Source organism: Castor canadensis, chromosome 18, assembly GCF_047511655.1.
Source record: "Castor canadensis chromosome 18, mCasCan1.hap1v2, whole genome shotgun sequence".
NCBI classification, from domain to species: domain Eukaryota; kingdom Metazoa; phylum Chordata; class Mammalia; order Rodentia; family Castoridae; genus Castor; species Castor canadensis.
Genome location: NC_133403.1, coordinates 37,770,380 through 37,913,224, shown reverse-complemented (window position 1 = coordinate 37,913,224; position 142,845 = coordinate 37,770,380). Strand labels below are relative to the sequence as shown.

Sequence of the window (142,845 nt, the reverse complement as noted above, 5' to 3'; positions counted from 1 at the left end):
TGCTTTGCACTGTCTCCTCCCACCATCCTCCAGCCACCAGTGTGTGGGTAGGCTGTGCGGAGGGGGCCATTCAGCTCCGTTTCCTGCTGGTGGCATTTCTATGTGTCATGTCCCTGCCTCTGCTGGGGGTTGTGACCCATGGATGCCTCGTTCAGAGGCGCAAGGGTTCACGCACTTCCACAGGAACCCAAGGAGGTCATTTAAGACACATGCAGTTTTTTCTTCCTTGAGTTAATTCTGGTGGGGACAAATATCCCCTCACAACCTGTTCTTCCTTATCATAGTGCCCAGGACTTGTGTGTAACACCTTCCTTTTGCCTTCTCTTCTTTCTTCCCTCCCTCCTTCCCTCCTCCCCTCCTTCCCTCTCTTTCTGCCTTCCTCCCTCCCTCTCTTCCTTCCTTTCTTCTTTCTTCCTGTCTCTCTCCCTCTCTCTCTCTCCCTCCCTCCCTCCCTTTTCTCTTTTAACATATCAGTGCCCTTGAACATTTCCTGTGGCTCATCCATACATAAGATAAGCATGCCTTGCTTTTGACCTTTCTCTCGATGAGCCATACATCAAACCTCATCACAAGTAAACACACGATCACAAACTTTGATCAGTGCCACAGTGGATTTCAGAGGAAAGTACAGGCTCGCATGACAAATGAAGAAACCGGGAACCTGAGGCCACCAGTCAGAGTCAGGGAGGGTCTAGAAGCCAGGCCTCCGTGCCTCTCTGCCTCCCATGGCTCAGCCTAGGAAGGAGCTGGCCTCCCTGCTAGCTGGGCCTCTCCCATAGAAGCCAGAGGATATCAACTTAGGCATCTGTCTCCGGGTGGAGTCAGGAGGAGGTAGCTTTGCAGAGCCAGTTGCATTGTGTCTGTGGGACCTCTGTGCTCTGCGATCTGACTTTTGGCTGTCCCTGGCAGTTTTCCTGCCTCCCACTCGCTCCATCTCTCCGCCCCGCCAGTTTCTGTCTCTGTCTCTGCCTCACCTCTCATTACCTTTCTTCTCCCAGCCTCCTACTTGGTGTTCTAGATGGGCTTAATTATGCAAGGTGCCCCCAAAGTGCCACCTTCCCTTCTCCCAGCTCTGTGCATGTCCTTTCCCCTTCTAGTAGAAGTTGGCACCTCTTCCCCGATTTCTGGCCACCTTCACCGTGGGGCTGAGTGTGAAAGCCGCCTTAGGCAGGGAGGACGGCAGAGAATTTCCAGTCTTTGTATTTGTGTCACCCCTCCGCCCAAGCTTTCTGTGTTGAAATCCCAATCAAGGGCAAACACAACAATGGGATTATACTATGAGCACATGATAAAAGCGAGAGCACACAAGGGAGGGGTGAGGATAGGTAAGACACCTAAAAAACTAGCTAGCATTTGTTGTCCCTAATGCAGAGAAACTAAAGCAGATACCTTAAAAGCAACTGAGGCCAACAGGAAAAGGGGACCAGGAACTAGAGAAAAGGTTAGATCAAAAAGAATTAACCTAGAAGGTAACACCCACGCACAGGAAATCAATGTGAGTCAATGCCCTGTATAGCTATCCTTATCTCAACCAGCAAAAACCCTTGTCCTTTCCTGTTATTGCTTATACTCTCTCTACAACAAAATTAGAAATAAGGGCAAAATAGTTTCTGCTCGGTATTGAGGAGGGGGGAGAGGGAGGGGGTGGGGGCAGGGGGAAGAAATGAACCAAGCCTTGTATGCACATATGAATAATAAAAGAAAAAAAAAAGAAATCCCAATCCCCAAGGTGATGGTATTAAGAAGTGGGGCTCTGGGGAGGTGGTTAGGTAATGGGTGGGCGTGGATCCCTAATCAGTGGGACCATTGCTCTATGAAGGAGACCCCAGACAGGGCCCTTGTCTCCTCCACATGGGCACACACAGCACCAAGATGGCTGTCTGTAAGCCAGGGAGCCACTCTCTCCACACGCCACCTGCCGGTGCCGAGATCTTGGACTTGCAGCCTCTGGAACTGCTGATAAGCACTGCAGCCCATGGTTAAAGGTGGGCTTTAAGTGTAAGTAGAGGAAGAACCGGGTAAGGGTTGAGGGTCACAGGTGTGGTCAGAAGAGTAGTCCTCTTGATCATCATTTCAGGATTGGCCAGGCAGGGCCTGGTCACGATGAGAAAGTCACTAGTGGCTGGGGGGGTGACTTTGCCTCCTGTCATCTGTCAGTCTTGTTCTTCCAGGATTCCAAGCTGGCTGCAAGGTGACTAAGGAAGAGAGCAGCTCAGAGTGAAGACAGATCGCAAATGGAGGCAGAGATGTTAGAAATAAGACCCCCAAAGACCACGAGGGTCACAATTGAAGACACAGAAACAGAATTGTCTCAGCAAGGCAAAATTTACTTCTGCAGAAGGGTGAGCAGGCACAAGGGCACAGCACGCACAAAGGGGCAGGCAGTCTGTCCTGCCTGGTGTTCCTGACACACTGACCCTGCCTCTTGACCTGGATTGAACCAGATCAAACGGTCACAATCTTCTCAACTGACTAAAATTCTACACTAACCCCAGGGGGAGGGTTTAAACTACACAGCATGGCGATTTGCTTGGTGCGAAGGGGCTTAGCAAGTGTTGGCAATAATGGCGCCGACAGGTTTCAGTTCTTACTGCACCCTTCAGCTTCTGTTTCCCAGGGTCACAGTCCTGCCTCAAGTCTAGCTTGAATCCTCCTTCTGCCCCAACCTCCAATCAGCATGAACCATAAGATCCTAACCAATCAGATCATGCTGAGTCCCACTGAGGGGTATTTAAGCCCCTGCCCTTCCTGCTTCTCTTTTTTTTGGCTCTCTTGGCTCTCTCCCTCTCCCACCCGGCAATAAAGAATCTCTTGGCCAAATCACTCCTCTCCACGTGGTCACTTTTGGGGCCTACATTTCCAACAGCAAGAATCCGTAAGAAGATCCTGGGACTACAGACAATTAAAATGGTGACACACACTTTGGTAGAAAAGACTGCTTTCTCACAGGGATGTCAAGCTTGTCTCCTGCTTTCAGTTACCCTTTGCACATCTGCAGGCCCAAGTGCTTTCGGCAAAAGCGTTGCTATGCATGGGGTGCAAATACACAGGAGCCAGCTCTGATCCCCCTAGTCTGGCCAGTGTACCCTGTTGTCATCCTTACCCCTATCATAAAGGTGTTGGTTTAATAGAGGCACCAAGAACACAGGACTTTCTTCCATGTGTAACAGTCCAGGACAACTGTTCTGGGTCTGGGTAGTTGTTACAGTTACTTGCGGACCCATCAGCCTGGGTTGGCAACAGCTCTGCCATCCTCAGCTCCTGGCTCCAGGTGCTGCAGGGAGGGGTTACAGAGCATAGGGGAGCAGACATGAGGGCTTCATCGGCCACCTCTGGAAATAGCACACATGACATCTGCTCACATTCTATTGGCCCAAATCCAGACACATGACTACATCTAACTGCAGGGGAGGCTGGGAAATGTAGTCCAGTGCGTGCCCTGATGCATGAGGAAAACAGGTTTGGTGGGCAGCTGGCAGACTTTGCTACATCTGGTTGTTTGTTTGAATCCTCCACTGGGCTTTGAGCCCGAGGAGGGCAGGGACCACATCTGCCCCATCATCTTGGGTTCCTGGTACCCAGCACACAGTCTCACTTGTGGTCACAGTGTTCCCAAATTTGGCTGCACACTGCAGTTATCGATGTTTAAAGCATCCCGATGCCCGTCTCTTGAACATTCTTGTGCAATTTCTATGGCATGGCACCTGGACATTGGAATTTTAAAGCTTATTAAGTAGTTCTGATGTGTAGAAAGAGTTAGGAACCCTTACTGTTGAACCTGAATAAATTCATATCAGAACGAATGGATGAATGGACGGATGGATGAATGGATGGATGGATGAATGGATGGACGGACAGATGGATGGATGACCACATCTGCCACCAGATGTTGACACCTTGTCCCAGAGCTTACAAACTGAATTTGGTGAGATGACAAGTCTTCTTTGGCTTATATGGGACTTAACTTTTTATTACTTCTACTTAATCAGTCACCAAGATTTAAATGCTAGAGGATGTCATAGCACTGTTTTCCCATATAGCATGTTGGATTTTTGGTTTCTCTTCAGAAATTGGATGTCGTGGCAACTTTGTGCCCCTTGCACATGTTCTCATGTGTACCACAGTCCCCACCCCTCCCTTATGTTCACCTCCCACCACCTTCACCCATTTGTTGCTTCCTGGGAGCAAAAAGGCATTTATATTTGATTCCTTGGATCCAACAGACCAGCCTACTGGGAGCAGAAATCCACTCTGTCTATTTTCTCAGTGTTCTGGGGTGAGAGGCACCATGGGAGGAGGTCTGAGCTGGGAATAGAGATGCTGGCTGGCACATCCCTTGGCTCTGCACTTGCTCATCTGAGAGACTGGGCATTTTCCTTCCTTGGCTCTGGCTCTCTCCTCTGCAGTCATCTTTCAGTTTCCTTTCTACACAGACTCAGGGAATCATTTTAAAGATCTCAGCGATTTCCCCCTTTGAAAGGGACCCTTCCCAGTGTAGCAATCTGCTCAGTTTAAGGCTTGTCCCTGAAGTGAAACTGATCACACGTCTTTTCCTGATAGAGATCAGCCATTTGCCAGTGCTGCAGTCGCCAGGCAAAACTATACTGCAATTAATTAAATCAGTAAATAAATTATTGTCATACAGATCCCATTAACCGGCACGAAAGGAGAGATTTCTATCTTTCAGAAGTGAGTTTCTGCCATCTTTTGAGCAAGGGTTTATTTTTCATCTCTCAGTCAGACCGATAGCTTATAGCAAGTGCTTCCAGGCAGACATATACCAAAAACCCCAATCTGCCATCCACTGAGCTGGCCTTTTGGGTTCTTGCTCTTTTTCCTAAAAGATTCTTGCCAAGGAAGCCAGATGTTGGAGTCTGCAGGACATTCTCGTGATGGGGTGTTGAATAATGTATTCTGGTCTGGTCGCTGTTGGGGTAGTTGTGCATACAAAGTGCCTTCCCAGGGAAGGGGGCATCCCTCTCCTCCCCACAGAGGCGAAGGGCTTAGCTCGGAGGTAGATGGTATCGCTCTTCAGTCTGGAGAGCCGTGCAGTCATCCACCATCAGCCTGGGAGCACTGCAAGTTAGATTTGTAGACCATTTCTGCTCTACACCAAGACCAACGGCAATGGGGGACTGGCCTTTGTAGTTGCATCCCTGCTTTAGTTTGGGTTCCCCACAAGTGAACTCCAAGTTAGAGACTCAAGGGTAAATATTTTATTTACCATGTGGTCCCAGGAAAATTTGGGAGGGGACTGGGGACATGAAAATGGAACAGACCACCAAAATATGAGTCACCAAGCCAGGGCTAGGATTGGTTATGTCACTTAACCAGTTCCTACTATGGGTGACTTTAACCCCGCTGGGCAGCTGTGCCAACCACAGCAGAACTTCAAGTGTTCCATGGAAGGGGCGAGGGAGCTGGGTTATTTGTGCCCCACTCTTTCATCCTTGGCTGCAGGATCCAAGGGGATCCCTGGGGATGGATGTTCAGGGCTTCATTCCCCTCCCGGCCATGATCAAGGGCAGAGGGTAATTAGGCTTAGACCTGAGAGATGGGTGGAGCCCAGAAGAGTCCCTGATGATGCCTGGTATCCACATCTCCAGTACACATGAACTCACTTTCAATCCTGCTGTATTTAGTCTCCGGAGGACGGGGTGTCCATCCCCACTCTGGGATCTAGGAGTGGGAGGACGGGGCCCAGGCCTGGCTTCATTAGCATAACCCCAGCCCTGGCCATGGTTATTGGTTTAGGGAGAGCACATGGAGCAGGTCAGGCCAATGGGAAGCTAGGGATGCTGGGAATGGTTCCCACTCATCTGAGGGGCTCACTGAGTCAGACTACTCTCCTTCTGTCTGGTTTTGGGGGAGCTTGGGGACCATCTTGAGCCCATGAGGACGTCAGGGAAAAGACAGGAGTTTGAGTTTCCTCTCACCATTGAGCTGCTTGATGGTGAGATCCTTGACACTCAGCCTTCCTTGGGACTTCTGGTTATTTGAGCCAAGGATTCACTTTATTACTTAATTCGCTTGAATTTTCTCTTGCTTGCAACTGCATGCTTTTTGGGTGATTTCAATGAGAATTTTCAGTTGGGGGAAGAGAGGGGAGAAGGACATAGGCTTCCTCTTGTGCTTGTGGATGGATGAGGTGAGGGAGAGGATGATTCTGGAAGCCATAATTTTGAACTTGCCCTTTGGGAGCAGACAGATGGGGTTGCATCCAGGGCTCTGCCAGTTTCTTAGCTGTGTGGCGTTGACAGATCACATACCTCTCTGAGCTTTCCTTTACTCATCTGTAAAATAAAGGCTAATAACAACACCAGTGTCACAGGAATTTTCGGAAAGTAAACGAGAACAAGACCTGGCACAAAGTCTGTACTCCATAAATGCAGAATGGTGATTTCTGCTTTGGAGAGGAAATGTGTCACAGGAGCAGAACCCTTAACCATGTGCAAACTCATCGACTCAGCAGATTGCACTTCTAGGAATTAAGTAATCAGATAAGTGCCAAAATATATGTATGGGAATTTTCTTTGTGCCACTGTTTAAATTGGCCAAAAAGGAAAAGTAAAAATAAAAGGCAAAAAAAGCATAAACGTTTGACCACTGACGGTACAGCTATGGATGGACGATCACCCCAGTGCTGGTGTGTATTTGAATATTATTTTCCCACGTATCATCAGTTAGTTTATTTAGAAAACAGCCTGGTGTGGATGTCTTCCCCCAAGACGTTCCTTTCCTGCAGTAAGTCAGGTTAGATCCTAAAATCCCCAATTGTCCAGGTATTATGAAGGACAAAGATGACATTTTCAGGGATCTTTCTATAGTTTGTTATGAAGGTCAAGGGGACGAGCTGGTTGGATGGTGCATGGGACCCCATGGCGGTCCTGAGGGTCCAGTGTGAGCGGTTTGGCCTGGTGGAGTTTGGCTGTTAGGTGGATCCTGCACTGGCTCGCAGGAAGCCTTTATCCCCTCCCGGAAGGATGACTGTGGGCATATGTCACAGGCTTGGGAGCATCAGAATCTTAGGAGGCAGAGGGGCAATGAGGATAGGTAGGAGTGGAGAGTTCCTTAATGGGGGATCAAGAGGTAGGTCAGTGAGACGGTGCTGAGGAAAGGTGACAAGTTGGGCCTAACCCATGGTACATCCAAAGCCAATCCAGCAGTCGGTCCAGGATCACTGATGTGGTGGACGACCGAGGAGGGGTCTGTGCCTAAAAGTCCACAGACACCAAGCCCTTTCCCTCCTCTCATGCTGGTTGAGTTCCCGAGGGCTGACACTGCCTGCGGGGTCCAGAGAGGGGTCTTCGGCCACATTGCCAACCTCCTCTCTCAGGCCGGATATAGTGACATGCTGAGATGTTTTACAAATGAAGTGGACCGAGTCAGGCTGAAAGCCATGTATAAGAAGGGGTGTGACCCCAACATTCTGGTTTGTTCTCTGTGGGGTGGGGCGAGGCCTAGGGGAGTGTCTCCATGTTATTGGGGTTATTTAATTATACAAAAATCACATGCTTTTGATCACCAGAAAACAACAATGTTCTTTCTATTTTAAAAACGCAAATGAAGCCCAATTTTTTGCTGAATTGTCAAATGCCCCTGTTTTTCTGAATACAAAATGAGTTTTTTTTCTATTTCTCACAAAGGGTATGTCTCACAGAAGGAGTTTTCTTTGCCTTTCTTTCTTTCCTGGTACTAATGTAAAATGTGTCCCCAGTAAAAATTCAATTATGGAGGTAGATTATTTAGTTTTGGCATCTTCTCATCACCCCATTATCTCACTCCTAAGTCCAAAATGTATGTTTTTTCTTTTTAGCTGTTCTGTGCATAAGCTATCTCCTGCACTTGTTTTCTGCACACATGCTAATTATATTTCTTGTATATCTTCTGTTCAAGCCACATCTTTGACTTTCCGATCTCTCAGCAAAATAAAAAGGGCTGCATTATATAAAAAGGCAGATCTTAATTTCAAAAACTAACTTGAAAACAATCGCTCTTTAAGATCAAAGAAGCAGAATGCACACGTGACTATACATATTTCTTCTGATTTATGCACAGTTAGTACACACAGGTCCTGCAGCGTGTCACTGGATGAGTTTACATGTTCATTTATTTACACGAGAGACTACACTTTATAAAATGTCCCACTGCTTGCTCTTCTCATTAGCAATATATCTTGGACATCTTTCCCCCACCTCTACTGGTTTTTAATAGCTGTGTATCATTTAATCATTGTAGGAATGTAATCATTTATTTCCCGGGTCCCCTCTCGATGGACATTTGGATGCTGTCCAGTGTCCCCGCCGTTACAGACAGTGCTCTGAATATCCTTGCACATCTGTTTTTGTGTCCTTGTGGGAGACTTTTGGATTTTGTTACTGAAGTCTGAGCACGATCCATTCAGCATGCTTCCTGTGGGACGTTCAGGAGACGTAACCTCTGTTCTCAGGGAGGCCCTGGGTAGGCGAACGCCATCTGCCTTGTGTCCTGACCAGGCACTTCAGCTTTTCATGTCCCACTCTCCAAAAAGGTGGGGGGATTTTGGATGGAGTCTGCGTGGTTCCCTTTCCCCCATCTTCAAATCTGTCCCCAGGTGAATGTGACCTGCTCTGTTGGGCGATTTGCTTTAGTCTCAGGGCTGGGCTCAGTGGGCCCTGGGATATTGTAATGAACACGGGGTCATCATTCGAATAGGAAGGGCAACAAAGAAAAAAGAATAATGCAAAAACCTCCAATTTAGCCGGGCCTGGTGGCACCCTCTGTAATCCCAGCTACACGGGAGGTGTCGGTAGAAAGATCACAGTTAGAGGTTGGCCTGGGGAAAAATACTCAAGACCCTATCTGAAAAAAGCTAAAGCAAAAAGGCTGGGAATGTGGCTCAAGTGGTAGAGCACCTGCCTAGCAATTATGAGGCCCTGAGTTCAAACCCCCGTACTTTCAAAATAAACAACCAAACAAATAAATGAATAAATACATAAAACTCACACTAGCTACTTCTTGAACTGCAAACTGGCCAGCAGCAGAGGGTGCGAGAAACTGATCCTAGGTCCCCTTCTTATGAATCACCCACCAGTTCCATCTGGAAATGGGGACATTTCCCTCTTTCAGTGTGGGTAATTGCTCCCTCTCTGTGCCTCATTTATAGGGGAATGTGCTCCTTTCTTGGTACACCACGGAAGGCCCTGGGACTGACGATGTCACAAGATCAAACCCCACATTCCAAAGGCAGCAGAGGATGGCGAGAAGACATAGCCGTGTGGCTGAGGGAGGCTGGGCTTGAACTCCAGCTCATGTGTCACCCCCAAGATGACCACGTCCTAATTCCTAGAACCTGGGACTGTGGCACCTTGCCTGGTGGAAGGGACTTTGCTAATGGGGTGTGGCTAAAGGTTTCGAGGTGAGAAGACTCACCTGGGTTCCCAGGGTGATGGGTGAGGGGGTCATAACTGCCCTTACGTAGGGCGGGGGAGGGCCAGCATTGTAGAAGGAGGTGTGACGATGGGAACAGAGGCCAGAACTGTGTGCCGCCATGAGCCAAGAGATGCAGGCAGCCTGAGAAGCTGGGTTGTTTTCAGGCACCAGATTTGTGGTAACATCTTATAATAGCAGTAAGAAAGTAATCTACTATTAGTGCTGTGTGACTCAAGACAAGCTATTAACCTCTCTGAGCCTCAGTTCATCTTAAAATAAGTCCAGTGGTACTGCTCCTATGCTTATTATTTTTTTTTAATAAACAACTATAGATGAAACACCTAAAGTGCTTGGAATGCAACAGATGCCAAGCAAATAAACAGAAGGCATTATTATTCATATTTCATTGATCATTTAATTCCTCCACATCATAAAAAATTTGAGACACCTATCAGAACACAAACCATGAACCAATAACAAAACAGAAATGGAGATTCTGGATCAATGAAAAATTAAGTAAGGGCAGAAATTCATGGTAAAGGCCATGCATGTGTAGGAAATCTGGATTTGAGGAGCTCCTGAGTTTCAAATCTGGCACCGAGTTTCCTGGGTGCTAAAATGCAAAGGGAGAGATGCTTTTGTACTTTTTGGTAGCAGAGGAGGAAAAAATCTAGTTACTCAAAGAGAGCAAAGGTTTTTAGTGCCATAAGTAACCTGTGTTTTTCGGTTGGAATACTGAAGTGCCGCTGACTAGCTGTGCTGTTACCGGTTTCAATCTGTCTCCTTTTGCTAGACTCGTAAAATCAAGGATGTTTTAAAATACTGATGCATGGTCAAACCCCAAGCTAACTACATCAAAGGCTCGGGGAGTGGAACTGGACTTTAGCATTTTTTCCCCCTGATAGGGTCTGGCACTTTTACCTGGTTGGCCATAGACTTTGATCCTCGTACTTCTACCTCCTAAGTAGCTGGGATTACAGGTGTGCGCTATCACAGCAGGACAAGAACGATTGTTTTTGCACAGGTGAACCAGTCACTGGATTTTAAAAGTATCAAAAGACAATGCAATATCTTCCTCCTTTACCTGTCCATCTAGTTCTCCCTGCTCCCCAGGCCCCCAGCCCAGGTGATCACAGTGACAGTTTTTCTTATAGGGTAAATTTTTCTTTCTTTTTTTCCCTTTCTGGTGCTGGGGATGGAATCCAGGGCATCATTCATGTTAGCCAAGTGCTTTTGCCACTGAGCTGTAACCTTCCAGGAAATCTTTATGTGAAGATAAGTAAAATTGAACTTCTCCACGTGTATGAACACGTGTGTGTGTGTGTGTGTGTGCAGTGTCACAGGGGGGTGGTCAGTTCTTTACACTCCTCTATGCTCTTGCCTGGCTCCTGGTGGGTAACTGTTCTTTGCCCTTGACTTGGACTTGCTCATATGACTTGTTTTGACCCAGGGGAGGTCAGCTGATCAGAGGTTGAAATCTTGCAATGGTTTTGTGGGATGGGTTTTGCTCTCTTGAGCCCCCTGACTCCCCCTCTCCTGTCCCCCCATGGGAAGTTCACCCCCTGACTCACTGGCCCCTGGCTCAAACAGAACCTGTCTCTCGCAGCCTGGCGCAGCGCCACACAGCTGAACCCAGCCGAGATCAACGGATCTCTGACTGACTCTCAGACCCAGGAGCCTGAGAATGGCTGCTTACTTTTTTAAAGCTTTGATGGTGGTGGCAGCAGGGGGTTTCAACAGCTTTATCTTAGGATAAGCGTGTCTCTTGTGCTTTGTGATCTGCCAATATATCAGGGAAATCTTTCTGTATCAGTGACTCTCATTCAATTAAAAGAACTAACCTACTCCAAGGTGTGGAGTTATTTCCAGTGTCTTGCTTATAATTCTGCAGTGAATAACCTTGTATGGACGCCATTTTGCATAAGACCAAACATCTCTAGGACAAATTCCCAGAAGGGGAATTGCCGTGTCAAACAATCTGCGCATTCAGAATTTTGATAGATTCTGTCCAATTCTGCCCCACAGGGACCCTCCTATCTCCCCACAGCCTTGCCAACAAAGCCTGTAATAAAACCTTTTGGATTTCTGCCCATGGGATTGGAAAATGACATCTCAGGGCAGTTTTAATTTGCCTTTCTTTTCTTTGCGAGGGAGACTGAGAATCTTTTTTTTTTTTTTTTTTTTTTTTTTTTTTTCATTTTTCTTTTATTATTCATATGTGCATACAAGGCTTGGTTCATTTCTCCCCCCTGCCCCCACCCCCTCCCTCACCACCCACTCCACCCCCTCCCGCTCCCCCCCTCAATACCCAGCAGAAACTATTTTGCCCTTATCTCTAATTTTGTTGTAGAGAGAGTATAAGCAATAATAGGAAGGAACAAGGGGTTTTGCTGGTTGAGATAAGGATAGCTATACAGGGCATTGACTCACATTGATTTCCTGTGTGTGGGTGTTACCTTCTAGGTTAATTCTTTTTGATCTAACCTTTTCTCTAGTTCCTGGTCCCCTTTTCCTATTGGCCTCAGTTGCTTTAAGGTATCTGCTTTAGTTTCTCTGCATTAAGGGCAACAAATGCTAGCTAGTTTTTTAGGTGTCTTACCTATCCTCACCCCTCCCTTGTGTGCTCTCGCTTTTATCATGTGCTCATAGTCCAATCCCCTTGTTGTGTTTGCCCTTGATCTAATGTCCACATATGAGGGAGAACATACGATTTTTGGTCTTTTGAGCCAGGCTAACCTCACTCAGAATGATGTTCTCCAATTCCATCCATTTACCAGCGAATGATAACATTTCGTTCTTCTTCATGGCTGCATAAAATTCCATTGTGTATAGATACCACATTTTCTTAATCCATTCGTCAGTGCTGGGACATCTTGGCTGTTTCCATAACTTGGCTATTGTGAATAGTGCCGCAATAAACATGGGTGTGCAGGTGCCTCTGGAGTAACAGTCTTTTGGGTATATCCCCAAGAGTGGTATTGCTGGATCAAATGGTAGATCGATGTCCAGCTTTTTAAGTAGCCTCCAAATTTTTTTCCAGAGTGGTTGTACTAGTCTACATTCCCACCAACAGTGTAAAAGGGTTCCTTTTTCCCCGCATCCTCGCCAACACTTGTTGTTGGTGGTGTTGCTGATGATGGCTATTCTAACAGGGGTGAGGTGGAATCTTAGTGTGGTTTTAATTTGCATTTCCTTTATTGCTAGAGATGGTGAGCATTTTTTCATGTGTTTTCTGGCCATTTGAATTTCTTCTTTTGAGAAAGTTCTGTTTAGTTCACGTGCCCATTTCTTTATTGGTTCATTAGTTTTGGGAGAATTTAGTTTTTTAAGTTCCCTGTATATTCTGGTTATCAGTCCTTTGTCTGATGTATAATTGGCAAATATTTTCTCCCACTCTGTGGTTGTTCTCTTCAGTTTAGAGACCATTTCTTTTGATGAACAGAAGCTTTTTAGTTTTATGAGGTCCCATTTATCTATGCTATCTCTTAGTTGCTGTGCTGCTGGGGTTTCATTGAGAAAGTTCTTACCTATACCTACTAACTCCAGAGTATTTCCTACTCTTTCTTGTATCAACTTAAGAGTTTGGGGTCTGATATTAAGATCCTTGATCCATTTTGAGTTAATCTTGGTATAGGGTGATATACATGGATCTAGTTTCAGTTTTTTGCAGACTGCTAACCAGTTTTCCCAGCAATTTTTGTTGAAGAGGCTGCTATTTCTCCATCGTATATTTTTAGCTCCTTTGTCAAAGATAAGTTGCTCATAGTTGTGTGGCTTCATATCTGGATCCTCTATTCTGTTCCACTGGTCTTCATGTCTGTTTTTGTGCCAGTACCATGCTGTTTTTATTGTTATTGCTTTGTAATATAGTTTGAAGTCAGGTATTGTGATACCTCCTGCATTGTTCTTTTGCCTGAGTATTGCCTTGGCTATTCGTGGCCTCTTGTGTTTCCATATAAATTTCACAGTAGATTTTTCAATCTCTTTAATGAATGTCATTGGAATTTTGATGGGAATTGCATTAAACATGTAGATTACTTTGGGGAGTATCGACATTTTTACTATGTTGATTCTACCAATCCATGAGCATGGGAGATCTCTCCACTTTCTATAGTCTTCCTCAATCTCTTTCTTCAGAAGTGTATAGTTTTCCTTGTAGAGGTCTTTCACATCTTTTGTTAGGTTTACACCTAGGTATTTGATTTTTTTTGAGGCTATTGTAAATGGAATTGTTTTCATACATTCTTTTTCCGTTTGCTCATTGTTAGTGTATAGAAATGCTAATGATTTTTCTATGTTGATTTTATATCCTGCTACTTTGCTATAGCTATTGATGATGTCTAGAAGCTTCTGAGTAGAGTTTTTTGGGTCTTTAAGGTATAGGATCATGTCGTCTGCAAATAGGGATATTTTGACAGTTTCTTTACCTATTTGTATTCCTTTTATTCCTTCTTCTTGCCTAATTGCTCTGGCTAGGAATTCCAGTACTATGTTGAATAGGAGTGGAGATAGTGGGCATCCTTGTCTGGTTCCTGATTTTAGAGGGAACGGTTTTAATTTTTCTCCGTTAAGTATAATGCTGGCTGTAGGTTTGTCATATATAGCTTTTATAATGTTGAGGAACTTTCCTTCTATTCCTAGTTTTCTTAGAGCTTTTATCATGAAATGATGTTGGATCTTATCAAAGGCTTTTTCTGCATCTATTGAGATGATCAAGTGGTTTTTGTCTTTGCTTCTGTTAATGTGGTTTATTACGTTTATTGATTTTCGTATATTGAACCACCCCTGCATCCCTGGGATGAAGCCTACCTGGTCGTGGTGGATAATCTTTTTGATGTGTTGCTGAATTCGGTTTGCCATTATTTTGTTGAGGATTTTTGCATCAATGTTCATTAAGGAGATTGGCCTATAGTTCTCCTTTTTGGAGGTGTCTTTGCCTGGTTTTGGGATAAGTGTAATAGTGGCTTCATAAAATGTGTTTGGCAGTTTTCCTTCCCTTTCTATTTCATGGAACAGTTTAAGGAGGGTTGGTATCAGTTCTTCTTTAAAGGTCTGATAGAATTCAGCAGAGAATCCATCAGGTCCTGGACTTTTCTTTTTGGGGAGACTCTTGATTGCTGCTTCAATTTCATTTTGTGTTATAGGTCTATTCAGGTGATTAATTTCCTCTTGGTTCAGTTTTGGATGATCATATGTATCTAGAAATCTGTCCATTTCTTTTAGATTTTCAAATTTATTTGAATATAGGTTCTCAAAGTAGTCTCTGATGATTTCCTGGATTTCCATGGTGTTTGTTGTTATCTCCCCTTTTGCATTCCTGATTCTACTAATTTGGGTTTTTTCTCTCCTCATTTTAGTCAGGTTTGCCAGGGGTCTATCGATCTTGTTTATTTTTTCAAAGAACCAACTTTTTGTTTCATTAATTCTTTGTATGGTTTTTTTGGTTTCTATTTCGTTGATTTCAGCTCTTATTTTTATTATTTCTCTCCTTCTATTTGTTTTGGGATTTGCTTGTTCTTGTTTTTCTAGGAGTTTGAGATGTATCATTAGGTCATTGATTTGGGATCTTTCAATCTTTTTAATATATGCACTCATGGCTATAAACTTTCCTCTCAAGACTGCCTTAGCTGTGTCCCATAGGTTCCGGTAGGTTGTGTTTTCATTTTCATTGACTTCTAGGAACTTTTTAATTTCCTCTTTTATTGCATCGATGATCCATTCTTCATTAAGTAATGAGTTATTTAGTTTCCAGCTGTTTGCATGTTTTTTGTCTTTACTTTTGTTGTTGAGTTCTACTTTTACTGCATTGTGGTCAGATAGTATGCACGGTATTATTTCTATTTTCTTATATTTGCTGAGGCTTGCTTTGTGCCCTAGGATATGATCTATTTTGGAGAAGGTTCCATGGGCTGCTGAGAAGAATGTATATTGTGTAGAGGTTGGATGAAATGTTCTATAGACATCTACTAGGTCCACTTGATCTATTGCATATTTTAGATCTTGGATTTCTTTATTGAGTTTTTGTTTGGATGACCTATCTATTGATGATAATGGAGTGTTAAAGTCTCCCACAACCACTGTGTTGGCGTTTATATATGCTTTTAGGTCTTTCAGGGTATGTTTGATGTAATTGGGTGCGTTGACATTGGGTGCGTACAGATTGATGATTATTATTTCCTTTTGGTCTATTTCCCCTTTTATTAGTATGGAATGTCCTTCTTTGTCTCGTTTGATCAATGTAGGTTTGAAGTCTACTTTGTCAGAGATAAGTATTGCTACTCCTGCTTGTTTTCGGGGGCCATTAGCTTGGTAAATCTTCTTCCAGCCTTTCATCCTAAGCATATGCTTATTTCTGTCGGTGAGATGAGTCTCCTGTAAGCAACAAATTGTTGGATCTTCTTTTTTAATCCATTTTGTCAAACGGTGTCTTTTGATGGGTGAATTAAGTCCATTGACATTAAGTGTTAGTACTGATAGGTATGTGGTGATTCCTGCCATTTAGTTATCTTAGTTGTTTGAAGGTTTGATTGTGTGTACCTAACTTGATGTTACTCTCTACTGTCTTGCTTTTTCTTATCCTGTGGTTTGGTGCTGCCTGCCTTTTCATGGTTAAGTTGGGTGTCACTTTCTGTGTGCAGGATCCCTTGCAGAATCTTTTGTAATGGTGGCTTTGTGGTCACATATTGTTTTAGTTTCTGCTTATCATGGAAGACTTTTATTGCTCCATCTATTTTGAATGATAGCTTTGCTGGGTAGAGTATCCTGGGGTTGAAGTTATTTTCATTCAGTGCCCGGAAGATCTCACCCCACGCTCTTCTTGCTTTTAATGTTTCTGTTGAGAAGTCTGCTGTGATTTTGATGGGTTTACCTTTGTATGTTACTTGTTTTTTCTCTCTTGCAGCCTTCAATATTCTTTCCTTAGTTTCTGAACTTGTTGTTTTAATGATGATATGTCGTGGAGTAGTTCTATTTTGATCTGGTCTGTTTGGTGTCCTGGAGGCCTCTTGCATTTGTATGGGAATATCTTTCTCTAGATTTGGGAAATTTTCCATTATTATTTTGTTGAATATATTACGCATTCCCTTCGCTTGCACCTCTTCTCCTTCTTCGATGCCCATGATTCTCAAGTTTGGTCTTTTGATGGAGTCGGTGAGTTCTTGCATTTTCTTTTCACAGGTCTTGAGTTGTTTAATTAATAGTTCTTCGGTTTTTCCTTTAATTACCATTTCATCTTCAAGTTCTGAGATTCTGTCTTCTGTTTGTTCTATTCTGCTGGATTGGCTTTCCGTTTTGTTTTGCAGTTCTGTTTCGTTCTTTTTTCTGAGGTTTTCCATATCCTGGCTGTTTTCTTCTTTATTGTTGTCTATTTTTGTCCTGAGTTCATTTATCCATTTATTCATTGTGTTCTCTCTTTCACTTTGGTGTTTATACAGTGCTTCTATGGTTTCCTTTATTTCTTCTTTTGCTTTTTCAAATTCTCTATTTTTATTGTCTTGGAATTTCTTGAGTGTCTCCTGTACATTTTGGTTGACCCTATCCAGTATCATCTCTATAAAATTCTCATTGAGTACTTGTAGTATGTCTTCTTTTAAATTATTCTTGTAGGCTTCATTGGGTCCTTTGGCATAGTTTATCTTCATTTTGTTGGAGTCTGGCTCTGAGTTTCTGTTCTCTTCATTCCCCTCTGGTTCCTGTACTAATTTTTTGCTGTGGGGAAACTGGTTTCCTTGTTTTTTCTGTCTTCCTGTCATTGTCCTTGGTGTTGTTACTGTCCCTGTACTGTGTGTAATTAAGTATTTTCTAGCTTGTAATAATAACAATGGTAATATTGAGAACGGAAGAGTGAGCTGAGATGGAAAGCAAGAAGTTAAAGAAAAGGGGAAAACAAATATACAGACAAGAGGGAGAAAGCAGAACAAGGTATCAGACAAGAGAGTTTCAAAGGTATAAACAGGGAGTGTTAGTGTACTAATCGACAGTAAGCTGAACAGACAATAGAGAGACAGAGAGAGGATTGAAAATCAAAGATAAAAAAAATAAAAAATAAGTATATGAAAGTAATATCTATTTATAAAAATGAATTAAAATAAAATGGAAAATAGGAAATTAAAAAAAAAAAAAAACCAAAAAACTTCCAAGTTTATATGCAATGCAATTTCAGTCTTAATAATTTGGATGTCCGTCTTAATCTCCAGTCCTGGAGTTGGTGCCTCAGATGTTGTTCTGTAGTTGTCTCATCAAAGGGGATGCATAAAGTAGAACAAAACTACACTCACACACACACAGAAGAAAAAAAAAAAAAAAAAAAAAAAAAAAAGCCCCACCAAGTGTCCCCAGTTCAAATGCAATAGTTTCAGTAAGTTTTTCGGCTTGCAGGTGTAATTCGGTTGTTCTCTCATCAAAGGTAGGGAGAAAAAGAAAAAAAAGCGTCTGGAGGCAGTTCTGAGAGTGGTATCTGCAACTGTGGCTTGCCTGCCTGCTGCTCTCAGCCTGTAGCTGGCGGCGTTATTTATGCAGATCTCTGGGGTGAGCTTAGCACTCACCTGGTCCCACAGGCTTTGTTTGCTCAGAGTTCTCCTGTGCGGGGGAGGGGGGCCTCTGCTACAGGCTTTTCCCTTTCCAAGCACTGGGAAAGGTGCCACTGCCCCGCGTTGTCAGGCCTGCGTGTTTATTTACAGTTCACGTGGGAAGTGGGTCTTCCCTCCTCTCACAAGCGTCCCTGCTCCTGGTTGCTGGCGCGCCCCGCTCCCGCCAGAGCCTCTCCGGCCCGCCCGGCTCGTTTATTTCCAGTCCCGGGAAGGATTCCCTTCTCCCAATCTTCAGCGCTCAGGGCGCCCCACCCTCTTTCCAGCGTGTCTTAACTGTTCTTATTGCTTAGTACTCAGTTTCTCTTTTTTTTTCCCCGGGTGGAGGTCAGTCTGTCCAGGGGGCTATGATGCTCTGGCCCAGGCTTGTCTGTGGGGGAACCGCGGTACCGCGAAGCTCACCTGGTCCGCGTCTTCCCAAGCCGTGTGGGCGCCGGCCACTGCCGGCCCGGGGGCCTCCTCGGTTCTCCGTTTAACGTGAAGTGGAGATTCTCTGCACCGGCTGGAGATGTGGAGGTGTCAAAGTTATGCCTTTTCTCTGTGATTATGCCTGCAAAGTGTGTCTCCAGCGTCTCTCCAAGATTTCACTATAGGAGGCTCGCTTTCTGCTTCCTACCTCTAGCCGCCATCTTGGAATCCCTCCCTGGAGTCTCGAGACTGAGAATCTTTTTGGCGTGCATCACGGCCACTTGTGTTTTCCTGTCTATGAACTGTCTATTCATTACCCTCGAGCCATCTTTCTGTTAGGTTGCCTTTTTCTTATTGATTGTGTGTTTGCTGAATAACCACAGGAATGCAGTAAAAATGGATTGAAATCGGGGGCACTGAGCACCAGTGGGTCAGCATCTCAAACAGAACCTGGCAGAAGCAGCGATAGATTTGGCATGGCCATGACTTTGATACTGAGCCCAGAATCTCACATTTAAAATACCTGTCCCGATAGTGCTGCAAGAAGCTGAGGTAGCAAGGTCCCAGGGAGCAGCCTGGGAGTGTGCAGGGAGCCACTGTGGTGTCTTGAGGACATCTGATGGGAGTGGAGGACACTCACTCGCCTGGGCCCTGGAGCCTGTGGTTGATCTATGTATGGGTGGGTAGGAGGGGACCTTCATGCATTTGGCGGCAGGTGGGCAAGTGACAGGTGACATCCTATTATGAGCAGGACAGGACAATTCTGGACACTCACCTGGTGGAAGGTGTGTGGTACCCTGGGCTCACATACTCTTTTGTGAGCTGTGCACCTGCCTCAGTTTCTGGCCAGAATGGGCACAGACAAAGGATGTACTATTTTCTTGGTCTTTGGAGACAGTAATGGCGACTGTCATTCCTGCGGTGGTATCCTGAGCTGTACAGCCATTTCCCCTGCCCTGGAAGGTTCATGTTCCCCCGAGTCAGGAGGCCTCATGGAATACAGTTGCTAGCCTTCCACAGGAAAACCAGGGTGTGAGGGAGGCGACACCCCACTGGGGGAAAACTTTGGCCAACAGGTGGTAAGACCTGGAGGGTAAATTATTCCATTCCCAGTCTGAAGACATCTGTGACACCAAGCAACCAACCTGTCCCAATGTTGTGGAAGCCCCCCTAGATACTTCCTTTGCTCTCCCCCTCCTGGCTCCTCCCTCCTGGGGTCACTTTCCCCAAAACGGTGCCAGCACGGAGCACTTTTGTCCCTGGCTCTATTTCCCAGGGAGCCCAGCTAAGACGAAGGAAACTCATTTCCACCCAGAGGTGAGGTTTCATACATTGTATTTGTGCATCTAGATCCTAAAAGCAAAATGGCTTGCAGTAAATCGGTTGAGGGGACTTAAAAGAAAAACCCTATGTATTGAGCGCTTTGGTATGTCACAACTCTGAGCCCAATGCTACAGTAAGCCCAGTCGCTTAATTCTCACCATGCCCCTTTGAAGTGAGACCACCACTATTTTACCCAAAAAGGAGACTCCGGGCATTTGAGTTGCTTTTCCAAGTTAATAAATGACGGGGGTGGTTTCCAACCCAGCTCTGCTCGGCTCCAGTCCAGTGGTCACATGAGTCAGAGTCACAGGAATAGGTGCCTCCACTCATGAATGGATCCCCTCGGTAAGATGCAAACCCGAAAGCTGGGAGAAAGCTGGGGCGGGCTTGACAAACGCCACCCAGCTGGCTTACTGGAACTACATCCGAATTCCCTGCGCCCCGGTTTTAGGATCTTTCTGAAGGCCTACCTTGTGCTCCACCCGTCCTTTCAGTAGTTCTGTAATGCTTTAGAAATTGTTTGAGAAACGTGAATGAGAAAATGCAAACACAAGCAAACACTCCATTGTCCCCAATGACTAATCAATTAAAATGAACATAAATTAAAATTTAAAACCCACTAAGTAGCAGAATGTAAGAAATGAATCTTGAGCCAGTGGCACACCTGTAATCCCAGCTACTCGGGAAGTTGAGGCAGGAGGATCTCAAGTTCAAGGCCAGTCTGGTCAACTTAGAAAGACCCTGCCTTAAAATATTTTACAAATGGCTGGGGGTGTAGCTCAGTGGTAGAGGGCTGGCTTAGCGTGTGTGAGGCCGTGGGTTCCAACCCTAGCTCCATAAACAACACCGAAAACTCAAATTCTCCATTCACATGTGTGTGTCCTTTCAGAGTCATTCTGTGACAATAGTGACACACACGACTATGTAAGATCCCACTTAAAACACACAGAGGAGCTCACTGCCCTCTTGCTTGGTTTGCTTCTATTTCAGAGCACGTTAATTGTCCCCATTGCCTGAGAAGCATTCTGTCCCTGGTGTGGTCACTCGCTGATCATCCATTGGGTGCTGTCAGGCTGTCCTCTGCCTCCTATTGTGGATTTGTCACTTGATGCAGGAGCGCAGAGGAACGTGAAGGACTTGTCCAAGGTCGTACCCTTCTTTGGTGGCAAAGCTGGGATTTGAACTCAGGTCTGCTGACCCTGGTCCTCGTTGTACAGTGGTCGCTTCAAGGCCCCACAGAGCTGCAGGGGCCTTCAGGAGGAACACAGTCCTCTGCACCAGAAGGCCAGTGGGGAGGGACAGGTGTGGACAAATGGCAGGTCCACATCCTCAGGTGGGGGCAGGAGGGATTGTCAAATGGCTCTCTGGCAGGGTCCCAGCCCCCAGCAGCCTCCCCCAGTGCCCAAATGTCCCTCTGCTCCAGAGTGGCGTTGGGCTGCCCTGGGCTGCTTTGCTGGCCATAAGTCACCTTAAGTCATCCATCAGCCCGAGCCCCAGCTGGGAGCAGCTATTTAAAGCAGCGGCTGCTCCAGGTCCTGAGTCACTGGCTGGACCCGCAGCCCAGGCTGGGCAGTGCGGATGCTCACGTACAGCAGCCACCGCAGGCAGCCTGCCTCAGACTTCCTGCAACCAGCTGGAGAGGCTCGGGACCCAAATCCCACACTCATCATTACCCCTTATGATCACTGGGATCAATCAGCCAGAACTGCTGCCACAGGGGACCCTGATTTAAGCCCTGGCTCTGCTGCTTCCTAGCTGTGTGACCTTGGGCAAACTGAATAGCCTCTCTGAGCCTCAGTGTCCTCATTTGTAAAACCGGGTTAATAGCTACCTTGTAGAATACACAGGAGAGATAAATATGGTGATATAACAGGGGAAGACAATATCTCAAACCGTGGTAGGTAAGAAGCATTCAGCAATGAGTAGAAAATTAGTGCTCAGCCTCTAGGTGAGGTCAAATACCATATGACGGGACACAGTGTAAGTTGCTCTCTGGTGTTTAAAGAATGCATGCTTGTGACATCACAACAGGCACAGCACATGCTTGTGACATCATAAGGAACAGGTCTACAGACACTCATGACATCATAATGAACAGGTCTGATTGATGCAACAGCGAGGACCTGCTTTGGTTGGGGCCATGCATGAACTGAGGCTCTGGGGTGCACAAATAAAATGGTGCACCTGACCTCATCACTCACTGTCACCAGGACATGCAAACGTGTAGTGACAGCCCCATGCAGAATGTTCTGGAATATGTTTAAAGTGGCATAGGAATCGAGGAGCAGCAAATTCTGCCTGGGACCTTTGGGAGAGGCCCCTGAAAAAAAAGGAAGACCCCCAAATACAAGGCCGAACTGGCATTGCTCTAAACCTTAAAAGTTCCAGAAGCTCTGGACTAAGTTCCGCCATGACTGCTGGAGCTCAAGGCTAAGTCCACATCCACCTGTACAGACTCATCTTCTGCCCCCTTTGACAAAATCCCACCCTCTAGACACTTCCTGAAATACATCACCCTCTTTCCTGCTTCTCCTTGTAAGTCATATTTCTTTTCTGTCCCCCATCATGATGGAAACCCAGTATAAAGAGGCTGAAGCATAAAATTTTATTTGTTCAAATAATTTCAAGATCTAGTGTTTTTGGCATCAGGTATGGCTGGATCCAGGTACTCAAATGATACCATCAGGACTTTCTGTTTCTCTCCCATCAATTTCCCTTCAGGTTGACTTTGTTCATTTTTTCTAGTGGCAAGATGACTGTTAATAGTTCAGGCTAAGTTCCATCCATTGTAGTACCAGAGGGAAAAGGGCCCTCTTTTGTTTAAGGTCCTCTAGAGTCTGAGGTAGCTTCCCATTGGACCACTGCCAGTCATGTGACTCTCCTCAGTCCAATCACTGTGGCCAGGAAGATGGATTTGCTGATTGTACAGATTTGGGTCATGTGTTCATCCCCTGGGAAACCACAGAGACTAAGAGAGGGTGAAATGTGATTTCCTAAGAAGCATTGGATACTGGGCAGATTTAACATGCCAGTTAGGCCTGGTGCACACACCTGTAATCACAGCTACTTGGATGATGGAGGCAGGAGGATTGCATGTTTGATCACCCAGGCAAAGGTAGCATGAGACTGTATCTCAAAAATAAAATTACATTAACAGGTCTGGGGGTGTAGCTCAAGTGGTAAAGTGCTTGCCTAGCATGTATGAGGCCCTGGGTTCAATCCCCAGTACCAACCAACTAACCAACAAACTAAATCCCAAAATATCAGCTGCACCCCACATGATGAAAACTTTCCATCCTCCAAGATGAAATTTGGATGCATGTCACCTCAGTGAAGTGGCTCTAAACCTACTCCTGTCCCCCAGGTCGAGTCACAGGCTGTCTCCACCATCAGCCACAATTCCTACAGTTGTAACTAACCCTCACAAGGGTATTTCCCAGACTACTGAGCTCGTGCCTGGGGCAGCCAATGGGAGGCCTTGCAGGAGATCTGAGGGCGGGAGGACAGGAGAGCCTGGGGCATTCTCAGATTCCCTCCTCTCTCTGCCCTCCTATGTCTTCTACCTTGAGGGGCTTCCTCTGCCATGGCCATATGTCCTCTGCAGTGCCCGCTTTGTCTTGGGACTGTAGCTCCTAGGCGTGGTCACTCCCAGAGTTAGGTAGAATTCTGGCTTTTTGCTGTGGTTCATCTCTGGGGTGGGCTCACCATCCCTCTTGGCTCTTGACCTTTTTCATCTCCCATATAGCTAACTTCTGACATTCAATTTCTTCTGTTTAGAATACTTAGAGCAGTATCTATTTCCCTGGTTGTTATCTGGCTAATGCCAACTGGTTGGAGGGTAGCATCTGGAAACTTCAGACTGTTAGCAGAAAGCTGGCTCTGCAGAAATTGTCTGAGCCACAAAGGGACTTTGCTTTGCCCTTCAAGGAATTTTTCAGCTGCTGGTTTGAGAGAGACTCTGTATTTTCAGAAGACTCTGTATTTACTAAATATTCTCCATTCATCAAATTCCCTTGCTGCTTGTTTGCCTGGTCCCAGCTGCTCAGAGAGGAGCTTGTTCATGGGGGAGTCAAAAGATGTTGATTGTGAAACAGTCAGAAGGAGATGATGCTTCCAGTGTGTGTGTGCGTGTGTGCGTGTGTGTGTGTGTGTGTGTGTGTGATTACTTTTTTATGTCCAAAGTTTGGTTTTGCAGAAGAAATACAGGCTGCCTGAAATTTTGGTTCTGAAATGCAATGGAAGACCCCAGAAATTATTTTTGCCTAGAGCAAGAATAGGAGCAGGCAAGTAAAGACCTGCTGTGTTTCATGGAACAGAGTGAGAGCAAGCAAGGCAAGAAGCTCCAACTGTGGCTTTTAGTGGCTGCCAGACGTGAGCTGAGGTTCTAGCTTTGTCAGTACAGTGTGACCTTGTGTAAGGGACTTAGCATCTGTGTCTTGGTTTCCCTACCTGGCTGGAGCTAATTAAGCATCCACCTTCCAGAAAGCAGTGCTGGGGTGCTTGTAGTGTGCTCAGTGTGGAGCCTCTTACAAATGCTGAAACACTAACTGAAATCACCACACTGAAGCCAGACCGTTGACCTTGGCAGTGAGAGGTCCACACCCCACTTGCCTTAGTTCCTGGCACATATCAGAACCAATCTAGTTCCAAGAAGCACAGATCCATTCAGTTTAGCTTATCTCCAAATGCAGCTCATCGTGTGGATTGGGGGAAGATCTTTTAGAACTCAGTGGGTTTCATTGCAACTGAAGAGTCTTACTCACCTTGTGTCACTGTGTAAGTGACTCTTGGTGTCCCCTCAAGGTTTCTCTGTATAGACAGGTGCCACTGTTCACATGAATGCATGGTCTGCCATGGCACCCCCCCGAATGCCAGCTCTGCTCTCCAAGCCTACACAGGAAGCAGATCACATAGCAGTTGAGAGTCAAAACTTGGAACCAGATGCATGGGTTCAGATCCTGGCTCTGTCACTCACTAGCTCTGTGATTATGGGCTTGTGCTCCACTTCCATACAGATACTGGAGGAAAGGCCCCACCGAGCACCTCATTTTCCTCATATGTAAGTCGGGAATGCTAATAGCACCCGTCTCCTAGGAGTACGTCGCAAGGTTTCAATGAGTTAATACGTATGAAGAACTTAGGACACCCCAGCACGTAGCAAGTGCTTGGTGAACCTCAGCGATTATTGCACGACTCCAGCTCACCTCCCATCTTCATTTAGTTCCCAGAAAGCACCCCCTGCAACACATGAAAAGGGAAGTGTCTCCAGGGCACAGGGTCATAAGGGAAGAAAAGAAACCCAAGTGGAGTGTGGTCCCAAGCAAAGTCCCAAGGAAGGCAATCCTGACCGAGTCCTGCAGGGGGCGCGCTGGAGACTGTATTCACCCCTGTGCTGTCCTCTTTGGGAGGCGAGGCATTGCTTAAGGGAATTCCCAGACACATCGGGCTCTGGAGGTCACCTTGAGAGGCACACAAGGGGATCTGACAGAGCACTGATGGCACTTGGTCTTCTTCCTTTGGAACAAAATAGTTCAGACTCCACAGCAGAAATCTGGTGTGCGAATGTGGGCCCCCCTCTTCCCTGAGCATATGGGGCTGGGGGCTTTTGTAGCACGTGCAATGTCCCCTCAAAGGAAGGCTACCAGTGGAACAGGATAATGAGGAAGAAGTCAGGGGACTGGGTGACACGTCAGGGATGGTGTAGCTCCTCAGCTCTCTGCCAGGTTCCTAGCTAAAGCAGAGGACAGAGGCAGATGTGCCTCTTCCCCCTCTTTGAACGATCAGGGACAGTAGCTGCCCCACAGCCTCGTGAACCATGGGAGGGCGAGGGTCACGTCTGCCTGACCGCGGTGTCATGCACAGTTTGTGTGATTTGTATTCCAGATGTGGGGCAGCAGCCCTGTGGGTACCCCACACCCCAACCCCTCCCTCCTCCCTGATCTCATCCCCTGGCAGGTCTCTCCCTGTCTTTCTGATGCCCCCAGAACGAAAAGTGTCAAGAACCCCTGGAGAAGCCAGAGTGGGCCCCTCGCTAGCAGGATGGGCTGGCACCTGTGTTTCACGCACGCCTCTTTGGTGAACTAAGGGCCTCAGTTTCCCCAGTCCAGGGAGGGCCTGGCTGAAGACTTTGTTGGGGCCGCCATTCAGCAAGGTAGTTAACAAAGCTGGCGAGCCTGCAGGCATCGGAGTCAGACCCCAAGTTCACATCCACCTCTTCCAGGGTGTCCTGGGGTAAGTGACCTGACCTCTCTGTGCTGCCATCTCCTTCTCTGGAGAGAGTGTGGGGTTGTTTAGTATCTTTGTCAGTGAGACTCAGCCATGAAAGGAGCGAAGCACTGACCACCACAGCTATGACATGAAATCTTGCTACGTGAAGAAGCCAGACATGAAAGGCCACAGAGTGTTCGAATCCGCTTGTAGGAAGAATCCAGACAAGACCAATCCACGGAGACCTTGTGGTGGGTGCCAGGACTGGGGAGGGAGACGGAGGGTGACTGCTAATTGGATGGGTTTCTTTGGTGGGGGAGGTGATGGAATGAGGTCGTGGGGATGGCTGTATAAGCTGGTGAATATATTAAACCATGGAATTAAATTCACACTTAAAATGGTGAATGTTGTGACATATGAATTGTGTCTCAATTTATGAAAGTTAAAGATCCAACACCTGGCTCCCAGTAAGTATTTGGTAAGTCAGTTTTCCCCCAGGATTATTGCACTGGCCTCCTACTTTGGTTTCCCCATCTCTCCCCTTCAGCATATTCAGTGTGCAGGAGTTTGTGTTATTCCTGCCCTCTAAAGTCTCCCATGGCTCCCATCTCTCTGCGTAAAAGTTCAGGTTATTTTTATCATGGTCCACACAGCTTGGCATCTTCTGGCTCCTGGCTTCTTCTCTCACCTTATCTCCTGGGATTCTTCCCTGATGATCTCTACTCAAGCCATCTGAGCCTTTTGTTGCTCCTCAAACATATGCTGGCTACATTTCAACCCCAGGACCTTTGCACCTGCAGTTCCCGCTGCCTAGAGCAAACTTCCCTTAGAGAGTCTGCTGCTGGACTCGTTCAGGTGTTTCTCAAATGGTACCTTCTCTGAGAATCCTTTCCTGATCACTCACCTTATTTAAAATATTTCTACCCTGCCCTCCCTATCCACCTGCCAGGTTATTATCCTCTGTAACCTTCTGTTTGTTGCCAGTGTCAACTCCACGAGGCTGGGTGGTGGTGTGTCTTATTCTCACTGGGTAGCAGAGTACCTGCCACAGTCAGTATTCAGTATTTTTTACTGAATAAATAAATGCTAGCTCTTTGCTCTTTTTTTTTTTTTGGGAGTACTGGGATTTGAACTCAAGACTTCATGCTTGCTAGGCAGGTGCTCAACTACTTGAGCCACTCTGCCAGCCCTAAATGCTAGCTCTTGTGAACTTATAAGAAACTTTCCAGAATTTATAATCTTGTTATTTTCTTCTCACGAGTGTCTCTTGCAGGCTTTGGTTTGACACCTCTTTGAGGCTTTTTTTCCTCTTCTGGCTCATCCCCACCACGCCCTGGTTTTAGAGACACAGTCCTTGTCATATAATTGTGAAGTCGCTCCAGAAAATAATTTCATCTCACTTTGAAGCAAACCATCTTTTTTTCCTTAAATGACACTAGAACCCCCACTGAATTCCTCACTGCAGTGAAATTAGTTTTCCAAAGCTGATGCAGAAGTTAATTTGTGTATTGATGTCAGCTGGAAAGCTTTGAAATGAATTGTCTTCACTAACCTTGTTGAGATCTAACTGAGTTCATAAAACCATTATCTCCCCACTGGTGTCTGGGGACCGAGAGATCTGCCTTATTTTCTCTTGAGAAGGAGAATGGTGCTGTAAGATGTGGAGTGAACTGGTCGCAGAAAGAGCTCTTAGGTCAGGCACCTGTAATCCCAGTTACTCAGGAGGCAGAGATCAGGAGGATCGAGGTTTGAGGCCAGCCCAGGCAAACAGTTTGTGAGATACTGTCTTGAAAAAAAAACCCAAAACTCTTCACTAAAAAGGGCTGGTGGAGTGGCTCAAGGTGTAGGTCCTGAGTTCAAACTCCAGTGCCACACACACACACACAAAAGAACCCTTAGATTGGGAGGTGGGTCCTAGAATTTGGGTTCTAGAAATAGCTGTGAGGCTCACTGACTTCAGAGCTGGCAGTCAGGCTATTTCTTCTGAACCCTTTGGGGAGTGAGAGAGTCTGGAATAATTTTTAATCACACAGAAATGCTGAAATACTAACCTTCGCGAGCCAGACTAACATTCCCATTGACTATGACTCTGAGGTAGCCTGTCATACGTTAGCGCTTTTATTTACGGCTGCTTTTTTGTGGGTGCGTTTTAACACAATTGAGGATCACATTCTGAGAATGTGTCATGAGGTGATTTCATCGCTACGTGAACACCAAATGATGTAAGCTGCGGTGTCACCAGGCTATATGACCTTGGGGACAACCTTTGCATATGTGGCGGGTCACTGATGGAAATGTGCGATTTGTGACTGTGAACGCGTGTTTTCTACAAAGGCACATTGAATAACATTGTGTCAAAACTTGCTTTTTACACCCGACAGTAGGTCTTAGGGCTTGCTTCTGTGTCATTGCATGTACGTTTTTCTCATATTTCTATCATCACAGATTTCCATGGTAGGATCGCACCATGACTTACTGTTGTCAGTTTTTCCCTGTCGGAAACCACACTGTGACGAGTGTCCCTGTCCAGGCCTCCTCTTCTCTTGGTAGACACTGACAGATGGGCAGATCACAATTCTCTCCCTCTCCTTTTCTGTGGTACTGGGATTTGAACTCAGGTCCTCATGCTTGCTAAACAGACACTCTACCACTTGAGCCCCTCCCCCAGCCTTTTTGCTTTGGTTTATTTTTTTAGATAGGGTCTCGCACTTTTGCCTGGAACCTGCCTTGGGTGGTGATCCTCCTCCCTCCACCTCCCATGTAGCTGGAATTACAGGTGTGCACCGGGGAGTCTGTCCTTCTGAAAGTTTAACTTGTTTTGAACATGTCCAGGCTAAACTGGGTATAATTGGGTCCCATGTGGCCCAATTGGCTCAATTCAAAGTAACAAGTTGACAGAAAAATATAATGAAACAGTTCCATTTTTCACATGGTTGCTTGGAAAATCCCCAAAGGTAGTGCAGGAGCCACAGTTAGGACTAGATTCTTTTCAGAGAATTACTTTGTTTGTTGTTGTGTTACTGTGTTTCTTTTTATTTCAGCTAGGATTGTGTTTCTCCTTTTCTTTTTTGGGTAGCCCTGGGGTTTGAACTCAGGGTCTCATCCATGGTGCGATCCTACCATGGAAATCTGTGATGATAGAAATGTGAGAAAAACATACATGCAATGACACAGAAGGTGCTTTACCACCTGGGCCACTCCACCAGATCTTCTTTTTGGCGCTGGGTTTTTTCGAGATAGGGTCTTGTGAAGTATTTGTTCAGACTGACTTCAAACTTCAGTCCTCCTGCTCTTTGCCTCCTGAGTAGCTAGGATTACAGACGTGAGCCACAGTGCCCGGCATGTTTCCTCTTGAGTGCAATCAAGATGGGAAGTGAACTGGCAACAGAAAGAATGCTTAGATTGGGAGGAAGGTTCTAGAACTTGGGATCCATAGCCCTGAAGTTGAGTGACCATCTGGCCTGGGCTTCTGTCACTCCACACTGGCCACTGGTCTCTTATCTTCACTTACACATCTGCACACAGATAAAATGTCACGTGGCTGCAACTTAAAAGAACAGAGTGGGACATACAGCTCTGCCCTGCCTCCCACACGGTCCCTCAGTTTCCAGCAGGACACCTTCCCTACTTCAAATCATAGTGTCCTCTTGCCTTTTAAAAGCAAATCTGCCTAGTTGGTGACAACTGGACATAGTGTGGTCACTTGCCTATATAACTTTTTAATTAAGGAAAAATTCAAGCATATACAGGAGTAGAGAGAGTAAAATAACCAGCTCCTCTGTGATCATCATTCATCTTAAAAAATAACCAGTACATCGTCCTTCTTTTCAACTATAAGATGAATCTTGGAGCCTGTTCCAGTCCAGTTGATCTCTTTGGTGACTTAGTATTCTAGAATAATAAAGATGTCCCATAATTTATAGAGCTAGTGTCTGATTGATGGACATTTACACAGTTTCTCTTCTCTCTCTCTCTCTCTCGGCAGTACTGGGGTTTGAACTCAGGGCCTCACACTTGCTAGGCAGGCACTCCACTACTTGAGCCACCCCCCTAGCCCTTAAGTGACACTGAGATGGATATATTTTTACCTCCTGGCCCAAACGACCATTCCTGGAGTTGTGTTTTCCTGACCACTCTTTTCTGGGAATGCTCATTTCCCCACATGCTGCCAGCACACTGTGTTACCACGCTTTCTGTCTTTCAAACACTCTCTTGTAGCCGTGTCTTTGGCTGTGTTTTTCAAACTGAGAAGTGGGATCTAGTTAGTAGGAAATCAGTGCAGAACACATAGAAAGCATCAGAGATCATCGCTGGTAGTGGGAATGTTTTGTGAGCCTTGCTTTGGTCACACATTTGTGTGCAGTGTCTCTATGATCTGGTGGGTTGGAAAAGCAAAGTCTAAGGTGTTTGAGAAACGTTGTCCCATGGTGATGGCAACTGCTTTCTAGAAAGATCTCTATTCTGAAGTTTCCCTGTAGAACAAGACAGGAAATTCCCCATACCCTCTCTTAGCCATGGCTTCCTTTCCCCATGCCTCTGGTCCTGTCCTCCGAGAACAGTATTTTAATGTAAGGCCACCTCAGTCCCTCTCCCCACCCAGCACCAGTCCTGCATCACTTCCTGTCTGGATGTGAGCAGGTGTGGACACAACCGCAGGGAGGGCCAGTTGATGGTGTGGTCACCAGGGGGCGCAGTTTGCACTCAGGGCAGCATCAGTCTGGGGGGGGGGGCTGTCCTCAGGTTCCAGAGTGTTTAGACCCATTGGTCCCAGTCTGAGGGGACTGTCCTCTCTGTCACTCTTCTAAGCATCTCCTTGGGGGGCTGGACCACCCCCCCAGGGGGAACTGGAACCTCACTGCTGATGGCTGAAATTATGGCTGTAATTGTGACCTAAGGACATCTGTCTCAGCCACTTTCCTTTCAGTTGTGCCTGCCTTGGGACCCTGTGTGTGTTTTCTTCTTTGTGGAGTGGAGCACACTAAGCCCCTAATTCCCCTACACAGACACACAGAGACGCACACAGGTGTACACACGCAAATGCACACACAGACACACACACACTTAGGCACAGGCACACACACCCCGGTTGGCTATCTTGTGTACTCATCCTTCAGGTCTAAATGTCAGAAGCTCCTGTGCAGTGTCACTGTCTTCCCTTGTCACTATTACTGTAACCACAATACCATCCTTACTTCTTGTCCTTTTGTGTGTACCCTATTCTCCCGATGAGGGCAGTGACCCCATATTCTTCCTGCAAGTTCTCCCACAGCAGCATCTAAGGTCCACGGGCACTCAGGAGCAGGGGAGATGGTTTCTCAGGCTCTCCTGTGGTGTCAGTGGTTATATCCTGAGGGAACAGCATCTGTCTCCTGTGTGACCAGGCCTCCTTGTGAGAGTCAGTGGCTCCTCTGAATGAGATCTGATGGGCTGTCCTAGGCAGGCACGTCAGCCGTGGGCCTGGAGAGAACAGAGATGCACCCAGGCTGGACATCTGCAGGGCATGACGAGGACCTGGAAAGGTGCAGGCTGATTTAGGGATCTGCAAAGACAGTGTTTAGACTGGGGACAATAATGTGGAGACATTGTCACCCCCAGGCATTAAAGAATGAGGGACAGGAGCCTGTTGGAATGGCTCAAGTGGTAGAGCACCTGCCTAGTAAGCACGAGGCCCTGATTTCAAACCCTATTACCCAAAGGCGGGTGGAGAGGGACAGGAGAGGCTACTTGGATCTTGAGAGAGTTGTGTGGGAAGGGTCACTGCTAGGAGTTACAGCATTCAGCCAAGGGACTTGGTCAAGCCACAGTGACACTTTGGGAAGGAAGCAGGGACATAACCAAACGACTTCTCTCTCCTCCACCCTCTGACCCCCACCAGTGCTTCCCATCGACTTAGCCCAGTGGACAAGGGAGCCAGATGGTGCAGTCCACACAAGTTGCCTCTCTGGCTTTTGGAGACGGTGATTTATGTCAGGGGACAGTTACTGGTGCGGCCTTGAGGGCTGTGGAATGGATTGATTACAAGCATGGCCCCCAGAGCCCTAGTCTCTGGGTTTATGTCCTGTCTCTTCCAACTCTGAGATAAGTCACCTCAGTTTCCTCCTCTGTAAAATGGGCATATTGTAACAACGGTGCCTGTCATACAGAATCGTGCAGGCATCGAATGCATTCTGTAACACATTGTCGTGGTTTGGACAGGAAGTGTCCTTCACAGGCTCATGTGTTGAAGCCTTGGTCCCACAGCTGGAGACATTATTTTGAGAGGTGGTGAGGCCTAGTTGAAGGAAGTGGGTCACTGGAGGCAGGCGGGACCTGGAAAGATACACCTCTTCCTGTTGCTCTTTTTGCTGAGCTCTTTCTGTGAGCAGCTCTGTTACACCACGCCCTTCCACCGTGGCCCTCTGCCTCCCCACAGCCCAGAAACAACAGAGCCAGCAGCTGTGGACTGAAAACTCGAGCCAACAGAAATCCTTCCTCCTTTAAACTGTTTCTGGCGATATTTGCCACAGTGACAAAAAACTAACACACACAAAAAGAACGTGGATCAGTGTTTAAGTCATGACAAATGCTTAGTAGTTATTAGCGGTTATTATCCCTATTGTCACGTGGTAATCTGTCTGCTAGGCTGGTGCACAAACTAAATGGGAGAAAGTGAATCAGAGCTTTTATTAAAGGGTGAGGTTTTGCAGGTGGAGAGAGAAGATTTAATGACATTGAACTTCATTCCTTGGTGCAAAACCTCTTCCTCTTCTTCTTCCATGTTATGTTCTGACCCGAGCTTTGAAATTGTGATTGCTAGCTCAAATTGGGTTTACTTATTTTTTTCTCACTTTCAGCTCTGTCATCTTTTTTTTTTTTTTTTTTTAATTTTTTTAAAATCATTGACAGGGCAATGGAACCTATTTGAATGGAGAGATTAAGTGAGCTTCCCTTCCTGCTTTTCAGTGTCTTAATCCCCTAAAGACAAAAGTTAAGGCGTTTTACAGAGGTAGGGTGTATTTTTTTTAAGTTGATGTTTGTATCTGACTCCTAAGGAAGCTTCCTTTTTCTTCCTGTCCTGGTGACAGCAGGAAGAATCTTTTATCGTATTTGTCACCATTGGGCTGCAATAGGAGAGGTGGTGGAACAGGAAGGAGATACCAAAAAGCAAGTCAGCCTTGTAAGAGGCACTACAGCTGTGAGAGAGGAAGGATGGTGGCCAGAGGCTGTTCTGACAGAGGCACAAGCCAGCTTGTGAAAAAGTAGATAGGTAGGCAGATTGATGTCAATAAGACTAAAAAGTCCAGGACCTCACACTTGGTAGGCAGGTGCTCTATCACTTCAGCCACCCTGCCAGCCCTTTTTGCATTGATTATTTTTTGAGATAGGGTCTCACTTTATGCTCAGGTTATCCTGAACTATGATTCTCCTAGTTATGCTTCCCTGCCATAGTTGGGATGGCAGGCACTTGCCACTGTGCTCAGCCAATGGTTGGGATGGGGTTTCATTACTTTTTTTTTTGCCTGTACTGGCTTCAAACTTTGATCCTCCCTATCTCTGCCTCCCAAGTAGCTAGGATTATAGGTGAAGCCACCACTCCCAGTCTGGGATTAAATTTTTTAATGAGGGCAAAGAGGTTGGAATACTTGTGGAGCTCTTTCAGGCAACAGGGACAAGTTCCCAAAATAGTATATGTTAAAACTGTAGAAATGAGCAAATCAAGGGAAGGGAAGAAAAGAAAGGGAAGAGCCTTTATTGAATCAGGCACGGTACTGGTGTTTTAGTTTTCTGCTGTGTTTTGAGACAGGCTCTTGCGATGTAGCTCTGCCTGGCCTTGAGCTCTCAATCTTGCTTCAGCCTCCTGAGTGCTGGGATTACAGGTGTGCACCATCACACCTGACTTTACTGGAGGAAAGAAGCCGGCTTAGGGTAGAACATTCTGGTATAGCTTCTTGATCAAACTACTCAGACTGCAGCGTCAGACAGACCTGGACTTGGTTTCATTTATTCATTTAACTACTTCATAAGTAATTTTATGACTTAGTTTCCTCATTACTGATTGCCAAAATAATGTGTGGAAAATAGCCATAAAGCGTCAGTGGCGTGTAACTCTACATGTGCATTTTGTCTCCCGAGCCTCTGGGTTGTCTGGGCAGTTGTGCTGATCCAGGCAGCGCCTGACTAATCTTGTTAAGCTTGTTGTGAGCCTGAAATTAGTTGGTGGGACCCTGAGGGCTGGCTGGTCTAGAATGGCCGTGGCCAGGAGGACTTGGTTCTACCTCAGGTGACCTCTTGTCATCCAACTGGCCAGCTTAGACTTAGTGTCATGGTGGAGGCAGGGATGAGAGAGAGAGGGAGAGGGAGAGGGAGAGACACAGAGAGAGAGAGAGAGAGGAGAAGAAGAAGGAAGAGGAGGAGGAGGAGAGAGAGGAAAGAGAGAGGATAGAAGCTACAAGGCCTCTAAAAATCCAGACTCATAGCAGCACATTGGGGCCAAAGAAAGTCCTAAGCCAAATCTGATTCAAGGGAGTGGGGGTGGCAAAATGGACTCCATCTCTTGATAGCCAGAGCTGCAAAATCATGTCACAATGCAGTCCCATTGCAAGGGACATGGGTACAGGGAAAGGAAGGGTTTGTGCCACCCATCCTGGGCTAGTTCCCCAGAGAGAAAGTGAGCCCCCTTTGTAGAGTGAGGCCGAGAGTGTCACACAAGCACACCTGTAACGCAGGGGCTTGGAGCCAGCGTGGGGAGGCTGTCCACAAATGCCAGCCATCACTGAGGCTCTGGACGCCGTCACTGTGTTGGTGTTGGTCTGAGTCCTTCTCATCCCTGGGCATCTGGCTCAGTGCAGTGAGGGATCAGATCCCTGAGTCAGCTTTGCTGCTGCGTGCCTGACTCCTCTTCACAAAGGAGTGAGCCAGTTGAGGGAAAACTTCCTTGATTTTTGGAACCCAGATGGGTTTGCATCTGTTGACCATTAGCTGAGAAGACCGCCAGAGCAGAGATCTATTTAAAGAACATGTAGGTGACTTTCGCCTTTGCCGTCAAAGCTGTGCGAGGGTGGAGGCACATCTAAGACCGAGACAGAGGTCCTGACCTGAGACAGACCTTCCCCTGTCCACCTTCCCTGGTAAGGGGGATACGTTGCCTGGGGACATCTGGATTCCTCCTGTGTGTGACTGATGCCAGCTGCTGAACGTGCATGATTGGTGTGCTTATTTTTATTTCCAAAGAAGAGCAATTGTGCCTGTAGTCAGAGATGTGGCACAGGTTGCAATTTTGCTACAAGCTACAGCTCTGTAAATGATACCTCAGTAGGGACAGATGTGGGAGAAAAGACTTCCTCCCATCTTGGCTTCCCCTACAAAGAATCACTGAGGTCTTTTCTTGCCACACAGGATAAAACTCAGCTCTGACGTCAGCTTCTCTTCCATGGGGGCACCAGCATTTGCAAAAGGAATCCAAATACATTTACGAAGAAGGGCAAGAAGAATGTCTTGATAGAAATCCTACAAATCTTAATTTTTTTAAAAGGAGGGAAACACCTTCTTTTGAATTTCATCCCCAAACACAAGAAGAGCCAGAGACGAAATGTGTTAGTGATTCATCAGAAAACAGACAGATTTTCGTCCTGTTATTTTTAGATAGCTGTCTAGGTACCAGGCGTCGAATGAGAGAGAGGTTATACTTGGAAACCCTAATTGTGGAGAGGTTTTCTTTAAAAAGCAGGCTGAAGCCAAACCGGCTCCCACTGCTGCTGCTTTGGTTATTTCTTTTTCCTCTTTCATCTTATGACATCCAGAAGGCAGATAACATACACAATTAAAAGAACCCATTTTGCCCATCCTTGATGTTGACTTGACTTTGTAACTCCCCTCCAGAAGCCACAAGCTCATCCTCTAGCTGTCACTTTAAAGAAACAGTGCCAGGAAATTTTTTTTTTTTTTTTTTTACTGTAGTACTGGGGTTTGAACTTAGGCCCTCATTTTTGCTAGGCAGGTGCTCTACCACTTGAGCCACTCTGTCAGCCCTTGTTTTATGTTGGATATTTTTGAGATAGGGTCTTTCAATTTTGCCTGGGCTGGCCTGGAACTGCATATTCCTGATCTCTACCTCCTGACTACGTGGGACTACAGGAATGAGCCACCACACCTGGAAAGCATTTTTGTTTTTAAACATTGGAACACCAAACTCAAACAGGCTAAGTTAAATAAATGAATATTATATTTCTCTATATTATATATTGATTTATATGGTATTGCTTTGTATTATGGAAAAGTACAAGAACTTCAGGTGTGGCTGGATACAGGTGCTCAAATATCAAGAATCAGTTTCCCTCTCTCTTTTGCATAGGCTTTAGTCTTAGCTGTAGGATACAAAGTTGCCCTCTGCAGATCCACGTTTATATTCTACCAGCTTAGAGACCTCACTGAAGAGAAAGGAAAAAGATGTATCTCTTTCTTTCTTTTAAAGTTAATTTTTTTAAACAATTTTTTTTGCATGATTGAACTCTGGGCCTTGTGCACAGGAGGCAAGCACCCTTCCACTGAGCTACACCCTCAGCCCAAGCTCTGCCTCTTTCCCAAGAACACTAATGGGAGTGGGAATTTCACTTAGACGTCTCACCACTTTACATAGGTCAGGTCGCTCGCCCTCTTCTGCACCCCTGTAGCCAGGGGACAAAATGGACGGGCAGGTGAGTGTATTACTTGCTTTTGTGTCACGGTGACCAAAATACACAACAGAAACAAGTTACAGGAGGAGGGATTTCTTTGGGCTCATAGTTTCAGAAGGTTCCATCCATGTCAGTTTGCTCTGCTGCTTCTGGAAAGAAAGAGAGAGGATGAGAGAGAGAGAGAGAGAGAGAGAGAGAGAGAGAGAGAGGCTGGGTTCAACATTCCCCCAGTGACATCCCACCTCTCAAAGCTTTCTGAATCTCCCCAATTAGTTCCACCAGTCGCGGACCAAGAGTTCAACATGGCCAGCCTTTGGGGGACATTTCACAGTCATGACCTGGAACAGAGGGAGGCATCGCAGACTGTGGGGGAAGGGTTGTGTGCTCAAGGGACAATCACAAGTAAGGACACGGGTGTGGAGCAGGCAAAGGTGACAGATGGCTCTGAGGATAACATGCTAGTCCAGGTCCTCCAGGAAGCAGACCCGAAGACCAGAGTAAGTGTGCAAGGATGTAATTGTGGAAAAGACCTAGGGGAAAAACTAAGGAGTGAGTGGGAATGGTGTGGCGAGACATTGCAGCCAAGAGATGCAGCGTAATGACAGAAGAGTCCTCCTGGAAGGGGCCTGCGTTAGCATCCCTGCTGTACTCAGCTGTGGCCGGAAGCACCCAGGGGAGGCGCGGCCTCGTTTGCACTGATGGGTTTGAGATCGCGCCAGCTGGGGCACCGAGGCTTCTTCCCACGGTGGACGTCCATCTCTACAGGATTCTTTCTCATGGCTGCCACAGACAATAACTCATGTGTAAGCTGTCTCACAGATCAAAAGGTGTTTGCACAGCTTGGCTGATTGTAGATTATGTTATCAGCACCCTGTTCCATTTGACAGATGGGTAAGGTGAGGCAGGAGAGGTTAACATTTGTCCACAGCTACTCCACTAGTTAGTGAAGGGGGGGGCCCATGTCCTGACCATTATTCCTGATGCATTGCACCCAATCTGTCCTGTGATGAGTAGTGCCCCCCCAAATCCATGCCCACAGGGAACTTCAGAATGTCGCCTTATTTGCAAATAGGGTCTCTGCAGATATCATCATTTAGGCTGTGATGAGGTCATATAGGACTGGGGGAGCCTATAAGAGGCACTCAAATTGCTTTTGCTGAAAAGCACTGACTCCTTACTTGGGCCCATGAATTAACTAAAAGCAGGAGAAGCTTGGTATCCCTGCCTCCATTTTGTATCTGTCTTTGCTCTAAGCCACACTTTTTGCAGTCACTTTGCCATCACCTTGGATTCCAGAAAGGACAAAACTGATAACATCGTTATGCAAGGAACTAGAGCCACCTGGAGTTGCCACCCTCCCAATGAGAACAATTCACATCCCAAGTCAGAGTCATCCTCTCAAACAGAAACCAGATTTCTCCCTCCAGGTGATAACTTCCCAAAACTGGACCAGACCACCTGCCTGACCAAGACTGTTCTGCTAGTCATGACCACAGCTGTGACTGGGACTGTTTAATTATGCAGACCTTTGTCCCCTGCCCCCAGTTCTTTTGTCTACTTAAACCTATGTGTCATGTCTGTACCCTGACGATGGCTGAGGATGAGCTGAGTGTTTACTCTGCCTCTTCCCACGGCATGTGTAATAAACCCTTTCTCTGCTTTCACCATCCTCTCTGCCCAGGCAAAGTCCATGAGAGGGGCCCTGGGTGAATGGGTGGCCTGGATTTCTCTTTGTTCAGTTTCTTCCTTATTTCCTCATCACAGTGATGATGGAGGCTCATGGAGTTGTAGGTATCAGCCCAAAGGAGGAACCTTTTGCCCAAGAAGCGTCTCACAAAATGGTGCCCCTTTGTCACTCACTCACCAACTATTTCTTTGGTAGTTACTCTGTGCAAGTCCATTGTGTTAGGGACACAAGACAAAAGTGGTCCCTGTGCTCAAGAAACAATGCAGCCAGACTTGGGCATTGACAAGGGATGATTCAGTCCAGAAGGATCCAGAAACCATCAGGCTCTTTGCAGAATCCCCTTGGCTTCTGACACATTCCATTTGTGATAGTGAAGGATACAGCTCTGGGTGGTCACTGTGAGAATGAAAAAACACACACAGAGCGAGAAGGAGATGGTTCAATGTCAGCACAAGTTTATTCAGAAGAAGAAACCTGCAGAGGGGGTCTCCTGCAGATGCCAGAGCCCACTACCACTAACAGACTGGGGGATTTATAGGAGAGAAAGGACCTGGTAAGGGATGGGGAGTTTTTTTCATTGTGGCTTGTCCATTGTCCATTGCTAGGGGTAGTCAAGGAACTGGGTCTTGTGTTCTGGCACAGGTACTGGGAAACAGGATATTTCCTTTGGGTTATTTGTCTCTACTGCAGCCAAATAACTCTGACGTCAAGTTGAGGCCTAACAAGTCCATGCCTTCCTCTCTCACACAGGGACCATGGCAGAAGGAGGCCAGCTATTTTGGGGGCTTGAGTAAGTGGTAGGGTCCATGAGGGGGGGAACCAACTCTATGGGAGGAGTCAGGAGAGTGGAACGGTGCCCCGTTTCTGGTCCATGCAAGCTCTTTGATGTTTTGTTCAATGCAACATGGTGTTTAAGCAGATGGGTTCTGATACCATAGATAAGGACTGAGTCCCCGCTGGTTACTTGTTAATGGATGAGTTTGATCAAATAGTTTACCCTCTCCAGGCCTCAGTTTTCTCATCTGAGAAATAGGAGTCAATCTTGGGACCTAAATCCTTGGGGGACTCTGGGCTATCAGAAAAGAGAAACTTCAATCAGAGCCAGGTAATCAGGAAGGACTCCTTGGAGGAGTGAACTCTGGGTCTCTAAGATTGGCAAGAACAGGGATAGCGTCAGTTCTGTGTCCTGCATTTTCAGCATCTGGAATGTAGGTCTGCCTCAGTATTTGTTTGTCGACTGAATAAAGTCGACAAACCTTTGAAGTTGACAAGGACCTTGAAGGAGAGATAGCATGTACCTGTAGAAGGGACTTCCAGGCATTTCTTTCTTAAGAAGGTCCATATTTATTAAACAGATCAAACCATATTAGTTTGTAATTTTCTTTTTTGTCTGAGTTTAGTATTTATTTTATTTTTAAGTATTTTTCTTATTGTATGATAGCATAAGGGGTTTCATTGTGACATTTCCATATGTACATGTATTGTACATTTTTATTTTTAGATAGGGTCTTGCCACGTAGCCCAGATTGGTCTTGAACTCATGATCCACCTGCTTCAGTCTCCTAAGTGCTGGGCGTACAGGCATGCAACCACCATACCCGGCTATATTTTATTGTAATTTTCCTTTTAATATGGAAATTACACCTTTTCAGAGTTTTAACAAGGCCATGACAGCATGGAGCTGCTTCCCCTCCCCTGGTACAACATGTCCCACCAATGCTATAATTAACTTAAATGACCTCTATTGTTAGACATTTGGGTAGTTTCCAATCTGTCACTGTTGTTAGATAATCTTTGTGCATATATCTACTTATTTCCGTAGGTTAAATTCCTGGGAAGGTCTCCAGGATTGCACGTAGGCGTGTATAATTGCTAAGATTTGGGACACAGGGCTAGATCATCTTTCAAGCTTTACTTTGCCACCTGCTGGTCAGCGGCTCCTGCCAGTCAGGTGCCTGACTGTTACCTGGAAGGTGCCCTCTTCCCGTGTCACCGGTGCCTTTTCCTGCCTGCCTTGCATGGCCAAGTGGGGACCATGGTGAGAGCTGAGCTCCCTTCCCCAGGCCTGCTGGATAATCTGTCATGATAGGTTAGGGTTACATAAGGACGAAGTCGAGCGATCTCTGGAGGGAAGCTGCTCCCCAGATGTTGGAGCAAGTGCTGGAGGGGGGACGCTGGTCACGTGGTTCCCCCACTTACCGTGCTTCCCTGGTCTCAGTGGAGGTAACCTTATTTGTTCTCTTCCCACCTCACCTAACAGAAATGAGTATCTACATGACACCTCCCACGGCACTTTTATAGCGCTTGTCACACTCTTTTGTAATTTGGGGACTCTTTTCTGTCTTTTCCACTGGCCTGTAGTTTCGGGGGAATGGAATCCCAGTCATTTACGCATCTAGCATAGAGTAACAATAAAAAACTAATAAAATGAAGGTAATAATAATACCGGCAGCTGATGTGTTAGGCACTTACTATATGGAAAACCTTTATATATTTTATCTCACTAAGCAATATCCCGATAAACTAATGATGTAGGTGTGGTTATTACCTTCATTTGACAGGCAAAGGCTCAGAGAGGTGAAGTGACTTGTCCAAGGTCACACAGCCAGTGGGCAGAACAGGCAAGACTGGAAGCCTGCTACCAGGTGTGTGACAGGTGTCAAGCCACTAAACTGAGAGCCAGCTTTCCCTCTGCTCCCTCCCGACACTGGCTAATTCCAGGAGACTTTCACAGATCTCTGTTCCAGATTGAGATGAGGAGTATGGTTTATTTATTTCCAGGGAAAAAACAGACTGTGGGTTTAAGAGGATTTTCTTGTTCCTGTGCCTTGAAAAATCTAACCGGAAATAGCTGTCCCTCTCTTGACCTCTTCACTTCCAGTCACAGGGTCTGGGATCCTTCCATCATGAGTCTTTCATTTTCTGTTAGAGCTTAAAGCTCCTTTTGAAAATGTAGATTTCGTAAAGCTGAGGGTTGTGGGGAGAGAAAGAAAATGTAGACTCTTCCAGCAAATGTCAACCCCCTCCATCCACCCTGGGTGGGCGTGAGGACATCTGAGCTTGTTTCTCAAGCCACTCTTCATTCCACATTTTCTTTCCACTTGCCACATCCTGCCTCACCCCCAGGCAGGTGTCCAGGCCTCTCACTGCTTACCTGGCTCTCCTCCTGCCCCAGAAACTCCATTGATCCACTTCCGGGGTGATGATCCAGCCAAACTCCTCCCCGAATTGTTCAAAGCAGTATCTTCAAGATTTGAGGCTCCTTCCAGAATTCCTGGACTACTGACTTATCCTTCATGCGATCCCAGTGTACCCAGTGTAGACAAAACGCAGCAGCACTGACAGGTGTAATAGTAATTCACTTACTCTGCATTGGGTAACATCAGGTTTGTCCTGGGACCTGGGATCTCAGAGATGCAGCAGACGGAGCTGAGCTCACGGAAGGTCCAGTTTGGTTGGCGCGATGCCTGAAGGAGATGGGGAGGGGCGGAGGCTGTGCCTAGGGACTCAGATGAGAGACAGCCTTCATAAGTGTTAGTAATTTATTTGTTACAGGCCAGAAGGAGGCCCTGGAGAGGCCCCAGGAGAGGAAGACCTTGCCTGCTTCCTTTATTCTCTTGGCCAAAATCCCTGCTTCTGAATCTACTGGTATAGACAGAACCAGGGAGCCACAGCCCTAGAGGTACAGTTGCTAGGAGAGGTGGGTGGCCAGGTAAACCTAGCTCACCTTGGGCAACTCATTTCAGGGCAGATCACTTTTACTGAGGTGCTGGAAATAAAAGAAGGTCAAATTTATTTCTCACCTACATTAGATTGACTTAGAAAATTTGCATAAAACAAAGCGGTATGTCACTGCCAAAAATGGAAATCTGATATCTTTCTAATACACTTCAAGACAAGTATGTACTATGTGAAAGATATGCCCGTGGGCCACTGGATTCCACCTTCTGGATCTCAGCACAGTGTATATCACTTTCAGGAAAATGCTTCCCTCAATAATAAATAACAATCATAATAATGACAGTAATAAAAATGACACAGGGCCTTCAATGTGCCAGTCTTCCCTTGAAGTGATTTTATATTTATTCGCTAATATGATCCAGTGACAGGCACAAGAGGCAGTATTATTATTATTCACTCTACAAATGGGGAAGTGAGGCACAGAGAGGTTTAGTGACTTTCTCAAGGCTTCAGTTTGTATGTGGGAGAGTCAGATTTGAACCCTGGAAGTCTTGCTCTAAGACCTGGCCTTTTGACTATTTGATTGTACTGTGTGCCTCTAGTGCCAACTGGTGCTTAGCTGGTCTCTTTGAGCATGGAAGGATCAGGATTAGGAACTCAGCACACAGCAGGTGCTTAATGAATAGCACCTACGATGCTCAGCGTCGTTCTGGGCACATTGGAGGCAGATAAAGAAAGTACTGTGATCTCACTTCACAGTTGAGAGGTCAAGGTCCTCAGTGTGACAGTGACGTGCCCAAGGTCACACAGTTGGTCAGCAGAGAAGGGAAGAACCAAACTCAGAGTGCTAGAAGTCAAGTCCAAGTTCTGCAAAACCCTGCAGCACCACGCCTGGTAAGGCTGAAGTGACTGATTAATAAATAATGCAGGCTGATTTGTCCTGAAGATGTGTCTCACTGAGCCCTGCTCATTTTCCTACTGGTCCTTGAGAGGATTAATGACACCCCCTCCAAGACTTGCTCCTGTTCCTGGTGGGAAGGGTCTGTCAGTGCATGCAGGCCAATCTTGGGGCCCTAGCCATTCTCTCTCTACTTCATTTACTTGTTCCACTTCTGACCCATCTCCTGTCATGAGTCGTACTCTTGGAGATCCGCCCTGTGCCATTTCATCCCCTTTTGTGTTCCTGGTGACAACATTTCCCTGGAGGCTGCTGGAGGAAGGAGAGAGGGGATGGAGGGGAAGCGGGAGGAGGAGGAAACACAGCATGGTGGCTTCAGCAGAGCTGTCCAGTGCTGGAGCACGAGCCCTTTCTTGCACATGGTCTCCTTCTGCACACACATGCTTGTGACTCATGCGGTGTTCAGAACAGGATGTGAGATGATTGCAGCATTGGGTCCTCTGCCCGACAGGAAGCCCAGTTGTGACTCCTGAAGCTAGTTTGCTGAGGGCTCCTCATTTTAGGGTCCCCTGGCACCCTTGCTGTGCTAGTTGTTGGTGGCTGCTGTAAAAAATAACCAGAAACTTAGTGGATTAAAACAACACAGGTTTATTATTACACAGTTCTGGTGCAGAGATCAGAAGCCTTTAAATGCAGATACTGGCAGGGCTGCATTTTTTCTGGAGACACTAGTGGAGAATCCATGTCCCTCCCTTTTCCAGCTTCTACAGGTTGCCCACATTCCTTGGCTTGTAGCTCCTTCCTCCATTTTTATTTGATGGCACTGGGGTTCGAACTCAGGCCTCATGCTTGCTAGGTGGGCACTCTACCACTTGAGCCACTCCACCAGCCTCTTTCCTCCATTTTTAAGATCAATGCCATCCTCCTCCTCTTCCTTTCTCCTCCCTCTGCTTCTCCTGGCTCCTTTCTCCTTCTCCTTCTCCTTCTCCTTCTCCTTCTCCTTCTCCCTCTCCCTCTCCTTCTCCTTCTCCTTCTCCTCCTCCTCCTCCTCCTCCTCCTCCTCCTCCTCCTTCTTCTCTCTCTCTCTCTCTTTCTGTTTCTTCTCTCTCTCATACTTTCACCATCACTTTCTCTCTGGTTCTGGCCCTTCTGCACCTCTCTGACCACATTGGGTTCACCAAGCTACACTGAAACAATCTTCCCATCTTAAAAGTCCACTTTGCCATTAAGGTAAGAGATAAACCAATTTTGACCTTTAGGATGTGGTCATCTTTGGGGTCATTTTGCTGCCTACCATACTCACACGGTGAAATTAAAGTCTTTTTTCTTTTCTTTTCTTTTCCTTTCCTTTTCTTTTCTTTCTTTGTTTCGGGGTCTTCTTGGGACCCGCTGCCTTGGAAGCCAGAAGAGCAATGGCCCTGAGATAAACTTTAGATTCACATCCTGTCCCTCCCAGCTGTGTCCCTGTGGGCAAGTCACCTGACCCCCCCCCCCATGACTAATTTCCTCATCTTTAAGATGGGCAAATCCTATTTCGCCATGTAAGTCATGCATAGCCCTAGTTTATCAGTATGATAAATACTGAGAATAATAAGCACCACAAATAGACAAGAGAGTACTATAATTGGGGTGCCATATAACATGAGGGGCATAAACTCGGAGGGGCTGAGTTCACACTCCATCCCCAGCACTTGGAGCAAATCAACCTCTGGCTAGTTGCCTTGTGTACATGAGTCTCAATTTTCTTACTGGTGAAATGGATATAAGACCACGACCATCCCATCCTGGCACTGTGGTGAGCATGAAACCACAGCACAAAGCCCAGGAACCACCGAGAGCACAGTGAGTAGCTTTGCTTGTTCCAACCATCACATCCACCATCACTGCCCACCCTCCTGGGTGGCAGAAAGTCCTGATGTGCTGGGGGGGGACACAGCAGCTCACTGAATCCAGGCTCTAGCTTTGAATGGAGCCTTGAGGAGCAGCAGAGCTTGGCGGGCTCAGCCCTGAGGAGTCTGGTTTCAAGGCGTCTCCCTGCTGCAGTGCCACAAAGCTGTCAGGCTCACAGCAGCCGTTTGCTCTTTGAATGAGTTCTCCAGGCACACTGTGGGCAGAAGAGGGGGCTAGAGAAGGTGACCAGGGAGGTGTGGAGGGAAGCCACAGAGAAGTCAGCGCTAGTTCCTAGAGGGCACAGTCACCAGGGAGGAGGCAGAGCTCTGGTTTAACCTTATTATTATTTTTTAATTTTGCTGCAAAGTCCTTGTTTCAATGAAAGTTTGGGCAGATGCCCAGTATGGGAAACAAAACAAAACAAAACAGCTAAAAGCTCAACTGTTCTAGTTGAAACTAGACTGGGGGTCAATTCAGGCCTCCTTTTCACATGCACAGGGGCTTCTGGGAGGCCTGGTTTGAGAAAAGGGTGGTAAAGACACAGGCTTTGGAGTCACACAGACCTGATATTTTCCTGGCTGCCTCTGCCACCCCCTGGCTATGTGAGCTTGGGGACTTCACTCCCCTGTCCTCTTTCTCATCTGAAGCAGCACCCACATCATGAAATTGCGGAGGGTAGATGCAGTAACTGTGCGTGCCAGACACGTGGTAGGTGTCTAGGCATTTGGAAGGTAGTAGTTGTATCTGTCCTCTAAGAGACAACTGAATTCATGGCAGGTCTTCCTCCCAGAAAACAGGCCACATGGCCAGGGAAGTTGTTAGGTGGGGCAGAAAGTTCTTGGAACTGGGAACCACTTGGGTTCTGATGCCACCGTGTGATTTTTCTCCCTCTCTGGACTCCTTGGATGACTGTTGAGGGCTTATTATGTTCCTTGGCTCTTCCAGATAGTAGATCACAGGCCTTCAGGTTATACTCACCACTGGTACTTCCTAGCTCCGTCTCTGCCCCTCTCTGGTTCTCAATGTCTTCATCTGTAAAGTGAGGGGAATGAATTTATGTCATAAAGTCTTTCCAGAAAATATTCAGTGAGATCCTGCAAAAACGTTTTTGAAGAATGCATTTAAGCTTGACTCTAAGAGAGAGTCATTCTGGCATGTGGGTTTCGGAATCATACAACCCTTGGTTTGAATCCTGTGACTGTCACTTACTATGCAACCTTGAGCAAAGGACTTAATTTCTTAAGTCTTGATTTCCTCATCTGTAAAATGGGGTGATTAATGCTAGCCTCAAAAGATGGTGGTGAGGACTCCAGCAGACACTTGCAAAGAATGTGTGACTCATAGTAGGTTCTTTGTAGTTACCCCCATCATTCCTACCACCAAAATCATTGCCATCAATCGTAACCACTGTCAACGCCATTTCCCAGTCACCACGACCCCATTCCCACCACAGTCATCACTGTCAACACCATCTCCACAGTGATCACCATCACGACCACCACCACCACCACTATCGCCAACCTCATCTATAAAATGAAGTTCTAAATGACTCAAAGATCCCCACGGTTAGAGTCCTAGGTAGATTTGCCTCACTTTACAGAGAAGTTCCAAGCAGGTCTTGATTTGTTTCATCTCCTGTTCTCTTGCATACGAATAGGACCCTTGAGATCTAGAATTCTGGGTGCCAGGGGAAACACACTCCTCTGTACTTTTCTCCCTTTGACGGTCATATTTCCTTGTTCATATCGTGATTTTGCCTCAGAAATCCAGCCTGGGTTCTGGGGGATGGTGGAGGCTCAAATATCTGATTTAGAACTCACAAATTTTCCCAACTTCATCCCACTGAAAGCACACGACGAAAGTTGCACACGACATTCTGGTTGCCTGTCGATTTCCTTATCTCTCTGTCAAAACGTATGAATTATAGGACAGGTCATAGATTGTGGAATCATAGCAGCCCCAAATGGGGATGATCTTATCGTTGCTTTTTAAGCTCTTTCCTTCTGATCTTTAGGAAAATAAAGTACTCATAGCCTCAGTTTACAGACGGCTTAGGGAAACACTAAATGACTTCTCCAAGGTGATATGGAAGCTAGATCTGGCTCTCAGAAACCTGTCAAGTGGATATTTAATGAAGCCATGCCTCTTCCTAGATGTTTCATTTCTTAAGCCTCATTTTTCCTGCTCTGAATTCCAGAGAACCTGAGGTGCAGGTCAGAACTCTGAGGCAACATGGGTGAAGATGGGCGAGCCAGGCTGAGCTTGTGGGAGGGAGGGGGAATGGGAGAGAAGCCATGGGGAGCCCCTCAGGCTGAGACCAAACTCTTTCTGAACAGAGAGGAGAGGGGTGTGCATATGTGTGCGGGGCGGGGAGGGGGACGGGGTGTGTGTGTGTGTGTGTGTGAAGTTACAGCTCCTTTGCTCTAAGTGACAGTATTAGAGCAAGTGTGCAGTAGAGAAGCTGTCTCTAATTGACTGTGTGTGGTTGAGCAGTCCCGTCCCCCATCCCTCTGGCCTCCCCCTGCCCCCCCATCTGCTCTAACCATCCAATAACTTAACTTATCAGCCTCCCGGGTTCGCGGCCCGCCCATCCCCTCCTCCCGCATCTTAGCGCTGTCCGTGGTGCTGACCGCCAATCCTGCTTGCCATTTCCAGCGGCTGGGATCTCTGGGGCGCCCACCCTGCCCTCCAGGCCAGGCCTCCCACCCCTCTTTCTCCAGGCACTGCACATATAAATCACGGGTGGGAGGCAGGCTTGGATGGTTCTCCTGCGCCGGGAACCTGCCGTCCCCTCCCTTGATCACACAGGGTTTTGCAGTAGTGTTGACAGCCGAAATCAGGCACTGGAAAGCAATTGATTCTGCTGCCAGCAGCCCGGAGTTGCCTACGCTGACGGGAGAAGGAGAGGAGAGAGAAGAGAAGAGAGAGAAGAAGAGAGGAGAGAGAGAGAGAGAGAGAGGCTCACAGAGTGAAAGCCTTCATCCATGTGGAAGACAGTCTGAGTAAACCACTGTCTGCCTGTCTACCGACTGACTGACTGATCTGAGTTTTCTCCTCTTCTGGCAGCGGTATTTCTTTTTGTCTTGGTCCTGCATGACTTAGGGGTAGTGGTGTGTGTGTGTGTGTGTGTGTGTGTGTATGTGTGTGTGTGCACTGGCGACTTGATTTTATTTTGGGAAGAGGAGAGTCAAACGAACAATTTTCTTTCAGGCACCTCTGCTGGGCTTTCCAACCAAGTCACTGGGACTTACCATCTTTCCACCCGTGGTGGAAGGGAGGAGTTGCCAAGAATTTGGCTCCTGCAATCCTCCAGTGTCGAGGTAAGTGACATTTTTTGCGGGCTGTGGAAATGGGCTAGGGGTGTTGAAATCCCAGTGATGGTGTGTGTGCACAAGCTGGGGTGGGGGTAGTTGGAAGGGGAGGTCTGTTGCAGGATGACCACAATTATCTGCCTACATTTTGCAGTGTTTTATCACCAAAGTGACATCCCAAAGCCAAATGATATTTTGGCTCAGTGCCCTGGGTAGGGGAAAATGTGCTCATGATTAAGGTAGTGGTTTCTGCCCAATTTGCCCTCTTCCTTGCAGCAGAAGCTGTTGAAAGTAGCCGGTAGTTCTCTAAGTGAATTAACCCTTCATGAGACTAGCCACCTTGGCATGGAGGGTCTCTGATTTAGTGGGTGAGCACCTTGGTCCTGGTTGGAAGAGGCCCCCTAAGGCTGGTACACTTAGTGAGATTTGTTAGGACAGGTCTGAGATTATACCTGGGGGACAGGATCTTCTGGGGACAGCTGAGTAATTTAATTGTGATGGGTTTTGCAAGCTTGGCTATTCTAGCTTTCCTGAGATGGGGAACCTGGGAGCCATGAAAGGCCACATTTTGCTTGAAAAGAGTGGTCAAAAAGACCAGAAGAGAGCAGTCAGCTGTCCTGTGAGCATCTGATGCTTTTTTTTTTTTACAGGTGGTGTCACCTGTAAGTGAATGTATGGTGGGGATGCGTGTCCTGTCCTTGAGTCCGTCTCAGTAGGGAAAGAGGGTAATGTGGCTTGATCAGATTCTGAAACAGCTTGATCAGATTCTGAAATCTGGGGCCTCCAGCCCCAGATTTGTTCCAGGGCAGATGATACCCCTGCACTAGTTTCTTTTTCTGAGATCTGGGTGAGGTGAGTCTGCTCCAACCTGTTAGTGAGTGGGAAGCAGAGGTCTCTTGTAACTGAATCCAAAAGCTCACATTTAATTGTAAAATGTCTTTGCTGCTAATCTGTGACCCATCAAAAGAGGATTTCTTTTTGCTTTCTGCTATAATTACATCTACCTTTCTGGATATGAATGTCCTCGTTTTAAGCATCTTTGCTGCTATGTAAGGGACTCCTTCAGTCTTCTGTACCCCCAAGGATTTTCTCTTTAGGTACTTGCTCTTGGAGGTGGAAAGAATAAAATATCAACCCTAGGGACTGGAAAGCCTGAAATGTAAGCACAGTCCACTCAGCCTTTTTTTTTTTTTTTTCACAGCTCCAGAGCCAAGTGGGGACACAGGAACCCCAGGGCACAAACCTGCTCAGGCAGGACATAGGAGGCAGAGGATGAGGGCCACCTGGTAGTTAGTGTTAAAGAGCTGGCCCTCAAAATCTCTGGTTTCTCATCCTGGCTTCCCTTGCTGAGTGACCTTGAGGAAAAAATTGCCTCAGTTTCCTCCCTGGGAAGCCTCAGGCATGAATGATGAATGAGGATATTTGTTCAAATAAGGAGCCACAGATCTGGCTGGAGAGATATTTAAAATATTGAACTTTGGGACTAACTGGTCAGGATGGGCCATGGCCAGGCCCTGGAGTGAGGGATCTTAGGGAGTCCCCTGCTGTGCTGAGTGTGAACCTTTAACTGCTGGACTGCAGGGAGGTTGGAGGTAACTCAAGAGCTATGAGGGGAGCCATGGGGACCTCCAGACAGCATTGGCCTCCAGTATGGAATATTTTCATATTTTAACAACTGGTGGAACCATGCCATGCACTGGGTTACCCAGACATGAGGGCTTTCCAGACACCTCCGTGCTGCCTCACCTCCCTAGGGGAGGCAGAGAGCCAAGAGGCCACCCTCCCTCCTCCCCCGTCAGATTCCAAGTGCTGCATTGTGGTGCACCAGGAAGAGGGAAACTGAATCTTCTGGAAAGAGCACTGGCCTTGGACCAGACCTGAGTCCCAGCTCGGTCTCCCTTTCTGGGTCTCAGTTTCCCCACCAATGCAAAGAAGCAGTTAGTTGGCCTAGGTGACCAAGGCCCTTTCCAGCTGTGAAATTCTGTGACTATGTGATAGAGGTGTGTGTGTATGTGTGTGTGTGTGTGTGTGTGTGTGTGTGTGTGAAAGAGAGAGAGACAGAGACAGAGACAGAGAGAGAAAGAGAGAGAGAGCTCACACTTCTAGCAATGTGTTTCTCTAACCTCTTTCAGGGGAGCCCAGAGAGGGAAAGCAACTTCGCCAAGACCACACAGTAAGTCATGGCACAGTAACATAGGAACACACTACCATGAATGCCAACACATTGTCCCCTCACACTTGGCTCCCACAGCCCTCACTCCTCCTGGGACATTCAGAGCCACCCTTCAAGCCTGTGCTGGACCAGAAAGCTGAGCTCTGGAGACATTCCTTTATCACTGAGAGCTGGGAGGCACAGCAGCTTGGATCTTCGATCCCAAAAGGGTTCAGGAGAACAGTCCACCTGCCTGCTCTGGCTCTTCCCTCTCTAAGCTGTGCACATTCTGGCTTCTTTGTCTGAAGATGTATTTTTGGTTGGGGTGGCTGTTCTGGGGGTTTTATTTATAGGATATGGCATTCCTCTTCACTTAACCATTTCTTCTCTCTGTGTGTGGGTCACACAGAGTTTGTGCTTTCTATTAAAAGCCACCATGACAGATGGACCCATCTTTTATGCTCTTTCTCCCCATGGAGCAGGGAGCTGGTCGTAAATGCAGACAAGTCAGGAGTGGATGGGAAGGCGATGGGGAGAAGGCAGCATGGTTTATTTCTGTTAAGAGCTGTGGCTGAACCTGAGATAAAAATAAACCCAAGACCAAGTAGTGGTGGGCTGGAGCAGATGAATCTAAATTATTCAGCTGCCACCCAGGATGGAGAGTTTTGATGTGTTCAGAGTGGAGGGGCACTGCAGAATCAGCCCCTTTCGTCCTGTTTTTTGTGTCCTGTGTGCCTCTGACCTGGTCATCTGAGCCTCCAGGGCTGCAGTATGGATTGCTGGGGGCAGCCAGTCTTGAGTTTGTGTTCTGACTCCAGTGCTTCCTTGCTGTGTGACTTCAGGCAAAACCCTTACTGCCTCTGGGCCTCGGTTTCTACAATTAGGTGTCTTAAGGGGAGTGTAGCGTAATGGTTAAGAGAATGGGCTCTGGGGATAGACCTCTTGAGCTTAAATCCTGGTTCCAGTGCTTTTTAGTTGTGCTGCTTCACCTCCTTGAACCTTGGCGTTCCCATCTGCAGATCGTGGATAATGAGAGCATTGTGAGAATTTTAAGAGTTGAAAGTTGGGGAGGTAGAAATGTCCTACAAACGTTTGCGGTGGGGATGACATTGGCGAGGGTAGCAGTGAAATTACCACCCCAGCCAAAGCAAGACTGGAGTGAGGTAGAAACCAGGCGGACCCCGTGGGCTGGCTGTGCAGCTGTGGGACCGGGGTGGGAGAGGACAGACTGGGAGACAAGAGACTGTCCCGCTCACGCCAGACTGTGGTTCTTGAGCAGGTGCTGGGGAGCTACTGACTCAGTTTCTCCATCTGTGAAATGGCCATAATTATGTCTTCCCCCTTCCCCAGGCTTGTGAGGCTCTGAGCAAAGAGCAGGGTGGCCTGTGTGGTGGGCAGGCCCATGGGAGGGGTCTGGGAGGAAAAGCCCACCACCTGCTCCATTTCCGGTTCTCCAGATCGCTGGGAGGTTTTGCTGACTCATCCCATCCCGTAAGCTGGGAGCGTGGATTCCCTCAGCAGCTTCCCTCCTCCGCTCCTCTGAAGTGACTTATTGGCATGGTCTGCCTTCTTGGGGCCTCAGACACCACATGTGAGACCCTTAAGGGCCAAGCCTGTGCCCTGTCCATTTGGGGGTCAGGGTTGTCACAAAACAGGTGTTCAGTACACTAACTTGGTGAATGAATGAATGAAGTGTTAATGGATTGACTAACAAATAGGTCAGTCTGGGGAGGTGCCTTACGAACCCTGTCTGGTCAGTAGCCTGCATGCAGTAGGCACTCACTCAGTGTTTGCTGACTGTGATGAGTCATCAGAGGTTTGGAGGGACTTGGCTGTTACCTCAGATCTCTCTTCCTACCAGAACACTCACCATGGATGACCGTGTCACGCATTTATTGAATACCTACTGTATGCCTGGCACCGTGGTGAGTATTAGGAATTAAACAGTGACAAAGACACAGCCCCTGTGGGGTCCTGGGTAGAGCAAGTGGCTTTCTAACATGATGTGATCATTGGGGGGTGGAACATGGGATGGGGGAATTTTCTGGTTATTTTAAATTCTGCCACTGAAGATTTCATTCTTTATCTTAAGGTTTTGCTCTTGGCTAAAGGGTTGGTGTTTTGGTAGTCATTCACCCTCTAGTGAGAAGGCATAGATGCTTTCCTGTGGAAAGGTTTGGTGCAGGAGCAGAGTTTGCATCTACGAGGTTTGCAGGTGGAAGATGTGAAGACCAGAGAAAGGCTGACGGTGCCTGTCCCTGGGAGTCCATTAGCCTGAATCAGATAGCTCCTCTCACTCCGTGGTTCTCAAAGTCACCTGGGAACTTGCTAGAAAGCAATTCTTGGTTCTGAAACTCTGAGTGCAGGGGTCAGGGACCTATGTTTCCACAGACCCCCCTCTGCTGCAAGGAAAGTCATTTTTAAAAAAATGCAAAACACTTTTTTTGGTGTTACTTATAACACTCCTAAGTGTGTTGTGAGCCTCAGATGTTTTGCCAAGGTTCCCTCATCTGCCCCCAAGGGGCTGAGCAAACCAAGACCCAAGCCCATCGCCTCACACCCACACCATCTCCTTCTGCCACCGTCCCAGCTAACCGCAGGGAACTCCAGGGACCACTTCCTTTCAGGCAGGACTGTGACCCTTGGCTTGTCCCATGTCAGAAAGGACAGGCTGACCTCACGAGCCCTCCACCTGGCTAGGGCTTTGGGATTCTTCTTAACCCAGCTCCGCTCCCCATTTGGGTCAGAGAAGTGGGAGGAGGCACCAGGCTGCTCTCTGCAATGTCATCATAACTTCCTTGGAGTAATTGTCTTGCTGTCATTAGATTTAATGACATAATGCCTAAATCTCATTGTAATGGGGCCTGACAGACTCCAGCCCATGAGCAGGGGATCAGGGCTGAGGAAGCTGGGGCCTTGGCCCCCCACGATCAATCAGCCAGAGCAGGCCCCCCTCACAGCACCCCAGTGATGTCTGATTTGTGCAGGATTTATTCAGAGTGGAAGAAATCTCATCTCAGAGTATCCTCTTCTGAGGACATTGATCCAGCTGCCCTTTTCTTTCCTTTTTCCTTCCTTCCTTCCCTTTTCTCTCTCAAATGCACCTACACAATGACAAGCAGACTTGTGAATGGAAGCAGATTCGGCAGGAACATGTTATGCAAGCAGCTTTTCCATGCCAACCATTGATGGCGGGCGGGCGGTGTGACTGCCGGGAAGAGATGATTTCTCAGAGTTTGTTGAGAGGCCCTCTGGGCAGGATGCTGCTAAAAAGCACCGGTGTGGTCCATGTCCTCTCTCCCCGCTCCCATCTCCTTCCACCCAGCTGGCTCTGAGGCCCAGATTCGGAGTCTCTCCCTTTATCTCTCTGGCTCTCTCTCCTTTTCACCACCCATCTCCTTCCCCTCCTTTCCCATCCTTTAAAAACTTCCATTCTTTGTCTTGTAGTCTCTCATTTTTCTCTTGTAGTCTCTCTATTGCTCTCCCCACCTCTCCCCTCCCCCTCCTCTGATGTACTCCCTTTCCTTTGTCCCCTCTTCTCCCCAACCCCAACCTTCCACCTTCCCCCAGAAATGACTTGTATCGTCTTTCTCTCTTTCTGTCTTTTTCTTCTTCCTTCCTTCCTTCCTTCCTTTCTTCCTTCCTTCTTTCCTACCTCCCTCCCTGCCTCCCTCCCTTATTTCCTTCCTTTCTTCCTTTCTGTTGCAGTGCTAGGGATTGAACCCAGGGCCTTGCACATACTAGGCAAGCTCTCTACCACAAGCCACAGCCCCTATTTTTTTTTTTTTTTGAGACAGTTCTTATTATGAAATTCAGGCTGATCTTAAACTCACTATATAGCCCAGGCTGACCTCAAACACTTGATCTTTCTGCTTCAGTTTCTTGAGTCCTGGAAATACACACATGCACCCCCATGCCCTGCTGAGAAATGACTTGTAAACCAGGTGCCAGAGGCTCACACCTGCAATCCTAGCTACTTGGGAGGCTGAGATTGGGAGGATCGTAGTTTGAGGCCAGCCTGGGCAAAAAGTTAGTGAGACTCCCATCTCAATCAATAGCTGGGAGTGGTGCTATGCACCTGCCATCCCAGCAATGATGGCAGGAAGTGTACAATAAGATTGTGGCCCAGGATGGCCTAGGCAAAAAGAGAGACCTTATTTCCAAAATTACCAGAGCAAAAAGGGCTGGAGGTGTGGCTCAAGTGTTAGAGTGCCTGCCTGACAAGTGCAAAGCTGTGAGTTCAAACCCCAGGACCACCAAAAAAGAAGAAATAAAGAAAGGGAGAGAGAAAGGGGGGGAGAGAGAGAGAGAGAGAGAGAGAGAGAGAGAGAGAGAGAGAGAGAGAGAGAGAGAGAGAGAGAGAAAGAGAGAGAGAAGAAATAACTTGTAAAGGAATGCAGGTTTGAGATTTCCAAGTTCAGTGACTAATCATCTCAATTTGCCTGGACTGAAGAGATGGAGTTCATCCCTGGGTTGCAGGGCTTTCCGTGTTAAAACCAATGGGGATGAGTTGGCCATTTTACCTCTGAAGTGAACGCTTAGAGTTTTGTCTGGCTTTGCAAAGGCCAAAGACTCATTACTTTGGTGGACTGCCTGCCTTCCTGCTTGGGGAGGGGGTCACACAGGGGTTTCTGAAGGCCGAAGGCCTTGACATTCTCAGCTGTTGGGTGTACTGAGCTCAGCGGCCCATCAAGGGTGTGAGGCAGACTCCGTTCACCTTCCCTAACTTGCACCCCGACAAGACCAAGAACCTAGACAGTATTCACCCTTTGTCACCAGGGGGAATGAAGGAGCCAGAGTGTGCCAGTCTATTCCAGGGGTTCTGATCTTGCACTGCTTGTTGAAACCAGGTCTGAGTCTGTGCGATAGGATGGCCTAAGAACTTGCATATCTAACAAGGTCCCAGGTGACGTCCTGGGACCACACTTCTAGAACAACTGCTCTCTGCAAACTCTTCCCCTCATTCCTTCATTCCCAAGTACTGATTGTGTGTGTGTGCTGGGTCAGGGACTGTTCCAGACACCGGGGACCCAGCAGTGAGGGAAGCTGAGCTCCCATCCCCCTGCCGTGAACAGTGGGCAGCAAAGGCAATAGACAAGTTAACGAGAAAGAAAGTTCCAGACCTTTGAAGGAAGTGGACAGGACACCATCTTGCATAAAAAGTGGGAGTGGGAAGGGAGCTAACTTGGCTGTGGACAGGTGGCCAGGGGAGGCTCTGAGATGGTGACATTTAAGTTGAAAGCAGAGTTTCTAGGAGTGAACCATGTACAGACCTAAGGGGATGATGGTGGGGGGGTTCCTTTATTTTGGGGAGAGGGTGTTCGGCAGGAGAGTGGTTGGAACCAACTTTTACAACATTGGCTGCTTTGGTCACCTGGTGAGGAAAGGACAGCAGCAGATGGGTGGAAACCTGGGGACCAGTAAAGGAAGCCCCGTTGCAGTTGGGCCAGGTGGTGGCCAGAGGTGGGTATACTTTATGGCTGGACCTTCCTGATGGGTCACATGTGGAGGACAGGGACAAGAGAGCTGGAGCCCACTCCAGGGGGACAGGGACTGTTCTTGACAGTTGTTCAGCAGATGTGATTATGGGGAGCTTGGCCAGGGTGGAAAAGGGCCTTGGCTGTGTCCAGGAGCCAATAGGTGATAAGACAAGACCAGGAATGTCTGCAGAGTGAGGCAGGGACCTTTCTTTTTAATTTTTTTTTTTTTTTTTTTTTTTGGTGATATTGGGGCTTGAACTCAGGGCTTTCACCTTGAGCCACTCCATCAGCCATTTTTTGGTGATTTATTTTTTTTCTAGATAGGGACTATTTGCCCAGGCTGGCTTCAAACCACAATCCTCCTGATCTCTGCCTCCTGTGTAGCTGGGATTACAGGCGTGAGCCACTGGCACCCAGCTTGAAGAGCTTTTCTGAGTCCACAGATGCTCATTGCTTGTGGGCTAAATGTACAGCTCTCTCTCCACCGAAGAGGTAGTGGCTGGGGTCCCACAGGCAGGTGAGTCAGCACAAAGCAGGACAGTGTAGTGTGGCAGAGGCCACTGGAAGTGACCACTACTGCTCTGTAAGGCCAAGTCTTCCTCCTAAAGATTTGGAGATCAAGGGATTGTAGGGCAGGCTGTGGGGCGGGATGGAAGACGTATCCCGGGTCATTAGAGACCTGCCTGCTGCTCCTGGAGTCAGTCAGACCAGTCTAGAAGGGAATCAATGAGCAGCACCAGCCGTGCACCTAAGGTCAAAAAACAGGAGCCCTGGAGGGGATCACGAGACCCAGATACGATGCTGGTCAATCAAGCATCAAGCTTGCCTTTCCAAGGGCACTCACTGCTCTTTTTTCAATTTGCTTTTCCCCTGGAAGGATGTCTGTCTCTGGGGCAAGACTCCTTCACTAGTCTTGGCTATTATCTGCACACAGGTGTGGACATAAGTCCTCTTCTCAGCAAGGGATAAGCCCTCTGGGGACAAATCCCAAGGGTGGGGAGGAAGAAGTAAATGCTTGCACATACACATTGGTGACCAGGAGGGGGAATTTGCCACTGAATAAAATGTGACGACCGCTGGTCTCCTTTGCAGCCTCTCTGTTACAAAGCTTGTGCTTTGTAAGTTAGTGGAATTTTTGTTTTGGTGCAAGGTACAGAGAGTTGAGTTGGTCTCCATTTGCATTCCCTAGAGACCCATCATCATTTCTCCCCACAGATCTCATCCCCGGTTTTTCCCCCCAGACCCCATTCCCCTCCCGTCACAGGCCGCCCTGGTCTATGCTGTTCTATCTCACTTTTTTTGGATGCGCAGGGAAAACATGTGTAACTTACATAAAAGATACGGTGTTCCTGAGGTCACGGGTTCTCACCTTCCTCAGAGCCATCTCTGTTGCAAGGTATGCCTCTAGGCCTTTGCCTGTAATTGTTGCTAGGCTCCAAGGAATGAATTCTCATTTTTTTCACCCATTTTTTGTTCTGGCTTTCAGTGTTGGGAATTGGACCTAGGGCCTCACACATGTCAGGCAAGTGCTTTACCACTGAGTCACACACTCAGACCCCACATTTTCTTAAATTATATTACTTTCTCTCCAATAGCCCTGAGTATTCTGAGATTTTCCCCTGCACTGAGATTTTGTAGTCATCTGGGGGGCGGTGGGGAGCAGCAGCTCCCTCACTGTTTCACTCAGAATTATTTTGCTCAACAAACATCAGGTGGCAGCTCGTGACATCAGACACCATGGGTGTGTGGAGGAGGCAGAAGAGGACAGTCATCGAGTTTGTAGGTTCTGGAGCTGAGTGGATCTGGGCTTGGATCCAGTTTCTGCTAGCCAGTGACTGCAGGACCTTTGGGGAAGTGACTTAGCTTCTCTGGACCTCACTTTCTTCTTTAAAAAGGGATAGTGACATTATTTATTTTATAGTTACTTGAGAGTGAAATAAGATAATACATGGCATGCTTTGTGGAATACAGCTTCTTTAAATGGCACCTTTGGGGGTTGGATAGATAGATGTTTATAGCCTGTGTTGGCTTTCCATCACTGTATCAAAATACAATCAATTTAAAAAGAGGACAGGTTTGTTTTGGCTCACAGTGTTGGGGATTTCAGCCCAAATGTGTTGGCCCTGTTGCTTTTGGGCTTGGGGCGAGACAGCACATCATGGTGGGAGCACATGGCAAAGCAAGCTGCTTGCTCATGGTGGACAGAAAATAAAAGAGAGAGAGGAGAGACCAGGATCCCACAGCCCCTTTCAGGGGCATGCTCCCAATACCTTAAAATTTCCACTACCTCCCAGTAGCACAACTGGGGACCAAGCTTCTAATATGTGGGTTTGGGGGAACACTCTAGATCCAAACTCTACTGTAGCCCTCCAGGTCTCTGCTCTCTGTGTCGTGTGAGTCGTGTGGGTTGTGTGTAAGACAGTGTTTTCTGAGCGTATGTGGAAGGGTGCACAGGTGAGCGTGTGTATGTGTGTGCACACACGTGTGTGTGAGTGTATGTGGGAAGGTGTGTATGTTAGTGTGTGTGGGTGGTATGTCACTGTCTTGTGTGTTTGGGGGATGAGTGTACGTGTGTGTGATTGTGGTGGTGTGAGTATTATGTGGGAGGGTGAGTGTGGTGTGTGTGCACACACATGTGCTCTGGAGCTGTTCCTGGTCAAGGCCCACACACTGCCACTCCACTGTGTTGGGTGGTTAAAACCCCCTCTCTGTGGAGAAAGCCAGCGGGCCACCTGGTCCATTCCTCAGGGTCTGGATTTCCTCCTCTGCCCTATGCTGTTCTGGGAAGAGTCTGGTGACATCAGAATTTTGTCCCTCCTTGAACTTGCTCAGAGGTTAAAATGCTATAGAGGCTGCAAGTGAGAGTCCTCAAGTGGCCAGAAAATCTTCTGAGGCCCTGAGCTGAAGGACCTCAAGGTCTGAGCATCCTTCCTCTGGTTGTCATGGCAGCAGGTCTGGGATGAGAGCCTTGCTCCCAGTGGGCTACCACAGGCTGCCATCTCTGACTGATACCCAGCGCTAGGACAGGCTCGGGGCTCCAGAGTAGGAGGTCTTCCTCCAGGAGGCATCAGAGCATCCCTGGGCCCTCTTGCTAGGAAGAGCACTGACTTGGGCATCTGCCTGCTTGGGCTCCAGCCCCGCTGGGTGTGGAGGTAGTGACATCTGCTAGCTGCAGCCCCAGGGCAGGCAGAGACTAGCTGGGGCCAGAGTGTCCCGTGGGCTTCTTCCTAAGTCACAGCACCGTGGAGGCCAGGCCCTGTACTGTGTGTCACACGAGCAGTCTCTTTCAGTCTCTGGTAAGAGCCTTGGGAAGGAGGTGTTCTATCACCACCTCTATTTCATTGAGCTGCCAGAGGACAGGGAGCCTTGGTTTCCCAAATTCACACTGTCAGGAGAGGATGGGGTAGGACTTAAACCCAGACCCTTTTGGCATCAAATTCCCCTACTGAATTTTCATTGCAAGGAGATAAACATCCCAGAGCCTCTTTCTTCTTCCCTATCACACGGGATAATAATCAATCAGTACTTCACTCACTATTTGGAACTGCTTGAAGATAAGGCAACTGAACAATGTCTCTGCAGCAATTGACTCTTAGCCTGCAGGGTCAGAGCGTGATATCATTCCAACACAGGATGCACCGGCCAGCGGAAGGCAGTGTGCACCACAGCAGGAAGCACACAGCTGTCTCCACCCAGCCTTGGGAAGTTACTGGCTTCTCTGGCCTCAGTTTACTCACCTGTAAGATGGGAATAAACATAGTACCTCCTGCCAAGAGTTCTGAGGATTACAGAGGTAATGCATATACATATATGAAGCGTTTGGAACCGTGTCTGGTTCCTTATTATTGTGTGGGAGCTGTATGTTTTGAAAAGATTACTTCTAGATTCAGTGTGGTTTCAAATAACCTTTTAAAGGGGAGAGCTGGGACCCTGACCTCCAGGCACAGATGAAGGAACTAAGCCTTGCAGAGTCGTGAGCCAAATTCCCAAGTGCTGATGTGAGTTAGGGACTAGGGCCAGACCACAGTCTCCAGGGATATCACCACCACCACCATCATCACCATCATTATCATCACCACCACCACCACTATTGTCACCATCACCACCACCACCATCACCACCACCACCATTAATATCACCACCACCACCATCACCACCACCACCATTAACATCACCACCATCACCATCACCACCACCACCACCAATCACTACCACCATCATCACCACCATCACCATCACCATTACCATTTTTGCCACCATTACCAACACCACTGTCACCACTGCTGTCATCACCACCATCATCACCATCATCACCACATTGTCATCATTGCTGTACTCATACCACTATCATCACCATCATGGCCACCACCACCACAAGCGTCACTGCTATCACCACCATCGTCATCGTCCTCGTCATCACTACCGTCATCGTCATTTCTCAGCAGCCAATACAAACTCTGAGATCTTGGCTCTTCCCATTTCAAGAAGCATGTTGAAGTTACTTATCCGGTGGTTTCCAAACTGGCTAGTGACTTACTTTCTACCAGCCCTGGTGAGAGGAGTGACATGAGTCATTTATAGACGGGTAAGATTTTCTCAGCTAAATTTTCCTCTTTCTGACCTTGTCATTTCTGATTCTTCAAAATTAAAACATCATTTTAAAAAATGAACTAGCATTGCGATAATTGATGGTAGAGAAGTTACTTTTCGTAACTTTTTCTTTCGTAGGTACAAACCACCACCGCGACAATGCATCGGTGGCCCTTAGTCTGGGAGGGGACTGTGCTCACCTAAGAAGCCCAAATGTCTGGGCAGTCATTGCTTTAGGAGCCGTCCAATTTAGGTTTAGGTTTAGCAGAATCTCTTTCCCTAGACATTCTGATCTGGAAGGTTCAGGTTGTGCCCACCGCCTGTTGTGTGAGTTTCCCAGTGATCCAGTTGTGGCTGGCCCATGGGGCATTGCGGGAAGGAGGCTGCTCTTCCTGGTGGCAAATCCTCTTTGTCACTCCCTGTGCAGTGACTTGAGTGAGGGAAAGCCAGCACCCACAAAGCCACCCTGAACTGAGCAGCTGGACAGCTCCAGTGGGCAGGTCACTCTTTTCATGCTGGTTCAGGTCCGATCTTGTGGCTCCTGAGCACTTTGCCTTTGGGGCCAAATCAAGGAATAATATTCCTCAACAGGGTGTGGCCCTTGAGAGCTAAGTGCACTTTGGGGAATGGTTGCATGAGGTTAAAGGTGTGAGTTTGGCTGGGTGTGGTGGCTCATGCTTGTAATCCCAGGAACTCGGGAGACAGAGGTAGTTCAAGGACAGCCTGGGCAAAAGTGCAAGACCCTATCTAAAAATAAACTAAAAGCAATATGGGGACATGGCTCAAATGGTAGAGGGCTTGCTTAGCAAGTACAAGTCTCCAAGGTCAGTGCACAATACTGAAGAAAAAAAAAAAAAACTGGGTAAGAAGTGATTCCCGTTTTCTGGGGACGATTGGGTGAAAGGTCCTAATCTATTTGGCCAGCTTGTCAGGCCCTGTACTTAGTGCTGAGATGTAGCAGAAAAGTATTTCAACTTGAGCAGGTAGATAATTAACTTTGCAAATGGATGTATAATTACAGGCAGAGGCCAGTATTCTAAAGAAAGGAGCACAGTCTACGAGAATATGTTACAAAGAAATCTGACCTCATCTGGGAGGGCTTCCCTGAGGAAGTGACGTTTGAGCTGAGAGCTAAGGAAGTGAGAACATGTGCAAAGGCCCTGAGGTAGTAGCACTCAAGGATCTGAAATAAGATGGGCGTGGCTGGAGCAAGGGGTCAAGGTGGAGCCCATGTTTGGGACCCAAAGCAGGCGGTGCTTGGAGAACCACGTTGAGGTGATTTATTTTCAAGTCTTATAAGCAGAAGGGTGACCTGGAACGATGTTTTGAAAAAACCATCCTAGCTGTACTGCAAGTATGGCTGTACCTGGCAGGTGAGGAATTGGTAGGCTGGATGAGTATTTCAAAGTGGTCCAGGAAGTGCTACATGTGTTGTCTGAGCCCTGTGCCCACCCTGCTTCACAGCACTGACTCCTCCAGATGCAAGTGGGGAAGGTGGAGGGAGGGGTTAGGAAGGTTACCAACCCACCTGGGTAAATTTAGGTTGTCACTCTGCTGCTGGATGACCTAGAACAAGTTACCAAATCCCTCTCTGCCTCAGTTTCCTCATCTGGAAAGTGGGGACAAGAACACCAACCCCATCTGGTTGTCTTGAGAATTTACGACGTCATTGAACAGTCTCTGTTCATAATGGGACTTGGTGTCCAGCAGGCAATCAATAAATATTCATTAGTATTAATTTAATGACGATGTTGAAATCTGAGTTCATCCTTCTAGAAGGGGCCCTGTTAACTTTTCTCTCTTCTTCCTACTGCCCCCTATTTTAGGCTTTACTCAGGGATGCCCTTTGCAGTGAGTCCTTTCCTGTTTACCTTATGTAAAGTTGCACCCTTCTCCCAGACTCTATCTCCTCCTCCTCTAATCTATTTCCCTCCCTAGCTCTTGGTGCCGGGTGCACACGGTCTATTTATTTTGTTCCTCATCCATCTCCCCCCACGAGATGCAGCCCAGGATATCCAGGATACAGTAGGTGCTTGATAAGTGTTTATTGGATAAATGAACACTGACAATGTCTATCGGATGCTCACTGCTCTGATTTAATACCTTGCCTGTCTTCAGGCTACTCTAATTCACCTTATGGTTCCTTAAACTGAACAGCAGCAAAGGTGGGGGAAGAAAAAAAGTCCCCAAGCCTTGGCAGGGCTTGGGGCTGAGCAGGGAGGCACCCTGGAGGCACTAGGAATTGGGATGATGGGGGAAATGTCTTTCAGACAACCAGTTCTGAAGCCTGCTGTCTTGAACCTGACTAGCCACACCGAGCCTTTGTCGATGCAGTGTTGCCTTGGCCGTGGCTGCTGCAGTGGGGCTTATTTAATATTTCAGTGGACCCGCACTGCAGGCTGAGAGTTGGAGCTGCTGGTACGAGCACAGCTGCAAATGCTTAGGGACCTTCTCTTGAGTGGCAGATTATTTTTAAAAGCAGAGAAACAAGGAAAAGGCAGAGAGCCCTCAGCCTGCCCTGGCTTGCCACAGTTTTTGATTAAGGCTGATCATCATCTTGATTTAGGACGAGACAGTGATGCTAGCAGTAGACACGCTGTGGGCTGAGAATTTGGTCTCCTGGGTTTCGATTCTTATCATTGCATAAAGCAGTGACTTTCCAAATGTGGTTCCCTGGCCATCAGTAGCAGAATTGACTAGAACGTCATAGAAGTGCAGATTTTCAGGCTCTGTCCCAGTCTTAAAGATCAGAGGCTCAGGACTGCAGAGTAGGCATCCATCTGCACATTAACGAGCCCCCTACGGGCGTCTGGTGCACGGTCAGGTTGGAGCCGTGCACCAGGAGGAAAGGGTAGCTGAGAAAAGGGGGTGGGACTCTAGGCAGGTGGCTTTCAACTCCTGCTGCAGGATGTTACCTGGGCACTTTTGAAATGTCTTCATTCTAGAACCCACCCTCAGAATTTCTTTAGCCAGTTGGATTGGAGTCCTGGCATTGTCATTTCAAAACTGCCCCTGGTGATTCTAGGGTGCATCCAAACATGACCTATTGTTTTCTATCTGCATGGCTTCTGAGGGGTCATCTCCTCAATTTTGGAATCTACAAAATGAACCCCATAACTTGCAGGAAATTTGGAAGCTTAACACTGATGCTGTTGTAAAATCTTTCAGGATGGGGAGTGGGGTAAAGTTCCACAAGAGAGTCTATGAAGGCTTCTTGGAACACCCCATTGTCTTTGGACCACTCCTGGCCATTTCCTGCCCATGGGCCAATTTGTCTATTCTCATTTTAGGAGCTAGGGCCACAAAGACATTCACTATCCAAGAATCCTAAAAGAGCCTTGAAGTGTCTCAGTGTGCAGATGACCACCCTGGGAGGGGAACGGTTGACATGAAGTACTGATGGCAAGAAGGAGCGGGGATGAGTATAAATTCTAGCCATCCCAGCTGGAGCTGGCAATGAGGGCTCAAATAGAATGATCTTTATTCTAAGAGGAGTGACAGTTACTGAGTGGTGACTGCAGACTGGCACTGAGCTAGGATCCCTGTGTTCCTCATTCTACCCCGTCTTCCATCAGACTAGGGGAGATCAGTTACAACCCCCATTTTCCAGACAAGGAAAGAGAGGCTACAGTTTGCCCAAGGTCCTAGGCTAGCAAGGGTCAGAGCCAGGACCAGCCCCAATGAAGCACTTGGGTTGGGCACAAGTCCCCAGTCTGAACATACTTGACTTCCTGGGAAAGGTCATTGCTGAGGGGAGGTCTACAGAAGTCTTCAGAAACACTGAGGAAGGGACCCTGGGAGGTGCTGACTGTCCCCTCTCCTCCCCTTATCTCTAAATCCTGATGCTTACTCCACGCCTCCTCCCGCTGGCTTCAGCTCTATGTCACAAGAGCTTGGTTTGTTGTCCAAGGTGTCTATGGCTTCAGATGAGCAAGAACTGAGTGAGAAAGCATGAAGACTTGCTGGGAACAGTTTAAACCCTTTCTTGACAGCACTGGGGTTTGAACTCAGGGCCTCACACTTGCAAGACAGTATTCTACCACTTGAGTCACTCCACCAGCTCTCTTTCTTAGTTTTGGCTTTCATATGGCAGATTGGCCATGCCAAACCAGACTGATGGCTTAGCAATAACTCTGCAAAGCCTCTTCTTTTAGAGAAATGCTGGAAGTCAGTACTGGGGGTTCAGTCCTCCCTTGGCCTCAGCTTTGAAAGATGGGGGTCTTCCTGCACCCTCAAGGACACCCCCACCAGGGACCATTTTGTTCTAGAAACTGGGGTGGCAGCCTGGCTTGGGACAAACCACTCACTTCTCCCCTACCCCTAGCTCAACTCTTAGCTTGCTGCAAACCTTTTCTCCCTGGTATATTGTGCAGACATTAGTGACTGAAAATACACTTATAAACCCATTTGCTGTCCAGCCCTGGCTCGTTATCTGATCAGACTCCAGGAAGGCAATGTTCTAGATGGTTCCGGTAAGTCTTCAGCCCCCGGTGAGGCCCCAAGCCAACATCTTCACTTTGGCACTCCCCTCCCCCGCGTTCCCTCCTTTGGCCCCACAAAGGTGATGGTGGCAGAGTGAGGTTGAAACACACCCTCGGTTTCTCATGTGTACGAGAAGTTCACCCAGAAGGAAGTCCTGATGTCAGGATTTCACACATCCCTGGCACTTTTCCTCACAAATGGCTCTTGTAATTAATTACACCATTGACCCTGCCTCCACCACACTTTAAAAAAATAAAGTACCAAGTACCTGGTCCAGTTACTATCCCTCACGGTAAGAGGGAAGGGAAAAGGCAGTAATACGTTCTCATTATTCCTGTTTCTGTCTAAATATATTAATGAATAATACCGATCGTAGAACTAGTATGTCATTTACATTATAATATTTTATTCTACCATTACTTATAAATCTTGTAAATATACAAAATGTCTATTTTATTTTATATATTGTATAATTTGCTTTCTTTATAGTACCTATTATATGCACAGAGAGAGTCAGTTACTTGTGCTAGCTGTGCTCTACAAAGTTGCCACAAATACTGAATTAGTGAATGCAGAACTGTTGCTCCTAGAGGACATACTGAGCCAGGTTCCTACAAGCTTCTTATCACAGCATCTCCATCAGTGGGTCAGTCCATCACCTTGTTTAACATGTGTTTTTAATTTATTAGCATTGAACTCGGGCAGTGGCACAGTACTTGTGCCTGAACCAGGCTTGTCTCACACACTATCTTCATAAAGCAGGCACATTGCAGCCTTTTTGTGCTCAGGAACACTGACCAGCACTTCAGTGTTATTCTTGGGGGACATCTGTAAACAGCAAAACCACAGAAAAGCACAAAAATGCAGTAAGATCTCAGACAGGAGGCTTATTTATGGCACGAGAGTTAGAAACAAAAGGGTAGAGTGTCACTTTGTATGGTGCCAAATGGAAACATATGTGTTGGGTGACTCCATTTTTTGGCCTCTCTGTGCAGGTCTGCAAATGACCACAAAAGCACCACAAGTATTGATTAGGGGCTTACAAATAAATTTTAGATAGCAGGCAGACTTGTATATGATGACTGTTCCCTGTGAAAGTGTTATCTGTATCAATCAGCACTACACAAATTGCTAACTTAATTAAATTTGCTCAAATGATGTAAATAGATATCCATGGGCTAACTGACAGATCCAACATGGCGGAGGAGCAAGTGGGGGAAAAAAGTCTCATACCTCCTCACCCTCCTGCAGCGGGAACCCCAGAAGAAACAAAAAGTCAAGTCATACATGAATTTCAGATTTTAGGAAGTAATCTCATTTATTCTCCCTCCTTCCCTCCCTCCCTCCCTCCCCCCTCCCCCTCTTCTCCCCCCCCCCCCCCAAACAGCATGCACACACCCTTTCACATAGCCTCTAAAACTGGGGACAGGGCTAATGCTGCCTTGCTGCTGTCTGTGGTCCTGAGCCACAGCTCAGGCCCCCTGCTGGTTTTTGTGCAATTTTCCTCAAGAATGAGACTCTAGTTTGTTGTGCTTGTTTTCTGTCTTCATGGAAAATATGCACCTTTGACACCACTGCCCACCTGAATCAGGGTCCCAGCAGGAAACAAATGGCAATTCAAACTGTGTAATTTGAGGAGAGTTTTGAAAGGGACAAAGGTGTGAACAGGGTTAAGGAAAGCCACCAGTGTAGTGAGGCACCCTGGGGCTAGCAATGAGGTGCCTGAGGGGGAAGAAAACCATTGCCAGAAAAAGAGAAATGCAGTTGTTGGAGAGGTCGCCTGACCAGGGCTATGACCATTGGCGAGGAGGGCCACCAGCCCATGGTGACATCAGGAAGGGGAGCCCTGAGCTACTTCTGACTCCACTCAGCCTCCCCTCCTGTTTCCCATCGGCTGAATCCAGTAGAAGCTGAGAGACGTGGACACACAAGTCACCTTCTGGGGAGGAGGACAATGGGGACAAGGTGGGGAACAGATGTGCATGGGCAGACAGAAGATATAGCACACTGCTGGTATCAGTCAGCTGTGTCAATAATAATCACCCCAAAAGTTAGTGGCTAAACACAAGAAGCCACTTTCATTTGGGGTGCAATTGGTTGGTATGCCTGTTGATCTTCTTTGGTCACTCACAAGGTCACAGTCATCTGAACTGGGGCTTCATAGCTGGGTAGCACAAGATGGTCTCACTCACAAGTCTGGAGTTAGCTGGACCACTTGGCCTTAGTTTTCCTCCAGGTGTCCCCTCAGCAGGGAGACACTGGATTTCTAACATCATGGAGGGGACACTCCAAAGGACACATTGAGCCCCTGCTTGTGGTACTTAGTGGCTTCTCATTGGTTAAGAAAAGTCACGTGGGAAGGCCAGAGTCAGGCAGAGGAGACGGAAATGTGGTCTCAGCAGGTACCTGGGGAGATATCAGCTGAGCAATCCGCCACGCACACACACAGAACCATGGCCCGTGCGTCAGCCTTGCCGTTGTGCTAATGAACGTTGACAGCCCACAGACACTTCCTGTTACTAAAACCTGATTCCTGGACAGGTGCATGCTCAGGCAGGAGGTGTCCACATCCCCCATCCCCTGTCCCCAGTCAGTACAAATGCTCAGATGGACGTCCCCACAGAGGGACATAATTTAGGAATGGCCAGTGACTTATCCTCTGCAGCTCGAAGGTACTGTGTGTGTGTGTGTGTGTGTGTGTGTGTGTGAGAGAGAGACAGACAGACAGACAGACAAAGAGAGACAGAGAGAGACAGACAGACAGAGAGAGAGAGAGAGAGAGAGAGAGAGAGAGAGGTGGCACTTGCCAATATGATCTGACACCTGGGTTTTGGACTCTGGATCTGCCATTTGTTTAGCTGGTGACTTTGGGTGGGTTCATTGCCTGCACTGTGTGCCTCAGTTTCCCAGTATAAAATGAGGCTAGTGTCTGAGCTGAGCATCAGTTTAGATAACACCACGGTGAGTGTTACTGTAAGGTGCTCGGTGCTGTGATTGGGATGGGTGAATGCTCTTTCTTGATTAGGGGTTCAATGAAGAAGGTGGAGGAGGGAGAAGGTGGTGATAATTGAGGACAGAGACACCTATTACTTACTCACGCTGATTCAGTTTTGGGGAAAAGCCAATGAAACTTCGTAAACCTTAATTTTTCCATCTTTAAAATGGACTCTATTATGTCTGTTCGCAAGCCTCATAATGTGAGTATATATATCAATCACTTAGTGACATCCCTGATGCAGAACAGGTGACAAATACCATTCCACGTACTGAAGAGTTTTCATATTCTGGAAGCCTTGATGGGGGAGTTTAGTCCTCTCTATTTACCCATGTGCCAGCCACTGCCCTAAACACTTTACAAATATGAACTCATTTAATCCTCAGTATCCCCGATGTGGTCATTATCATCACTATTATTATCATCCCTGTTTTGCACTGGAGGAAAGCAAGGCACAGAGAGGTTAAGTAACTGTGCTAACATCACACAGCTGGAAAAAGGCGGTGCTGAGATTCAAACCCTGGCAGCTCTATACCTGTGGGCCTCTGCACTCCTCTGTCTCCAGTGACGAGGGGTCACACACCCCTGCAAGGGGAATGAGGAGAGAGAGAAGGGCTCTGCGAACTGCAGAGCTCTTCATGTGTGATATGTTTTTATGGTGGCTTACAGGGACCAAGGGGAGGGGGAGAGACATTGCACTTCTTTCATGTTTTTCAGCTAACCCACTGAGGTTTCATTTTTCTGTTACCTCGTCCCACCTGGCACTAGGAGGACCTGGGTGGGAAGAAGAGTGGACAGGGCAGGTCTTCAAGATGTGCTATTCATGGGTGCAGAAGGTTCTCTTCTGTCTAACCTGCTTGGATTTCTTAGAATCCTCATCCTAGGGGCATGGCCACAGCTGGACTCCAGAGGAGTGGCCATTGCTGGACCCTAGGGGGAGGGGAAGTAGCTGCAGCTAGATCCCAGGGGCGTGGCCACAGGGGGACCCCAGGAAGAGGAAGTGTCCTTCCTGTGACCAGAGGCTCCAGGTTGAAATGCTATCGTGGGGCATGAGGTCAGGAAGAGCTGGGATGGGGATGAGTGTGGCTGTGCGTGGGATGTGCTGGTGCACGCGTGTGTGTGTGTGTGTGCGCGCGACAAGACAAGGTGAGCTCTTCCCGGGGGCTGAGTACCTCTTGGTCAGAAGGAGGAAGTGTAAATGTGCATTTCTCAGGGCCAAGTGTCTCAGGCGTGTCCGAGCTCTCTGTCTTGTAACCAGGGCTGGCTCTGCACAATGAGAAGGGTCAGGATGAGGACAGGAGGGAGCGCGTGAGTCTGCACACATATGGGAGGAGGAGCCTGTGAACCTGAGCTGCTCCTTTCCAAGTGCAGAAAGGGGCTACTTCAGAATGGCCCATCACCCTCTTTCAACAGACCTAACAAGTGTTTTTGTGGCTTGTGCTTCGTCACTTCCAGTGACAGGGGACTCACTACTTCTCTGTATAGCATGCTTTCTTTTTCATGGCTCTGATGTCATAGCCAGACTCTCCCTTACTGTACCCTTCACCCATTGGTGCCAGCTTTGGTAGGGGGGTCATGTTTTAAGACAGGGGCTGAGTTCTGGGAGACCTACTTGGGTTCATAGCCTTCATGACTGGTAATCCTGAGTACATTAATACACTCCTCTGAGTCTCAGAAGTGGGAATGACTTCAGAATCTGCCCTGGGGTGGACATGTCAATTGCTGTGCTGTCCACTGCTGAAGGGCTGTGCACCCCAGACTCTGGAGCCACATGCCTGGGTCTCCAAATGTGGCCCCATCACTTACTGACCTTGTGATTGGGAAAACCGGTCCCATCTCTGGAGGGGCTGGAGGGACTGGACACAGAACAGTAAGTGGACACAGGAGAAAACACCTGGTACAGGGCAGCCCTGCCCTGCCAAGCAAGCCACCAAGTGCTGCCACCTCCAGCAGAGGGCCACAGTCAACCACCATGCCCAGCAGAAGTGACCACCCAGCCTCTCTCTTTCCTCTCTTCTTCCCTCCAATCTTCTACTGGTGTCTCCTGTTGGACAAACCCAACCAGCAGCCAGGGCATCAAGCAGGATGGATAGGAATGGCTCTGGAGGAGAAAACAGAAGACACCCAGCAAAGCTGTTCCTTCACTAGCTTAAATTCCACAGCATTGCCACTAGGCAACCATTTTTACCCTCTTAAAATAGCAAATTAATTGGTTTAACCCATTATTAGTATTTTCCCCAATGGGAAATACTACATGAAGGTCATTTATGTGAGACCCAAGTCTGAGTCCTTAGGTTCCACCTGCTACCAGTGTGATCTTGACCAACCAGGGCTTCCGATTTCTGGCCTTGGAAGTGGAAATGAGGTGTCTCCACTGACTTATGAAGATGAGAGGCCTGGGACTACACCCCATCCCCAGGCAGAGGAGGGCCAGGTGACACTTACGGTCCCCAGTAACAGGATGAACTTTAACTGGGCAAGGAGGCCAGTGCCAGTTGAGTCTCTGCCCTGCAGCCTGGGCCTTGGGGGAAGCCTGGGGACATTCAGCTAAATGACTTGTTTTGATATTCAAACCCACCTAATCACATTTTCCTGCTGGGGGTTCTGGGTAGACATCTGTGCATGCAGGCGTGAGCCCAGAATCAGAACTGGGCTTTTCTGTGTTTCCCTGCTCTCTGCTGAGGCAGAGAGCAACTCCGTTCATGTGACAGGAGGACACTACTGCCTTACGAGGAGCCAGGAAATTGGCCAAACTGCTTGCCGTGCTCAGGTTTGTAGACTCAGGGCTCAGAGGAACTCATAATCCAGGAGAGGGAGAAGTTTGAGATTCCTCTACTTGTTCCCCAGAGAGATCAATTCTGCACGCTCTGCTTTGCCATCAGTGAGTCACACGTACACCTCTGTGGCCTCACTTCCCTGTTGGTACTTACTGGCTATGTGTCCTCGGGCAGCTGACTTTCTCTCTCTGGGCTTCAACTTTCCACCTGTAAACCGAATAGTGAAAGGAAGATCAAACGCAATGCTGCTTGTGTAACACGTGGTGCAGCTCTTGGTCCACGCTAAGCACAGGCATGATAAGAAATGATTCCCAAGTTTCATATTTGTTTCTTACTCAGGCTCCCTGGATATGGTGGGCTAGCAGGAGGCATCTGCTTGAGTGGCCGTCCGTCCCTCAGGGACCAGAGTGAGGGGTCTTTACACATACACAATTGTCCACGCAGGAAACGGGGTGGTGACAAATGCTCTGGCATTCAGGTTTCTACCTGGAAACCTTCAATGGCCAGGGCAGGTCAGGTGGCCATTGGAGCTTCCTTTGGGAGAGGCAACAGGTCTTTTACCACACAGCGGAGGGCCAAGGACATTCAGCTGCCAGTCCTGCTGTCATCACCCTAGTATTGCGATATTGTCATTGTCACTGTTATTGTCATTTCATCCTCCAGCATTTATCCTCCATGTCCTTGCTTGAGGGTCAAGAATGGAGACCCAGGTCATCCTTGTGCTGAAGCAGTTCCATCTGTTTAGGAAAACATAGCTGAGGTTGTGATTAATAATGGGGGTCACACTTGGCAAGGGAGTGGACGCCATGTGACCTCAGTGACTTCGCACAATTCCGCACTAAGATGGGTGTTAGTTTTGTCTCTGGTTTGTACATGGGGAAACTGAGGCTTGGTAAAGTGCGTAAGCACACTCAAGGTTGTCTGGCTTGGAAGTGGCTGAGCAACTTGGACCCCAAGTCATACCCTGCTAAGAGCCTGGGGTCTCAGACTGATCGTCAGGTGGAAACTGGGGTTGTCTGAGTGGAGAGGGTGAAGGTGCTCTGCAAGTCATCGTGGTCCCCCACCAACGAGGGCTGATCACTAGACCCCACTCTCTTCCCAGCCCTGCCTCCCCTTCCTGTCTTCCTACCATCTCAGGCTCCATCTTCAAGAAAGTTCTTGTTCCTTGCCACTCCACATCCCCTGCAGCCTCTGAGCCTTCACCCACTCCTTCCCTCTTCCTTTCCTCCATCTTTTTTGTCTTGTACACCCCAGCTTTCCCTTCAGGGCCCAGCTCAAACTCTTTCCCTCTCCCTGGGAGACACCCCACCCCTGGCAGAACTAATGTCATGATTCTGTCCCCCTCCCCATGACATTTTATATATTAGCACAATCTAAACCTTTTCTAGGAACACATACACACACAGTCTATTTTAAAAGAGGGAAGAACTTAGTCTTTAATTAATGGCAGTTCTCTCATCCGGACTTTGAATACCCCAGCTCATTTGTCTTATTAAGTACTTACTTCTGTTTTGAATTAGTGTTGTTTATTGCTGCTGAATTTTAATCATCTGTGTGCAGGGCCTTAGAAGGCCTTGGCGAGGATGGTTTGCAAATATCCTCTGTCCCCCAAGGAGCTTGGTGGCAGCACCTCTGAGATGGGGAGGGAGGAGCCTTAAGGCCTTAAGGCATGTTGGAGGCAAGTGTGATTTTTTTCCAGACCCTGCCAATTCTGGTGGTCTTTGGGATCTTGAGAAAAGAAAAAGAAAAAGAAAAAAAAAAAAGAATATACGGATTCATGTTTACTTAAGTGGCCCTGATAGATTGGGCATGGCTGGTTCCAGCATTTCACCAGCATCATCAAATGTCAGCTTTTCTCCACCTTGTAGCTCTGCTTTCATACTTCGGCAGGCTTTTCCGGTGTGGTGGGAAGAGTGGTCACTGCAGCCCCAGGCTCTGTTCTACCAGCCTAGCAAGTCCAACCGAAAGCTCTTTCCATACAGCTCCAGCGAAAGTCTTAGAGTAAGCTTTCATTGGCCCACATCAGGTCATGTGCCTATCCCTGAACCAATCACAACAGGCCAAGGGATGTAACCAATCACTGATTGGCCAGAAGTGGGTCATGAGCCCACCTGTAGGAGTAAACTGCACCTGAAACACACAGATAGATACTGAAAAAGGGATCATTTCCCACAGGAAAATTGGGGTGTTGCTGCCCCCAAAAGGCTACCTAGACAATTGCTAGATGGGCAAAAACAAGAGGCCTCTACCCCAGATGGCCACTGCAGTGCCTCACCCAGGCCTAAGCAAACAGGTAGGTTTGAGAACCATCTCTATCCCCCAATAACATTGACCTCATCCTCCCACATGATGTTTGGATAACATGGAAGGTGACAGGCCCTTTCACATGTGCTAACTCACAGCCCATCCCAGCAACCCTGCAAGGCAGGCATGACAAGAATGGGAAAATTTATACTTTTAAAAATTTATAATTTTTATACTAAAATTGTATACTCTCACTTTAGAGAGTATACAAAACTTGTGAAGGTACTCAGAAAACAAAGAGGTGTAGAGTTGGAGCCCACAGTTCTGGGTCTGAGGCCCCCAATTTTCTTGCCATGACAGGCTGCTTAACCTGTCAGCTCTTGCTGGGTAACAAACCCCCCCACAAAGTATTGGCTTGGAACAATGATTGCTATGTATCCCATGATTCTTCAGGTTGGCCATTAGGTTGAGTTCAGCCTGGTTGTTCTTCTGGTCTAGGCCACTTGGATGACCTTGACTGGGCTTGCTCTCCTGCAGTAGGCTAAGACAACAGGTGATTGCTCTCCCAGCCAGCTAGCCTGGGCTTCTCAGACACTGATTGCAGGTTCTAAAAGCAGCAAAAGAGCCCAGCTCACAAGCACTCACATTTTCAAGCCTCTGATTGCATCACTGACCCCACTGGCCACTGAGAGTCTCATAGCCAATCAGACTCAGAGGGTGGATCGATCAATTTCACCTCAGATTGGACAGGGTTGTAAGGGACCTGAGTACAGGCAGGGAAGAAATGGGGCTCTTTTCTTGCGATCACTCCAGTCTGTCTGCACTGAGCTGACTTCTCTGTTTTCAGAGGCAGAGTGAGCCAGGTGCACCTTTAAGAAGAAATGCCAATGGAAAGCCCTGAAAACAACATGGCAGCCATGGGTCACTTACTGCCCTGTAGACAACATCAATATGTCAGGGTCCACTATTGTAGCTGGAAAGAAAGAACAGTGGTGGATGACAATGGCCGTGAGGACAATAGTAGTGACAGTAATTGACATTTAGGGAACACATACCACATTCCAAGCGCCATGTTGATTTTCTTGCCTTCATGTCCTTGCCTTACTCTTCACACACCACCTCTAGGGACAGCACAGTAGGGTGATAAGCTTGTTAAGTCTGGTGCCGGGTGTTGTAGGTTTAATTCTCAGTCCCCCCAGTGACCCGCTGGGTGGTCAGGTCTAATCCTCAGTATTTACATCTGCAGAATGGAGGCGATACATTACCCTTCTTAGGGAGTGGTTGGGAGAATTAATTTTTTTGAGACAGGGTCTCACTATGTAGCCCAGGCTGGCCTGGAACTCAAGATCCTCCACCTCAGTCTTCTGAGTGCTGTGATTACAGGCATGTACCTCCATGTCCGGTTGGGAGGATTAAATGAGACCACCCAAGGAAAGTATTTAACCCAGTGCCAGACACATCTGTCATAGCCTCTGTGATGAGGCAGGTCTCATCATTAAGAACCTGCCTGAGACCGTGCGGCTTATAAGAGGCAGAGCGGTGGGGCACAGGCTCTGTGCTGCCTCACAGCCTGTCCAGTGGGGACTGTGCTAGAGGATTATTTGAAGACTCAAAGCCAGAACCATCTGTTACTGCTACACAGTGGATGGGACAGTGGCTGGCTTTGTTTCCAGGCCAGGAATACAAGTTGCTTCATTTCCACCACCTTTCAGGCCAGTCTCGGTCCTCGCCTCTGGCACCAACTCAAGCTTGGCATGGAAGGAGCCAAGCCTTTGTTGTTCCAGCCTTGGCCAGGCTCGGGGGAGGTTTGGGGGGTCCCAGAGGCTCCAGAAACAGGGAGAAGCCAGCTTGTGGCAATCCTTAGCCATCTGCGTGTGGAAGAGCCACCAGCAATGGGGGAGGGGAGGCAGGCAGGCCAGCTGAGGGCACTCAGCTCCATCAGGCATGGTGGACAAAGCAGGAGACTTTCTTTCTTTTTGCTGTCTCAAGTGTCCTTGTCCTGGCAGAAAGTCAAAGCCAAGTGTGACAGCACAGATATATTCAGCTCCGTCTCTCTCTGTGGCTCACTGTGCAGAATGGAAGCTCCTGGGGTCTTCACGATCCAACACTACCCCACAACATCTCTGATCTCCCCTCAGCTCACTCACTCCACTCCTCTTTCCTTGCCATTTCTGCAATTTACCAGCACATGCCTGCCCCAGGGCCTTTGCACTCACTTTCCCTCTACCTGCTATCCCCATGGCTCAGTCCATTACTCCATCAGTACTTTGTCAAACATTATCTGTCAGTGAGATCCCTCTGACATCAATTTCCAATCCTTCCCTGTTTTATTATTCTCCAAAGCACAAGTCTCCAGCCGACACACTTCATATTTGACTTGCTTGTTTGTTGTGTGCTTCCCCCACAGAAAGTATGCTCCATGGTTCTTGTCATTGGTTTTCATGCTATATTCCACATGCCTAGGACACTGTTTGACACACAGCCACAGTAGATGTTCTTATGAATATTTTGTGATGCTTCCAGAGGCAGCTGGCAATCTGCATGTTTCATTAAACCCTGTACTTTTAAGATACCAGTTTCATTTTGCTTTTACAAAATACTGCATGGGAATTAAAACCACACTAAGATTCCACCTCACCCCTGTTAGAATAGCCATCATCAGCAACACCACCAACAACAGGTGTTGGCGAGGATGCGGGGAAAAAGGAACCCTCTTACACTGTTGGTGGGAATGTAGACTAGTACAACCACTCTGGAAAAAAATTTGGAGGCTGCTTAAAAAGCTGGACATCGATCTACCATTTGATCCAGCAATACCACTCTTGGGGATATACCCAAAAGACTGTTACTCCAGAGGCACCTGCACATCCATGTTTATTGCGGCACTATTCACAATAGCCAAGTTATGGAAACAGCCAAGATGCCCCACCACTGACGAATGGATTAAGAAAATGTGGTATCTATACACAATGGAATTTTATGCAGCCATGAAGAAGAACGAAATGTTATCATTCGCTGGTAAATGGATGGAATTGGAGAACATCATTCTGAGTGAGGTTAGCCTGGCTCAAAAAACCAAAAATCGTATGTTCTCCCTCATATGTGGACATTAGATCAAGGGCAAACACAACAAGGGGATTGGACTATGAGCACATGATAAAAGCGAGAGCACACAAGGGAGGGGTGAGGATAGGTAAGACACCTAAAAAACTAGCTAGCATTTGTTGCCCTTAATGCAGAGAAACTAAAGCAGATACCTTAAAGCAACTGAGGCCAATAGGAAAAGGGGACCAGGTACTAGAGAAAAGGTTAGATCAAAAAGAATTAACCTAGAAGGTAACACCCACGCACAGGAAATCAATGTGAGTCAATGCCCTGTATAGCTATCTTTATCTCAACCAGCAAAACCCCTTGTTCCTTCCTATTATTGCTTATACTCTCTCTACAACAAAATTAGAGATAAGGGCAAAATAGTTTCTGCTGGGTATTGAGGGGGGGAGCGGGAGGGGGTGGAGTGGGTGGTAAGGGAGGGGGTGGGGGCAGGGGGGAGAAATAAACCAAGCCTTGTATGCACATATGAATAATAAAAGAAAAATGAAAAAAAAAAAAAAAAAACCAAAATACTGCATGGGGACTGGAGCATCTGCTTTGCGGGCACTAAGCCCTGAGTTCAAATCCCAGTCACACCAAACAAGCACACAAAGATACTGCATGGGTCACCCAGAACTCATTTTCAGCCTGGACCCTGTTTGTACACACACACGCTCCCCTCTTGTCCCCACCTTTTGAGGCCCTTGCATCCATCACATTCCCCACGCCTCAGGGAGCCTGTGCAGAAACCTAATTGCACAGTGATCAGCTGGACTCTGGGAGAGAGGCTGGAGGGAGGACAGAGACGGAGGGATGGAAACGCCTGGGTGCCGTCCATGCCACTGGCCGCAGGTTTAGCTGGAAAGCCTCTGGTTTAATTACAGGACTGTGAGGCAGGGAGGCCGCTGTGGCCTTGAACTCCACACAGACAGCTGCAGCTCACGCCGGTTCCCTGCAGTGCCTCGATGTGCCACATAAGACGCCCCCGCCAGCCCAGTCCAGCTCCACGGTCTGAGACAGACCGCCATGGCTCTGAAACCAAATGGTCTTTGAGCTGTTTTTGTTTTGTTTTGTTTTTGGCCATGCATCCATAAGCAGTAGAAGACCTGGAAGGTTCTGGGGTGTGGAGCTCCTGGTCCTTAGCAGCTGGGGAAGCAGGTAGAACAAAATTCAAAGTGGGGAAGAAGGGGTCCCTGGTACCTGAGTTTCCTGGGGCTGGGACAGGGTCCTTGTGATGGTCCAAGAGGCAGAGTGGGTTAAGGGTTGTGGAGGCAGGCCTGGCTCTGCAACTTAGTGAGGATTTATTGAGCACCCACTGCATGCTCTATGACCTATGTAAAACATTGATTGAGTGCCTACTGTGTACCATTCCCAGGGCTGACTGAACAGTGAAATTTTCAGGGCCCTTTATTCAAAAATTATTAAGGATTCCAAGATGATGATAGCAGAGCATTAAGCCAAACTCGAGGTCCTTCTAAACTGGGGTGGGCAGGAAGGGGGGGCTCCATGCATGAAGCATATGCAGCTCAGCTATATTGCCCTCTCCCCACCCACCAGAGGCAAGCAGCGTGACGGGTTCTCATGGGTCACACATGCCTGTGCACACACGAGGTGGTCTTTGGGACCGTCGTCCTCCGTGCCCAGCTCTTCACTAGCCAGTTTATCTGGGCGGACCATTGCATGCATTGCTGAGACCCCCTCTTAACCGCTCCTCGACTCAGTTATCCCACCTGCAAAGTGGGATAAGAAGAGCACCCACCTCATAGGGTCGTCTGTGAGCTCACAAGGCACTTCGCCCACAGTGCTTGCTAGTGATTCAACTTTTTGTTGTCATTGTTTTTGATCCTGAAAGTCACCGTCCCTTAGCGCATGGACAGAACCAAAGCGGAGTCTCTGCCCAGCTGAGGAAGAGGAGTTGGAGTCTCTGGTTCTAAGGAGAGGCAGTTGTGTTTGCTGTCCAAAGTGGCAGCTGTGGGACCAGATGTGAGTCAGGTATCCTGACCCCTTGCAAGTGGAAGCCTGTGGCCTCTCAGATGCCTAGCAGGAGGTAGGGTGCGCAAGTGTCTGAGGCTGAGAAATGAGAATGAAGCCAGAAGCCACAAGGTCAGGACTCATCAGAACCCAACAACCCACGGCTCATGAAGGGATGAACAAAGTAGTGAAAAGACACATGGAGCCAGGGTTCAGATCCCAGCTCTACTACTTGGTAGCTGTGTGATGCTGAACAGGTGACTTAACTTCTCTGAGCCTAAGTTTTCTTCACTGTACAAGATACGACCATCTGCCTTGCAACTGGGTTGTGCACACGATCACCAGCAATGAAGGTGTGGAATCTGCTGGCTAGTTCCATAAGAACCATTATGGCTGGTCCCTCTCAGGGTCCCCAGCCTCCTGCATGTGACAGTGATGAACATGAGAGTGAGGAGGGGTCTGAGACCATTGGACCTTCTATGTCTGTTCACTCACTGTCCGTCTGGAGTGCTTGGCTGGCCATGTTGGTTAACACAGTAAGCTCACACCCTGCAGAACAGAAAATGGCTAAGTGGCTGGCTGGGGCTGGCTGGGGACACCTTACCCATTTTCCTCACTCCTCCTCAATGCAAGGTCAAGTTCTCTAGGAACAGAACCAAAGATGGAGACTCCTGCCCTAGTGATGGGCTCACAGGAAGCTCTGAGGGGGACCTGCCAGTGACCAAGAGAAACAGGACAGTGCCACAGGGAAGTGGGGCAAGGAGGCAGCTTCAGCTAAAGTCTGTTCTCAGCCTCTCCTCTGGGAGCTGTGGAACAATGGTGCCCCAGAGCCACCAATGGTGACTACTGCACCCTCTGCCACTTGCGGCTCCATCTCTGATCTACCTGTGGACATCTGACCTCCTTCCCTGGGCCTGTTTGTCTGGTTGTCCAAATAGCCTGGCTTGCCCAGGTGTTTCCCAGTCTTGGTCCAGGCCCAGTAAACTGGGGTGAGCCCTGGGCAAGTTCAGTCCTGGCACACTAGGGCCCCGAGAGCCTCAGAGGTAGCCAGTGCTGTCCTGGTGAGCTTGGCCTCTGCAGATGGTATTTAGTGGGCCGGGCACTCGTGGCATGCATCACTCAAAGCAGGAGAGGCTTCTTTCCTGAGAGCCTCAGAGGCTGGTGATCAGAGTTCCTGGGAGGTGATCCCTGTGGGTATCCCTTGCCCCAGCCTGTCCTGCCTCCTAGGTTCCTCCATAGGCAAAAGTTCCTCTGCTGCAAAGCATCGTGTCACAGGTCTGCTTTCTAGACCCAGGGGGACCAAGGAGATGCAACATCTAACTGTTGGTCCAAGAATCTCTGCACCAGAGGAGACCAAAAGTCCCCAGGGGCCCCAAGGAAGCCACTCAGCTCTGGTAACAGGCGGGAAGGAGACATTAAAGCTCTTTTCAGCAAATTTCCTTCCCTGCAGGGGCTGTCTTCCTTTCTTTCCATTTCTGAAGTGGAAACAGTGAGGTGGTCACATTAACCTGGAAGATTATGTCCCCGTGTGGGAGCAGATGAAAGGACTTTTCTGCAGGGGTCTAACTAGACGGTGCTGTAAGAAGACTGACAGGGAAATCAGGAACCCCCTGGAGGAATGCACTGATTCTTTTCTACTTGTTCTCTAAATAATTCATGACTCTCCATGTCTCTTCCCCTGGCTCTTTGGTGAGACACTGGAGGTGAGGGGCAGGCCCAGACAGACTGAAAGCTTGGCTGAATTCATTGCACTGAGTGTTCATGGAGCCTCATTCACACATTTGGCAAATATTTATTAAGCACTTTTCTGTGTGGCAGATGCCATGCTAGGTGTGGGAAATCAAACAGCAAACAAAACAGAAGTTCCATGTGAAGGGCTTATATTTTGGCAGGGGGACTCAAGTTCTAAGCAAATATCCAAATATAAAAATAAACAAATTAGTTGAGTGTGGTGGCTCACACTTGTAACCCCACATACTTGGGAGCCATTTGATGCCAACCTAGACAAAAAGTTCATGAGAATTCCCCCATCTTAATCAGTGGCTAGGTACAGCAGTACACTCTTGTCATCTCAGCTACATGGGAAGCACAAATAGGAGGATTGTGGTCCAGTCAAAGTCAGCCTTAGCATAAAGCAGGACCCTATCTCAAGAACAACCAATGCAAAAAATGCTGAGAGTATGGCCCAAGTGGCAGAGCACCTGCCTAGCAAGCGTGAAGCCCTGAGTTCAAATCCCGGTGCCACAAAAAAAATTATAATTGTGCATAGGGATAAGAGTCATGAAGAAAAGAAGAGTAAGGGAAATTCCAGTGCTGGAGAAGAAAGAAGGCTTGTTTTAAATTGTGTGCTCTGCGGAATCCAAAGTAGCAAATACTAGGATGGAGGAGTAGAAAGAGCTGATGAACAGCACAGAGACTGCAGTTCCCAACAGTGTATCATGTTCAGGAATTTTGAGAAGTGAGTGGAGGACCTCTGTTCCATGAAAGAAAGGAATAACTGTGTAAGGCAATGCGTATGGCCACTTGCTCTACAAAACCAGCCATTTCATTATAAATACACATTCATTTAACATTATTATACATATATTATTAAATATCATAATTATATTTATATAATACATATATATATAACAGCTTCATGTTGTGTACCTTAAGTATATGCAATAAAATTCATCTTAAAAAACAAAAATAAATAAATTAAGTGGTTAGAAAGAAGGTGACATCTAAGGACATGAGGGTGAAAGTGATCCCAGCAAGTATCTACAAAGGGTCCCAGGCAGAGAGGAGAGCAAGTGGGAATGTGTTTGGGTGTTTGAGAAACAGCAGGGGAAGAGGACAGGAGGGGAACGGGCAGGAAAAGGGAAGCAAGGAGGCTGTGGGGAGGCAGATGGAGCTAAGGATGGAGCTAGGAGTAATGGGGAGTCATGGACGACTGTCGAGTAGAAGCATGACCTAAGCTCTTTTGGGTGGAGAGCTGGGCATAAGGCACACACATTTAAGTGCTTAGCTTATGGCTTTTGCAGGTGTATCTACCCGGCTAGTGACCACCCCGATGAGAATACAGAACATTTTCACCCCACAGAGGCCCCTCATGCCCCTCCCAATGTACAGCTCCCCCCACCCCCATGTTAGTGATTGCTTTGCTCTGACTTCAATCACTGTCAGATAGCTGTGCCTTTTCTTAACTTTCACGTGTCGTCTTTGAGTCCTGGCTTCTCTCACAGGATTCACTTGTGCAGGATTTTAGGTGAGTCACCTTGTTTTTCTGTTGACCAGAATCGTACTGTATGAAGAAACCACAATTGATTTCTCTACTCTGCTATCTGTTATTTTCTCTTTGTCCTCTTCCTCCTCTCCCCCTCCTCCTCCTCTTCCTACTTCTGGCAATACTGGGGTTTGAACTCAGGGCCTCACACTTGCCAAGCAGATGCTCTTCCTCTTGAGCCACACCTCCAGGCCTTTTTGCATTGGTTATTTTTTAGATGGGGTCTTGCTTTATGGACCAAAATCCTCCTGATCCTCCCAAGTGGCTAAGATATAGACGTGAGTCACCACGCCCTGCCATGACCCTTTTTCTTGGGCCACAAGGCAGATAAATCTTTGGCTTTCATAGACACTGCCAGATTATTTTCCAGCTTTATTGAGATATGATTCACTTATCATGCAGTTCACACATTCATTCTTTTTGGGCAATACTGGGGCTTTGAACTTGGAGCCTTATGCTCTCTAGGCAAATGCTCTTACCATTTGAACTGCATGTTCAGCCCCAATTCACCCATTTAAAGTGGACAGTCCAGTGGCCTTTGGAATATTCAGAGTTGTGCAGCCATCACTTTTAAAACAGCACCATCACCCCCGGTACCACTCAGAAACCGGTACCACTCAGCCTCCTCCACCATTCCTCCACTAATCAGCTTCTTGTGACAGATTTCTTTCTTCTGTAAATTTCACATGCGCAAGCATGTAAGCTGTGCAGGCCTCTTGCACTTAAGGAGGTTTCAAGGCTCATCTGTGTTGGCACGGGTTGATATTTTGTTTCCATCACATGGATACTTTGTGTTGTTTCCTTCTAGAGTTGGAAATACTGGGTTGTTGCTACTTTGTGGCCATGGTGCATGATGCTACTTTATATTTTCCTACAAGCTTCTGTGTGGACCTGTGTTTTTATTTCTCCTGGGAGATAACCAGGAGTGGAATTGCAAGTCCCATGGCAACTGTGTCTCACCATGGCAGGGCTGTTTGTTTTTCCAGGCTGCCATGTGGGGACAAGCGTAGATACAAAGAGACTGCATTGGTCAGCTTTGCATCACTGTAACAAAATACCAGACACAGACTAAGGAAATAAAGAGAGGTTTATTCTGGCTGCTGTTTGTGGAGATCAAAGCAAAGACTGGGTGACCCCTCCTTTTGACACCAGGAGAGGGTGGCACATGGGAGTGGGGGCGTTTTGGTGCAAACAACTTACATCGTGAGCCAGGAAACATGGGAATGTGGAACCAGGGTCCCACCTCTCCCTTTTAGAGCACATCTCAGTAACCCACGGACCTCTCACCAGCCCCCATACACTTTAAAGTTCTACAGCACCCCCAATAACACCACCCTGGAGACCAAGCCATCAATTGTGGACCTTTGGGGGACCTCACTGTAGTCAAAGCAAAGACCACAGAGGAAGCTACAGCAATGAGCCAGGGGAGATTCCAGTGCAGGCTGAGGGCGGTGGGTAGAGCCCCAATCTATTCTGAAGATGAAACCAACAGAGTGTTCTAGGGGCATGGATGTAAAGTATTAAAAAACAATTGAAAGGCCAGCGAATTCTGCAGGGTTCTGTCCTCCCACAGAAGGCCCTGGATCCCAGTTAAAAACTTGGCACGCCCTGTGGCAACCATGAATGGCAGGAACTGGGTCTGAGACCCAGCACTTGGTTCTGGCCCATTTCTCACCACTGATGGCGGTGGCTCCCCATAGGACATTGACTCTCTTGGGTCCAGTGTGCCCCGTCTGGACAAAGGGAAAGCTGGGTGAAGCTCCCCATCTTGTCTCTGTCCCATGTACATGACCTGGGACTTGGGAAGGGAGGAGTGGTGGATGGCTGGGTGACCTTCTCTGCACATCCTTGTGTCCCAGGTGTGTGAGCCTTCCGTCATGACAGACACTGTGGTTAGCAGCAGCTCCAACCGATGGATGCATCCCAGCGACCGACCACTGCAGTCAAAGTAAGTTTGGGATGTCCCCAGGTTTGGGTCAGAAAGGTCCTAACTGACTGGTAACCCATGGCTCATGCCTGTAAGTCCTAGCTACTCAGGAGGCAGAGAACAGGAGGGTCGTGGTTCAAAGCCAGCCTCTGTAAGTAGTTCTCAAGACCCTATCTCAAAAAACCCATCACCAAAAAAGGGCTGGAGGAGTGGCTCAGGTGGTAAAAGCACCTGTCTAGCAAGCCTGAGGCCCTGAGTTCAAACCCCAATACTGCCAAAAAAAAAGGTCCGAACCATCTACACTTGACAGATAGCCAGAATCAGAAGGGAAGATAGGGAATTTCCTTCCTGAGGTGGGGAAGTGTCATAGAAACTTCTCCCTGTTTCCACTGCTTTGCAAGGTTGGAAGAACAAGATTAAATTCAGAGTCCTGTAGGACAAAGTAGAGGTGGCCTGGGAGAGAGACCTGACCGGTGGTGGAAGCAGAGGTGGGCTCTCCAGCTCTGGAGCCCAGCTAATTCACTGTGTGGCTATCAGTGAATCTCTCCCCTTCCCTGGACCTCAGTTTCCCCATTTGTCAAATAAGGAAGTGGACTCCATTGGAGATTATAAACTGGCAGGCCACAAACGGACTCTGACTTGCAGAACTGTGTGGGTGTTGTTTATTTTTTTCTACTTGGGGGCCGATCAAACTGGGAAGTTTCACATAAAAGTCCAGATTTCTGACATCTTAAAACAAAACAAAAAAACACCCAACAATAGTGGAGGAAATTTTACCGTGCTAACAATCACCAGGAGCCAAGAGTAACTGCCATCTTTAGACAGGCTCAGATCTCCGATTTTCCGCAGTCCTCACCATTCCCTATCGAGTCTCTAAATCAGAGTCTATTTGGGGGTATTTATGTTACCCATTCATCCCTGTGGGATGCCCTTGAACACATGACCTCTCTGTTTCTTTTTTAATTTTTATTTAATTTGAAAATTTTTTTTGAGACAAGGCTGGTCTTGAACTTATGATCCTCCTGCCTCAGCCTCTCAAGTACTGGGATTATAGGTGTGCCTCATCATACCCAGCATGGATTTAACTTTTTAAGAAATTGCCAACCTGTCCTTCAAATTGCTTGTACCATTTAAAAAATTCCCTCTAGAAGTGTCTGAGAGGTCCAGCTGCCCTCTGCCTCACCAGCACGCAGTGTAGCTAGCCTTTTTAATATATTGTGTAAACAGTGGTGTTCCATTATGGTTTGCAATTTGCATTTCCTTATGGTTAATTACCTCTTCTTTGGAGTATCTGCTCAAATCATGTCTGTTTCTAAAGTCAGGTCATCTTCTTGTAAGTTTTACATTTTTTAATGTTCCAGGTTAAAGTCCTTTGTTGGCTAAACATTTTCCAACTTTTACCGGTCAGACTCATGCTTTTTTTTTTTTTTTTTTTTTCATAACAGAGTCTTTGGAAGAGAAAACATTTTGCATGTCAATGAAATCTGTTTTGTCTATTTGTTTCAAAAAGGCACAGCCATAGAAAATTCCCTTACTTTCCAGCAATCTCTAGCTGCATTTAAGAGGGTTGCTGCAATATGTCTAGGACCTAACTACATATTGGGGGAGAATGTTTTTTGGCAGTACTGGATTTGAATTCAGGTCCTCTTGCTTGCTAGGCAAGCTCTACTACTTGAGCCACTCCCCCAGCCCTTTTACTTTATTTTCAGATAGGGTCTCACTTTTTGCCAGGGGGCTGGCCTTAGACCACAATCTTACTACCTCTGCTTCTTGTGTACCTGAGATTACAGATGTGAACCACCATGCCCAGCCCTGGGGGAGGATTTTTCTGTCCACCCAAATACTCAGAAGCAAATGACCTCTGTCTGTTTACCACTTCTACCTAAAACTTCCTCCTGTTCTAAGCACTACCATTTTGAAGACACTACTGAACGCTGCCAGTTTCCCTTTCGACAGGAAAATTCTAGCATCCAAAGCTGGTCCCATAATGTCCTCTTGGAGACAAACTTAATTTTGTACAGAAAATCTCATCCGCCAGAAAGTGTATCTCTGTAAGATAAATAGTTGCCTTGGGGGGTAGATGAGGTAAAATATTTATTTTTATTTAAGAAATGTCAGTTAATTAAAATCCCCTCCATCAAGTTTACTTTAGCTGATATGAAGCCAAGCAATTTGTCTTACAATTAAATTAGAATTAGTCAAACAGTCTGGTCGTAGTTGCATGGAAGCGCTCCTAGGCTCCTGCAAAACTTCTTGGCATTCTGGATGCGTCACCTACCCTCAATTGCTGCTGCATGTCCTCCAGATATTAAAGTGATTTTTTGATAAATGCTAATGATGGATTACAGCAGTCACACATGTTGCCCAGCCTACTGCAACTGGAGCATACTAACATGAAAAATTCTCACATCTTTCTCCAGTAAATTAAAGAATCAAGTCTTAATTAACTGTTGGCTAGCCAAAGACACTACATGCTTTTGTGATTGTCCAATGTCTTCCTTGTGCCTGAATCCAGCTATGTGGGATTGGAGAGGAAGGAATGTCCCCTCTCCTGTCTTGGATGGGGCTGTGGTCCACCTCTCCATGTGGGTCATCCAAGGGGAGAGGTAACATGTTCTGAAATCTGATCTTGCTATTTCGATATCAATTTTGCAAGTCAGAGAGGCCAGAAATGGGGGGGTGGAGGGCGGGGACTGAGGCCCCAATCTGCCTATGGTTGCCCACCTAGCAAACAGAAATGCTAGTCTCCCTTGGAGAATGGAAAACCTTGCTTCCCCAAACTGGGGCCCTACACAATTTGCTGTGCAAGATCATGGTTCCACCTAATGTGACCCGAGTCCCCCACCCTAGGGTTTGAAATAAAGGAAATCAAGAGGAAGCCAAGCGGAGGGCGACTGTGTTGTCATGATTTCCCTCTAGTGCCCCAAACATCATTCTCCCGATACGCAAATGGCCAGTTCAGTTAATTAAGATGCTGAACTATTGATCAATTTAACCACAGTTGGGGATTTCATATCCCTACTTGGAAGCAGCCCTGTTTTAGAGGTATGAAAGTAAGATAAAGACTGAAAGGAAAACAGAAGTTGGCTATCAGTCAAAATTCACAGTGTGTGGTTGTTGCAACCAGATAGTGTTGGTGTTGTAAGATTTCTTACCTAACTTTATTCTTTGTTTCTTTCTGTCCTTGCTTTGCCTTTATCCTTCAGTGATAAAGAACAGTAAGTATTTTATGATGTTTTTATTTTCCTACAAACTGAATTTCATCTTTTTCTGATCTTGATGACTTGCCCCTGAAGATAGATGGTTAATGGGGAACTAGCAAAATTTATGAAAAAGTCAAGTAATTAAAAAACATACATCTCAAGAAAAAATTTACAAAATTAAAAAAAAATGAAAAATTTTTTTGGCAGAACCGGGGTTTGAACTCAGGGCCTCACACTTGCTAGGCAGGCACTCTACTGCTTGAGCCACTCTGCCTGCCCCCTCCACCCCAAAGTGCAAACTTGATAAAAAGATGGAAAATTTTCTGAGGAGCACCCTCACTTAATTCTTATTTTGTGGGGTTTTGAGTTTATTGACCATTCTCTGCTCTGTCTGTAGCATTTTGCTGGGAACTCTATTCTTAGACAAAGAAAATGTTAACAGTGATCACTGCTATTGTTAATCAAAGCTGACAGTGAACAGAGCCAAGCTTATGGGATGCTCTGTACTGCACCTCCAGTTTCTGTCACCTCACTGGAGGTCACCCTGACCTCTGGGAAAATGCATTTGTCTGCAAGGCCCTAGCTGTGCTCACAGCCTCTGATTTCCATCGATTCCTTTACTAACTGTGCTTGATGGGTTGGATCCAGCAAATGAACAGCCAAGAGCACATTCAGAAACAGTGGAATGTCACTGTCACCCTCCCCACAATGGGACTCTGTTAACTTGCCATCACTGTGACCTTGGCCACTGCCCCATCTCCTGGAGCTCTGGTGATCTTGTCTGTAAAATGGGTATGAGAACCCCGCTCTTCTCCCCTTGCCAGCAGTGGCAAGAGGGTCTCAGAATTCTCAGCGGGACCTGAATGCTGAGGGTGGAAGGCGGGGTGTTCTCCTTCCACTTCCCTCCCTCTTCCATCCACTGCTTCCTCATCCCCTGTCTCCTCCCTCCCTTCCTTCTTTTTTCTTCCCCTCCCCCCTTCCTCCCTTTTCTTCCTTCCACTTTTCCTTCCTTCCACTTTTCCCTCCCTCTTTCCTTCCCTCCTCCCTTCCTTCCCCTTCCTTCTTTACTCCTTTCCTTCCCTCTCCCCTTCCCCCCTTCCCAACCCTTCCCAGCCCTTTCTTCCCTCCCTCCTTTGACATTTACCAAATTCCTACAGCATCCCAACCGACAGAGATACAGACATAGCCAAGTATGCATGGTGTCTCTAGTGGTGTCTCTAAATGAACAAATATCCAGTCACCAACAAATCCACCCCAGCGTGTAAGGAGCTTTAATTTTGGGAACACAAAACTTGGTGGATCACTATGGCAGAGCTTCCTGAAAGAAGTGCTGGGTGAGCCAAGACCAGGGGATGAAGAAGCACTGTGCAGGAAAGGTAGGAGGCCTAGGCAGGGGAACAGCATCTGCAAAGCCCCCCTGTGAGAGAGTGCATGGAGTTTTAGATGAGCTGAGTGGAACTCAGTCTGGCTGAAAAGGGTCCCCAGATACCCTTGGCATTTTGAAGGTGGGGGAGGGGGACCACAGCATCCATTCTGCACCCCCTTTCATCTGGCTGGGGTAGATTTCACCCAAAAAGGCTTCGGGGCAGCCCTTCCTCCCCCTTATCCCTTCCTTCAGGATTCATTAGAATCTCATTCACTGAGGGAAAGAGGCTTCCTGCAGACACCTGCTCATGTTGGCGTCCTGGGGAAGGGGGAGGGAAGAAGAAGAAAGGAGAGAGAAAGGATTAATTTTCTGCATGCTGCTGTCACTATAGAGAGCTTCAGAACCCCCTGCCCTGACAGCACTTCCATCCCCCCACGCCTTTGGGAGTTATCATTTATTAATAGAGACATCTGGAGGGTATTTATTGTGTGACAATTGTGTAGTGAAATGTAGAAGCAAGGTAGGAGGCAGGAAAGAGCTGGGGGAAGGCTGGTTTTGCACTATTTCAGGGAGAGACAGAGGGAGGGGGGACCTTCCACCTGCAGACACAGTTACCTTCCTTCGTCATGGGGTCGTCTGGCACTGGTGTTGTCCGAGGGCCCCTCTGACCTCCCACTGCACCTAGGTGGAGCTTTAGGTGGAGCCTGAAGTATTGGACTGTGCTCTCCCTGCTTACCTGTTCTTAGCAATTTCCTCTCTCTTGTGAGTGAGTACCAGAAATCCAGAAAGCGAGCAGTTTGGCTGCAGAAGCCTAAAGATTTGGGTAGAGTAGAATTTTTCTCTTTGACTAATATTTTATTTAAAAGTTTCACATTTAAGAAAGTTAAGTGTAGAGCAGGTTCATAGCTGAAAGCATTAAAAACACCGTGAACTTTATACAGCTGTAATTTAAAATAATTTAAATAATACTAATATATTACTAATAATTGTAATATAATACTAATCTGAGAGTGAGGAGTCTACAAAGTATCATGTTGCTTTTCTTTTTCTTGTGTGGATACTGTATCAGTTAGCTTTTGCTGTGTAACCAACCATCTTAAAATAATTTACTCAGCAATTGCTATCACTGGGCACCTAGGTTATTTCTAACTTGTTACTATTTTCACCAAAAATGAATCCACTGAAACGAACACCCTACGCTGATAGAAATTTCTGCCACTTAAAGTCAGGCCAGAGTGCCCAGGAATCTTAATTTTCAATCTCTCTCTCTCTCTCTCTCTCTCTGACATTCATATTTGTGCAGATGGAATGGGGGTATTGGCTTTGGAGACTTCTCCCACCAAGGCATTAGGGGCATTTACACGTGTCCAAAGCAATTCCTGATTTTAGAATATGAAATGCCAGTCAGTGACCCTGGCGTGTTCCCCACTCCTCTCTACCAAAGCATTCTTTTCACCCCCAGAAACTCAGTGCCCATTGTGTTGCAGCGCCATTGGGTAATTTCCACTGAATTGTCACTAAGGAATGGATCTATGGCACACTTTTATGACAAAATGTTGAGGAAGGAGGAGGCACAAGTTGACCGTGTTTGAGTATTTGTGGCGTTCCAGGCCCTGTGGTGAGCACTCTCTATCCTGGATCTACTGAGTTTCCATGTGAGTTGTACCAGATCCACGGCACCCCTTTGATAAACAAGCAGACACAGGCCCAGAGATGTCACAAACTTGGCCTGAGGTGACACATCTTGGCAAGGGTGGAGCCAGGAAAGAGATCCAGGCTGTGCAAGCCTCCTCCCCACACTCCACCCCCCCAGTTTCTTCATCCTCTCAGGAACCGATGAGCGAGTGTCCAGGGTGGTCACTGTGGGCAGCCCCCAGGGCTGCTGAGGTGGAAGTTCTGCTAGCCCGCGGGTAGTTAGTATGAGTTAGTGTGAAAACCCTCATCACCCCCCAGGGAGTCAGTCCACATCTTGGAGCCCATCTGACATCTCAGCGTGCTCCCCAAATTCCCAGCACATGGCAGGTCTTTAGCTCACTGATCTGATTCTGTGCCTCACTGAAAAGTCAGGGCATCTCTGTGGACTGGGAGAACGGTCACAATAGGAAGAGCTGGTGTCCACCGTGCTGTGGACTTGGCCTGACTCAGCCTGCGTCTTCACTTTTACTCCTGCTAATGGCTCCATGATGGAAATCCTGCTCCCTCCCTCCTAATGGACCAGGAAACCCGTGTGCAGAGGCAAACTCAGGTTCCAGTCATGAACTATGTGAAGTCATGGGGGCTCAGGTCTGCACACGATATGCCCTCTGTTTATCTTCTGGATCCAATGCAGCCCTCCGAGTACCTTGTCTAAGGAGAGCAGCACTTTGGTTTACAATGGTGATTTTATTCATTTATTTTTTGGTAGAACCAGGGTTTGAACTCAGGGCTTTACACTTGCTAGGCAGGCACCACTTGAAACACACTTCCACCCTTTTTTTTGCTTTGGCTGTTTTTGAGATAGGGTCTCGCTTTGTGCTCAGGCTGGTCTGAACCACGATCCTACTACTTACACCTTCCACGTAGCTGTGGTGACAGGTGCATGCCATCACTCCCAGCTTTATTGGTTGAGATGGAGTCTAGTGACTAGCCTGTCCTTAACCGGGGTCCTCCCAATCTCTACCTCCTAAGTGTGCAGCATTGATTTTTAGCAAGAACCTAACACTGGACTCTGATCTTAAGGACACAGAGCTAGCATCCTATGCCCAGAGGTCCCAGGCATAGAGTCACTGTCCTGTCACAAGGCTGCCATGTTCAGCCCCTTTTGTTCCCTGAGAGCAAAGGCTTAGGTCTGAGGAACTGATTCCGTTCCCTTGGTTTGCTTTTTGAATTAAAACATGAAAATCCACAGGAGGCTTGAGGCTCCCACTGAGACCAATCGCGACACTTCCAAACACTGAATGAGCTGTTTGTCAACTGCAGGTTCTGGAACAGGGGGTGGGGGAAGGGCTGCCTCCAGCAACCTCTGCTCCATTGCAGTCTGCAGATGGAGGCCATCATCCTGGGAGGGTCTCAGGGACATCCCGGTCCTGCTCATGCTCTCGAGCTATCTATGTCCTGGGGGTTCTGCTTCCTATGTGCACCGAGCCCAGCAGGTCGTGTGGCCAGTGTGAGATGCCAACCAATGATGCTCAGACCAGATTTCGTGCTGCTAGAACACATCCCTGGAGGATCGGCCCTGGCTTTCAGGCCCAGAATCTCCTCTGGGCTCATTGTGGGCCACAGAGCTGCTCTGTAAAGGCAGCAAATAAATGAAGGGGGATTCAAAGAGCAGTCAAGGAATAGAATTGGGAATGAAGGAAGGAAGACGAGGGGCAGAGGAGACATCCAACTTCGCAGAAAACCATGGAGCCTGGGGAGGTGGCTGAGGGCACTTTAGGAAGAGCAGGTGTTCTTGTTATTTAGTAGTCCACTGTGTCCCTTAAAAATAGCAGGAAGAAGCTGGGCATCAGTGGCTCATACCTGTAATCCTAGTTATTCAGAGGCTGAGATCAGGAGGATCATAGTTTGAGGCCAACCTGGGCAAAAAGTTCACGAGACTCCATCTAAACCCATATCTGGGCATGGTGGCACATTTCTGTCATTCCAAGATACACAGGAGGCTGAGATCAGAGGATTGTGGTTCCAGACCAGCACAGGGCAAAAATAAGTTTGTGAAACCCCATCTCAGTGGAAAAAATCTGGACATGCACCTGTTATCCCAGCTATAGTGGGAAGCATAAAATAGAAAGATCTCAGTTCAGGCCAGCCTCGGCAAGAAGTAAGATTCTATCTCCAGAACAAGTAGAGCAAAAAGGGCTGGAGGTATGGCTCAAGTGGTAGAGCACCTGCTTAGCAAGTGTAAAGCCCTGAGCCCAAACCCAGGTACAGCTTGGAAAAAAAAAATAGCAGGAAGAAACGGCACACTGGATGGAAGATCTTTCCTATGGAATGATGCAGACTGGAGATGAGAAAATTACCCCCCCCCCCACCCTCCCAGCACAGACATCATTTGAGCAAGGTTAGAAAGACACCTGGTAGGGAGGCTTTGGCAGACAGACTTAAAAGTGACACCCAATGATTCTGCCTCCTGGTGTCCATACCCTTGTACAGTCCCCTCCCTTTGGGTGTGGGTGGGACCTGGGACTTGCTTCTAACCTACAGAATTCAGCAAAAAGGATGGTTGTCACTCTTACAATTGCACTATGTCATAGAAGGCTCTGTCCAGCTATGAGGAATAGACACTGTCCTTGTGAATCTGATGAAGCAAGTGGCCTTCTTCCTGGAGAAGTCCCCAGGCTTAGGGACTACAGGCAGTATCTAGGGTCTGGGGTGGCCTCCTGCCAATAGCCAACAAAAAGCCATGGCCCTTAGTCCTATAACTGTAAGCTGTAGGGACCTCTACCGACAACCCAGATTTGCTCGGAAGCTTTCCCTGTTAAACCTTTGAGTGAGAACACAGTCCAGCCCACACCTTGGCTGCAGCCCAGGGAAGCCAAACAGAAGACCCAGTTAAGCAGTGCCAACTCCTGACCCACAGAAACTGAGAGATCATAAAATCATGTGGTTTTAAGCCCCTCGATTTGACAATGAGTCATAGAAAATGAATACTGACCTTGCAGGTGGAGCCTCCCATTAGTCTGTCCCCCCACCTCCAGCCCTCCCAGCTACCTAAGCTGAAAAACAAATGATTTCAAACTTAGTAGCCTAAAACAGACCCCATGAATTACATTTGCCAGTTTCTGCAAGTAGGAATTGGGACGAGCTTGGCTGGGCAGTTCCAGCCCAGGGCTCCTCACTTGACTGTAGTCTTGTCGTCTCCAAGTCATCTGAAGGCTTGATGGGAGCTGGAGGGACACCCATGTAGATCAGGTTAGTGTGAGCTTGTGACTGGGGGCCTCAGCTCCTGTCCCCATGGCCTCTCCACAGCAAAGCTGGAGCGTCTTGTAGACTTTCCCTACAACCAGCTATCCAAGAGACCAAGATGGAGGCTGCCATGTCTTTTAATTAAGACTTGGTCTCGGAAGTCCCAGGGCCACTTTCACTGCATTTAGTGGCTTCATTATGAGAGGGGCACACAAGGGACAGCGTGAACTCCAGGAGGCAGGGGCAGACTGGCCACCATGCTGGTCACCCTTCCCTCTTCAGGCATGCCACTCACACTCGCCACTCCAGGGCTTTGCAAAGACCATTCCCCTGCCTGCCCAGCCTCTCTCCCTGCTCCCCCCACCCTCCCTGCTCCAGATCTCCAGGTCTCCAGATCTCAGTAGGGGTCAGCTATGGCTTTGTGGGACTTGAAGTTTAATTTAGGGGTCCTTGCTCAAGATCACAAAGACACAAATACCTTCTGCAAATTTTCTTAATCAAAGGATCAATATTAGGACCTCCTGTGCAAAGGCCCTAACCTTTCCTTCAGCATCACCAGAAGAGCTGTGATGACCTCACTTTCTTGGAGGACTCTCCAGGGTCCCTAAACTGGATAACATGCATTACTTAAGTCTCCCCATGTGCCACATGTATAAGGAGACATCGACAACTCACAAAGTACCAAGTCTTACCCAAAATCTCTTGGTACATGTTTCTTTTTAGATAGCCATCTGGCATAATAGTGAGCCAGGCAAGGTCACTGGAGTCCCACTCCAGGGTAACAAAAACACATTTACAAGAAAATTTCAGCTGGAGACAATCCCATGGAGAAAGTGAAGCAGGGAAATGAGAGCTCAAGAATGGCTGGCCTCTCTGAGTCTGGCATGAGGAAGAGGAGTGAGTCAGCGGAAGGGTTCCAAGCAGAAGGGTTCTGAGCAGAAGGAACAGCAGGTGCAAAGGCCCTGGGGCAAAAATAAGGCTTGGTATTCAAACTGAGCAGAGGCTGCTGTGTCTGGAGCAGTGGCCAGGGAAAGCAGGGGATGAGGACAAGAGGGCAAGGAAAGGGCAGACCAGGTGGAACTTTCCAGAATGGGCAAGAAGACTGGGCTTTATTATTACTAAGTAAAATTCTTCTGGCATAAAATTAACCACTTAAAAAAGTCCAGGGACTGGGGGTGTGGCTTGTTGGCAGAGCCTAGTGTGTGTGAAGTCCTTGGTTCCATCCCCAAACCAGAGAGGGAGAGAGGGAGAGAGAGAGACAGAGGAAGAGAGGGAGAGAGAGGGAGATAGCAAATTCACAATGTGTCAATCATCGGTGTTACCTATTACCTAGCCCTGGCGTTTAATCTAAGTGAGACGCCCCTGGAGGGTTTGGGTTTGGCTGGGATTTGCTCATCCCAGAGGCTCCTGCTCTATTGCTTCACCTGTTCCCCCCAGGAGGATCCCAGGCCACACCCCTTCTCTTCCTCATAAGAAGGGCTTCCTTCCCTTCCAAATCTTTCCTCTGCTCTTCCCAGTAAAGCTGGGGGGTGAGGGGGAGGAGAGAAAAGGGGGTTTAATCCCCAGCTTCAAGTATCTCCAAATAGTAGCAGGGAAAGTGACTGAGGCTGGCAGCTAATGGGGTACTGGCACTTGTGGTTTCAGAGGCACAGATTTTCCCCTTAACAGGCAGGAGAATTTTCTTATCCACTCCAGGGCTGGACCTCAACCCTGTGGCAGGGACCCAGCACTATGGAGAGGTCACTAGCTCACCTTTACTATGGAGGGAACTCAGCTCTCAGCAGCCTCTGACCGCCCATCATCTAATCTCTCCTTACTCAGCCTCCCCTCGGGAGAGAGGGACAATGACAGTCCCTGCCTTGCAGGGGTGATGTGGGGACAGAGTGAGGTGACATGGGCACACAGTATTTGTGTATATTTTCTATGTCAGTATATGCTTTTTAAAAGCACAGGAACACAGGTAGAACTCGGAATGTTACTGGATTCTCGAACATTTATGTGAATTGAAGATATTCTTTACAAGACTCATTGGCAACTAGTTTAAACTTATTTTTAAAAACTCGGTGGCCCAAATGAAACATCTCTGTGCCAGGCTTGCATGGGATTAACCTGGCAGAATTGCCTCCCCTCTGGCTGTGGAAGTTTCCTGTTCTTCCTGGGAATCTTCCTGGGGACACCTGTCCCCTCCAGTCTCCAGAGCTTCCTGCAGACATCACTTGTGGAAGGTCTGCCCCGCACAAGCACTAGGTACTTAATAAAAATGAACCTGTGGGAACCCAGTGAAGGAAGTGTGTATCCCCTTGGACAGACCTCTTGACCAGGGTGTCCAGCGAGTGAGGTTCCTGACAGGAACTTGAATTGTGCTTTTTCAGGCTCCAAGGTCTTGGGTCAACTTGTTCTTGGCACTGTCCCCTGGGCTGTCAGTCCTGCCTCATGTTCCCAATTGTCTTACAGGCTGCAGGCAGGCTGGTCTGTCCACCCTAGCGCCCAGCCGGACAGACAGAGGAAGCAGGAAGAGCTGACGGATGAGGAGAAGGAAATCATCAACAGGGTGATCGCCAGAGCTGAGAAAATGGAGGAGATGGAGCAGGAGAGGATTGGGTGAGGTCAACGACCCCCCTCCGAGCCAGGGGCAAGGGCAGTGGGGGAGGGATGGACACAGGCTGTGGCTTAATGACTTCGTGACTTGTAGGCCCCCCACCCAGGCACACCTGGAATCTTTGCTGCCTGAGGTAGGAAAAGCCAGAAGAAGAGAAAAAGGGAAAGAAGAGAGGACAGGGTGGCTGGGCAGAGATGCTTCTTGGCTGGAGGAGGGGAAGAAGAAGAGGACTGGTGACAGAGAAAAGGGGGATTGTCCTCAAAGTCTGCAAGGGGTGGGGTGGGCATGAGATGAGCATGGCAGGGTGGGGGGCTTAGTCAATGACAACTGTATAGAGTGACCTCCAGAGGCACTGGCCTTGAAGATGCCAGAACACACGGCTGAGGACTGAGTGAGCAGACACAGTGTAAAAGGCAGTGGTTCACACTTTTGTGCAGAAGCTTAAGTTGACCTTAGAGCAGAGTGGCATTTGTTACCAGGGACTAGGAATTGGGGGGAGAGGAAAAGATGGAGCCAGGACGGTTAACAGTGCAGGTGGCAGTTAAGTAGGCAAATGACTTCCAACGTAGCTATGGTTGACAATAGTTAACTGGATACTTCGATGGGCTCCTGGAGAGGATTTTGAATGTCCCTAATACAAAAGACATGGTGACTGTTTGAGGTGATGAATATGCAAATTTCCCTGGTCTGATTGTTACACATTGTATACTATGTCATGCTGCCTTCCATAAATATGTACAATTATGCAACAATTAGTGGAGACAGGGAGCAAGAGCATCTGAAATGACCTGAAGAAGAGAAGTAGAGAAGCTGATCCCCCTCAGAGGCAGGTACAGGCAAGAGGTCCCTGAGGTTGGCCTAGGGGTCTGGGCTGGAGAACCTGGACCTCCGCCGTTTGCCTCATAGCCCCATGTGCTCGCTGGCAGACTGGAGGAGAGATGGTTACAGCACAGGTTTCTTTAGTTCCTGCTCCTGTAATACTCTGTGTTGAGCAAATTCAGGGAAGGAGGGAAAAGGACTCAGAGTGCAGAGACAATGCACACGTGTGATGGGAGAAAAGCAAGGCGTGTGAGCTTGTGTGGTGTGTGTGAAGAGAGTGATAGTCAAAGCGCCAAGGGCAATGCTGGAAGAAAGGGATGGTTTGTGGGTGGGCTGGTGGGGGGGCAGTGGTAATCCATCAGTGTGGGGAGGTGACCAAGAAAAGAGTAGGGAGCCTCTTGGCATGGGTAGAAACTGGCTGCCCAGAGGCAGCGAGGTCTGCAGCAGGGTCCCCTACACCCCGATCTTCAGTAGGAACCAAGAAGTCCATGACACCCCCAGGCCCTCTTGTTGGGACAGACACTACCAACTGCTTACAACTTAATCCAGCCCGGTGTGCCTTGACTTCTGTTCCAAATGCTCAGCTGGGGACTAGAGAGGTTCTTGAGTGGAAAGTAATGCCATGGAGATGCAGGAGGGGGTGCTTTGATCCAAACCTCTGAGGGTAACGTTTTTTCTTGGGAACAAGCCAGGAAGATCAGAGGTGCTGCTCCCAAAAAGACACCCTCCTTCCCTCCCACCTCAGGTGGTTGCCGAAGAGATGAGTGAGAGAGGCTTGCTTTAGGCTCAGGTTCTTATTTAGCTTTTGCAAAGCTGTTTCAGGAATGGGGAGTCCTCCAGGTGGTTGCTTTTACCTCATTCAACGATGGGCCTCAGGCCTGGGAGAAGGAAGGACAGCGATGTCAAGGATATAAACTGGAAGAAGTGTTTTCTTCAACCCTTTCCCTCAGTAGCTGGCTTACCAGTTTAGGATACCACCAGGATATTTTGTACTCCACAATTTAGTTTGACTCATGTATGTCACTTCCAATAATCTAACTTAAGATTCCTGAAGGCAGGGGGTTTTGCCTGTTCTGTTCTCTCCAGGCAGAGTCTGCTAGTAGGGACACAGAAAAATAAGTTAAGTGAAAGAGAGATTGTGGTAAATGATACCGTCCTCCAAAATCTTTCTACATCACCTGTGGCCAAGCGGGTAGGGAGTTTAGAACCTTGTCCAGGGTCCAAATTCCTAGGAAAAGTACTCTGATTGGCTGGCTTATGTCAGGTGCTAGCCTTCATCCGATCAGCTGTAGCCAGGAATGCCAGACTCCTCGTACAAGTCAGGGGATCCTTGTGGGTTGAGCAGATCCCAGCTTGAACATTCTAGAATACAGTAGATGGAGTCTGTGCCTTAACGTCCATGGCCTGACATATTCTTCCACCAACCTGGTGGCATGACAGCTGAGCATAGTGGATAAAAGTTGGGATCTCAAAGTCAGAGAAACCTGGGTTCAAATTCCTGCTCTGCCACTTATTCTCTGTATTACCTTATGTGAGCCACTTTCCCGTCCTGTGCCTCAGTTTCCTCACATGCAAAATGGGGGTAAATTTGCACATGCTTCTTGGTGAATATTCAGTTAACACGAAAGGATTGTTACAATGCTTTGCTCAGAACACAGGCTTAATAAGTGATGGTAACTATTTAGGGTGAGTTTAAAGTAACATTTTTTTTTAAAGACACTCATTTTTGACCCTAGCTAGAGCCTCCAGTCTACAAAGTGCCCTGAGACTCTAATTTGGCAAGCCCTGGAATCCAGGCAGCCTCTGGCTTCCCCTGCAGGGGATTTGAAAGGCTTCCATGGAAGCCGGGCCAAATCCATGTTGACAGAGTGAACCTTTGCTGAGACTGTGTGTGTTTTCTGCTGGCTTCCCAGTGTGGCTGTCCTCCGACAGCCCCAGAAGATTCTAGGCCTTGCTGGCAGCATCTCCAGAGGCAAACCCAATTCCATTTGTGTCTTCTAAGCTCCAGCCTGCCCTCATTCCTGTTCCACCCACCCATCTCTGGGATGGGATCAGAGAAGAGCCAGCTGAAAGCCAGGTGGAATATCAGGCACAGAGCAAAACTGCAAGTGGAGTGGAGGGCTGCAGGTGTGGCTCAAGTGATAGAGAGCTCGCCTAGGAAGGTGAAGGAGTTCATGCCCCAATACTGCCAAAGAAGAAGAAGAAGAAGAGGAAGAAAACAAGAAATAATAACTCGTTTACAGGGTGTGGTAGCTTACATCTATAATCCCAGAGACTATGGAGGTGGCGATTAGGATGATTATGGTTTGAGACCAACCTGGGTAAAAAGTTATTGTGACCCCCTTCCCTCTCAACAAAATAGCTGGGCATGGTGGTGCATTCCTGTAATTCTAGCTACACAGGAGACGTAAGTAGGAGGACCATAGTTCTGACCAGCCCAGGCAATAAAACGCAAAAACCTAGCCCAAAACAAACCAAAGCAAAAAGGACTGGGGCATGGCTTAAGTAGTGTAGCTCTTGCCTAGTAAGCATGAGGCCCTGAGTTCAAACCCCAGAACCACAAAAAAAAAAAAAAAAAAGAAAGAAAGAAAAAAGAAAAGAAAAAAAGAGAGAGAGAGAAGAGTATAATTGGGGTGCTGGTTGGGGCTCCCACTACAGAACCTGAGGCTCTCAGTTGACAAAACTTCAAGACTTGTTTCCCCACTCATCAAATGACTCACTGTGATTTTCAGGATTCTTCTCACTCAGCCTCTAGTGTTCTGGGGAATCTGGTGCAGGACCCCACACTGCAGTGTGCCTGTCAGAACAAATGGGCACCTTCTAACTATATTAAAATTGCAGGAGTATCTGTGTCCCCTTCTGGGTCCAGACACCAGCTCCGAGATGTTGAATTTTCTTTTCTATTACCTGAGCGAAAGCCATCTGAGGACATTGTTAATGAACATCATAAAATATTAACCATCCTGGTGCCACGAATAGAGCACTTACTGTGAACCCAAAGCCCTGTATTTTAAACCTTCATTTGCATTCACTCATTAACGGCTCCTCTCAACCCTATCATCTGTATTTTGCAGGTGAGGTTTAGACAGCCAGGATCATTTGCCCAAGGTCACAGAGAGGAAAGTCTCCCATCCCTGTGTGGCTGACTCTCAGAGCTATGCTGTTAACTCTACGAGGTGTCCTTCCTCGAGGCCTGTTCCCAAATTCCTAGACTGTGCAATCTGAATGCTTAAGAGTTCAGGTTTGAGGGAAGGGCATTGGGAACGGAGGTTGCACTCTTCCAGGGATTCTTCCAGCTCTGATTAACCAGTCTCTGCCTCTCCTGCTGACAGAGTTGGTCTCTGTGCTACTGCAGCTCAGGATTTCCAGGGGGCAAAGGCCTTCGGGCTTCCCCAAGAGGCCCTGTCTTCTCCCGGCAGTTTTGCTAGAGTCAGTGCCCCAGCATGCCCTGGGCCATGGAGCAGGTCAGAGGGCTCTGTCCTGGTCTCTTCTGCCTGGGAAGTGTTGACACCATCACTCACACCCATCTTGATCTCTTTAGCATCCCCAGCGGAAGAGATGGTGGCCAGGAGAGAAAGTCTTGAAACTGGTACTGGAGTGTTGTTCTCGACGATAGTTTAACTCTTTCAATAAACTATCTCTCAATAGTTGATTGAAAGGATAGCAAAGCACCCTGACAGGTGGGACTTAGTGAAAGAGCTGTGTCAAAGAATGGCTGAAGTCTAGGAGGTGACATAGGGCTCTACCTGGCTTAGGTCCAACTCTTCTACCTTGAAACTATATTTGTGATTGGCTGGTGCCTAGTCAACTTCTCATTAAATCCAACCACCTGTTCGTCCCTCTCCTTATCAAACTGGACATTCCAGGAGGGTTTGGTCAGCTTGTCCTGGCCTTGGGACCCCCTCCCCACACTGTGCAGCTTTGTCTTGTTATTTTAGTAAGGTTTATTAATGTTATTTTATTAAGGTTTAGTAAGGTTATTTTTTTGAGAAGCCCGTTGTTTCCCACACCTCTTTAGCTGTCTGCTTTTAAAGTGCCTCTCTCATCCAAAATGGAGTCTCTTCTGTCATTGCTTCCCTTAGAAAACCATCTTGTTTTCCCCTCACATTTCTTCTGCAAGTGCAAAGTGGGAGTTCAGGCTTTATTTTGCAACAGACTTTCTGTATTAAGTGGGACACACTGTTTGCAAGGATTAGAAAACTAAATCCATCCAGGATGTCTGTTATGTGTTACTATGTAACAAACCACCCAACATTTAGTGACTTAAAGCAACAATAATCTAGAGTCTTTTCGTGATTCTGTGGGTTCAGAATTCAGCAGGGCTCTGCTCAGCAGGTTTTCTGCTCCATGGAGTGCTGCAGTGCTGGCTGGCATTGCTCACTTAGCTGTGTTGAGCTGGTGGCGGCACTGGAGTGGACAGACAGGACCGAAGAGTCCCACCCAGGTCTGTACCTTCATGCTCTCACCTGGCCCCTCTCTGTGTGCGAGGCAGTAGCTCCTCCTCCTCCATACGGCAGCTGGATCCCAGGAGTGTAAAAGTGGAAGTTTCTAGATCTCTCTCTCTCTCTCTCCATCTTTATCTCTCTCTCTCTAGCCCTCTCTCTCTTTCTCTCTCCCACCCTCCCTTTGTCCCCTCCCTCAAACAAGTTTGAACTCAGGTCCTACACCTTAAGCCACTCCACCAGCCCTTTTTTGTGATTGGTTTTTTCAAGATAGGATCTTGAGAACTACTTGCCTGGGGCTGGCTTCAAACTGCGATCCTGATCTCTGCCTCATGAGTAGCTAGGATTACAGGCAAAAGCCACCAGTGCCCGGTTCTAGGTCTCTTAATGGCCAAGTCTGGCTCTGGCAGAGCGTCCTTCCCACCCCATGGCATTGGAGAGGGGAAATAGATCCCTTCTCTTTAAGGGAAGAATGGCATGTGTGTATGAGGGAGAAAATCTTTTTTGGCAGCCATTTTTGGTGACTCTACCATATTGTACAAAAAAAAAGGGGGGGGGGTAATATAAGTACTCAATGATATCTCATGGAATCCAAGGTCAGGAACAGTCTAGCCTCATGAAAATCTGCGTCTCATCTTATATGTTAGAAAATATAACTACACTATCCCAGTGTTTATCGCTCTTCTTAGTCCTAATTCCAAATTCCCAGGAAAAGAACTCTGATTGGCCCAGTTCACCCAGGTGTCTTTCTTCCTCTAATCAGCTCTGGCCAGAGGTGCCATGTCATACAAACAAGGTTGCTGAGGGCTTCTCCTAAGCCTGAAAAGGCCCTTGTTGAGTTGGGAAGGCATTGTCTGGAATTAAACATTTGCCTAGAAAATATGTTTGCATCTCCTCCACCCCAGCCTGCCATTTGGGGGTGTTTGTCCATTAATCTCTCCCACTGTGTCCATATTTCTTCCTGTCCAGAGCCTCCCAAAGGCATCTGCTCGTGTATCCTACCTGGAAAGAGACTGACAGCTGGGTGGCTTCTATTTGAGGTCAGTTTTCCTAAACAGATGGACCCAAAAAAGTAATTAAGACTTGTCCTTAACCTTGACATCCAGACATGGTGATGGAGGAGAAAGTCAGAGAGACCCAGGGAGACCTGTTGTCGGCAGAATCTGTTGTGTTCCTATCACCTCCCCACCCGTGTTCCCACACCCTCCATCTTTTTTGGCACAGAATTTTTTCAAAATACAGACAGAGGGAGAAGTGAGCAATAATTCCTCAAACTTGACACATCTTCTTAGGAAACTGTCTTTCCTATATGACAATAAGCCAAGCCATACTTTTCTCTTTCTAAAGGAGCCCCCCACCCACATTTAACCTGGAGTTCTAGACATTCTATGGATTCGATTTGAGGAGTTTTTTTATACACATAGTTATGCATATGTCTATAGGCATTTTCCAGAAGAAACATTCATAGATTTCACTGGGCTTGGGGGGAACTCTGAACCCCTCTGGGCTGAAAGCTACTGAGTAGTACCTCCATTTCCCAGGGAATTAAAGCAGTGAGCTCTGTCCAGCCTTGCTGCTTTATGGAATCTGTGCAGACAAACATGAAAGCTTTCTGAATTCCTTCATCAACCCAGAATCTGCCATCAGGAAGAGCACAAATCGAAAGACAAAGACCAGACCAGTACAGATAGATACACTGTAGCCAGTGGGGAACCCTCAGCAGAGTTAACACCCTGCTATTTGGACTATCAGCCTCCAAAACTATAAAAAAAAAAAAAAAAAGGAAGAGCACAAATCAGTGGTAGGGCGAATCATCTGTAAAATGGAAAGTCCAGTCAGATGGTCTCCAAGTCCGTGTAGCCCAGGGCTTTCCAACCTCAGTCCAGTTCCACTGAGGACAGATGTTATTTGTACTGAGGGTGCGTCAGGCATCATAGGAAGTTTACCAGACTCTCTGCCTCTACCTAGCAGAGATCTGTAGCAATTTTTCACCAGCTGTGACAACCAAGGTCATCCCCAAATACTGCCTGATGTCCCCCAAGGGCAAAGTCACTCCTGGCTGAGAACCATCACCTTTTGCTGGTGGTTCAAAGAGGAAATCAAACGAATGGAGAAACTTTCTGCCATCAAATTCAACTTTTAGGGGAAAAAAAAATCACAACAAACCACCATTCTGAAGCACCCCATGCTCTGCTGTGCTCAGAGCTCTATGTACTCTTCACACCAGCCCTACAGAGAGGATCATGTTATCATCATTCCCATTTTACAGCTGAGGAAACTGAGGCACAAAGCAGCTAAGCAGCCTACTTGGAGCCACACAGTCACTGGTCACTGGCTCATCGGCTCCAGGCTCAGAGTCCTATTCTACTATTCCAAAGGGGAACGTTTATCTCCAAGCACCATTTAGAAGCTTTCAAATAGGCTCGATTTCCTTTAATCCTCCTAATGTCTTTGCTGACTCTTCTGCTCTCTCGGTGAGGTCAAGCCACCTGCCCAGAGGTGCACAGCCTTTACCTGGCCACACCAGACTTTAAACTTGAACTTGTCTTTCATTTTATCCTAGAGCCTTTGGGGGTGCAGGTGGGGAGGCCAATTGACAGATGGTTGCAGGGATGTAGAGAAGTCAATAAATTATAGGTGTTTTAGATTCATCAGGCTAATTGACTGTCTCATCTGCTTCATCTTTCCAAAGGACATTCATTCCTCCCTGCCACAATAACCCTTGTCCTCTGTAGGTCTCAGCACCAATTCTCTATTACCCATGACAGGAAAGGACAGAGGGAAGGGTTAGATGGAGCACTGAATGAAACAGTCTTCTCTCTTCTGGCATCCAAGCACTCAGATTCACGACCATGGGTACTTGGGCAAGTGTGCCTCAGTTTCCCCACCTGTAAAGTAGGAATGAATAACAGAACTGATCTTATGAGCTGATGATGGCTAAAGGAGAATGTGTGTGTCAAGTGCTCAGCATGGTGACTGGGACAGGAAGCACCCACAAACAGCGATGCTGACTGCATCTCTTCCTGGGCTATGGCAGGCACCCTGCACAGCACCGACTCCATCAGCACAGCTGAACCTCCATCTGTCTTCTCTCTCAGCTCCTCAATGTGTGGAGGACTAGGCAGGAAGCCCTCCACCAGTTCTCCATGGAGAGAGACGCTCTGTGGCTCCTGGGGTGGTGACAGTGACAGATCACACTGAGAATTAATGAGTCTGTTATGCACACACTGCGTAACAGCTGCATGCTTCACTTGGAGCAGCTCAGTCATTTAAGGACAAATTCTGAATGACCCCTTGTTGGAGCCTCAGGCTGGCCTCTGCCACAGCAACAGTCTCCCCATTCACAGCAGATGGTTTGATCCAGTCCTGACTTCAGAAAGTGTCAAGGTTAATAAACTCTTTGCTAATATTCCCCACTTGGCAATTAGAGTGAGGTGAACAGCATGTGGAGTGATTCTGGAATTGATGGTGTGTGAGTGTGTGTGAGAGAGACAGACAGACAGACAGAGACAGCACGGCATCCAGGCTCCCACTCTGCTGTCTTGTAACTTACCAACGTGAGATCATGGTCAACTGCTGCTTGTATGGGCTGCAACTCTGGCACCACCTGTCAATTGATGGAGTCTCAGCTTTTAGTCATTTTTCCTGCTGATCCATCCAGGGCCCAGCACAGAAGCCCTCCACTCCCGGACAAGCAGAGAGTCCTCTCGAGGCACACTTGCGTTCTGGTGTGGTGGTCTCCATGTCTTCTCTCCCACATCATCAAGACACTGTGACAATACTAGCTAGAGGCTTAGATCAGTGGCCTGAATGTTTTGGGGGCCTGTCTGGGCTTTTCTGAGGGACCTGAGCTTAACAGACAAGCAGCTCTCCACCCACCATTTGGCTCATGCCCTGTCTGCTGGAGGAAGGAAGGGTTGGAGCCGGGCTGTCTGCACACGTGGAAAGGATGCCAGTAGATAAAGATGCTGATCTCGTGTGCGTGTGTGTGTGCCTCTGCAGATGTGCCTGTGGACATGCATGTTTATTTGTGATCACATGTGCGTGTGTGTTTTAGAAATAGGGATGTGAGTCCCATAAATTTACAGTCACAGCAGCCACCTGAAAAACTTTAGAAGGCCAGGCGTGATGGTGCTGCCTGCAATCTCAGCACTCAGGAGCGGAGGCAGTAGGATTCCAAGTTCCAAGCTCACCTGAGCTACAAAAAACAAACAAGAAAAGAAAAGAGAGCTTTAGAAACAAGGATTTCATAAGCAGATGATAGCACCCTGGCTGCACAGAAAAATGAAAGTGCAGGGAATTATAAAAGCCATAAATTTCCAGAAGAAATAATGAGCAGTGACCATTGCTGAGCAGTTACTGTGCTGCGGACATTTCACAAACACGGTTTTATCTTTTCTTTGTCCCACCTGCTCTGCTCACTACTGGCCCCTCACTGTCTACCTGGCACATAGCAGGCAGTTTATAAATATTTGCTAAATGAATGAGTAATGGTCTGCATCCTTTTGGATGACAATGTCAGACCAGTTAAGAATCTACTTCCTGCTGCTTCCCTCTGTAGGTCATGCTTTGGTGCCCAGAGGAGGGGATATGGGGTCATATAGTCTCTCTGGTGCTTATGGGACATCCTAAGGAAGAGGAGGTGCTCATCCAACCCCAATGAGCAGCACACAGTCCCCTGAAACACCAGCCTGGTGATGGATATGTCCTGGATGTGAGCAGCCATCATAAAGTTAATGCGGCATATAAAGACAACTAGAGAATGACAGCTACTTACAGTGTCCAGCTAATTGGGCACTTAGCATGGAGGATAGGGTGGAGCCCTGAGACAGGCAATAAAATCAGGCTGCCAGCAAGGACTGGTTTCTTAGTCACCTTCTTCAGTGTCAGAGAAGAAGGAGACATTTAGATGCTTCTGCCTCAGCTCCTGGGATCCCTGGGTGCTGTCCCCAGTTGGAAAGCCTGGGTACAGCTCATCTAACAGCTGGGGGCATAGTCTGGGAAGAGGGTCCAGAGAAGAAAGGTCTTTTATGGCTAAGAGAAGGATTCAAATCTGAATTTTTTAATTCTTGGTCTGCATTGCTCCTTCTTCAAATGTTCCCTTTCTTCTCTGACACAAGGCAGTGTGTGGTCACTGTAACACCGCTGAGATAGGAGAGGAGTCTGGGTAATTGAAGGAGGAGAGGAGGACAAAGGCATTAATGAAGTTCCCACTCAGCAATGATCCTTGTGAAAATTCTGATGCTTCGCATCTGATGATTTTCAGGACACACAACACATGCTCCTCCCTCACACTTACACCTGCTGACAATTCTGCATCCTGGGTTTTTGGAGTTTTCTTCCCCCACTTAACATAATAAGGAGAGCATTTGCCTGTGTGATTTGCCTCACCTCTTCTCCCTTCCTGCTGCATTTCTCTAAGAGGGAGAGGGGTGTAACTCAGGGGTGAGCCCTCACCTAGCTTGTGGGGGTCCATGGGTTCCATCCCTAGCACCAGAAAAAAAAATGCTCAAAGTGTGGCCAGGGGTTCATAGGCTGCAGAATCAGATGGAAAGCCCCTTTAAAATGAGAGCTTTCCCCAGGGGATCTATGTGTGCCATAAACTTGGGGACACTCCCTCATGCAGGGGCTCCCAATAGGCTGCATGCTTGAAGACTGACATCAGGCTGAACGAGTCGCATGGCTGGCTAAGAAGATGGAGACGAGGACTGGCAATGATTTAATGCTGTGTGACCTCCTGCCATGGTGGTTGAGCTTTCTCCCACACTCATGGAGGGCTCTCCTGCCAAGACTGCTAAAAACAAATATTCCTTCTGGGGTGCAAATATAGAAATGTTTTGTCACCAGGATGCACACTCATTTGTAACTCACGGACTTTAGGGTCACAATTTTGACTTTGCTTTCTGAGAAGTTTGATTTCTGAATTTCACATCTCTGGCTGTTGGGATTTTCCACGTGGCAGCCCCAGTATTTGGTGCTACAAAGAGGATGTCCAAACAGGTGGCTGCAAGAAACTTCCTCCGCTGTCCTGATTATGGGTGCAGAAGGAAGACCTTGTCCCCCCAGTGTGAGTCCATCCTCTTAACTGATGTCTACTAAATTCATGGGTGGCAAGGGTCTGAGCTGAGCCATCTCAGTACGGTCCTTGCCTGGATGGATTTGCATGCTGTTTGTTACTGCTGATGGAAGCAAATGAGACCCTCCCTGTGCACGTATGTGAACAGAGCCTGCAGGACTGGTGGAGGAGAGTCAGGCATTCTCACAGGGAGGTTTCAGCATGAATTTGGAAGCAGTGGGCAAATCCATAGCCTTCATTGTCCAAGAAGAAGCAGAAAGACCTTTCGCTTCCTCAGCAGAGAACACTGAAGTTTAGAGTTGGATTATTTACACATATTCTCTCCCTGAGCTGAATTAGCAAAGCTCAACACAGGGCAGGAAGTCCTGGGAGGCTTCATGGAAAACTAGGTCCTAGCCTTGGCTGGCTGTGTGGCTCCCACAATCCTCTCACCCTCTCTGTTGCATTGGACTCCCAAAGGTAGAGTGAGAAGAAGAAAAGTATTTTCTGGCTGGTGTAGTGGATGAAGGAGATGGGGGGGGGGGGAGGAAGACTATACAAAAGGAAAATGTCACCATCAATTCCCACTCCTTCCTCCGTAATATTGTATCATTCTGCGCCATCTAAAGACCTCCTGCAGTTTAAGTGCATCAGTGTGTTTTAAAACCTTGGGAACAACTTTGCAAAAGAACTCTAATCCAATATCCCAAACAAATAACGATCAAAACAGACAGGCTTGAATGCAATGGGGTGTGGGGGCCCCTCAGAATCTCCCATCATGCCGCCATACTGGGTGGCCTCTGAACTGGCTCTGTGGAACCCCTGGGGTGCCAAGAATCACAGTTTGACAACAACGGATGTAGTCCAATGCCTATCTCTGAAGAACTGAAGCCCAGAGAGGCAAAAACCATGACCCAAGTCCTGAGGTCCTCCATTCTTTCCTGAGGATTCTTTCAAAGAACAACGACGATGACAGTTGCTGGGTATCTCGTCCCAACTGCAGGCAACAGAAGCAACTGAGATGATGTGTGACTCAGTGCTTGCTGAGGGACCCCTGGTGCCAAGGCAGGGGAGTGGGTCTGGGTGAGATGGGATTGCTTCAGACGGTGCCCTGGCTGGGTATGGCACTTGGGAACAGGAACTTGGGGCTGGACCTCTTGGGTCTGAATCCAGCTTTCACCACTTCTTAGCTGAATGGTCTAGCCTGGTGCTGGTCTGCTTAGCAGGACCATGCAGCTAACAGGGTGTCTCCAGGCAGACGGGGAGCTGTCCAGCATCACAAGAGAGGACCCTACTGAATATTGCTAGCCTGGGAATAGATCAAAATCCCAAACTGAAAGTATGGTAAGGGTTCATTAAAATTCACATGATCCCGTCTACTCAGGAGATGGAAGTAGAAGATTCATGTTCAAGGCAAAAGAAATGGAGACCTCTGTCTCAAAAACAAGCCATGCATGGTGGTGCATGTCTGTAATCCCAGCTACACGGGAGGATCATGGTCCTAGACTGGCCCAAGCAAAATTGCAAGACCCTATTTGAAAAACATACTAAAAGAAGCACTGGGGACACAGCTCAAGTGGTAGAATGCTTGCCCAGGAAGTGTGAGTCCTTGAGTTCAAATCCCAGTGTCACCAAATAAAAATCAACGTGGTGTTTACCTCCATGCCTGGCACCTAACAAGTGCTCAGCGACCAGCGGCTGTGATCATTCTAGGAGTTCTGAGATCACGGTCTGTGGGCTTGCTCCTCGCTGCTGCCTGCCCCATGGCCCTGTGGAAATAGTTTCCATGGAGGCTCAGGAGGGTGGGGAGATGAGGAAGAGCTGGGGCAGAGCGTGGTGGGCTTCAGCTCTGCACCTGCCGCTCCCCAGCCGCCCTGGAGGATCTGGGTCACAGTGGCTTCTGGGTTCTCCCCCAGCACAGCAGCGCCTCTCTGGAATGGATCCCAAGAGAAAAGCCACCATTTCTAACACTGCGAGTCAGAGCACTGTGAAGACCTGGGGGAAACACTGGCCCCGGTGGCTGCAGGAAGAGCTGCCAGGGACCCTCTGCAGGCTATGATGCCCAGGCCCCTCCCATCGGTTCTCTCGCACAGGGTCCATCACGCAGTCCAGACCATGGAGGGGTGGACAGGCTCCACCAAGCCCAGTGGCTGTGTCTGGAATGGGAAAAGTCCAGGAAGGAAGGGCAAGGAGATGACTTCAACTCAGCAGGAAGTGTTTTTAAATAAAACCACCTGAGACAGAAACAGGGGTCCCACAGGTGGAGTGGTCACACAGCCTGGCTGTCTCATTACCCAGTATGTGCCTTGAGCTCAGAGGCATTGTTGTGGAACTTTCTAGAAAGCAGCACCTCCGGCTCCAGACCTGGTATTTCAGAACCTGTGTTCACATGAGCACCTGTGTCACCGTGTGCACACGATGTCTGGGAAATTCTAGTGTGATGCACACAAAACACGGGCTGTAATTTTGGCTCTGCTGCTACCTAGCTGTGTTACCATGGGCAAGTCACTTAACTCCTCTGTGCCTCACTTCCCTTGCTTGTAAAATGGCATCATAGCAGTGTCTGTCCCCTAGGGTGGCCAAATGCCTCCATGCCAGGCAAACAGTAAGTGCCACATAAGTGTACGTCAATATTGGCATCACTCCATTCTGCTTGCTTTTGCTGGGCACCAGTGTGGGAGTGGGCTTTTCCCACCTGGTCATTTGTCCATTCATGCCTGAGTATCCACGACTCACTGAGCTGGCTCCGAGCACACAGCAGGTGACAGGACAGACAAGATCCCTGGCCCATGGAGACTCATGGTCCAGAGGGCAGTTGGAGACTTGTTTCAAGCCAGTTAATAATTTAATGCAGAGAATCTCCCAGCTACGAATATGACAGATATGGGGAAAGTGACTCTTGGTGTAAATGAAATGGGTGAGCCAAGAAGGCTTCCAGGAGGAGGTGATAAAAATAACTGGAATCTTCAGGGTGAGGGGATCGAGGCAGGGGAGGTGTGAAAGTGTGTGCGTGTGTTTGTGTAATGGAAAAAAAGAGCAATCACAACTGTGTGTGTATGTGAGATTGTGCATTGCAGGCATAAGGAACAGAATGTGCACAGACACTGAGGCAGAGTAGAGCTGGAACTACAGGAAGGCTAGCGTGAGTATGACAATGTTTCTTACACTTGAGTGTGCGTCAGAACTGCAGGAGGGCTTGTGAATACAAAGATCACTGGGCCCATGCCTAGAATGGTTGATTCAGCTGGGCTGGGCTGGGGCCCAAGAACCTGCATTTCTCATGAGCTCTCTGCTGTTCCTCCTGCAGCTGGTCAGGTAACCAGCATGACACTGAGCATTGACCAAGACCAAAGGGAGAAGAGGTTCCAGGTTTCATCTGGGACCAGACCACAGGAGGTCTTGGAAGCCACAAGGAAAGGCAATCACCAAAGCTTTTAAAGTGGACCAGGGGTGACACAATCCAGTTCATTTATGCTTAGAAATGTCACATGGTAGTGGTGGAAACTGTGGAAGGAGGTCACTAAGGTCATCCAGAAGACAGATGGCAGTGACCGGTGATGACAGAGAGAAATAGGTAGATTCCAGAGTATTAGGGACACAAAAGGAACACTGAACGTGTCAGGGAAGACACCAGGAATCTGGTTTGAACATGTTGGTGGGTGACGGTGACATCTCTGTAACACAAGCTGGGGATGGGGACAGAGAGCCACCGGGCTAAGGACTTAGTTTGAAAGCATTAGTCTGACATGCCTGTGATGACATCCAAGTGCAAATGTCACGTGACGAATCAGACAACAGATCTAGAGCACCAAGGCAGTTCCCCTGGAGGAGACCACATCACACAGGAAGTCACTGCCTAGATGGACTTTGAGATCGTGATCTCCACGCAGGTTGCTGATGTTTTAGGAATGTGTTGGGAGGTTCATGCCTTCTTCTGAAGGGATGTCCACGAGACAGGGCTCAGAGGTGAAGTGTATCACACGGTCCACGATAGCTGCTGGGCCCCAGTCCCATGAGGTTTTCATTGCCTGTCTGCCTCCAGGCGCCTGGTGGATCGGCTGGAGAACATGAGGAAGAATGTGGCTGGGGACGGAGTGAACCGCTGCATCCTGTGTGGGGAGCAGCTGGGGCTGCTGGGCTCTGCCTGCGTGGTGTGCGAGGACTGTAAGAAGGTACGATTTCCTCTTTTCCTGCCTTGCACCTGTGGGGGAGGGGCTGGGCTCCAGCTTTGTGGGCCTGGGGTCTCGGAGAGGGGTGGAACTTAACTCAGGATGCTCCCATGGTCATCCTGATCCTAGTTCCTTCCCCTGGAAGTCACTCTAGTACTTTGGGGCTCCACCCTGGATGAACTTGAGGATACGGACAGTGGCAGAGCTAGTGAGGACCCTGTTTGTGACTTGGCAAGTTGAGTGTTGGCTGCAGGGTCTGCTGGGCACCGGTGTGTACAAGCATGCACGTCACATGCTTTCAGCATTCTCTTCCATGGGTTAGGACACAAGACTCCGAAACCTTCTCCAGTCAAGCTAGATCCTTGGGCTCTGAGAACTTTCATCCCTGAAGGGAAGCCCCCTGGCTCTCCTCACTATCCAGACTGTCTGCACTTGATATTCATCTTTAGGTCTGCCTGATCACAAACAAGGGAATCTCAGCTGGGGACATCCATCAGGTCACTTGGAATCTAGTGCTTGGTGCTACATTTGGAGTGGGAGAAAAAAAAACCCTCATCTATTCTGAAAAATATATCCACTACAGTCATCCAGTTAGTGAGAACCTGTATGTTGGGCTGTGTTTTGTCCCCAGAATGTGTGCACCAAGTGTGGAGTGGAGACCTCCAACAACCGCCCACACCCCGTGTGGCTTTGCAAGATCTGTATGGAGCAGAGAGAGGTGAGTGACCCAGTCCTGCTGGCTCCTGCAGCTCTCTGTCCCTCTGCAGAACCAGGGAGACACAATGGTCACATGGAGGCTGGGAGTCCTGGTTGGGTCTTCAATCTTAGGGGTTTGGTATGCAAGAAACCAACCTGGTAGAATGACCTCAGTGTTTGCATGGGTTTCTTTTCTACTACCCTTGTTCGTTTTTTCCCCCTTCTTCCCTCTTTATTCACCACTCTCTGGCTTCAATTCCCCCCCTTCCCTGTTGCTCACCTGCTGGGTTTTCCTCTCCCAACACCTTTTCTTTCTCTTTCTCTCTATTCTATCTCTCCAATTCTCATCTTTGTGTTTTTCTTTCCTTCTATTCTCCCCTTCTTGTGTGGTATCTTTTTTTCCCTCATTCTCCCAGTGTCCCCTTTTCACACTTTCTCTTTATTCTGTTTCTTCCGTGAGAGTCTTTTCTTACCCAGACCTGCCATTACTTTACTCAAATTAAAGAATTTCTCCTCCCAATTTCTTCATCACTCACCCCACCACACACACACAAATTCCTGCCCTTGAGACCTTGTCTCAGTGACCACGTCCTCCTCAGTGTCAGTTGGGGGCCTGAGAGGTCACAGTTGGTACACAGGGAGGCCCAGGAGGGGTTCATGAAGGTGTAGTTTGCAAAGGTCAGAGCTTACGGGACATCAGGTTACTGGAAATAGATAGTAAATCCCTTCCTAGGACCGGCAACAGCAGGGTGGCTTTTGCCATTCCCAAGACTGAGCAGAGGAGGGGAAGCTATGGAGCTGGAAGATAGGTGTAGCCTCATGGAAATGCCATCATTGTCCAGCTCCCACTCTCCCACTCTCCTCTGTGCCTGCCGACTCCTGCACTCTCCTTGACTAAGTAGCCTGAAGATCACATTCAAGGAAATCCATTTCCTGCAGCCTCCAGGGGCACAGAATAGGGTGGGGCAGCATGGAGAATGGATCTTACAGAAGGAATAGAAGACGTCCCTCATGTTATCCTGGGGGTGCTGCACTGTCTAGCCCATAGGGAAGGAGAAAGGCCTGCAGTGTTGGGGAAATTGTGGGTGAGTCACACTCTTTACCACAACCAGTGCAGCCACAGTTAAGAGGTGGTAGACTTGCCATCGAGCCCTTGTTCTTGTACTCTCTTGCTGAGTCCTATGAGGCCAGCCCTTAGCATTTCTGAAATTCAACTTTCCCCATCACTAAAACAGGCACCAGTGGGCTGGTTGTGTTGAACTTGGAAAGCTGATGTGTGGAATAAGTAAGTGTGTGAGTTATGGTGCCCATGGGGACAAAAATAACCACTGGTTCATAAAGAGAAGAGCAATAGTGTGTGGCTGCTGAGTCTTCAACTCTTCCTCTGTCCCCAGGTGTGGAAGCGATCTGGAGCATGGTTCTTCAAGGGCTTTCCCAAACAGGTCCTCCCTCAGCCTATGCCTATAAAGAAGACCACGCCCCGGCAGCCTGTTGGTGAGCAGACTGTTCTGGAGACCAAGCATACAGCCCGGATCCCAGCTCGAGGTAAGAGAAAAAGTACATCCCACCCCAGCACCAAGGACAGCTCCCGGCCAACTGGTCTACCTAGAGGATGTTCTGCCATGTTCCTATAACTGTCCAGTGGTGGGCAGTTGGCCTCTAGACTTGGATCCAGAGCTCCTTTTCGCATCCACAGCTCGCTGTGAAGCATGGGGGTGACATGGGAAACTCCAGCACATCCAGGCTGCCAAAAGACCTGGCTCTTCTCCCTGGTGAACAATTTAGAGTAGAAAAGAAGGGGAAATTAAAAGTGCAAATTGGCAGAGACTTCCACCACCAAAAGACACCTGGTAGCCTGGAGGACTTGCTGAAGATGCCTTCCTGGCCCCTTGTATTTCTATCAGCCATAAACAAATCTAAAATTCAACTAATTAAAAGTTAAAGATAGAGCTGGGCACCTGCCTGCCTCATAAACTTGAGGCCCTGAGTTCAAACTCCAGTACCAACAAAAAAAAAAGTTAATAATGAACCAGGTGTGGTAGTGCACACTTGTTAATCCCAGCGTTTGGAAGACTGAGGCAGGAGGATCTCGAGTTCAAGGCCAGCCCTGTCTCAAAACAAAAGTGAAAATGAATAGAACAGAAATTAGTAAAAATAAATGACCAATACTCTTGCTATATCTTTACTATACAAATATTATTGATTATTAAGATGATGACTGAAAGGGAAAGACAAAACTGTGGGAAAAAAAAAGCAACCACAATAAGAATAAACACATTTTAATTGGGTTAACACCTGGGACTGGCCAGATAAAGTCTTGTAATGACTTTGGTGAACACTTGTCACTGCAATCTGCCCAAATGGGGACTCTGGAGCCAAGCACAGGCAACACTTACGAAAAGAATGCTGTACATAATTCAACATCTCAAAAATGGCAGCGTTCCACTGTATTCCATAAGACACTTCTCAAGGTACCCAGCACAGGGCCTGGCACCAACACCCCCAGAAATGCTTTCTTCCTGGCAAGGCACCATTAGTAATGTGGGGCATTGTGGGGAATTTCCAGTTGTCAGCAGACAGTGCGCTCCTGAGCAGGGCCTGGATTCCCCTCCAGACTCCTATCAGCTGTTACTCCCCACCCTTCCACCATCCCCCCATTTCCCCCCTGAGTCCCCACGTTACCTCCTCCCACACACAGCCCTTTGCAAAGACCGCACAGCACACTGTCCTTTTCTAAGCCGATGTGCACTTGTAGTTTTGTGTGGGCAAAGGAAATAAAGCCAAATTGCAAAGGAGAGCTAGATCAGAGGGGAGATTAATCTTTTTCAATGTTCTTTCTTTTCTAGGGTTTAGACTCAGGGCCTCACACTTGCTAGGCAGACTCTCTACCAGCCCTTTTGCCTTTAGTTATTTTTCAAATAGGTTCTCGTGTTTTTCTCTGGGGCAGGCCTTAGACCATAATCAACCTATGGTCTCCAACATAGCTGGGATGACAGATGTGCACTGTCATGTCCAGTTTATCTGTTGAGATGGGGTCTTGCGAACTTTTTACCTGGGCTAGCCTCGAACCTTGATCCTCCCCATCTTTGCCTCCAAGTACCTGGGATTACAAGTGTGCACCACTGCCTGGCCTTTTTTTAAAATGTTTTGGGGAGGAGTGGATAAGCCCCTTTTTGATCTTCTGAACTAATAACTCTCCAGACACCAGAAAACCCGGGTTCCCATTACCTCTCTCTCTCTCTCGCTCTCTCTCTCTCTCTCTCTCTCTCTCTCTCTCCAGGTGACCCTGAGGACAGGAGGAGTCCAGGTCAGAAGACAGGTGAGTTCTGCCAACTCTGCTTCTGCTTCATACTTTGGGACAGGATTCCTTTACCCATGCCTCCATCACCTTCCTCTGTTCCATCTGTGCTTCTCCTTCCAGGCCCTGATGTAGCCTCTGCCCCTGGGCGAGGAAGCTTTGGGCCTCCAGTGCGCAGGGCCTCTGAGGCCAGAATGGGGGCATCGCCCCGGGATTCAGACAGCTGGGACCATGGCTATGGCGGGGGCACTGGAGATGCCAGCCGGAGCCCAGCAGGTGAGGGACAGGCAGGTCCAGAGGTGCCCATCGGAATCAGGAAGAGGGAGAATGGGAGAGTTTTCACTCATTTGCCCACCCCGTCTTTACTGAGCACCTATTGCATACCGTGTCCTATTCTAGATGCAGGTTCTAGTCTATGGTAGAGAGAAGACTGGATTCATGAACATTTCTGGGTCCTGGTGTTCACATTTTGGTCATGGCCTCTTCTTGCCCTAGCATCATGTGTAAGAAAAGTGGTTTTTTTTTTTTTTTTTTTTTGAGTCAGGGTCTGAAGAAAACCCAGGGAGAAATGCCTCTTGGCTTTGAGAAAAGTCAAGAGATATTCGAGTCCTTCCTTCCCTTGTCACATGGCCTCTCTGTGAAGACAGGGCAGTCAGCATGGCCAGGACACCACTGACAGGTGCTGGCATCTGGGGTCCAGCACCCCTGGGTTCCCAATTGTGGACTTATGTGGCAGGGGCATCCACAATGGGGTTTTTGGTCCATGAGTTTCTGTTGTTGAGGTGCTGGGATTTGAACTCAGAGCCTTGCACTTGCTAGGTGGGCACTCTACCACTTGAGCTAAACTTGGTTTTATTTCCATTTTGAGATAGCATCTCACTAACCTTGCCCTGGCTGACCTTGGACTGCTGTCTTCCTACTCTGCCTCCTGAGTCACTCGGGTTCCAGGCAGGCACCGCCACAGTCTCAGGATGGGGACATCTGTTGCTTTGCTAGTGAGGCGCTGAGTCTGGGTCTGCATCGGGTGGGCTGAATGTTTGGGTCCTGCATTGACCTCTGGTTTTTGCTTTCTTAGTTGGGGTTCATGGCTTAGCACCTCAGTTTCCCCTTCTGCTTGGCCACAGAGCTGGGCACACACAATCTGCTGTCCCAACACACCATACTGTGGTTCAGATGGGCAGAAAAAGGCAAACGTCTAAACCTACACCATCACAGAATGCTTGCACCAATCACGATCCTGAGCACTTCACGCAAGGCCTTCAATTAATCCTTGCCACAATCCCAACATCCAGGGATGGGGCTTTGGTGATCCCCATTTTACAGATGGAAAAACTGAGGCCCAAAGACGTGAAGCCACCACCTGTCCTGGGTTACACAGCTGATCATTGATTAAAATGAGAATTAAACCTACATCTGAGCAACACCAAAGTCTGCACTTCTCATTTTTCTCTACCAGAGATGTAGGGGTTTTTTTGTCCATGCTTTTCATTTTTCTTTTGTAAAACATATAAAAATTACATAGAGTTTATTATATATAATTTACTATTTTGACCACTTTTCATATACAGTTCAGTAGCATAAAATACACATTGTTGCACCACCACCTCAACATTCTCAACTGAAACTTTGTATCCATGAAACAATGATTCGGGTCCTCCATCCTTCCTGCCTGCTCTTTCTGTCTCTATGAGTTACACTGTTCTAGATGTCACATGTAGGTGGAATTGGACGATTTGTCTTTTTGTACCTGGCTTATACCACTTAGCATGACATCTTCAAGGTGCATCTGTGATTATGTCAGAATTTCCTTCCTTTTTATTTATCAGTTGAGGAACACTTGAGTTGTCTCCACCTTTTGGCTATTATAATTAGTGCCCTGTGAGTAAAACAAACAAATATCTCTTTAAGTCTTTCGAGTACACACCTTCAAGTGGAATTGCTGCACTGTTCGGCAATGGTGTATTTAATTTTTTGAGGAACCACCCTATAGTTTTCCACAGTGTGGACAGCACTTTCAGATTCCCCACCACCAATTCGAGAGACTTCTAATGTCTCCATCCTCACCAACACTTGCTCTTTTCTAGGTTTTCTTGGGTTTTATTTGCTTTTTTGTTGTTTTAAATCATAGCTATCCTCATGGGGTGACGTGGTGTCTCAATGTGGCATTGCATATTTAATTTGCATTTCCCTAAATATCAGTAGGGTTGAGCGTCAGTTCACGGGCTGATAGCCATTTGTAGGTCGTCTTTTGAGAAATACGTTTATTTTAGTCCTCGGCCCACTTTTAAAAATTGGGCTGTTTTTCGTTGTTGAGGTGTGGGAGTATCATTCTGGATACTAATACCTTATCAGATTTGTCATTTATAAATATTGTCACCTACTGTGTGGCCTGCTTATGTATTTTACTCAAGTGTCATTTGATGTGCACAGGTTCTTAACTTTGAGGAATTCCAATTTTTTTTCTTTTGCTTCCTGTGTTATTCACCTAATGTCTAAGAGTCATGAAGGTTTCCTTTTATGTTTTCTTCTAAGGTTTTGATAGTTTTTAGCTCTCTCGTTTGGGTCTCTGATCCCTTTAGAGTTAATTTCTGCATATCAAACCCTGTGCTTTTCATCTCTAAATTATTTTGCCTCCTGCGGGAAACCACAGTTGTAGGTCGTTCCCGCAGGCAGACTCGGGTCCCTTGTCCCTCGAGAGTTGATGTCAGTTCTCCCCTGACCTGTGGGACTTCTGTCCCCCTGCCCTGCCTCAGGCTGGTCCCTTGCTCGCCCGGCGTGAGGAGCTGCAGCCCCAGGCTGCACTGAGCACCATGGCTGTCACCTGAACCCCCAGCCCCGCTCTAGTTAATACCGGGCATGGGTCTCTCTCCTTGAGTTCATTTGTTCCCAGGTATTTATTGAGCCCTGCTATGGTTTTAGCTCTGTCCTCGTTTGCCAGCCCATAATAAGACTCCCGAGTAACCGAGGGCTTTGCAAACTGCAGTAAGCTCACGAAGACAGCCCGGGTGTCCTGTGCACACGCACTCGTGGCTCCCCCTGGGGAGGCTGAGAGCCTGTCACATCCGGGTAGGAAAGGACTCTGTCACCCGCGGCTGTAACAGGGAACTCACCGCCTCACACAGCAGCCTTTCTGATGCTTGCATGTTGCTTCTTCAACAAGCATTTATTTAACACCTATTGCATGCACGCCTGGTATTAAGCACTGGACATATCACTGATCAGCCGTGCTCCCAGCCCTTAGGAGCTCCTGGGCCAGTGGAGGAGAAAATGAGTAACTCAGAAACGACAGTGGCATGTTCTAGCTGCCATGACAGACAGGCTAATGAGAATAACAACAGTCCAAGTTTATTGAGTGCTTACTGTGTGCTAGGTACTGTGCTAAGTATTACATACGCACTGTCTCATGAAACCATCCAAAAAATGTACAGGGTCTCAGAACCCAGAACACCCAACCCTGTTTTGGGAATCCCAGAAAGGTTCCCAGAAAAGAGGGTGGCGGGGGCTGCTGAAGGAGAGTGACATTAGAAGCAAAACAAGTACAGCAAATTCGTGTGTGGGTGGGACAGGGTAGAAACTGTAGTGCCCCAGGCAGAAGGCAGCGCGTGCAAAGGCGTGAGTGCAGGCGGTCAGCATGGCCCCAGCATTGAGCGCTGATGGGGTGAGAGGTGACAAAGGTGGCCTCTCCCACAATTGTCCAGCGCACATCCTGAGCTACTGTACACCACAGCCCTCCATTTACAGATGAGAGCCTCCCATTCTCACTTCATCTATCCACATTGCCCTGGAGACACTAGCTATTGCAATAAGACAGGAAAAAGCATAGCATGGAAAAGTTGAGGAAAAAGAAGCAAAACTCTCTCTGTTGAAGACTTTACGGTTGTGTAGAAACTCCTGAAGAACCTACAACCACCAGGTGAACATTGTAAGGTCACAGGATACGAGGCTACAGTAGAAAAAGCAAGAAAGAGCATCTGTTTCCCCAGGTATCTACAATGCCAGGCCGTGTGTGATAGGAGCCCTGACAATGGGGTGTGTGCTGTGGGAACTCAGAGAGCAAGGTGATCTATTACAGCTCAGGGGAAACAGAGCTGATCAAGGAAGACTTCCTGGAAGAGGTGACGTCTACCCTGAGCATTGAGGCTCAAGTAGTGTTGCCTAGGCAGAAGTGGAGGGAGGGCATCCTGGATGCCGGGACGGAATAAGCCAATGTGTGGAGGTCAGCAGGGCGCAGAGTGGGTGTCAGACAATTTGGCTGGAAGAGATGGGAGCAGCAGGTGAGGAGAGGTGAGTGGCAGGCGCACACATGAGATGCTTCTTGGGAATATCGGTTCCTCTGCTCCATCAGGCCCATTAAGTCATAATTCCCAGGGTTTCTTTAAAAAACAAAAACAAAAACAAAACTCAAGTGATTTCAGTGAACACTGAAGCTCCAGAGCCTGTACTTAAGAGCCGAAAAGCTGGCTAAAAGAGTTGTGGCTGTTTCCTGAGGACATTAGGATTTTGAGCAGGGAAGGGCCAGCGGTCTCACCTTTGTCTACGACTCACACTTAGCACAGGTGTGGCCATACGACAGGCACTCAAATCCCACCTTGTGGCTGAGATTGATCAAAGGGGTCTGTAGCACCCTTTTGGTGCCACCTCTTGTCCCTTGCTGCATCACAAAAGCCAACATGCCACCAGCCATGGGTGGCCAGCACACTCAGCTCCACACATCCTTCAGGGCTGAGTGCCAAGGCCCTCAGTGAATCTGACCACACCCTAAACGCCCCATAAGAGGTCACCTCTTCTTCCTCCATCCCCTGTGCTGTCATTGTCACTCACAGACAGCACAGGTCATTGTCAAGTGCACAAGCCCCAGAATCCATGAAGCATCTGAGGTCCTGAGAGGGTGAGTGAGCAGCCCAAGGTCACACAGCTTATAAAGGAAATGGCTGAGATGCCAAGCCGAGTCCGTGCAAAACAGAGGTTGAGCCCTTCAGTAATCATGGAACAGTGTCAGCATCGGAGCACTTCTCCTGTGTCGTAGCATCTCACAGCCCTGCGAGGCCAGCACTGTCACCCCATCTAACAGAGGAGACGCTAAGCCTGCAGAAGACAGTGCACGTGTGCAGTCACACAGGAAGAAACGGAGGCAGACCTGAGCTTTCTAACAACCACACCGTGGCTGGGATTTTCCTGGAGGGGCCTCATAATGGAAACTTAACTTTATTTATTTCTATATGGGACAGGGTCTCAGTGTGTAGCCTAGGCTGTCCTCGAACTGTCAGTCCTCCTGTCTCTGCCTCTTGAGTGCTGGGATTACAGGCATGCCCTACCACACTTGTCCGCTGAGCACTGAAAAGAGAGAAAGCACGGAGGACCCAGAGAAGAGTTGGGAAAAGCTGGGGGCTGTGGAGACCCCTGCTCCTTCCTGCCGTATGTGCACACATGTGTGCATGCATGTCAGTGACCACGCACTGTCCTCTCTTTGCAGGTTTGAGACGGACTAACTCGGTCCAGGCCTCCAGACCTGTTCCATCCTCTGTGCCAAGCCCAGTGCCTCCTCAGCCCGCACAGCCAGGTACCCAGCACATCAGCCACTGTCAGTGGAGACCCTGATTCCTCCTGTCCATCTTGCAGTGCTACCCAACCCCAAATGGGGTGGAGGAGGTGGAGGGAGCACCTTGTCCCTATACCCCACTCCCAGGCGAGAAGGGACAGTGTCCCATTCACCAGGTCCCCCCTCCAGCCTTGCAGTCTCCAAGGAGGACCTGCGGCTCAGGAGGGTCCTGTAGCCCTGGGTTTGGACCAGGGCTGGGACCAGAACCCAAGGCCTCCTGCTTGTTGCCACTGAGCTGTGCCTCGTTTCTCAAACCCAGGCCCTTCTGACCCCCAACTCCTTCCCCAGAAGGACTTTTCCTGCAGCCTCAGTGACTGCATGTCACCTGCTGCCCCAGGCCTGTGTCCACCCTGTGAGATGGGGGGGAAGAACGAGCACCCAGGTGCGCCGTCCTCACCACACCCCAACTCCCTCTCTCTTCTCTCTCCTTCAGGGCCCCCTGGGGGCAGCAGAGCCACTTCGGGGCCAGGAGGACGCTTTCCAGAGCAGAGGCCAGGCAAGTGTGGCTTTCTCCCCTGTGGCCACAGCTCCCACTGCCCCCAAGAGAGCAGGGCCGCTGGGTGTCGGCTTAGCCTGCACCGCGAGACCTGCCTGATGAGTCAAAGCCGTCTCCTCTTTCCACACCCGAACTGTCTGTCCACACTGAGACGAGGCAGACAGAAAATGTCGCCCAGAGCGGCCCAGCCTGAGGACTGCTAGACTCTGTGCCCTGTGTGGCCTGGAACGAGTGACTGTGCTTACGTGAGCCTCAGTACCCTCATCTATAAAGTGGGGATGACTGATAACAAGGACCTAGCTCACAGAGTGTTGGGAGAATTAAAATAATGCATTAAAAAAAAAAAAAAAACCTTAGCATGGAGCCCAGAATGTGTTAGGCACATGCTCAGTGACAGCGACTGTCACACACAACTGATATTCACAGCCTCCCCACCAGCACCACAGCTACCACGTCTCCACTGGTCTCCAGGGGACTGGGCACTACTTTAATGCTGCACAAATGTTAGCCTTAAGTGAATGCCTATGCTACTGACGTGCCTTCAGGGACCATCAATCCCATTCTACAAAGGAGGAAAGCAAGGCTCAGAGACGTTAAGTAACCTGCCTTAGGTCACACAGCCCAGATTCAAGTGCACACCGCTGACTGCATCCCCCTTGAGGTCTGCTTTAACCTGAATCTGAATGGGCGCCCTGGGCTCGCTCTCAAATGCAGGTTCCCAAGGCCCCACTGCGGGCCCATTGGTTCTGAGTGGACCTGGGAACCTGCATTTTTTAAAAAGTTCCCGCGGCTCCATTGTTAGGAAGGAGGGACTCAGTTGTCTCTTTTCTGTCCTCTCCCAACGTCCCGACAGAGGTGGCTCCAAGTGACTCCGGCTATCCAGGGGCCACCGCCCCACCCCGGGAGGAGAGAACAGGGGGAGTTGGGGGCTTCGCAGCACTCGGAGTCAGGGAGGACCGAGTGGCGCACACACCGGGTCCCTATTCCCAAGTGTCTGCCGCGGTCCCCGCCCGCCAGCCGCCACCCCAGGAGGAGGAGGAGGAAGAGGACGCCAACAGCTACGACTCGGATGAAGCAAGTAGGTGGCCTTTCGGGGGCGAGGTCTCCCAGTCCTCTGGGGAGCCCACTGACCCCAGAGAGACCGGGATGGTCTGAGATACCCCACTCCCTATTACAGCCACTCTGATGGTTGTATTCAAGTTGGAAAAATACAAATTTTTGTTCCGAATCCACAAAACAACATCAACTTTCCAAAGAGGGAGTGACACATTTTTTTTTCATTTTTAGTATTTATTTATTTATTTTATTCATATGTGCATACAAGGCTTGGGTCATTTCTCCCCCCTGCCCCCACCCCCTCCCTTACCACCCACCCCGCCCCCCTCCCTCTCTCCCCCACCCCCTCAGTACCCGGCAGAAACTATTTTGCCCTTATCTCTAATTTTGTTGAAGAGAGAGTATAAGCAATACTAGGAAGGAACAAGGGTTTTTGCTGGTTGAGATAAGGATAGCCATACAGGGAGTTGACTCGCACTGATTTCCTGTGCCACATATTTTCTATGTTATTTATTTTCACAGCACTGGGCATGGAACCCAGAGCCTTGTGCACACTAGGCAAACTTTCTACCTCTGACCAACACCCCAGCCCTAGGTTTTCTGGGGCAGGGTCTCCCTGTGTAGCCTAAACTGGCCTGGAACTTGCAGTCCTCCTGCCTCAGCCTCCCAAGGGCTGGGATTACAGACGTGCTCCACCACGCCTGACTGCTATATATTTTTATGGTGGTAAAACACACATAACATCAAAGTCACTATTTGAATCATTTTAAAGACTGCAATACAAATGGCATTAAATTATATTCTTCATGTCCAATCTGGCAGTTCTTTGAGTTAAATAGAATTATCACAGGACCTATATCCCACTGGTAGGCATGTGTCTATATTGTAATCATTTTAAGATGCTGTAGAGTGTCTCTTCCAAAAGCAAGGTTAGGTGTGACTTTTAAAGTACTGGACATGTCCTGTTAATCCATCCATTCAATGTTTTATTAAGCGCCTACTGTGCTTACTTTCTCACCCTGACCCTGAGGCCCAGGCACACACACCATGGACTTTTCTCTCTGCAGCTGTTGTGGACGACATCAGTCTTCAAGACAGTCCTGCCTTGTTTTCATGGAGCTCTCAGTTTAGTAGGACAGGGTTATTAATAAATAAGCATGCAAATGACTGACTGATCACAGAGTACAGGATCACCTGGAGGGTCACCTGGGATGCAGCATGCAGAGAAGACACGACTCTTTCTTTCTTATGTAGCCCCAATGCCAGGCCAGACTGGACACATAGTAAGTGCACAGGAAGTGTTTGTTGAGTGACTAAACAAATCTTCTCTTGCTTCCTGACACTGCCCCCGCTCAGCCACCCTGGGTGCCCTGGAGTTCAGTCTTCTCTATGACCAGGACCACAGCTCCCTGCAATGCACCATCATAAAAGCCAAGGTGAGTGTGGGTCCAGCTGGGGGCCTCTGAGGACACGTGACCTTTCCAGGGGACCCGGTGGGGTGGGTTAACAGGCTGTTTCCTGTTGTTGCTGACCTGGGACAGGCGCAGTGATGGAATTTCTCTGGGAAGGATGTCTTCTGAGGACAGTCCACAGGGGCTGCACTTATCTGTGGCCACCTCCCAGGAGCAGAAGTGGCTGGGATTTGAGGACTGTGCTCCGTGTCTCTGGAGGAGACTGGAGGTGTCACTTGAGAGGCAATGACAGCCTGGCATAGCACATCCCTGAGTCCACTGGCTCTTCCACAGATGCTAGTGTTGGACTGGAGCAGCAGCCTGAGGCTGACCAGGTGCTGCAGATCCAAAGACACCAACATGGGCTTCCAAGGGGGTTGGGACTGAAAAGCCACCCCACAGGTCACAGGGGGTGGGTGCTGACTCAGTCCCCAACCACAGGGAATCCCAACCCAGCCCAAATCTGGTCCACACAGAGGAACCAGCAGGCTCAGGACCACTTCCTCGCTGTGTGACTTAGGGAAGTTTCTTTACCTCTCTGTGTCTCTGATGTCCATCTGTAACATTGCAGATTAAACTAGCTTCTGTCCTCCAAGGAGGGCCAGGTGACCATCTGCTCAGGTGTGGTCAGGATGGTCTCCATCTGTGCCTGTGCTATAGTAACTAAGAGTCCCCCTCCTTTCACTCCTCAAATGTCCCTGTGTGAATGATAAATGAGAAATGATGTGCTTAGCACAATTCCCAGATCAGCAATGCCCACCCACATCACTTCCTCAGCAAGCATTTATTGAGCACCTCTTATATACCAGGCACTGTGGAACACTCGGGTGGATTTGAACCCCCTTCCCTCAAGTGAGATGAGGACCGAATATCTCACTCCATCTTCTGAGTGGCCTCTGAACTATGCCTCCTTATTAGCCCCACTGTACAGATAGGGAAACTGAGTCCAGAAAGTGAAAGCCTGAAGTTACCCAGCTGGAAGGGCTGGAACTGATCTTCCCATGTAACTCTTTTAAGAACCCCAAGGAGCTGAGGCTGCCGTCAGCCCATCAGTCTGATAGGGAAACTGAGGTCTGAGGCCACAGGACACAATTCATGGCATTTTTCTGTGAGATGGGATGGTGGAGCCTGCCTTAGCCTGGAGTAGGGGAGGAAGGACGACATCTGAGCCCCAGGAATCTGGAGGTCGCTCATATTATCAAGGTCAAATTGCTCCCTACCTCAGTCCAACTCCCTCTCTGCACAGCGACGCCTCCCAGCCCTGTGGGGGGCAGGGCAGGGACTTGTCCTCCTGGTGGACAACAATCTGAGACCGCGGCCTCATTTTCTGAGCGCAGGTGGCAGGGCCACAGACCTCAGAGGTCTCTTCTTCCCCAGCCCCTCCTCCTCCCCACCCTCACTATTCCCGGCATTTTCTTCCATCCCGTGCAAAACCAGCCAGCCTTGACGGTGTGCTGCCTATGTGCCAGGTGGACTCGAGTTCAAATCCCATCACTCCACCGGAAGATTCTGTGCTCAGCCCCACTGGACAAGAGAGAAAACCCAGGCTCAGAGAGGTTAGGAAACTTGCCTGAGGTCACACAGTTGGCAGTGACATTCTTCAAACCCTGTCTGACTGATTCCTGGGCTCCTTCCATGGCACCGTGTTCCCTTCTCTCTCTTTGGAAGAGAAAGTGCACAGGGTGGACCAAGGAGCCGGCAGGACAGAGGACAGGGGCTCTGCCGTTGTCCATGACAGCTGAGCCCCCAGCCTTCCTGAGGTCTTTCTGCCATTCCCTCTTCCTCTTACAGGGACTGAAACCCATGGATTCCAATGGCCTGGCTGATCCCTACGTGAAGCTGCACCTTCTGCCAGGGGCCAGCAAGGTACCATATGGCCCGGGCATCTCTGCAAGCTGCTGCCAGAGCCTGGCAGGCACTGGGCTCTCAGTTCAGAGCCTGAAATAGCCACGCCTGCCCCAAATCCCCAGCCCCAACCGAACCTGAGTGGCAGAGCCCCTGTGAGGGGAAAAGGCAGGGGCTCCCCCATTTCCTCAGTCTCTGAGCTGGTCCAGGGAGGTGCCAGGGGCCAGGAGGGAAACAGATACCTCAACCATGCCCTCACCAGCTCAAACACCTTCAGTGGCTCCCCGGTGCTGCTTTCTTGGTCTGCCTCCCCCACCCACTCTAGGTCACACCCAGACACTCCTCAGCTCTGGATAGAAACTAGCAACTCTCTCTCTCTCAAGAGAGAGACTCAGTCCTGCAGGAATGTCTATGGCTGAGAGCTCTGTGTTCTGGCCCCTCCTGCCTTACAGCTCCCCTCTGAGCCTTTCTTTGATCTTGGATTCATTCTCTTTGGACTGACTCACCCTGAGCACAGCTGGACATGGAAACCTGCCTTCCAGGATTTTATTTTTCACTTTGTTATCCCACAGGCGAGGGTGACAGTGCTCTTAGGAAAATGCCTGTTAGATACCTGTGCAGGTTTCAAGCTCCCCATAAGACAACAAAGATGCAAGCACACACACACTCAGCCTCACTCTTTCTTCGCTTGGATCCAGGAAAGATGGCGCCTCAACTGCCCATAGCTACTTGTAAAATGTTTGACCCCAACTCCTCCAACTCCCCAGGGCCATCAACACACACCCCTTTGTGCACCTGTGAACCCACATCCAATCCAATGTTAGTCATTTACACATTAGTGTGAATTAGATTCATTCCCTAGGCCACCACTTCTGGGTGTGGCTGCATTTCTAGCCTTCTGTCTGAGAGTAGAATGAAAACCTTTGCCCTCTTCATGTAATTTCAAGTGTGGAGGAGACTATTTGGGGAAGCAGAGGGAACCATCCAATAACCCTTGTCTAGAAACGGGAGACTCATTTCTGCCTCTTGGCCAACAAGCAATGGCTTTCTCTCTCAAGTGGCAGCCACCGTTGGGGATGTGTCAAAAGCTGAGATCCTGTTCCAAAGCTCTAGGGCGGCCGGTGCTGAGTCCTAACCCATCTGTGGGTAGCCTTGGCCCTAGAGGATGCCCTCCCCACCCCCCTACACCCAAAGCATGCATTTGGGAACAACTAACTCCTACAGGGAATGCCACCCCCTCCCCCAAATCAGCTCTCAGGGTGAGACTCAGGGCCTGCTGTTGAGGTGGGTGTCTGCCTGTCTTTCTGGGACTACAGTCTAACAAGCTTCGCACAAAGACCCTGCGGAACACCCGGAACCCTGTTTGGAACGAGACCTTGGTCTACCATGGCATCACAGAGGAAGACATGCAGAGGAAGACCCTCAGGTGCCTGCTGGGCAGTGGGCAGTCGGGGAGGCCGAGGGGACGAGGCTGCAGAACCGAGGCTCCCAGGGTCCAAAATTTCCCTGAGCTTTCTTTTCTTTTCACTTGTACAAAAACAACAGGTATTTCTAGCACAAACCTTTGAGAACACAGTCACCCCTCCGTGTCCAGGGAGGGGACTGTTTTCAGGACCCCATGGATACCAAGCTCCCCGTGGGAAATTAGTATTTTCATAGACCCTACACACTTCCTCCTGCTCACTTTTCTCTAGGTGACTTCTGCTGTCCAAGGCAGTGTAAGTGACACATAAATACTTGCCATATTGTACAGTTTAGCTTATTATGACGAGGAGAAAGAGTCCGTAAGTGTTCAGTACAGACACAATTGTTTTTCAAATAGTCCATCCATGGTTGGTTGAATCCTGGGTGCAATCACAAGCTATGTGTGGATGAGCCAAGCAAAAGACTACACATAACCAGGTGTGGTTGGCACACCTGTAATCCTAGCACTTGGGAGGCAGAGGCAGGAGGATCATGAGTTCAAGGCCAGCCTGGACCACATAGTGCAACCCCATCTCAAAACAAAGTAAAAGAATACACACTGCATGACTCCATTTATGTGAAGGTCAAGTGCAGAATGAATGACCCCATGAACTGGGGACCACATGGGGGTTACCAGTGAGACATGGAGGACAGGAAGAGTCCCGAGAGTCTCTGGACACTGCAATATTCTATGTCGTGATGTGAGCAGGGTTGATAGCAGATGTGCAGATGTGCAAATCCCTCCACTGTGAATTTCAGATCCGTGCACTTGACGGCAGGTGAGTTACCCCAGAATTAAGAAGTGAGGGCAGCTGGCCTGGCGACAGTACACAGGCCACCTCCTCATTCCTCCACACGGCCCCATCCTCACCAGTGCCAGCCACAGCTCTCAGCACACAGTAGGAGCTCAGAATTTGCTGTCCGTTCTCTCCCATCCCACGCAGGATCTCGGTGTGTGACGAGGACAAATTCGGTCATAATGAGTTCATTGGAGAGACCAGGTTCTCACTCAAGAAACTGAAAGCCAACCAAAGGAAGAACTTCAACATCTGTCTGGAGCGGGTGATCCCCGTGAGTGACCTGAGGGGAGCGGGGGACATGGGCTGCTGCCCTCCTGTGGATATGTATCGGGGTAGCTCCTTGGGGTTCCCAAGCAGCAGGCTGCACCCGGTGGTCCAGGGGACAGTGAGGATCACAGCTCAGAGCACCAGGGCCCATCCCCAATCTGCTGTCCACCTCCCAGCGTCAACACCATTTCTCCAAATGTCAGCTGGGCTCAGAGCCCCATCTTCATCATATCCTGCTTCATTGCCTTGGCCAAGGGACTGACCCACTGTGAATCTCACTTTTCCTGTCTGTGAAATGGGCGTTATTATAGTATTTGCCTCACAGGATGGTTTTGTTGAAGAGAACACTCAGAATAGACCCTAATAAATAGTCATAAATTAACAGTTGTTATTCTAGGAAATAATGCCACCTTACCACTGTCAGCCATGACGACACAAAGCATCATGTAGGTGAAAGGTGGAGTGTTCAACTGTGGGCTCTGCAGCCAGACGCCTGGGCTTGAATCCTGGCTCTGCCGAGTACATATTAACCTTGCCAGACCTCGGTTTTCTCATCTGTAGAATGGAATAGGTAGTACCAATCTCGTAGGTTCTTTCCAGGATTAAATGTGACAGTTCATATAAAGGGCGAGGATTGTTGTACCGGTGAGGTGTGGTGTTTGACCTTCAGAAAGAACAAGGATCAACTTGAGGTTGATCTGCCTGGGCTGCACCCGGACAACACCAGGGCTTTTTGAACTTAAGATTTGTAGAGGGTCACCCCCTCCGCCCCTGCAAATTCTTCACTTAGAGAAGGCAGGGGAGTTTTGGATGCCCTTGCTTGGCTCCATGGGGTGGGGAGCAAGTGGCTGGGGTAACCCCAAGAGGCAGAGGCTATGGTCTCCAGACACTGGCCAGAGCCCGGTACCCTGGCCCCCTGGCAGTGGGCCAGCACCCCATGGGGAAGCCACAGGGACAGGAAGACAAATCACACCTTTATAACTTAAGCAAAGGAAAAGACCCAACGAGGAAAATTACAAGAGAGTCAGGCTGAATACCAGTCCCCAAATAAGTCTGCCAAGTCTGCCCTGGGAAGGAAGCAGTTTCCTGGGTCCTTGCCTAGTAACACCTGGCTCTCTGGGTGTCCTCTTCCTCCTGCACTCAGTGAGTCCAGCTGACCAGAGCAATGGCCAGGCCCCTGCCTGAGTCAGGGGCTTCTGGGTCTACCCATCTTGTGAGGGTGGACGCTGCAGTGGGACAGACAGGGGCTGTGACACCCCAGAGCACGCTGGTCATCTTCCCTGGCCTTTTGCCTTTCCTCTGTATCCCATGGTGCCCCACCAAGGATGAGCACTGATGAACCCTGGCTCCCAGCTTTTCTTACTCTACAGCCAGGAGATTGGATTTAACCAATGGTTTGCAAACCAATTTTTCTTGGAGCCCAGAGTGCAGCAAAAGGATCTCAGGGGCCACAGGGGAAGACATACCTGGTGGATTAGAACCCAAGACCCCTGAGCCACTCAACCAGAGCAGCTGAAATCTTAGGTTTCGTGTGTCCATTTTCCACTCTGACTCTCAGCATCTTCGTCTATACACTGGGGGTTGTAATAAAATCCATGTCACAGGCCGCACGTTAACCTGTCTGTCTTGTGGTTAGCCATATATAAATTTCAGCTCACGGCTCTGGGAGCCATTGGGAGTGCGAGGGTTGTGGACCTTCTTGCACAGGGACCTGATCTCATAGCCAATGTGTTGCCTCTCCTTTCTGTCTCCTTCGGCAAGATGAAGCGTGCCGGGACCACTGGCTCTGCCCGCGGCATGGCTCTGTATGAGGAGGAGGTGAGCACCGTGTGGGAAGGGAAGTCACAGCCAGGTCTACACCTTCTCCTGGTGGCTCTACACCTTCCTCTTCCTTTCCTCCTTGGCCCCTTCCTCACTCTTTCTCCCACAACTGCCTCCTCCCACAGCAGGATGCCCATTTGTTCCTCGGCCTGGCTCACTGAGCTTCCGCACTGGTTTTACAAGAGTCACAGCCTTGTCCTCCCTCTGTGGGGACATGGAGCAGGCTCTTCCAGCTGTGTGTCTGACAGAGATTGGTCTAAGCCTTGGTGTCTTCTACCTGTGTCCTGGGTGTCGCCCAGGGAGTGTCCTACGAGAAGATGGGCTGGGTCAAGAAGACCAGAGATCAGAACCAGGGCAGGGGACAGGGTCGGGGCTCCCCTGGATCAGAGTCAGGGCTCCGTCCATGTGTAATTCAAAGCAGAGCTGCTGTCCGTGGTTCTCAACGTGTCCTCCTGCCCTGCCATTCACACCGTCCGGCCTTCCCCTCCTAGGCTGACACTGTCCCCCACGTCCCACCCCATGCAGCAGGTGGAGCGGATTGGTGACATAGAGGAGCGTGGGAAGATCCTGGTGTCGCTGATGTACAGCACACAGCAAGGAGGCCTCATCGTGGGCATCATACGCTGCGTGCACCTAGCCGCCATGGACGCCAACGGCTACTCGGATCCATTTGTCAAGCTGTGAGTTGAGAGTCTGGGACCAGGAAGGGCTCCAAGGGGCCAAGAGTAGCAGAGGAGCCTGCCCAAGATGGGGGGTGAAATGGATTAGGCGTGAGGCTGGAGTCACAGGCATCAGACTGGAATGTCACCTGCCACTCATAAGGCTTTATGACTGTCCCCTCCTGGGGAGGGGAGCAGTTGGCATGGGAACCCCATTTGTAGCTCCCAAGAGTCAGCTGCATGCCCTTCCCATGTCTCAGAACCCCCCCACAAAACAATGTGGTTTTGTCCAGGTTCATCCTGGAGACACTTCCCCTAGCCTTAGCACTGACTCTGTCCTGGGGAATAAAAGAGACTGGTATCTGTGTCAGTCACGTCGGAATGGCTTATTCAGCTTCTGGTGCAGTGTCTCCACTGGTAAGCATGCAGACATTGGCTCCATTCATCTCCAAGAACGGAGGCTGGAGGCGTGGCTCAAGTGGTAAAGCTCCTGCTTAGCAAGTGTGAGGCCCTGAATTCAAACCCCAATGCTGCCAAAAAAAAATCCCCAAGAGTAGGCTCAAAAGAGGTCAGACACAGGGCGAGTGTCCCTTATCCAAAATGCTTGGGACCAGCATGTTTTGGATTTTTTGACCTTTTCTGCATGTTGAAATATTTGCATCTACATGAGATATACTGGGAGTGGGACCCAAGATTAAACACACATTTCATCTACAGTTCATAGCCTCAAAGTCATGTTAGATGGCATTTTTAGCAAACCTGCATTTGACGGCCACCATTCCATGAGGTCAGGTGTGGAATGTACCACTGTGACGTCCCATCAGTGATCACAAAGTTTGACTTGGGATTTTCAGATCGAGGATGTTCAGCCTGTATAAAGCAATTAGTACAGTGCAGGAAAGAAGTGTTTAGTGCCGAAATAACCTTCCTGATTTCCTTAACAAAGGGACACATGTGCCAGGGGCTGGCAGAGAGGCTCAAGTGGTAGAGCACCTGCCCAGCAAGTATGAGGCCCTGAGTTCAAACCCCAGTGCTGCCGAAAAATAAAGAAAGAACACACGTGCCAGGGTGAATCTGAGTTTTCAGAGTAATTTAGTTTTGCTTCCTGCTATGGCCCCCCAAAAAAAAGCTCGCATGGTGCCATCCTGCGTCCAGTTAAATCTCAGCCTTACCACAGTGGTTTTCTGAAAAAATCCTCCCCTCTGCCACACCATCCACACAGAAGAAGCAGAGGTGATAGCAAAACAGCTGCCCCAGCAGCCGTGGTCACGGAGAGGGAACAGGAAACTGACAAGCACTTTCTAATCAAAGGCAGAATTATCCTTGAGGTCTGCTCAGCACTAGAGGTCTTTCAGTTCCTCATGTGTAACTGTCCTTCAAAATTATCTTCAGGCTGGGTATGGCGGCTTGCATTTGTGATCTCAGCACTGGGAAGCTGAGGCTGGAGGATTGTGAGTTCGAGGCCAGCCTGGACTACACAGTGAGACCCTGTGTAAAAAAAAAAGAGAGAGAAGGAGAGAGCTGGGGGAGTGGCTCAGTGGTAGATCGCTTGCCTAGCTTGCACAAGGCCCTGGGTTCCATCCCCAGCACCACACAGACAGACACACAGACACACACAAAGTGTCTTCAAAAACAGTTTTGTGAATGAAAAGGAAATGCTTAACCTCCTACAGGTCGGGAAACTGAAGCATGGTAAGTTTTGTTCACAAAGTTGCTCAGTGACTGACAGCTGGAGTCAGAATCCAAACCCCAACTCTGAGAAGTTTTTCACCTAGAAAATATTTCCAGCACAAATACTTTATTGGCAATGAGTGTCATTGAGACATTTGGAAAAATTTGTGTGGTTGGTAATGTTTTGTTTGGGGGGCTTGAACTCAGGGCCTCATGCTTGCTAAGCAGACGCTCCATTGCTTGAGCCAGGCCTCCAGCTTTCTTTGGTTAAATTCTGTCCTTGTTGCTTTAACTCAGAAAACACCCACCTGTTGTGTGCCAGACGTCATACCTGCACTGTGGAAGAGCCTTCTAGACAGAGAAAACTGCATGTGCAAAGGCCCTGGGGTGGAGAGTGAGAAGGAGTGGAACCAAGAATGTGCCCCAAGATGAGCCTGGGAGGGAACCACACAGGATCATGGAGCCACATAAGGATTTTAAACTACCTTGAGGTCACAGGACAGCCAGCAAATGGCTTTGAGCAGCAGACAGACATGATGAGAACTTTTCCTTTTCCTCCCCACACCCAGCATCTCCCCCAGGACAGACGGTGGAGAGTGGAATACCTCCAGCCAGGGCCACTGCTTACCCCACAGGGAGAAAGGGGTTGGGAACACAGGCTCCCAGTGCAGCCTCTGAGCATAGTTCCCAGCTGTGTGACCCAGGCCATCTGCTTCTGCTCCTCTGAGCCCTCAGTTTCTCTGTATGTAAAATAAGTGGCCATAATTCCACCACTGAGGGTTTGTGTTTCTGAGAGGCGCTCAGGGAGGTGCCGGGCCCCCGCCAAGGCAATGCTGGGATGCCCACTGGTCGTCGCCAGTGTGGGCTGGCCCTAATTTGCTCATCTGTTACCATCCTCCTCCTGAATGGGACATTTGGGGTCAGCACCTGGCTGGCTGTCCTTCGTCCATCCATAACTGCCTCTTGCATCTCCTTCTAGCTGGCTGAAACCAGACATGGGAAAGAAGGCCAAACACAAGACCCAAATTAAAAAGAAAACCTTGAATCCAGAATTTAACGAGGTAAGCCTGCCCCGTTCTTTGTCCTTCCCTGGGATATTTCCTGCGAGGGAGAGAGAAGCCGATTCCCGACTCGGACTGGTGCGTTCTGAGCGAGGAACCATTCACTGCCACCCACCCTCCCCTCGTGGGATCTGAACAAGTGACAAATAAGAAATCAGTAATGAGGAACACAGACCCATGGCAAACACCAGGTCTCATGACAAACTAGCCCCAAAATATTCTAAAATGTGGGGGCGCTCAGTGTGGGTGAGCTCGTGGAGGAGGCACACTCCCCGCAACCCCAGAGGCTGGTCCAATTCTGGAGGGAAGTTCACCAAAGTCCTTCAAAACCTGCAAAGTAGTTATAATTCTACTTATGTGGGGGAATAGGTAATACAATTAAATACTTCCAAACTTAAAAAGTACAAAAGGGCATTCATTCAAGATGCCCCTCCTAGATGGGCGTGATAGTGAGCACACCTGTAATCCCAGCACTCAGGAGGCAGAGGCAGAAGAATCTCAATTTCCAGGCCAGCCTGGTCTTACATAGCTAGACTTTGTTTCAACAAACAAAAATCCCCCTCCCATTCCAACCTCTAGCCTCTACTTTTTTCTTCCTGAAGCAATAACTTTATCTATTTCTGAGATTTATTTGTAGACAAAGCAAACGTGACCAATTTTTTTTTCAGTACTGGGGTTTGAACTCAGGACCTTGCTCTACCACTTGAACAATGGCCCCAGTGTTTTTGCTTTTAGTTTGTTTTTCAGAGAAGGTTTTGCACTTTTACCTGGTCTGATTTGATCGTCCTACCTCTACTTCCTGAAGAGCTGCTATTACAGGTGTGCACTACCACACCCAGCCAGTGACCACCTTTCTTACTTGTACACAAATGACATCACAGGATGCCCACTAGTCTCTATCTTAAGATGTTACAAACTCATAAAGTCACCTCTTAGAAATTATTATACATAAATCATCATGGATGAACATAATGATTTCACAGCAAGGATGCTATCTACAGTATCATTAATGACAATTTTAAAAAATGGAAACAACCCAAAAGCCCCACTGCTGGGACCAGGCTATGGTACAGTCAGACACCCACTAAACGCAACCATTAAAATGGTGACATAGAAAACTATTCACAAACAGGCCAAGTTGACTTTTACCATAAGTTTTAAAGTGAAAGGAGGACGCTGCAATACCGAATATTCAGTATTATTTCAATTTTTTGAACGATACGGACACATATGGAAAAATATTGACCGTGATTTGTTCTTGAGTGGTTTGCATTACAGGTCATATCTCTTTTTCTCACTTCAATAATGAATGTGAATGAATTTTACAATTAGGCCAAATAATTATTTTCTTAAAAGTCAGGTTGTTTAGGTACAAAAGTACTCAGTCCACTTCGAATACCTTTAGTCCCTGATAAAGAAGGGAAATCCCTCTGAAGCCACAAGGATGGAAGGGCTGAGTTCAAGGTCATCATCAGCCTTTAGGGGACCCTAACCAGGACCAGCTGTACTACAACCCCGGCAGCCTCCCGTTTCGCAGAGAATTTGTTACACAGGGTTTTTGGGAAGGGGACCGCTGGGCCTGGGGTGGGGAGAATCCTTTGCTCCCAGAATGCTCTGCACCAGGGCCTCCCAGCAGCCTTTGGACCCCAGGGGCTCAGAGGATTCTCGCTCACCCCTTTCTTTCCCGCATCCAGGAGTTTTTCTATGACATCAAGCACAGCGACCTGGCAAAGAAGTCCCTGGACATCTCAGTCTGGGACTATGACATCGGCAAGTCCAACGATTACATCGGTGAGTGACCCTGCTGGGGGCCAAGTTCACTCCTGGTCTGTCAGCAGCCACAGTGCCCAAAAGTTAAGCTGAGCCCATGACCCTGAGTTTGGGACTGCCTTTATGCAAAAGGCACACACACCTTGATCATTTGCTGAACAAAGAACTCACAGTAGAAAAACTCAGCCACATGAGAGAAGAGGACTGGTCTCTGTCGAGAACAGGGCGCCCAGGAGTCCCCTTAATCTGTCTGCCAAGTCCGGAGTGAAGGGTTTCCTTTTCCCCATCCCCCTCCAGATGATGGGGGAGTCATTAAATATGGGCAGGACGGGAACTCCAGGCAGAGGGCACAGCCTGAGCAAGGCAGGATTAACTAGAAGGATGACAGAGACTCTGGAATTGGATGGTTAGTGACCAGTCTTGGAAATCGAGAAGAAACACTAGAGAGGTTGTGGCAGGTAAGTTTCCATGAGCAGAGTGAAGATTCATAGAAAGTCTTTAAGAAATGGACACTAGTGCTGGACTAGGGAGTCATGGTAGGTTCTTGAGGTGCAGAGGCCAGTGGAAGGATGATAGCAGCAACTTTGTCACAACAGCCCTCTACAAAGAATGGCTCCCTGACTGCTGGGTGGAAGTTGGAGATGTCACTGCTCAGTGACAGTTTTTCCCCAACTTCAGTCTGGAATGAGCACACTATGTGTTCCTCTATCTGACCCCCTGCTCTTCTCTTTCCACTTTGTCCCCCAGGAGGCTGTCAGCTGGGGATCTCAGCCAAGGGCGAGCGCTTAAAACACTGGTATGAGTGTCTGAAAAACAAGGACAAGAAGATTGAGCGCTGGCACCAGCTACAGAACGAGAACCACGTGTCAAGCGACTAGGCCTGCCCCTGTCCCACCCACATCCCTGTCCCATGTCCCATCCATGCTCAGGCTGCCCCCAGCCTGCCCAGCTGCCGTGCACTCTGGTCTCTTCTCTGTGCCTCCCCCCACATCCCTGGCTGCCCCCCCAGCCTGCCTTTGAGGTCCCCCTCACCTCGAGCATGGCTGCCAAAGGCCTCCTCCCCCTCCCCAATCTGGGATGCTGTGCAGGCTTTGGCTTTTGTCCCTCTCTGGTCCCCAGGATGGAGCAGAAAGAGGTTGTTCATTTAGTGACCTCTCAGGTTGGGTAAATCACAAAGGTTCTTTACTACTTGGGATTGGTCTTGAACATACAACACACACCCAAACACAGAGTCCTGTCTGCATGTTCCTGCAAGGGTCAGAGGACCCCATGCTATGAGGACAAGCACTGGGACATCCAGGCTCCCACACCCCTCCAAACTACACCCCCAAGGGCCAGGAGGCAGCCACTCGTTTTCAAAAACCTGCCCTCCCTCCAGGTGCACCAGGAGTCATCAATCTGCTTCCTAGCAAAAATAATGCCCCTTCTCTATCACCTTCTTTCTTCTTTGCCTCCCTCTCACCTCTCCCAGCTCCTCCATCCCAGGAGCCCTCCCTGGCAGCCTCTTGCCTCTTCTCTGCAGTCCCTGCCTCCCTTTCCCTCTCTCGGGGGCAAAATAGCAAAAAGGAGCAAGTGTATGGTAACTGGCCTCATCCTCACTTCCTGCCAGCTTGACCAGCAACCCTGGGATAAAACTTGAATCCCATCGGGCCCTGGCCTCTGAAATCTCCCATTTCTCCCGTGAGGTCTTGGGCCCTCGGTGGGCACAACCCAGGTGCACAGCACAGCAGCATCTCTCGAGCAGTGTAGATGCCCCGTACGGGAGTGTTCTCAGCCTAGCCTGCCCAGGTGGGCCCAGGAGGCCTGGGGAAGACCAGAGCCATGGCCTCCTTCACAGCCAAAGCTGTTCTCCCTCCTCTGCTCTTAGTTAAGTGAACAAATGGCCCCTGATGCATTTGGACCGTTTCCCTCTCATCTTTGTGTCCCACCCAGAACCACCTAAAGTCTGTTTCTTGGTTCATCTGTCTCTTTCATTCTCTTTTCCAACTTTTCTGGAGGAACCAAATAACATCAGAAATATAAAACTTGGAAAAGACAGGCCCTGGTGCCAAAGGCTTGGGGATCCATCACGAATCCAGGCGAACATTAGAAGTTTGAGGTCAGCGTCAGGCAATCTTGGATGCCCTGTGAGAAAAGTTGGTATTTCCCAGTTTTGGAAATCATGACAAAACATCCCTAGCCTCACCTCCACCCTCTCCACAGAAGCCATCAGAGCAGTTCTAAATCTTACTTTCCCAAACTCAGAGCTGTTCCAAACCCTCCATGTTCAGCTCCATGTACAGTTCACAGGAGGGCTCATTTCTTGCTTTTCAATAACCATTTTGTAAATATCAGGCTCTTCACCTGTTGGCCAAGGTGGTCAACAGCCTCCTGGCTGCCATCTTCCCTCTTGACCTTGACCTTGACTTTCCCAGTTAGCCCCAGTGGCTCCACTCTCAGCCCACCTCCCTGCCACAGTTTTGCTTGTAGGAGAAAGCATGCTGACTGTTGTCACCCAAGCCTGACGCTGGTGTCCACACTGGAATCAGCAAGCAGCAAGCTCACAGCAACCCTGGTCTCCCGGTCAAAGATAACTGTGTACCCCCGCCACACACACACGAGTCCTGCCTCGAATACACACCTGTTCTCTGCATGCACGACAGCCCACTACCATGTGACTACATAGCAAAAAATAAAGTAGAAATATCCAGGACAACTGGTGGTCTGCCTCCTTCCTTTCTAGTTTCTAAAAGTTCTGTCTTGGCACCATGGTGCGTGCTCTTTGGCTGGTCCACACTGGGTGTGCATTTGCTCCAGCCTTGAGGGAGGCAGGAAGAGAACAAGATGGTTGTGGTGTCTGTCCTGGTGGAGGCTACCTTCTTTTTGAGCGATTTTGTTTTGGGCATGGTCAGGTGGGCTCCAGGTAGCTTGGGTGACCCTCACCCTCCTACAATACGTTCTGTGGGCACCCACCAAAGAGAGACATCTTCATCCTTTGCCTTCCCATCCTCGCCTGGGAAAAGTCCCAATGATTGTAGAATGCAATACTGCAGCTGTTAAAGGAGGTCACAGAGCTGAGTCAGGCTGGATTCCAGACAATTTCCTGCTCTCACTCTTGACACAGTAGTTCTCAACGTTGTGGGCTGAAGTCCTCATGTCAAATCACCTGGGGGATTTATTTTTAAGTCACCGTGCTCTCCTCATCTCCCCACAGATCCTGTGAAACCTGGCGACATGACACCTCGTGGCTGCCATTTCCATGACTTTGAAACCCCTGTGCCCTCAAAGTTGACTCATTTTCCTGCAGTTAGGATGGCTGCCTCTAGGTGGTGGAAGTGGCCAATCAAGGCCATGCCAGCCTCTCCAGACACTTGGCCCTCCCCTGTGCTCATGGCGGACATCTCTAATCCATGCCTGCGAGGTGCCTGCAAGTGGTCCCTGAATCCTTCTCAACGCAGGGTCCCAGGCAGTCAGTCACAGGAAGCAATCAAAAAGACACCCAATTTCCATCCCCAAAATGGCTGATCTTTTCCCCAGAATGAGGGCCTGCCTAACATGCTAAGAGGGATATACACGAAGAAAGGTTTTATAAATATTGGATGATGCTTTTCCCTCCATTGAAATAAAACACCAAAAAAAGCACCTGCCCATAACTCACGCCAGTCTCCTAACCATTTAGTCTGTCACCAATCAGCTGGCTGCTATCCAGCCTGCTTTAGATAGCCAGAAAGAAGTTGTGGCAAGGGTGTCTGCACCAATCACAGCACTGTGTTTGCACCAATCACAGCAGTCCCTCATGCAAATGAAGGGCTGTGTTTGCACCAATCTCAGACCTTCTGCTGGGCCACATGGGGAAGTGCTACCACTTCATTCTGGGTAGAAATGGCTGCAGGGTCCAGAGAGTTCTCCAAGGCTCACTATGCACAAAAAGTGCAGTGCAGACTCTTTGTGAGAGTTGTGGCTGGGACAGTGCCTTCAGGAGTGGGAGTTGTCCCTAGGCAACAATAGCTGTGGTTGTGTGTGTAGCTTCCTCTAGTTGTCTTATAGTGTTCAAAGCTCGGTGCTGGCAAGAGGGTAGTCTGGTACCTGCTTGGCAGCTGGGGTCCCAGGAAAGGGTCTTACAGCTGTCAGGGAGTCAAATTGCCCTAGCCCCTAAGAGCTGTGCTTATCTTAAGAGAGGCATTAAAAGGGTTGCTTCCAGTTACAATGCTTTAACAGTGCTCTGACTGCTCAACTCCTGCCCCAGTGTCCAGGGAGATGTGGGGACCTCTGATCTGTATCAGGTCCCACTTTCAGATCCTGCCTGTCACCACTAGCTGTGGAACCTTGGCCAGGTCACTTCACTTCTCTGGGTCTCAGTTTTCTCATCTGGAAAATGAGGACCATAAATATTTCCAAGAGTTCTTGAGAGACAGCGGTCAGCTAATCCATGAAACCTCCCTGACATTGTGGAGTCTTGAGAAATGCCATTCCACTGGTCACCATCACTCCACACATTTGGGCTCCCACACATGTCAGGGAACACACTCTGGAGCTGGTGGAGATCATATGAGGACAACACCCTCGGAATATCAGAATGGAAAGATGGCAAGGCAGAAACAGATCTCCAGGTTTCTGACCAGAAAGAAGCAGAGTCCAGGTGGCACCACAAGGCTTTCAACCACCAGCTGGTGATATTTTTCTGAGTGGAAGTTAGGAGCCAGAGCAAGTGGCTGAGATCTGTTCCCCCATGAGGCCAAAGAGAAGGGCAGGTCATGGCACTGATGGTTCCTGGGAAAAGCACCCCCAAGAGCAGCCAAGTTTATGGTGAAGAACTCTGTGAGTTGGTCCCTCCCTCTGATCTACTAGGGAGGTGACCTAATAGAGTGATGTGACATCACAGAGGACTATGAAACTCAAGTGGGTGCCAGAGGTGTAATTTGCTTGGCCCTGGTCCAAGTGTGCTGCCCGACCTTAAGCAAATCCCTATCCCTCTTTCATCTTGGCACTGCCTGGGTAGGACATCTGAGTCCCCTGATTCCATGAGAAATGCTCAGGGTCCACAAATGTGCCTCAGTTTCCAATCATTCTGAAGGACGGACTGCAGGAGGTCCCAAAAGGTGACAATTGGCCAAAGAGACACCTTTTCCTTCCCAGGAAACTTCTGTCTGCACTTGTGTGACATCTCTGCCCTCAGGCAATAGAAAAAGGCTATAGAAACCCAGTTTCCAACCTGACCCACCAGGACCACCTGTTTCTGAATTCCCCTGAATGCCCCCTCATGCAGCTTTTCTCCTCTCTTCTCTACAGATAAAATCTTTCTGACCTCTGCTGCTGGAGTCCATCTGTGCTTTCATTCTTAGAGCAGACCCAAGAACCCTGAGCACCTGAAATTCCTGTGTGTGTCATCTGTGCATCATAATTGGTGATGTAATAAGGGACAAGCCATCACCTGAGGTTGGTACAGGTTGTGCCGAACTGGAAAAAGCTGCCTAGGAAGTGACCGTGAGTGTCCAGCACTCCGATGGAGTATATTTTCCAGGACAGCCCCCCCAACTACGGTCTAGCTACGGTGGACCTCTCAGGCTGACCTCTCTCTCTCTCTCACTCTATCTGTCTCTCTTGTTAAGGAAGGTTTCTCCCTTGGGAACGTAAAGAAAAGCTCTGAGCCCATCACAGCTATAAGGCAGGCAACCCAAGGAATCGGGGGCTGGCTGGGGGCTTATACCAGACTGCCAATGCTACAGGGGCAGAGCCAAACTTCAGTGCACTGAGGCTTTTTTCCTCTCAACTCTCAGCTCCCTCCCTCCTTAAACTCTCTCCCTTTAAATTTCTGACCTGCTTAAGAGGAGGTCCAAAAACAGTCAGTGGAAAAGAAATTTCTTTTCAATCTATAAGGATGGTCTGGCTGGGCCCTCCCAGTGTCACTGAAGGCTGGAGGTGCAACTTCCCGACCCGTCCTGAGATCCAAAGGTGGCGAAATCTCTGACCCCTCCAGCCTTGTCTGTGGCAAACAGGCAATCGGATCTCTACACTTTCTAGGCCAAGAGTAGAGGTCACTCCTCGCTTCCAGTGCTTCCAGTGCTGAGGTCAATCCCTCAGGCAGGATTGACCTGGACAGCAGTGGTGACCAATAATCCCTCATGCATTGAGCCTAGAAACTCTCTTTCCCCCCAATCCTCAGCTTCTCCTTCTCCTTTCCCAAGTAGTTCAGGATGAGTGCCCCCTTCATCCTTTGCTCTAAACAGCAGTGGGGTTCCTTCTTCAACAAAAAAATCCTTGCATCCCCCATGACAGGCACAGAAAGTGCTAGTCTCTAACTTGGGCTTAACTGCCTTTGTCAAGCATCTGGTTAAAATAATTAAGCAGGGTACAGCAGTCTGCCCTCAGGGAAGGAAAAAAAAAAAGAAAGGAACAGAAACCTCAAAGGTCAACTGGTTAAACAGGTTCTGCAGTCTACCCTCAGGGAACAGGGGAAAAAAAACAATCTCTGTTTTTTCTTCCTTACCACAGCAAAGCCCTCTTTTTTTTCATAAAAAGATACATATGCTTCACAGGATATATAGGGGGACAAAAGTCTACCTCATTAGTTATCCCAGTCCACACCTCCCTCTTGGTTACTTTGATGGAGTTATTTTTAAATTGCAAGCCTTCAGCTGGTAGAGGAAAACTGGGTACCTGGGTCTCAGGGTAAACAGGCAAGTCAAAATCAGTAGATAATAAATTGGCCAGGGGCATTCCAGGGGTGTGGCTGCAACCAGAATATCTAAATGACTTTCAGGAGCTTAGCCACAGGTGGCAGTGACCGGACAGCACAGGAGAGAGGGATGTCCTCTCCACACAGTTTTTCCTCATCTGGGGATGCCTGGGTAAAAAGGAGAAACCTCTGTTAAGGTGATCAATTTTCCCTTGTTTCCCTTTTTAGATGGGAAATCAAGCCTCAAGGGTCCAGGAAAGATCCCTCCTTGCCTGCTTACTAAAATATTAATTTTAACAAAAGCAATTCAAATTTTACTGCACCCAACCCTGGCCACTGTATCCTCTGGAGATGAGGAAAGATGGCCAGAAGGAGGGAGCATTAGTTATAATACCATTCTTCAATTAGACAGGTTCTGTAAAAAAGAGGGGAAATGGACTGAAGTGCCATATATTCAACTTTTCTTTTTCCTAAGAGACCACCCAGAGTGGCTAAGCAAATGCAGGCTAGATACCCAGACCATGGTGACTGTTTGCAAAAAGTCCCAAACTCTCTTGAGGAACCAGAACCAAAACAACCATCTGATGCTCCATGAGCTCCCCCTCTCCCCCCTTACCCAGCTACCTCACACACCCGACATCGTCCTACAGGACTCTACCCCTCCAGTTAATTTCTGGAGGGCATAGGGCTCACCTTCCTTTTAAAGGAAGTAAACTTAAAGAAATAAAAAAAGGATTTAGGAAATTACACAGAAAACCACTTCATCCACGGTATTCTTGCAGATCTAAGGAGAGCCAAGATAAAACCTCTTAATTACTCCCAAATCACAGCTGTACAGTAAACACCCCTACAAACTCCTCTTTCCAACAGAGACCTAAGGATGCTTTACAAAAACATACCAACATTGCACCTGAGTCACAGGAGAGGGAAATTGTCCTAAAAGATAAATTTCTAACATAGTCAGCCCCAGATATCTGTAAAAAGCTTTGGAAACTGGTGGCTGAAGGAAGCAGAGATCTAGACCAATTGGTCCATATAGCCATATCTGTATACTATAATAGGGACTTAGAAAAAGAAAAGAAGGACCTAGAGAAGGAAAAGAGAAGGGATAAACGGCAGGAGGCTCTGATCGCAGTGTTCAGAGAGGCTTCACTGGGGCAAAGTCCAAACCCAAGGACATGCTTTCAACATGGACAGGCAGCTGATTTTAGGAGGGAGTGCCCCCAGAGAAAGTTACCTCCGGGACCCTGCCCCGTTTGTCAGGGAAAACATTGGAAGGCACACTGTCCCCAGTTCTCAGGGAAATCGAGGCCAGAGCCTCTCGCCCAGTGACGGGTCCTGGGGCCTCCTATCCAGGCTCCTGTGACCACCATAACAGCAGGGAGCCCTGGGTTATACTCACGATTGAAAAGCACAAGGTCAGCCTCCTTATCGATACTGGAGCCAGCATCTCAGCTATTTTTCTCTCTCCCGGACCCAGGGCCTCCAAAAAATTACTGTTCATGGCATATCAGGCCAGCCCCTAGAGTGTTATTTCACTCAGCCTTTAGTCTGCTCCTGGGGAGATTTCTACTTGTCACTCCTATTTCATTGTCCCAGAAACCCCTACTCCTCTGCTAGGGCAAGACCTTCTATCTAAATTGGGGATACAGCTACTTTTACCCCTAGGAGAGTAC

At 48.3% G+C, this 142,845-nt stretch overlaps 1 protein-coding gene and 1 long non-coding RNA gene across 8 annotated transcripts; one reads left to right on the top strand and one right to left on the bottom strand.

Moving 5' to 3' along the window:
- Nucleotides 1-47,346: 47,346 nt before the first annotated feature.
- Nucleotides 47,347-136,756, top strand: Rph3a (rabphilin 3A). Of its 7 annotated transcripts, XM_074060515.1 has the most exons (23): nucleotides 47,347-47,810; nucleotides 47,953-48,062; nucleotides 50,186-50,226; nucleotides 82,959-83,047; nucleotides 86,233-86,244; nucleotides 94,931-95,077; nucleotides 110,434-110,563; nucleotides 111,192-111,278; nucleotides 112,651-112,801; nucleotides 114,537-114,575; nucleotides 114,678-114,830; nucleotides 120,028-120,114; nucleotides 120,587-120,649; nucleotides 121,503-121,727; nucleotides 123,062-123,141; nucleotides 124,948-125,022; nucleotides 126,318-126,427; nucleotides 127,410-127,536; nucleotides 129,294-129,350; nucleotides 129,879-130,033; nucleotides 132,663-132,744; nucleotides 134,439-134,535; nucleotides 135,262-136,756. In XM_074060515.1, the coding sequence occupies exons 4-23, from the start codon at nucleotides 82,977-82,979 to the stop codon at nucleotides 135,390-135,392; spliced, it is 2,079 nt and encodes a 692-aa protein (XP_073916616.1). In that variant the 5' UTR covers nucleotides 47,347-47,810; nucleotides 47,953-48,062; nucleotides 50,186-50,226; nucleotides 82,959-82,976; the 3' UTR covers nucleotides 135,393-136,756. The 7 variants fall into 7 exon arrangements, with proteins under 7 accessions (XP_073916616.1, XP_073916620.1, XP_020034885.2 ...); XM_020179296.2 differs by lacking the exon at nucleotides 50,186-50,226 and having other exon boundaries at nucleotides 47,348-47,810; XM_074060518.1 differs by lacking the exon at nucleotides 86,233-86,244 and having other exon boundaries at nucleotides 47,348-47,810.
- Nucleotides 95,071-98,795, bottom strand: LOC141418771 (uncharacterized). Its single transcript, XR_012443402.1, has 3 exons — nucleotides 98,615-98,795; nucleotides 96,857-96,987; nucleotides 95,071-96,772 (listed from the first exon to the last, which is right to left on the bottom strand). It is a non-coding gene; the product is annotated as an uncharacterized lncRNA (long non-coding RNA).
- Nucleotides 136,757-142,845: the final 6,089 nt, after the last annotated feature.

What these genes read in the sequence shown, in the direction of transcription:
- Rph3a (XM_074060515.1), top strand. Translation starts at nt 82,977, where the DNA reads ATGACAGACACTGTGGTTAGCAGCAGCTCCAACCGATGGATGCATCCC. An exon ending in GAGTCCAGGTCAGAAGACAG is followed by an intron (nt 114,576 to 114,677) that starts GTGAGTTCTGCC and finishes TTCTCCTTCCAG; the next exon opens with GCCCTGATGTAGCCTCTGCC. An exon ending in CAAGTCCAACGATTACATCG is followed by an intron (nt 134,536 to 135,261) that starts GTGAGTGACCCT and finishes TTTGTCCCCCAG; the next exon opens with GAGGCTGTCAGCTGGGGATC.